The 144,179-nt window shown below is 43.9% G+C and overlaps 4 protein-coding genes across 4 annotated transcripts in view; 3 read left to right on the forward strand and 1 right to left on the reverse strand.

The window, feature by feature from the left end:
* Nucleotides 1–9,612: 9,612 nt before the first annotated feature.
* LOC308276739 (vomeronasal type-2 receptor 116-like) lies at nt 9,613–21,021 on the forward strand (the record flags this gene model as incomplete). Its single annotated transcript, XM_080715579.1, has 5 exons — nt 9,613–9,637; nt 14,400–14,780; nt 18,076–18,954; nt 20,023–20,159; nt 20,965–21,021. 5 exons carry the CDS (start codon nt 9,613–9,615, stop codon nt 21,019–21,021), a joined length of 1,479 nt encoding a protein of 492 aa, XP_080571705.1.
* Nucleotides 21,022–25,284: 4,263 nt separating this feature from the next.
* LOC308276740 (uncharacterized protein) lies at nt 25,285–68,448 on the forward strand (the record flags this gene model as incomplete). Its single annotated transcript, XM_080715580.1, has 14 exons — nt 25,285–25,469; nt 27,911–28,202; nt 36,212–37,018; nt 38,795–39,013; nt 39,956–40,079; nt 43,747–44,695; nt 45,173–45,239; nt 55,852–56,130; nt 56,187–56,332; nt 58,251–58,542; nt 62,280–63,086; nt 64,917–65,144; nt 66,365–66,488; nt 67,496–68,448. The coding sequence occupies 14 exons, from the start codon at nt 25,285–25,287 to the stop codon at nt 68,446–68,448; spliced, it is 5,472 nt and encodes a 1,823-aa protein (XP_080571706.1).
* Nucleotides 68,449–70,822: 2,374 nt separating this feature from the next.
* On the reverse strand, nt 70,823–91,008 carry LOC308276741 (vomeronasal type-2 receptor 116-like; the record flags this gene model as incomplete). Its single annotated transcript, XM_080715581.1, has 9 exons — nt 70,823–70,938; nt 72,761–73,654; nt 75,866–75,989; nt 78,467–78,694; nt 81,058–81,864; nt 83,563–83,854; nt 84,420–84,539; nt 86,766–87,135; nt 90,906–91,008. The coding sequence occupies 9 exons, from the start codon at nt 91,006–91,008 to the stop codon at nt 70,823–70,825; spliced, it is 3,054 nt and encodes a 1,017-aa protein (XP_080571707.1).
* A 27,964-nt stretch (nt 91,009–118,972) lies between these two features.
* Nucleotides 118,973–144,179, forward strand: part of SYNPR (synaptoporin) — a gene marked incomplete at both ends in the record, with an annotated part of 324,123 nt that continues 298,916 nt past the window's right edge. The window contains 2 exons of the mRNA XM_080715248.1: nt 118,973–118,990; nt 119,098–119,163. Of these exons, the coding sequence (XP_080571374.1) occupies nt 118,973–118,990; nt 119,098–119,163 (84 nt within the window). The remainder of the gene's footprint in view (nt 118,991–119,097; nt 119,164–144,179) is intronic.

Raw genomic sequence — 144,179 nt, forward strand, 5'->3', positions numbered from 1 at the left:
TAACCGATTTAGAAAAACAGCTGGGTTTTCATCTGGACCCTGGGTAATTTCCTTAAGCTTATCATAATTAACTGCCTTATGGGAGGCATCTCTCATACCATCAAGAAGACATTGTATCATATAATTTCTTATTTCTATTCCCTCCTTTATATTATAATCCCAATTAGGTTCCTCGGAGGGAACTGCAGCGTTACCGGTAGGAAGTAATGGGTTGGTTACGTGGGCCTGGTCGGCCCTCTCTCTGGCCGCTTTCAGGATACGGTCACGTTCATCTGGAGTTAAAGAAGAAGTTAGAATGACATGAAGATCCCGCCAAGTTAAATCGTATGCTTGTATAATATGTTGGAATTCCTTGATGAAACCACTGGGATTGGCTGAGAAAGAGCCCAGTTTTTTCTCAAGTTGTCCGAGGTCAGGAAGGGAAAAAGGAACATGTACACGGACCACTCCCTCTGCACCAGCCACCTCACGAAGCGGGGCCAGGAGAGAAGGAGGATTTCTGGAACGAGTCCGGTGACCTATGGGGGTAGGCGAGGGGGAGGTCAGGATCGGTCCCTTGAGGGAGGAAGGCGGGGGAGAAAGAAGTGGGTTAGAGCAAGAGGCCGCTCCGGAAGGAGCTGACGGTCGCAACGGTACGGAGAGATCTTGTGGGTCAGGCTCATCCGTAAATGAGGCCGGTGTCTCGGCCAGGTCAGGCTCCGGTATCCATGTTTCCTTGTACAATGGCGGCTGTGAGTCAGCTGGTTTACCAGCCTGTGTCCCAGAGGGGCCACCAGGTGGCGCTTGTGGGTTGCCAGGGGGTGTCCAAGATGGCGGCTGTGGCCCGCGGGACTCCCCAGCCAGCATGACTCGGGCAGCAGGGCTAGGTGGGGAGGCAAACAGAAAATGCAGGCGCCAGAACGGCTGTAAATACAACAGGTCAGGCCATTTCGCAGAACGTGTGCAATATTCACTGAGAGCCATTAACATTCTAGGATTTAATGTCCCCATTACCGGCCATCGAAGGTTATCAGTTAAATCATATGTCGGCCAAATCTTAGTGCAAAGAGAAATAAGTTTTTCCGGGGACAGTTCCCCTGAGAAGCCCAAAGCCTGGAGATTAGCCAGGACGCGGCCCAGGGCCGACTGGGAATCAATCTTAATCTTAGATTGCTGATTTCCCCCCATTTCGGATAAGCGGCAGGAACAAAGTCAGAACTCCAGCGTCCTGGGGTCCAACCCTTTGTTCAGAAACAGATTGGCGTGTCAGAGAAAAGACGTCTCTAATTCCCGTACACACCCGCAGCGCGGCCTGGCCGGCTGGAGGGGACTCAGGGCCGAACGTTCGGATTTCTTTAATCAGCCAGAAACCTGAGTCCGGAGGGGGCTAAAAGCCGGAACCCGCTTATCCAAATTAAAAGGGAAGCTTACCGCAGTGTGAGCGCAGAGGGGCTGCAGAGCCAGGCCCACGCTGTGGAGATGTGTGTGAAACAATGGCAGTTAATAGTATTTTAAGATGTCCGCCGACTTTTATGATTGGCCAGGAGAAAAATGGGAGGGTTTTAGAATTTTAATTAGCCCTAGGATTGGTTAAGAGTGAAAAATAGGGTGGAGTCTAAGATGGCCGACCTGCAGTTTGGGAAAAAAAAATGGCCGCCGTTACCCTCAGAGAAGAAAGGAGGCAAAATGGCTGCCGACCTGTGGGTTGGACAAAATGGCCACCCCAGCATAACCACGTGCTAAGGGAAGATGGCTTCCACCAGCATAACCATGTGTTAAAGATGGCCGCTATCACTATAACCACGTGTTAAAGATGGCCGCTATCAGTATAACCACGTGTTAAAGATGGCCGCTATCACTATAACCACGTGTTAAAGATGGCCGCTATCAGCCTCAGAGGAGGAGGCAAAATGGCTGCTGCCGTCCCCTTTAAAGCCCGGATGCCAGTATCAAAATGGCTGCTGCCGTCCCCCTTAAAGCCCAGAAGCGAGTATCAAAATGGCTGCTGCCGTCCCCCTAAAAGCCCGGATGCCAGTACCAAAATGGCTGCTGCCGTCACCCTTAAAGCCCAGAAGCGAGTATCAAAATGGCTGCTGCCGTCCCCCTAAAAGCCCGGATGCCAGTACCAAAATGGCTGCTGCCGTCCCCCTAAAAGCCCGGATGCCAGTACCAAAATGGCTGCTGCCGTCCCCCTTAAAGCCCAGAAGCGAGATGGCTTTTTTTTTTTTTTTTTTTTTTTGTCTCCCTGGCCGGGAAATGAACCCGGGCCGCGGCGGTGAGAGCGCCGAATCTTAACCAGTAGACCACCAGGGATCCGGTCTCAAAATCTAGTACTTACAGCAATGTAGGAGCTGCTGGGGGCTGGGGCGGGGGAATTGGAGATCCGCCGAGTCATTTTGAAACGCGCCGAGCTGCTGGGGGGATCCTAACCGCCACAGCTGGGGCTGCGCCCGGCCGCGGTTCGGCGTGCGGGCCGCTCCCCATGGCGGCGGCGGCGGCGGCGGCGGCGGCGGCGGCGGCGGCGGCGGCGGCCCGCGGCCAGGACCCGGTCCCGCGGCGCATCACGCCCGACCCGCCCGGCGGGCAGCGGCTGGGAGGCGGCGGGCTTGGGAGGGTCGAGGCTGGCGGCATCCGAGGCTCGGGACCGCGGCCGCGATCCTGCTAGCCGCCCGGCGCCGGCCCCGTCCCGGCGGTGACCGGAGCGCCGAGCTGGAACGGTCGCTGTAGGAGGTCCAAGCGGCAGGCAGGTAGAGCGCCGTAGCAGTCGGAACATGGCCGCCGGCTACCAGCAGAGCGCGGGAGGCCGCCGGACGCCCAGGAATCTGCAGGGAGGCCCGTTTTAGGCGCCGGGGCAATGTTCGCAGCCAGGATAGGAAAAAGGTCTCCGGTCCAGTCAGGCATAGGGCGTCAGCGGCGGGGTGCCGGGCGGGGCTCGGGCCATAGTCTTTTAGTGTCGGGCGATGTAGCGCAAAAGTTTGGAGAGCATAGATCCAAAGGCCAAAATAGTTACGTCGGGTTTCGTTCGGCACCAGGTGTATGGTTTGCGAGAGATAGATCCACAGACACGCGAGATTGGCCATGCAGGCGGCATAGGTCTTTATTAGGTCAGCCCATTAGTCCCAGGCCGCTCCCTCCCCCACCCCCATGCCGCGGGTGCGGGGTGGGGGTGAGGGGGGATGTGTGGAAGAGGGCCTTCCACGAATGCAGAAATCTCTCTGTCCACACGCTCCTGTGTCCGTTCTCGCTTCTGTTCTGTCTCGAGATCGCAGCATCCCCTTTTTATCAAAGGGGAGTGGCTTTCTGTGGGAACTTGCAGGGTAAGGAGGCGGGTCAGCCCCGCCCCTGTCCCATATGGGGGCCCAGGACCTAACAAGGACTAAGGCAAAGTCGTGAAAAGCCAGGGCGCTGAAGCTGCTCTGACCACAGACACCACGGCTCAGGTCTCGGCACTGTGACTCCCTTATGCACGTCCCCTTTTCCTTCTCCCTATGCTCCTGTCTGAAAAGTCTGTCTGCACAATTTGCATGCATCCAGGGCGTCCAGTGACAGGGAGCCTCCACCGTGCCTGCAGAGACATCACGCGGGGCTCCTGCTCCTCACCACACAGCCGTGTCTGGATGTGGCGCTGGCTCTGTGTCAGGAAGAGTCTGAGATGTCCTTCTCTCTGTTTTTTCTCTTCCTGCTCCTGCAGCCTTTGCACACTTCCTGGTACAATGGTTTCAGGACCTGTTTGCAATACCTGAAGTGGAGTGTCCAGAGAGATGGAGACCTGGTGCTGGGTGGATTTTTCCCTCTTTACTATGTGAATCAGGAAGCATCTGTGATCCGGCTGTCTTTTTTACAGGAACCGCATCTTAGTGAAAAACCTTATAGGTAAGTTGTACATGAGTTACATGTGATCGTGGTTGTGTGTGGGTTTGTGTATGTTTAACCAACCCCTCAAGTTAACTGATACTGGGGGTTGGATCCAGGGGCAGTCTACCGGTGAGCTACACCCCTGACCTAAGTTTTATTTTGAAACAAAGCCCCACTAAGTTGCTCGGGCTGAACTTGAAAGCCTCTTTACCTCAGCCTCCCAAGTACTGGAATTAAAAGCATGTGCCACCACACTCTGCTTTGTTTTATTTATTTCTTATCTTTTATATTAGTACATTGTAGTCTCTGCTTCACTTTGAAACAGCATCTCTCCAAGTTTCTGAAGAAGCTCTCAAGCCTGCTATTCCCCTGTCTCAGCCTCCAAAATCTTGGTTTTAGTGTACAGGCACAGGGGTGGGCCAGTACACCCTCCTTTATTTTTTTATTTTGAAATAGGAGCTCTCCAAGTTGCTAAGAGTCTTTCTAAGTTATGGAAGAGGGCGTGCAACCTGCGGTCCTCCTGTATTCAGCCTTCCAAGTACAGAAGTTATGTGTGTGCACCACCATACCAGGCTTTTCTTCCCTCCTTGGCTCTTTGTCAACCATTATTCATAACATAACATGAGGAATTGCAAGCATTACTTCATCCCTGTGAATTCTCTGGTTAAATCGTTGCTACAGATTGCTTATGCTGTCAGAGTAAAATAGGCAGAGATTCTTAAGAGGGTGAAGGTGTCTTGAATCTCAGGTTCTCTCTGAGAACCTGCCTTGTTCATGGGGCCAGTGTGGGGAGAAGGCTGGGAGCCATCAGCCCATGTCAAAAAGCTGGAGGCCCAACTTTGCGCTCTGCCTTCTGGGGCCCAGCCTTAGACGTTTCTGGTAACCCCCATTCAACATAGAAAAGGGGCAAATATCACACTCTGTGAACTGTCTGTTTTTCTCTGTAATTAGCTTTCTCGTGCCTAAAAGAAGAAGCATATTAATACTTTGGTGATTGAATAATTTTATCCTATCTACATAATTTAAATACAAGGGAAACACTGCCATTTGGGAACTGGTTAAATGAAGTCATAAATATTTAGTTAAAGCATTAATGCAAAACAACGGTACAGTGTATATATATAAGGCTACAGCATGGAGCCATAGGACAGAAATATGCTAAGCTGCTGATGGGATAAATATTGACTCCAGCGTAATTCACTAACAAATAAGAATTTCATAATATTTAAATTGAGAGCAAAACAAGCCAGACTCAGAAAGATGAGTATGCAATGTTTCTTATCATATATTGAAGCGAGAGGGAACAAAAAAAAATGATTCTATAAAAACAGAACAGTTTTCCAAGAGAAGACTGAAAACAGAGACCTGGGGAGGGAGAAAGGGCTGGTACTGGGGAAGGAAATTGATGAAACCACGCAAGATGACTATTTGGAAATGTCACTACCAAACATTTTCCTGTGCAATTATTATGCCCAAATGCAAAAAGAAATCAGAGAAACACTACAATAACAACAACAACACAACAAAAAGAAAGAAAGTTAGAGACCAGTCTCAACAATGTAGTGAAACTTTCAGTAATCCTAGTGAGACTTAAAAAAAATAAGTGGAGAGGGTGTAGCTCAGAGACAGAACACTCAGGAATCAATTTTCAGTGTCATAAAATGAAAGGGTTTAGGAAGATAAGTGTGAGCCACTTTTACTCATGTCCTTAGGGAATGCCTTGCTTCTTATGCACCCATCAATACACCTTACATATATAGGATCTTACAAAGCAAATTTGTCCAGTTGACAGCTATATCATAAAGCTAAACTCTAAGTTACCCAACTAACCGTGCTCCACAAACCTCTCAGTGTTTGGGACACAATCAAAGAGCCATTCCAAGTCTCCCAGAGCCCTGGGAACCTTATTCAAACATGCTCTGCAGGCCAGGGAAGGATCGTCTCTGAGAAGCATCCTTGGTCTAGCCTGTGATGGTGAAGAAGCTAACTCAGGACTTGGCCCTGAGCCACCTGATGTCACTGTTTCCCTGATGTTGTTCCTCTGTCCAGGTGGTTTTGGAAGAACTACCAATACATAATGGCCTTTTACTTTGCCATCAAGGAGATCAACAGGGACCCCCACCTGCTCCCCAACCTGACTCTGGGGTTCCAGCTCTACAATGCCTTCCCCAGCAACCACAGAACCCTGGAGACCACTTTGATGTGGCTTTCGGGAGGCAACAAGGTTCTCCCTAACTACGAGTGCAAGACCCAGCACAGACCTGTTGCCGCCATCACAGGAACCTCGCCAGCATTTTCAGCTGAGATCGGAGCACTTCTGGAGCTCTATAAAAGCCCTCAGGTAAGTATGCTATAAATTCTGGAGAGAAATATGCATATTTTCCATAGTGCCTGAAACCTTGCATCGGATCTCAGGCAATGGGAAAATTGAGTGTGTGTATATATCATGAGGGTTTAGGTGACCAGGTCCCAGTGAATTCTCAAAATCTTGAGATGATCAAACAGTGTAAGGGGGAAGATAAGAGAATGGAGCTGTGGATATTAAGTGTCTCAACCAAGCTGGGCCCGAGGCACACACCTAAAATCTCCATCCTTGGGAGTTTGAGACAGTAGGATCATAGGTTTGAGACAGCAACAGAGAGAGACTCTATGAGACCTAGTTTCCAAATTAAAAATAAAATATTTCTGAGGGTAGAATGTCCTTGAGTTCAATCCCTAATGCCACACACACACACACACACACACACACACACACACACACACACGATCTCAACAAACTTTTCTTCCTCATATAACTGGCAGCTCACAGCTGTGGGCCTCTTAGGAAATGTCCACGACATAGAAAACTGCTCAGTCCGGGACATGACCATCTCAGAGCCTTCCATAGATCAGGAACTGTCAGATGTAGGGAGAGCGATACCTTTGTATCTAGCTTGCATTTGGGGGCAACAACGGGGTCTATTGTAGCTCCAGGGATCCCAAGGAAAACTGAGGTTCAGAGACACCTCTGCTGGGGTTGACCCAAAGCCTCTGCTATAATTTGCCTCACTCATATCCATCCAAGCAGATTATCTTGCGAGCCCTCCCCATGATGTTTCTCTTTAAATGTATGATTTAGAAGTTTATAGTTAGAGCACCCAATGAACTGGAGAAGTGGGATATGGCTGAACGAGGTGGGTTCCTGGGGCGTCGACCTGGGAACTGTATCTGCCCACCTTTCCCCTGTAGCATTTGCTGATAGCATTTGCATCTCTGTTGCTCTGTTGTGCCTTGACATCAGAGTCTCTGCCTTGGAGAGATCTGGCCATGGATAAAACCTCTGAAACCTGCAGAACTTCTAAGTATGTGAGTCCTTTACTTCTCTAAGCTGTGCTTGTCTGGTACTTTGGTCACAGTTATGAAAAAACTGACTAAAGCAGACCTGCCCACATCATATGTTCTTTGCCAAGAGCCACACTAACACAAGGATAGACATTACCGCTAAAGATAGGAAGCAACTCAGGGGCATCGTGTTCAGGAAGAATTAAATTTTTAGCAAATCAGAGAGGGTAAGAGAGTTGTTGTGTTAATAAATGAAGTCAAGAGGACCAGGAGGTTAGTGTAGTAAGTGGTCACATTGTTATCCGTGTTTACATGTAGAATTGATTGCTGGTGCCAGCTCTGCTTCACAAAGAACAGAAGATTTAAATGAATTTTGTTCCCCGCACTTGGGAGGCAGAGACAGGAGGATCGCGCAGGTTCGAAGCCAGCCGAGCGCGCTGGCTTAGGAGACCCTGTTTCCAAATAAAAAAATGTAAAAATAGGTCTGGGAGTGTAGCCCGGAGGTAGAAGGGCTTCCAGGAACCCCAGTACCACCAAAAATAAATAAATAAATAAATAAACTTTGTTATTTCATTGATGCTGCACCCAAATTCATGTCTCTTTATTTCTCACAGCAAGAAGTAAAAGCAATTGTGGATCTCACCTTTCTTTATTTTTAGCTTCCTCCCTCCTCCTCCTCCTCCTCCTCCTCCTCTTCTTCTCTGGATTGAGCCTAGGGACATTTGATCTCTGAGCTACATCCTGAGCTTGCTTTATTTATTTACTTATTTATTTATTTATTCATATTTAGTAATAGGGATTGAAACCAGGAGCATTCTACTACTAAGATACACTCCTAGATCTATTTTTTGTTTTGTTTTGAAACAGGGTTTCACTATGTTCATGAGGGCCTGGCTAAGGTGCTAAGGCTGGTCTTGATCTGGCTCTCCTGTCTCAGCTTTCCAAAAATTGAGACTACAGGTCTGTGTGTCTGTGCTCAGCTCAAATTTTCTTTCTAATGGTAATGATACTCAGAAAACGGTGTTCTATGTGACAAGAGAGAACTAGGCAAACCCTACAGGGTTTTCCTCCACTGAAAAATATTTTATTTAATATCTTCTCTTCTCTTCTCTTCTCTTCTCTTCTCTTCTCTTCTCTTCTCTTCTCTTCCCTTCTCTCTTCTCTTCTCCTCTCCTCTCCTCTCCTCCCCTCTTTCTCTCTCTCTCTCCCTCCCTCCCTCTCTCTCTCTCCCCCAGAACTGAACCCAGGGGCATTGATGTAGATATTGCAGCAGAATTCTTTCTAACCACGGGCAAGGTGTGGATCATGGCAGCCAAGTGGGACATCGTTGTGTACGAGATGAACCACATGCTGCATTCCTTCCATGGAAGCTTCGTGTTATCCCACCACAAGGGGGAAATCCCTGGCTCCCAACACTTTCTCAAGACAGTCGACCCTTCCCAGTATCCAGAAGATTTTTACTTCAGTCTCCTATGGATTTACTTTTTTGACTGCTCACCTGCTAGGTCATCATGTGGAAAAATTGAAATCTGTGAACCAAATACCTCCTTAGAGTCTTTGCCAGGAGATATCGACATCATGACGTTATCTGACTCCAGCTATTTCCTCTATAATGCTGTGTACGCCGTGGCCCACGTCCTCCATGAGGTGCTTGTGGAGAGAATAGAACAGGGATCTCCAGAGCATGCAGAGCAGCCCAGGCCCCCTCCATGGCAGGTAAGGCTTCTCCAGGAGCAGGCCAGGGCTGACTACCTGCTGGCACCCTCGGGTACCATCACAAGGTGCATCCCGACTGTGTTTTCATCTCTAGATCTATCAGGAGGGTCAGGCATGGCACCTTCGCACTGGCTGTAGTCCATCTGGAACTGTTTCCCACGTGGGGAGAATTCATCTCCTGGGAGCTTCCATTTGAACTACATTATTTGGAAGTTGAACCAGTTCCATATTATGCTAAGTGAGATTAGTCAGTCACAAAAAATAAGGAATCAGATGCTTTCCTTAATATGTGAGAGTTAGGGAGAAATGGGTCATAGGAGGAACTCTTGAAAGAGGAAATCCTATAGAGGAGCAAACAAGACAACCTAAAGGAGGAGAAAGGAGGGGGGAAGAGGAAAATCTCTAAAACACACAGTGTACTTAAACATATCAAAGTCAACCTCTAAGCCAAGCAAGGTAAGGAGGGACAGGGAGGGAATGGGGTGGGGATTGGGTAGGGGTTAAATCAGCGATGAGTACATGTTTGTACACACAAGTTTTTTACCCCAATATTATGTTTGAATATAATGCACCAATAAAAAAATTTTAAAGGAAAAAAAAAAGAAAGTTGAACCAGAAAAGTGTTTTACATCGTAGGGTAAAATGCTATCAAATATGTGACCACAACTTGTGGATGCATTAGAGAGATTAAAAATTGCTTCAACCTACACATTTCCCTGAATGTATCTAATTCCAGGAGACATGGACAAGGTATCCTTGTCGGATTGTGAGTATTTTAGCCATTATACTGTGTTCATAAAGGCCCAAATCCTCCCTGAGAGATATTTGGTTAAAAATGAAATTGGCTCTTCTTATTTTGAATGTGATACCCTGATATGACTCTGGGAAGTGAATTGTTTTGAAATATTCTTCTATTTAAATCTCCATTTGGGGGGGGGGACCTGGAATTAAAGGCAGGGGTGTTATAACCCCCAGCCCTTTAAAGATTGTTTTAAATTTTGGTGGTACTAGGGTTCCTGGCAGCCCTTCTACCTCCGGGCTACACTCCCAGACCTATTTTTTATACTTTTTAAAATTTGGAAACAGGGTCTCTTAGTTCAGCGCGGCTGACTTCGAACCTGCGGGATCCTCCTGTCTCCGCCTCCCAAGCATGGGGATTACAAGCGTGCACCACCACGCCTGGCTAAGATTTTTTTTTAAACCGGGTTTCAAAAATTGTTGAAGGCTTTGCTAAGTTGTTGAGTCTGGGCTTGAACCCATGATCCTCCTGTCTCAGGCTCTCACGTACTAGGATGACAGGCATATGCCACTGTGCCCAGCTTAGGCATCTAAAACCTACAGAAACATGGAAACATGGCCTGTAAATCCACTATTAAATAAGAGAATATCACTTAAGGATGTCCCTCCCAGGTTTGAGATGAACTTTTCTGGGTGTTAACTCTGGCTTATTAGTATCCATGATCCATGAGTGGAATACATTTATAAACTCATGCATAGTAGTCAAGCTCATTAATTAAATTCCTTGAACATGTAAAATAAGTTTAAAATTTAGACAAAGGGAAATATGTAAAAAGAAATGTCAGATCAGTTTACCCACTAATATCTCTTTTTTTCTAATAATAATATTTGATGTGCCAATTTGTTCTTATTTAAAGTAATCCTTAGAAAAGTTGGTCACTTCGTCAAGTTAGACTCCAGAGATGTAGTTGCCAAAGTTTTAGAAAAACAACTAAGCTGTTTAAACAATCAGAGGCTAATTATTTCCCACAACAAGTGCCCTGGGTCTCAGAGATTCAAAGATTAGCACTCTCCATTGGAAAAAAAAAAAACTCATTAAGCCGGTGGTGGTGGTGGTGCAGGCTTGTAATCCCCACGGTTGGGAGGCGGAGATAGGAGGATTACACAGGTTCGAAGCCAGCCTTGCTGGCATAAGAGACCCTGTTTCCAAATAAAAATATAAAAAACAGGTCTGGGAGTGTACCTCAGAGGTAGAAGGGTTTCCAGGAACCCCAGTACCACCAAAAATAAAAAATAAAAGAAAAAATTTAAAAGCTCATTAAAATTGGGAGATTACATGGTGTACATTTGCAAACATAACAAAGTCAATCACTAAGCCAAACAAGAGGAGGAGAGAGGGGGGAAAGGGGTGGTAATTGGGGAAGGGCTAAATGAGTGATGTGTGCATGTATGCCTTTACCATCTTGTACTTAATTAAGATGATTGACTATAATGTGCCAATAAAAAAAACAGTAAAAAAAAAAAAAAGATTGGGAGATGTAATTTTTTGTGAAGGGACACCCATAACTCCCTGCAATGTCAGAAGACAGTAGTCAGCTCAGTAAGAAGGCCCCAAATGTTAGGCAGAAAAGAACCCATGTTATGTCTTTTTAAGCCTGTATCGAGATATAACTGATATATACAATCAATTGCACATATTTAATCTCTGCTTTGATGAGTTGTGAAATTCGTGCACCAGACTGCCCTTCCCATGATGAATACATTAACACAGTTCCACCTCTGTTTTGAGGTATTTTTTTGTACAAGGATTCGGTTCTCAGACACTGCAGACAGACTTTGCAGGTCAGGGTGTGGCAGAGCCCTTGCCAATGCCATCATCTGGGCAAATACTAGGATTCTAGATTGCCTGGATTCCATAATTTCACCATTGTGCCCGCAGGAAGACTATGTCTTCTTCTCCCTTGAGTCCATGAGAAAATGACCAGGCAAACAAACAGACTTGACCCTCTGCAAATGAGAAAACCTGAATCTATTAGGGTGCGGGGAAGAAGGATCGCGTGGTATCTATGGACTTTCCACCTTTAATTTTTTAAATTAAGTTGAAAAATTTAAATTGGTGCATTATAGTCATACATTTTAATGGGGTACAAGATGGTAGAGGCAACCATGCACCCATCACTCATTTAGCCCTTCCCCGACAACCACCCCATTCCCTCCCTTTCCCGCCTTCTCATATTCAGCTTAGCTCCATTTCCAAATCGATGTCTCTCCTCCAGCTCCATCCATTCCTGAAGAAAACCAAGTTTACCAACAGTGCTGGGCAACACATATCCTTAGACAAGAAAGAAAACTCTGAGACCCATTATGATACCCAGAATGCTGTGAATTTTCCTACTGGCCTTGGGCTGCTGAGTAAAGTAGGGGAATTTGTTTCCAGGAGTCCACTTCATCAAGGCTTGGTCATCAGTGAGGAGATCATAGAGTGGCCTCTTGGCTTCAAACAGGTAAGATTTCATTTTCATATCAGATACACAGAGAGGAATCTAAATAGAATCCTAAAGGGCTGGGGGTGCAGCACAGGGGTAGAACACTTGCCCAGGAGGTTCAAGGTCCTGGGTTCAATCCTGAATACCATAAAGGTAACAAAATAAACAGTCCTGAGATGAGACCAAGTGTGTGTGACACTCTCCTTTAGCTCAGCACCAAACTCATGCATCACATTCTGATTTTGTACTATGTGACTTTTTCCTTGACATATTCTGAGATAAAATCTACAGCAACAGCAAGTTTGTAGAAGCTATATTTTTATGCTCCAGCACATTTATTCATGCAGCAGTAATAAAAGTAAGCAGAGTTAACAGTTAACAATAGAGATTAAAATACAGATACATAAATACCAAATATCCATCCATATGTCCTGAGAACCTTTTTCATGTATGCTCATAATTCTTAGTATTTTTTTTTTTGCAGTACTAGGAATGGAACCCAGAAACATTCTACCTCTGAGCTACACCCTCAGCCCTATTTTTTATTCTTTATTTTGAAACAGGGTCTCACTAAGTTGCTGAGAGCCTCACTAAGTAGCTGAGGCTGGCCTTGAACCCATGCAATCCTCCTGTCTCAGCCTCCCAAGCACTGGGATTACAAGCGTGAGCCACCATGCCTGACTAGTATGTTTTGATATGTACTATAACAACAGGATATTATGGATTAATAAATCATTCATGCCTTGGCAAGTAGTATTTCCATTTTTTTAGTATTTTTATGCCATTCGTTCTTCAAACATTGTTCTACTTAGTATCTTTTCTTCTTGTTTTGTAAATGTAGTACTGGGATTGAACTCAGGAGCATCCTACCTCTGAGCTACACCATCAGCCTCTTTGAAATTTTTTGAAAAAGAATTGCATGTATGTCTCCACAAGGCTTTCATCCCATTAAGATGTACGACTACAGTGCACCAATAAAAATACATAAAATATTTAAATAATAAAATATCTTTATGTGTTTAAATATAAAAAAGCAAATTGTTTAGATTGACTTCGAACTGCAATCCTCCTGTGTCAGCCTCCCAAGTACTGGGATAACAGGCATGTGCCACCACACCCAGGTCGACTCAGCGCCTTAAATCACTAAGCTTATTTCACATGCTCTTTCCACAGCTGGACACACCCGGGCTATGTTTGTTTGTTTGTTTGTTTGTTTGTTTGTTTGTTTGATCCGCAGTTAATCTCATATCTTTAAAAAGTATGGAACGCTTCACAAATTTGCGTGTCATCCTTGCGCAGGGGCCATGCTAATCTTCTCTGTGTCGTTCCAATTTTAGCATATGTGCTGCCGAAGCAAGCACACCCGGGCTATTTTAATAGTTTTTTTTTTTTTTTAGTGCACTGCAATTATATATTACAGTGAGGTTCAGTGTGATACAAGAGGACATGCACACAGCTCTTGGTGTATTTCCTCCTGATACCCACCATGCTCTCCTCCTCCCTACCCATATGAGTTACTGAAATTGGTAGTAATCCTTTCACATATTGCCATAGTATTATTTGGTCTGTTTCTTTCCTCTCCCCATCTTCCTCCTCCAATCTGCTTCGGCTATTCCACTGCAGTTGATCTACATAACAATCGTCTCTTTAAAAATTCTGTTTAATTGATGCACTGGAGTCATATATCTTAATGGAATATAAGATGGTAGAGGCATACATGCACACATCACTTAATTAGCCCCTCTTTTACCCATAATTATATTCCCAGTTTCTCAAAATTCATGCCTTACCTGGACGCAGAAGCCCATAAATGTATTAACCACAATCTCACACACTCTCAGAGTTTCTCTGTGGGCAGGAGGTGGAGACAGATGAGAGAGAAGAGAAAAAATAAGGGAGGGAAGGAGATAGGGAGGGAGGGAGGGAGGGGAGAGAGAGAGAGAGAGAGAGAGAGAGAGAGAGAGAGAGAGAGAGAGAGAGAGAGAGAAAGACACCAAGTGAGCCAGCAATATTTTTGAACGATACAACCCTAAAATATTCTTGGGTTATGAGGTTAAATAAGAAGAGAGAGAAGAAAGACTGGAAGTGGTGTGCCTGGTTATGTCTGAGACAATAGCATTTTAGTACCTTGGTGATATTTGGTAATCAGTTAAGAAGGAAACTTGACCTCTCATCAGAGAAACCCAGAATCAGGTTTTCTAGATAGGATCGGCATGGTGACAGTTGGTTATGGTATGGAGATGACCATCTCTTTAAGGTCAAAGTTCTTCTTATGAGGAGAGAGATTCTGACATCTTCTTAAAGTGGATAATAATGTAAAGCATTCTGACCACTGCCTGGTTTCCCTCAGACTCCTCAGTCTGTATGCAGCCAGAGCTGTGGCCCAGGATTCAGGAGAATCCCCCAGGAAGGAAAACCAGTCTGCTGCTTTGCTTGTGTTCTGTGCCCAGAGGGACACATTTCCAACGGTACAGGTAAACACTACACAGCACCTTACAGTAAAAACTCTAGTTTTCAGTAAAGAGCAGCCAAAGACGTCGATGCGGCTGTGGGTCGTGGTGGCCAATGCTCACCACCTGCCTGTCCTGCCCATATCTGTGCTGTGGTCACTGCCCTGCACACTTGTGCCCTCCCTCTTCAACCTGGCACAGCTCAGCCTTTTAGGCAGCTGTGGCACTGATTCCAGTCTGGCTTTCTTAGCCCCCAGTGCTGCCCAAAACAGTCTCCTGAGAACCCACAGTTGGGCCAGGCTCAAGTCTACCCATGAAATGAAAGACGTCTCATCCTCAAGGCCACCCGTGCACCAATAGAAAGTGTGAAACCAATAGAAAGGCTGGGGCTTTTTAGACCCAGGAGATACACACAGAGCCAGTGTGCATGAGTCGCCGTGGGAGGATTTTAGTACATTGAACCATGTTTAACTAAACACCATGCAAGGCCTGGGTACACATTCTTTAAACAGGACCCCGACCTTTGCAATAGTATATTATGAGAAGGAAAAGAGCAAGTTAATATATGGAGACATGAGCTGGGCATGGTGATTTGTCTGCAATCCCAGTACTTGGGAGTCTGAGACAGGAGGAACACAGTTTCAAGACCAGCCTCAACAATTTAGCAAGACCATCACCAACCCAGAGAAACCCTTGTTCAAAATAGCAAATGAAAAGGGCTGGCAGTATGGTGCAGAGGAAGAATCCCCCGAGTTAAGTCCCTAGTACTGAAAAATAATCAGACACACATAAATTTTAAAGAAAAGATACAATGAGCCGGGCGTGGTGGCACACACTTTTAATCCCCTTGCTTGGGAGGCGGAGACAGGAGGATCACACAGGTTGGAAGCCAGCCTTGCTGGTTTAAGAGACACTGTTTCCAAATAAAAATATAAAATAGGTCTGGGAGTGTAGCCTGGAGGTAGAAGGGTTTCCAGGAACCCCAGTACCACCAAAAAAAAAAAAAAAAGAAAAAAAAAAGAAAAGAAAAGAAAAAGAAAAGATACAATGTGGTATCCATATAAGTAGCTTTTACTCAAACCACAAATCTAAGAAAAAAAAATATATTAATATATATGAAAATAAAATCTGTTGTCAAAGACAGATTGTGGAAAGATTATTTAAACATTTTTTTCAAATTATAAAGAACAAATATAATTTTAATATCTATGTAAGTAGTGTGTGTGTGTGTGTGTGTGTGTGTGTGTGTGTGTGTGTAGTTACTGGGTCTTGAACCCAAGGGCATTTTTCCTTCAAGCTATAACCCCAGCCCTTTTTATTTTTATTTTGAAACAGGGCCTGGTTAGGTTGCTGGTGGCCTCACGATGTCACTGAGGCTGTCTTCAAACCTGTGATCTTCCTATCTCAGTCCCAAATACTGGGAACACAGGTGTGACAAAATTTAATGAAAACCCCGATATACCCATTAATAAACTTATTGTCCATGGATACTTTGTACTGGAGTATTCATTTAAGTAGTTTTCACTCAGGTCATAAATTTAAGATATTATATATATATATATATATATATATATATATATATATATATATATATATTGTGTGTGTGCATATATATATATGAGAATAAATTATGTTCTTGTGAAACACAGATCGTTTCACAACACTAATTAAATTACTTTTGTTTTTTAAATGATAAAGAGCAAATATATGATTTGAGTGCCTGCCTAAGTACTATGTAATTCCCATAATTTCTTTCTTTGTATATGCCTATGTGTATTGGGGGGGGGTGATGGAGATTTAACTCAGAGGCACTCTACCCCTAAGCTATGTCCCCAGCTCTTTTTTATTTTTTTTAAATAGAGTCTCCCTAAGTTTCTGAGAATCTCTTTATGTTGCTGAGGCTGGCATAGACACCATGAGCCTTCTGTCTCAGCCTCCCAAGTATTGGAATTACAGGTGTGTACCACCAAGCCCACCTTTCATGGTCTAAGCAGTAATGATTTTATTTCAATTAATTTTAAAATAGTTAAATTTAGGTGTTTGTATATGTTAAAATATAAATGCATGATTTGTGCAAGATTTGCCATACCCACAAAGTGTATTAAGCATGAAAGAGAAAAAGACATCACTGGGGACCTATAACACAATATAAACACACTCTGTGTGCCAAGCATGTCTGTAAGAGAGAATCCAGAAGCACCTTTTAATGCCACGAAGAGGAGTAATTATCTCACAAATGGAATTGTGAGAGAGAATCTTTTAAATTATTTAACTTTAAATTTTTCAGAATACTTCAGCACGAGTATTTTAACACAAGTCTTCCCCACGAAAATGATATAAACACCCCGAAGCAGAAGACAAATTGGTTCCTATTCTAGCAAGATTTTATTTTGAGGTACTGGAGGTTAAACATAGAGAAATTATACTCCAAACTACACCCCAAGACCTACTTTATTTTTTATTTTGAAACTGGGTCTGCCTAGTTTTGCCGAGGGTTTCACTAAGTTGCTGCAATCTGCAATTCTCCTGTCTTAGCCTCCCAAGTACTGGAATTACAGGTATGCACTACCATAACCAGCTAACTGATTAAATTTAATTAAAACACAGACATGCCCGTTAGTAAACCTACATTCCTTGGCTGCTCCCACATGGTAAGAGCACACATTACCTGTTGCAGAAGGCACTTTGGGTTATACCAAACTCAAGATCTCTATGACCTGAAACTTCAGAGAGAAAATGGTTAACAAACCCTGTTTTCAGTTGTAAATGAATGGAATCTTATAAAAATAAAATCTATTTTTAAAAGTTTTGATTAAAATGTGTAGGACTCAAAAACTGGATGTGGTGGGACATGCTTGAAGTCCCGGCTATACAGGAGGCTGAGACAGAAGGCTAGCGTGGGCAACTTACCCAGACCCCAATTCAAATTGAAAAAGAAAACAGCTAGGGGTAGAGCTCAGGAGGAGAAGACCCCTGGGTTCAAACATCAGTCGCAAAAATAGTTATCTAACAGCAATTAAGGTTAATTTGAAGTTCCAATCTTTTCGATTCAAACTGTTATTATTTATATGAAAACATTGAGAAGAATGGTTTCAGGAAAAAACTATATACTAAACCAGTAAAAATTAGAGTATATTAAGAAACACAAAAGGTCCTATAAGGTGTAGGTCATTTATTTTGGGGTCTGAGCCGACCTAAGGAAAGTGTTCACCTGATCACTTTGGGTCAGTATTATAAGCATGGCAGTAGGAGGTTATCATGAAGAAGACCCAGAGGTGGTAGAGAAGGGGCTTGGTGACATCACATGAGGAGCCAGCAAGACAAACCACATGCTGAAGATCCCACGGAGGGGCTGGGTCTTCTGTGCAGCTGGAAGCATTACCCAGCTCAGGGATTTCACAGTCTGCTCTGTGTTTCTCTTGGACATCACAGACAGTCTGTCTTCACAGTGACATTGCAGAGAAGGCTGTGGGCTTTGACGTGGAAAAAATATAACTCAATAAAAGTGAAATACTGATTTTTCTCTTCAGATGCAGAACAGTGTACCCGGTGTCCTCCGCACAAGTTCCCAAACACTGAGAGAAGCCGCTGCCTCCCCAAGGTGGTGGCCTTCCTGGCTTATGAGGAGCCCCTGGGGACGGCTCTGGCCTGTGCTGCTCTAGGCTTCTCTGCGCTCACAGCTGGGGTTCTTGGGGTCTTTGTGAAGCACAGAGACTCTGCCATCGTCAAGGCCAACAACCGCGCTCTCAGCTACGTCCTGCTCGTCTCCCTCGCCTTCTGCTTCCTCTGCTCCTTGCTCTTCATTGGCCGTCCCAACATGGCCACCTGCATCCTCCAGCAGATTACCTTTGGAGTCGGGTTCACTGTGGCTGTTTCCAGTGTCTTGGCCAAAACTGTCACCGTGGTTCTGGCCTTCAAGGCCACTGGTCCTGGGAGGAGGATGAGGCAGCTCCTGGTGTCAGGGGCTCCTAATTTCATCATCCCCATCTGCTCTCTGATCCAGGTGATGCTCTGTGCCACCTGGCTGGGAACCTCTCCTCCCTTTATTGACACTGATGCACACTCTGAACATGGCCACATCTTCATCGTGTGCAACAAGGGCTCAGTCACTGCCTTCTACTGTGTCCTGGGATACCTGGGCTCCCTGGCCCTGGGGAGCTTCACTGTGGCTTTCCTGGCCAGGAACCTGCCCGACACCTTCAATGAAGCCAAGTTCCTGACCTTCAGCACGCTGCTGTTCTGCAGTGTCTGGGTCACCTTCCTCCCTGTCTACCACAGCAGCAAGGGGAAGGCCATGGTGGCCGTGGAGGTCTTCTCCATCTTGGCCTCCAGTGCGGGGCTCCTGGGCTGCATCTTTGCCCCCAAGTGCTACATTATTCTCATAAGACCCGATAAGAACTCTCTGCAAGGTTTGAAGGACAGAAGTAATAGAAGAAATAGGCATTCTGAGGGCTTCTCTTTAAAATCTTCCTCCCATTTTTGACACTTGAGATCAAAATCCAGCCTGGTTTTGAGTTTAGATATTGTTTGTCTTCCTCTCTTCCTCCTCCACTTTTGATTTTGGGGATTGAACCCAGGGGTTTTCTACCTGAGCTACTTTATCTACTTTTTTGTGTGTGTGGTACTGGGGATGGAATCCAGGGGCTTTTCTACCTCCGGACTATACTCCCAGACCTATTTTATACTTTATTTGGAAACAGGGTCTCACTAAGTTGCTGAGAGCCTCACCAAGTAGCCGAGGCTGGCTTTGAACCTGTGCGATCCTCCTGTGTCAGCCTCCCAATAGTGGGGATTACAAGTGTGCTCCACCACACCCAGCTTTATCTACTTTCTTCTTTTTTGCCACCTGCCAATTCAGAGACAGGACATCATTTTTTATATGAATTAAGTCATGTGTATGATACCTATTCTCTCCTTACTTGAAAATTACTTAGAGAGCTGTGTGGCATGGCACATACCTGTAATCCCAGTACCTGGGAGGCCGAGACAGGAGGACTGTAGGTTTGAGGCCAGTCTCGGCAACTTAGTGGCATGCTGTTTCTAAATAAAAAATAAAAAAAGCTTTGAAATATCCCTGGGCTCAAACTTTGGTCCAAACAGGTTTTATTTAGTTGAACATTTTATAGTTTTGACCTTAGAGTTTTAGTCATGAACACATTGTGGTATGGGTTTTCATTGAGAGAATCACCTGCTATCCACGCTGGATCCCGAGTCCAGGGTTTGTGCCCCCTGCTTGCTCACCTGGAGTCAGCACTCAAGGAATAGGCTGGAGCCAAGGTTTGGTGGAATAAGAGCGTCATGCTGCAGAAGGCAAGGGAGGCTCTTGGCATACAGGAGGAGAGGGCCACGCAGGCACAGACAGAGTGGAGGGAGGAGGAGAAGAAGAGGCCTGGGTGGCTCTCGTCCCTCGGTGTGAGGAGTCCACTGAGGCCTCCTTCCTCCCGCCTGCACTGGGGCCCTGGTTCACTTCTTGCCAGTCCTGGGGTTCTGGGAGTGGAGCCTCCTGAGAGGAAGGCTCCCTCCAGGGAAGCATGTGGATGGCCAGCACTGGCCCACCCTCTACGTGTACACAGCAAGGGGCTGTTCCCAGATGCAACCCACCAAGTCCCATCAGGTGCGTGGAACACTTCCTGCAAATGGAATGCCCCATTTTCCTGGTTGTCTACCATCCACCCCTCTCCCCTTAAGATGAAGTGCAGCTATGGTTACACCTTGATTGTTCCACTGAAGGCACTCACTCAGCAGGCTGGTGGGCAGGGGGGATGCTATGGGTTCCAGTCTGGGTTCTGCTCTCACAAACCAGGGAACCCAGGAAAGCAATCAAAGTGCACTTGACCAATTCTCTCACAGATGAAGTGGGGATCATATAGCAAAAGCCAGACATGGGGGCGCAAGCCTGTGACCACAGCCTCAGCTACTTAGAGAGCCCTCCCTAATTTAGTGAGATTCTTTTTCCAAAAAAACAGTAAAAGAAGACTAGGGTAGGGGTGATTCAGAGGTAAAATATTTCTGAGTTAAATCACTTGTACCACCCCCTAAAATTATACACACAAACATAATAGAACTTAAGATTAAAATGAGTACTCAATAGCTAATATTTTTAAGGTATTCCTGGCTTTTTATGAGAAGTGCTTTAGAAGTGTTTGGCCATTTATTACCAATACATTTGAATACTTTTCTTTCTTTTATTTTCTGAATACTTTTCTATGTCAAAAACTCTACAAAGAAACAATTCACCTGAAAATATTTATACTTATAGGCACCTGATTACTGCTTATCAAAATAAATAAAATAATAAAATTATAAGCATATTCATCTAAAAACCTCTGTCATTAATAAGGTTAGAAAAAAACAGATTTGTATACTATAACACCACAATTAGCTTGTGTTCATGTAGGTACCCTGTGTCTCTATATTAGAGAATATACACTGGTTTAAAGACTCACAAAGCCTGGAGAGCTTTTGAGAGCGAATAGTTTTACCAGTTAGTTACGGTGTCCAGTGTGTTCAGCACCCTTTCAAAGGAGACAGACAATACCTTTGACTCAACTGTTCGGCTGCTACTTTCACTCTTAAGACTGTGTGTCTTGTTACACACAACTGGTGTCTTTCCACATGTCTCGAGAGGTTTATCCAACACTCAAAGGTCAAAGTACAGAGAAACTTACTGGAAAATTGTCTTAAGTTTGAATGTTGGGTGGTTGCTTTGCCAAAGCCAATTAGTAAAAAATAAGCATTAAACAATGCATGTTACACAGAAAATATAACCATTGAGGTCGAATAAATATGCTAGACAACATGCAAATTCTATATATTCAGAGCACTTTAATTAATTAGAAAAATAATATGACACAAACAAACAGGGGTGGGGAACAATGAAGAGAGTCTGGGAATGGAAGAGGAGATTCAGGAGTTGATAGAGCAGTTTGTGATCTTGAGAATCTTCAGCAGGGACAAGAGCAGGACGACAGTGGATTGCTGAATGGGAGTGGCGCACAGGTGTGGGCCGCTGTAGTGTGATGTGGTGTGAGCAAAGCCCCCCACCTGCTTATGGGAAGGCAGGGCTCTTCCTAGGACTCCACGGGCACGGCCCAACATCCTGATGCTCCAGGCTCATCAAATACCATCAAACTCCTGTCACAGTCACAAATGTAATGATGATGTGTGTTCATCAGAGGAGAGGAGACAGTTCCTGACCCAGGGGTCTGTTATCAACTGCAGCATAGATGTGCTGCTCTGAGCCCTGTGCTCACCTGTCCACACAAGTTTCTGAAGTCATATGCTGGCAGACATAAACAAGTTGTTTATGAGTTTCTCAAATTGTGCTCTTTTCTGGCTTGTGTAAACAAGTTGTTTATGACTTCTAAAAATTATTTAAATTCATCCTATATTCTACACACCTTTGGCCGGTATTAAAAAATAACTCTGGTATTGATTTTCAGAAAATGTGAGCCGGGCATGGTGGCATATGTTTGTAATCGCAGCATTTGGGAGGCTGAGACAGGAGGATCCGGGTTTGCGGACAGCCTCAGGTACTATTTAGTGAGGCCCTTTGCAACTCAGTGAGACCCTGTTTCAAAATAAAGAATAAAAAATAGGGCTGTGGGTGTACCTCGAAGGTAGAATTCCCCTGTGTTCCATCCCCAGTACTAAAATAAAAATGTGAACATCAGGTAGACTCTGGGCACTGCACAGGCACTCATGCAGGGAGAGGCAGCAGCTTGGCCTGGTACACTGCAGAGATCCCCTCCCCTCCGTCCTGTGTCCTAATGATACCCATAGTAAGAATGTAGATGCAACCAAAGCCTTTAGCCTTAAAAACACATAAGAGGAGATCAGTGCCTTTGTTTACCTCCTCTTTTTTGTGACCCAGCCTTTACTTCAAAGCACCCATAGTTGATGGGCAAATGGTCAGCAAAGATTAAAAAAACAAGATGGATCATTAACTTTTGCACTTAGTAGGTGCACTGCTCAGAGACAAGAAGGCACCACTTGCCTAAGAAATGTTACTACCTGTTACCTTGGTAACACCAATAAGAACATCCCAATTAAAACAAAAAACAAAAAACAAACCCTGTATCTAAGCCCTGGGAACAGAGAAATGGGCAGAGTTCCATTTGGGGGCTCTGCAGTGTGTCTGTCAGGCACACTACATTTCTTCTCTTCCCTTTCTATTTCCTACTGACTTGTAATATAAATTTGTTGCAGCTGCACTGAGCTATCTAGTAGTTTTCATATCCCAATTCAATTTATCTATTTGAGTCGAGGAACAGAGCCCACAGTTCCATTACGACTGTAACATGTTCATATATTCGCTCAGTGCTATACATGTTGCGATGCAGGTGGTTATATATCTCCTGGGCAGGGCAGGAAACAGCCACAGAAGACAGAACGCACCAAGAAGGGACAGGGAGAGACTTTCCCAGGAAATGATCATCCGCCAGCCCACTGACCTGAGTCTACACAGTTGCAGAGCGATGCTGGGTCAGCATAGAATTCCTTTTGTTTGAGATATTTAAGAACATAAGCATGAGGACTTAGTGCAGATTTATCAGAGTGACCAGGTCAGGGTAAAACAGTGGACCTCTCCTGGAGAATAAGAACATGCAGGAAAACTTACATTCTGTTCTTCCCTGGAATGTTCCAGATCTCACAGCCTTTTCTTCAGGGTGGTGTTGAGGTTATGTGACTGATGCCCAAGTGTGCCCTTTTTAAGGAGACACAGGAGAATTAGAAATGAGGAATTTACGGCTGGCTCCTCAGTTCATTTTGAGTTAAGTTATGCACATGAGAGAAGATAAAGGTTCTTGAGGAACTTAATATTTAGTTGGGGGAGGAAGCATGTTGATCAAAGATAAGAAATTTTCAGTTAAAACTTTTGTCCAAAAGTTCAGTTAGATAAGCAGGAATGAGTCCAAAAGATGGGTTGTACATCCCAGTCACTACAGTTAAAAACAATCTACCAACTTAGGCAACGTAGCTCTTGTCTGTTATCTGGGTTCTTGGGAGACTGAGATTGGAGGATCACAGGTTTGAGGATAGCCTCAGCATCTTAGCCAGGTCTTCAGCAACTTACCAAGACTCCATTTCAAAATAAAAAATAAAATGGGTTGTGAATGTAACTCACAGGTAGACTACCCAGTACCAAGAAAAAAAATTACACAAAAAATAAATAAAACAAATACACCTGGAGTATGTATGCCATACCACAATGAACCTCACTGTACTTATGATTGCAATCATACAGCATGAAATGCCCTAATAAAAGCATTCAAATTAAAAAGCAATCTATTATGTTCTTGAAAAGTATCCAGAGAGCAGATCTTAAGTGTGCTCACGGTAGAAAGAGAAAGGTATGCGAGGTCTCCAGAAATTCCACAAAATATACTTGTCTCAAAATATCTCACATACCATAAATATATGCATTTTATGGTTATTGATATTCTTAAAAATTAAAAATAGGAAAACTATGTATAGAAGGTTTTCGATGAAGAGCTTTGGGGAAAAAAAGAGACGTCAGCACTAGATGAATATGGGGTAAAGCACTGAGTATTTTATTCATGGCTTGTTACAGGTCTCAGTAAGTTGCTGAGAGCTTGGCTAAGTGGCTGATGCTGGAACCTGTGATGCTCTGGTCTCAGCCTCCCAGGTACTGAGATGACAGGTGTGCGCCACCACGCCCAACTGCAGACATTTTCTGGGATGGCTACTGATTCCATCAAGATTATTGATGTTGCCTTTGATTCTAACTTTAACAAATTTTATCTACGTTCTTCTTTTTGGCCACCTGCCAATTCAGACACAGGAAATATTTTTGTATAATAAATTACGTATTATGTATGATACCTATTCTCCCCTTACCTAAAACATACTTAGCGAGCCAAGCATGGTGTGGCACCCATGTCATCGCAGTACTTGGGAGGCTGAAACTGGAGGATCGCAGTCTCAGCAACATGGTGAGATTTTCTTTCTAAATAAAAAAATTAAAAAGGCTGGGACTGTAAGACGTCCCTGGACTCAAAACCCTAGTCCCAATATTTTAGTTGAATTTTTTATATTTTTGACCTTAGATTTTTAGTCATGAACACACTGTGGTACAGGTTTTTATTGAGACAATCGCCTGCCTTCCACTCTGAATCCTGAGTCCAGGGCCTGTGGTACCCTGATCGCTCACCTGGAGTTAGCACTCAAGGCTGCAGCGAGAATTTGGTAGGATAAGAGCATCATGCCAGAGACTCCTGCTCACCCTGTCCTGTCCCTCAGGGCAGTGGACTGTTGCCAAGTCTATATTTTTGGGTTCTTAGCAACTCAGGGCTGCTGTGATCCCCTGAGCCTTACTGGACCATGATGAAATCATGGCGGGTGAAGAGAAGCCAAGGCACAAACATGTTTTTCCAAAGTGTTTTCATCAGGATGGAGGTGACAGGTGCAGAGCCCCGGGCAGTGGGTCCCCGAGCTCCTGGACAGGATGGCAGCAGGGCCATGAAATGACAGGGCGCCGGAGCTGCTGTGACCACAGACAGCACAGCTCAGGTCTCAGCTCCGTGACTCCCTTTGAATAACCCCTTTCCTTCTCCCTGTGTCTCTTCTGGGAAGCCCATCTGCACACTTTGCACAAGTCCAGAACATCTGGCAACAGGGGGACGCCATTGTGCCCACACAGAGGACACCTGCATCCTGCTCCTCACCTGAGCAGCTCAGCCTGAAAGCAGCACTGTCCATGTATGGGGGAGCCTGAGATGTCCTTCTCTCTGTCTCTCTTCTTCCTGATCCTGCAGCCCTGGCACACGTCCTCATCCTCCCATGAAGATGCTGTTGCAATGTGCTGGACAAACTGGAGGCCGAATATACAGAAAGAAGGAGACCTGGTGCTCGGGCTCTTTTTCCAACTTTACTATTCAACACAGAATTACTCCATGAACTGGTAATGTTTTTTTTAATGAAATCAGAGGGCAGGGGACCTGCTATGTAAGTTCCACTCTAAACCAAGCGATATGCTTGGGTGTGGCTGTGCGGTTTTCTGGGTGTTTAATCTCTTCCTTTTTGGCACTGGGGATTGGATCCAGGGTCATTCTGTCTCCGAGCAACATTTCCAGCCATTTAAATTTTATTTTATGATTTTTTTTTGTATGTGTGGAATAGGGGATGGAACCCAGGGGCATTCTGCCTCTGAGCTACACCCCAGACCTATTTTCTTCTATTTGGAAACAAGCTCACACTAAGTTGTAGAGGGCCTAAGTAGCTGAGGCTGGCTGCAAACCCGCATTCCTCCTGAAGCCAGAGCACACTACCATTGAGCTATATCCCAGGCACTTCTCTCTCCTCTCTCCTCTCTTCTCTTCTCTTCTCTTCTCTTCTCTTCTCTTCTCTTCTCTTCTCTTCTCTTCTCTTCTCTTCTCTTCCCTTCCCTTCCCTTCCCTTCTCTTCTCTTCCCTTCCTCTCTCCCTCTCTCCCTCTCTCCCTCTCTCTCTCTCTCTCTCTCTCTCTCTCTCTCTCCCTCTCCCTCTCCCTCTCCCTCTCCCTCTCCCTCTCCCTCTCCCTCTTTCTCTCCCCCTCCCTCCCTCCCTCCCTTCCTTTCTTCCTTTCTTTATTGCATTACTGGAGTTTGAAACCAGGGGCATTCTTCCTCTGGGCTACACCCCCAGTTCTGTTTTTAATACTTTATTTTGAAACAGGGTCTCACTTAGTTGCAGAGCATCTCACTAAGAAACTAGGGTTGTCTGCAAGCCGCGATTCTTCCTCTCAGCCTCCGTAAAACTGGGATTACAAACTTGTGCCTCCACACCCAGCCTGCTGCTATTAAAAAAAAAAAACAGCCTCAGCTGCTGGGTGTGGTGGCACACGCTTGTAATCCCCGTTCTTGGGAGGCAGAGACAGAAGGATCTCGCAGGTTCGAAGCCAGCCTTTCTGGCTTAAGAGACCCTGTTTCCAAATAAAAATATAAAAATAGGTCTGGGAGTGTAGCCTGAAGGTAGAAGGGCTTCCAGGAACGCCAGTACCACCAAAAACAAAAACAAACAAAGAAACAAAACAAAAAAACAGCATCAGCAACTTAGCAAAGCTCTCTTTAAAAAATTAAATTAAATTAAAAGTGCTGGGGTGTAGTTCACAGGTAGAAAGACCCTAGGCTTTATCTACAGTGACACAGGAAACATAAAAAGGGTTTGGATATAGCTCAGAGGCAGAGTGCCCCCGGTTTTAATCCCAGTAATCACGTGCGTGTGCACGCACACACACACACACACACACACACACACACACACACACACGCACACACACATTCATGAAAAAAAGTTTTCTTAAAGAATTATTTCAGAAACATAAGCCTTTGAGAGGTAGCTCTAAAATGCAAGAACTACTTTTGGTAAATCTAGGTACAAAAAAGGCAGAGAAGGGGCAGAGAGGAGAGGAGGAAGGATCAAGGGGCATTCTCTACAGAGAAAGAAAGTCCAAGAACACAAAGTGAACATGTTGAAACCTACAAAAATTAATTATAGGTTCTGAATAATGTGTTCACATTTGAAGAAAAACATGATGACCAGCCGGCTCTCTTTAAGTGTGGGTGGACTAGAGTAGTAACCGCTCTGTACAGCATGAGCTGCTCAGAATCCCTCTGGGAGCCCTGGAGAAAGGGGAAACTGCTCCCTAGGGTTTGGTCAGCAGGCAGGGCAGAGGCTGGCTAAGGATTCCTGAACACAGGGAGAACCAGCACTGCTTGTGATTGGTTCTGCTCTAAGAGGAAAAGGAGGACAGGTTTGTCTGAGCTGGCCTCTTGGCTCATGGCTGTAAATCTCAGCACTTGGGAGACAGAGACAGGAAAATCACAGGTTCAATGCAGGTCTCAAAAACTTAGTGAAACTCTTGGTACACTAGTGAGACCCATTTTCAAGAAAAAAAAACAAAAACACAATTATGTGACTCAGCGGTAGAAAGCCTGGGTTCTACCCCTGGGTTCAATCCTCAGCACCATAAAACAAGAGGGTTCATGAAGAAGGGTGTGAGCCACCTTCACTCATTTCCCTAAGAACTCCCTGCTCCTGTTGTAACTATCAATGCACCTCGAATTTATAGAAACTTCAGCAAAGTGGTCCAGTTGACAGCATTAGCATCCAGTGCACCTCCACCTCAGCCCACCCCAAATTTCTCACAAATCTCTCAGTGTTATAGACACAGTTTGCTTCTCAAATGTCCAAGAGTCATTTCAAGGTCACCTAGCACCCTGGGAACATTACACACAGGTTCCAAAGGCCAGGGTTGCCTCTGAAGAGCATTCTGGATCTAGCCTGTCTGGTGCTGATGCTGGCTCAGAGCTCGTCCCTGAGCCTCGTGACCTCACCTTTTCTCTGATGCTGCTCCTCTGTCCAGGTGGCTTTGGAAGAAATACCAACATGTGCTGGCCTTTTACTTCACCATCGAGGAGATCAACAGGGACCCGCACCTGCTCCCCAACCTGACCTTGGGGTTTCAGCTTTACAATGTCTTCTCCAGTGAAGGCAGGACCCTTCATGACACTCTGATGTGGCTGTCGGGAGGTGACACGGTTCTCCCTAACTATGAGTGCAAGACCAAGTACAGTCCTGTTGCTGTCATCGCAGGGACCTCACCAACATTTTCTGCTGAGATCGGAGCCCTGTTGCAGCTTTATAAAACCCCTCAGGTTAGTGGGCCAAGAATTCTGTAAAGAAACGTACAGATTTTGCCCTAGTGCTTGTCTCTAGTGTGTGATCAAGACGTGTCTATCAATCATGAGAGTTCAAGTGGTCAGGTCTCAGCTAATTCCCAAACTCTTGAGAATATCAGCAGCGTGAGGAGAAAGATGGAGAAGGAGCTCTGGAGATTAAGCATCTAACTAAGCAGGACACAGAGCTCACCTGTGATCCCAGTACTTGGGAGGCAAGACCACAGGTTGAAGACCAGGCTCAGCAAAATAATGAGACCCTAAGGAACTCAGTGAGAACCTGTTTCCAAAGAAAAATAGTGCATTGCTGGGAACATAGCTCAGAGGTAGAATGGCCCTGAGCTCAATCCCCAGTGCAAATAAAAAAAATAAATAAAAAGTGTCTAGACAATATATTTGTCTCCCACTCACTGGGAACATTGACTCCCGATGGCGCATACCTGAGAGCCTCCTAGGAGATGGCCATAGCATAGAGACTGCACACACAGGACATGACAACTTCAGAGGCCTGCACAGACCAGAGACTGTCAGGTGTAGGGAGAGCAGCCCCTGGGCATCTGGCTGGCATTTGGGGCAACAATAAAGTCCATTGTGCCTCCAAGGATCCCAAGGAGAGCGGAGGGTCAGAGACACCCATCTGGGGGCTTACCCACAGCCTCTGCCCAGCCTGCCTCACTCACATCCATTCATGCAGATCTTGTGAGAGCCCACCCAGTGACATTCCCCTCATAGCATATGATTAGGAATTCACTGTTACAGCACCCAGCCAGCTGGAGAAGTGGGATATGGCTGGATGAGGGGGTCCTGGCGTGTGGTCTTGGGAACTGTATCTGTCCCTGGCCCTCACTGTCCCACTTGCTGCTTTCCCCTTCCATGAGCTTTGAGCGCTGTCCCTCTGCCATGTCTTGTCATCAAAGTCTCTGCCTTGGAGACATCTGATGATGGATAGGAGAACTGAAACTCCAGAGCTTCTAAATCCATGAACCCAGTATACCTTTCCTTCTCTCATATGTGCTTGACAGTTACTTTGGTTAGAGTGATGAAAGAGCTGAGGAATCAGACCTACCCAAGTCACTGCTTCTTTGCAGGAAGCTCTGGAAACACTTCTAGCAATCAGGATGGTGTCATTGCCAAACACAGGCAGTAGCTTAGCAGCATTGTGCTCAGGAAAAATTAAGTTTTAGAAAACCAGAGTGTGTAAATGGAAGTAATCCTTAAGATGACCACAGTCCTTGCATTCATAAATGAAGTCCAGACTACCAGGAGGTCAATGTTGTAAGAAGACATTCAATCCTCAGTTTGTACGGGCAGCATGGGTCGCTGGTGCTGGCTCTGCTCCACAGGAGTATGTACAACCTACCACCTCAGCACTACACCCCACGCCATACCTCCTTATTCCCAGGCAGGAGGTAGAAGCAGTTGCAGATCTCAGTGCTCCATTTCTTAGCCTTTTAATTTTTTAATTTTTATCTTTTTATAATTTTTTATTGGTGAACTATAGTCATACATCTTAATGGGATAAAAAAAAAAACTTGTGGAGATATACATGTGCACATCACCCAATCAGCCCCTACCCAATCCCTAACCCTTCACTCCCCCTCCCTCCTTCCATGCTTGGTTTCCTGTTTAACATTGATATGTTTGGTTTTTTTTTTTCTTCCATATATTATCAAGTTATTTTTGACAAGGTTTCCAAGAACATTTGGTAAAGGAAATAATAATCTTTTCACTAAATATTGTTGAAAAATAATAGCAACATGAGACTTCCGGGAAGATGGCGACGGAGAAAAGCGGGGCTTAAGAGCCCCGCTAACAACAAATCTCCATTACCACAAAATCAGCGCCTTTCATAGCCAGAAAACACCATCACCAGAGAAACAAAAAAATCACCAGGCTCCAGAGAGAAAGCGGACTGAGAACAGAGCTCAGAGCCACAGAGGAGATACACCGGCCTCACCCCCGAGGACGCGGCAGCAGCGCCATACTGCCGGTGGCAGCGGCGATTTCACCGGACGGCTACAGCAAGCCGAGGTGAGCCGCTGTGGAACAGCCAGGCGGGATTTCTCGGCGAAGGAACATCTAAAGCTCCCAGTGGCTGAGCTCAGCACACGCTGCAGGGATTCAGAGTTGAAATCAAAACCAAGAAGAAATACGCCAGCCTCACAGCCGAGGGCGTGGCAGTGGCGCCATATTGCCACCGGCGGCAGCAGCAGCGAATTCACCAAGTTCAGTACGGCTACATCTGAGTACTCAAGAACAGTGAGTCAAATTGCGGGCCACAGAGGAGAAATCCCAGTACTGTACTCCCTGGGGCTTGACCCAATGGGGGAGTGGCGGTGGCAGAGATATCACACCATAGGAGAACGTGCAACCTGGCACCCCCCATAGTCTAAAGCAGCCTCTATCCACTCCCTGGGTCGGAGACTCTGTGATACAACCCAGTAAAGGAGTAGTGGGGTCTGAGATACTACTGACTCGAGATCCAGAGCATCTTAAGTGAAGTCATAGTGACCCAAGGGAAGAACCCAGAGAAGGCACAAACTTCAGAAATCATGGGAAAGAGGAATAATAATGGAGCAATAAATGCCCACAACCCCACAACATCAGAATCCGATAAAACTGAAAATCAGAGATTTCTAGAAGATCAAATCAGGAAAATAACTGTAGAAATAATAGAGGTGCTTCAAAAAGAACTCAGAGAGAGTCAAAAAGAGATAAAGGATGCAATTAATGAAGTAAAGGCCTCAGTTCAAAGCACAAACAACTGATTAGACCACATGGAGAACAGAATCTCGCTCTTAGAAGATGATCATTCCAAAAATGAACGCATAGTTTCTAATCTAGGAAAAAATATCCGACAGCAGGAATCTGATATTGAAGAAATATGGGCCCATTTTAAGAGAGCTAACCTAAGAATAATTGGAATAGAGGAGGGAAAAGAAAGTGAAACCAAAGGGATCAACAATCTCTTCAAGGAAGAAATAGCAGAAAATTTTCCAAACATAGAGCAAGAGGTTGATACACAGGTCCAGGAAACTTATAGAACTCCCTTTAGACAGGATCGGAGAAGAGGATCCCCACGCCACATAATTGTCAAAATGACCAATGTGGAAGCCAAGCAGAGAATCTTAAAGGCAACAAAAACAAAGGGCCAAGTGACATTCAGAGGCAAACCAATTAGAATCACTCCAGACTTCCCAAACCAAGTCATGAGAGCCAGAAGGGCTTGGAGTAACATATTCCAAACTCTGAAAGAAAACAACTGCCAGCCAAAAATTTCCTACCCAGCAAAACTTTCTATCAAATTAGATGGAGAAATAAGAAGCTTCCATGACCAACAAAAACTGAAGGAATTTATGTCTTCAAAACCAGCACTAGAGAAAATACTCAAGGAGATTAACTACAAAGAAGAAAAAGGTAGCACACACCAGAACCAGAGAAATAAGATTTTCCATCCAACAGACAACTAAGATTGGTTATCTGTGGAGATTCATTACTTATGTTAGTCTTTTACCTATCTCTAAATTGTATTGTTTGCCTTTATTGTTAATTTTTAGGATTTCTAGTTGGAATATCAATATACCTTCAGATAAAGCATTTGGAAATATTTTATCCCATTCTATTAGTAACTTTTAACTGTTTACATTGTCTTCGGATATACAATATATATATATTTTTTAGGGAGTTTGTATACTTTTCTTTTGCCTGTGCCATTGAAATCATATCCAAGAAATCACTGCCAATTTCAATGTTGTGAGGTTTTATGAACCAGAGTTTCTCCTAAAAGTTTATAGTCTTAAGATTTATATTTAGGTCTTTTATCTATTTTGAGTTAATATTTGTATATGGGATTAGGTAAGGGTCCAATTTATTCTTTTCCATGTAAGTATTATTTTTCAACAATATTTAGTTAAAAGATTATTATTTCCACCACCAAATGTTCGTGGAAACCTTGTCAAAAATAACTTGACAATATAGGGAAGAGTTTAGCTCTAGGCTTGTATTTAACTCCAATGGTTTATATATCTGCCTTTAGAACAGTACTACACTGTTTCAATTATTGTAGCTTTATATGGTTTGAAATCAGAAACTATATATCTTCTAGCTTTGTTCTTTTTCAAGATTGTTTTGGGTATCTAGAGTCCATATTCCATATTAGGATAGATTTTTTTTCTGAAAAATAAATATATAAATATATGATAGTTTCACCAAAAAAAAAAAATAGAAAAAAAATTCTCTGGTAAGAAAGAAAGCAAAAAGAAATATTGAAATGTTATCTTTAAGTCATCAAAAGCTTGGTATCAGACAAATGAAACTGTTTTGTGAGATTATCATTTTTAAGTTTGGATAAATTGCTATAATACTAGATGTCAACCACTAAGCCAAGCATGGGAGGGAGGGATGGGGAGAGAATGGGGTGGGGATCGGGTGGGGGCTGACTGGGCGATGTGTGCATGTATGTCTACAAAAGTTTGTATCCCACTATGATGTATGAATACAGTGCACCAATAAAAAATTTTAAAAAATAAAAAAATAAAAAATAAATTTAAAAAATCATGATGTCAAAAAAAATAATAATAGCAACATGAAAAAGAATAAAATTGGGCCCTTACCTAACACCATATACAAATATTAACTGAAAATAGATAAAAGATCTAAATGTAAATCTTAAGACTATAAACTTTTAGAAGAAAACCAGGGTCATTAAACTTTACAACATTGAAACTGGCAGTGATTTCTTGGATATGATTCCAAAGGCACAGGCAACAAAAGAATAAACAAACTTCATAAAAATAGAAAAATATTGTACATCCAAAGACAATGTAAACAGAATTAAAAGTTACTGATAGAATGGGATAAGATATTTCCAAATGCTGTATCTGAAGATATATTAATATTCCAAATATAAATCCTAAAAATTACAACAATAAAAGCAAACAATACAATTTAGAAATAGTTAAAAGACTAAAATAGATAATGAATCTTCAAATATTTTATATGACCAATAAACACATGAATATCACTCATTATTATATTATAACTAATCATTAAGGAAATACAAATAAAAACAATAGTGAAATACTACTTCACATTTGTTAGGATGGCTACTTAACATGAATTACCTTGCTCCAGCCCTTTACCTTGAGTTTGTTACTATCTTTACTTGAAAAGTGTGTTTTGTGTAAGCAGCAGATGGATGGATTCTGCTTTTTAATATATTTTGCCACTTTATGTCTTCTAATTGGGGAATTGAGGCCATTTACATCCAGTGTAATTATTGAGAGATAGTTTTTAAATCCTAACATGTTAAGATTTTATTTCTGTTTGAAATACTGTGTATTCTTCTTTGCTTAGTTGTCTGCTGGATGGAAAATCTTGTTTCTCTGGTTCTTGTGTGTATTACCTATTTCTTCTTTGTAGTTAATCTCCTTGAGTATTTTCTCTAGTGCTGGTTTTGAAGACATAAATTCCTTTAGTTTCTGTTTGTCATGGAAACTTCTTATTTCCCCATCTAATTTGATAGACAGTTTTGCTGGGTAGGAAATTTTTGGCTGGAAGTTGTTTTCTCTCAGAGTTTGGAATATGTTACTCCAAGCCCTTCTGGTTTTCATGACTTGGTTTGGGAAGTCTGGAGTGATTCTAATTGGTTTGCCTCTGAATGTCACTTGGCCCTTTGTTTTTGTTGCCTTTAAGATTCTCTTCTTGGCTTCCACATTGGTCATTTTGACAATTATGTGGCGTGGGGAACCTCTTTTCTGATCCTGTCTAAAGGGAGTTCTATAAGTTTCCTGGACCTGTGTATTGACTTCTTGCTCTATGTTTGGAAAATTTTCTGCTATTATTTCTTTGAAGAGATTATTGATCCCTTTGGTTTCACCTTATTTTCCCTCCTCTACTCCGATTATTCTTAGGTTAGCTCTCTTATAATGGGCCCATATTTCTTCAGTGTCACATTCCTGCTGTCCAATTTTTTTATAAGTTGTAAATTATGGGTTCGTTTTTGGAGTGATCCTCTTCTAGGAGCAAGATTCTATTCTTCATGTGGTCTAATCGATTGTTTATAATTTAAATTGATGCCTTTACTTCAATGATTGCATCCTTTATTTCTTTTAGACTCTCTCTAAATTCTTTTCGAAAGTCCAGTATTATTTCTACAGTTATATTCCTGATTTGATCTTCTGGAGATCTCTGAATTTCTGTTATCAGGTTCTGACATTATGGGGTTGTGGGCATTCATTGCTTTATTGTTGTTCCTCTTTCCCATGATTTCAAAAGTTTGTGCCTTCTCTGGGTTCTTCCCCAGGTAACCACAACTTCACTTAGGGTGCTCTGGATTGGAGTTTGTGGTAATCTCAGCCACCACTACTCCTTTACTGGGTTGTATCGTAAAGTCTCAGACCCAGGAATTTAGTCAAGGCTGCGTGAGACCATGGGGGAGACAGGCTGGGTGTTTTCCCACGGGGATCTGCGACTAGGGTGTGGTATCTTTGCCACCACTACTTCTTCACTGGGTTGGACTGCAAAATCTCAGACCCAGGGAGATTACCCTAGCTGCACAAGTCCCTGGGGTGCAGTGCTGGGATTTCTCCTGTAGGGGCCATAATTTCACTCACGGTATTGTGCGTGCTGATCAGGAGCTGTCGCGGGGCACAGTGAACTCACTGTTGTTGCTGGCAATATGGCTCCGCTGTCACACCCTCGGCTGTGAGGCTGCCATATTTCTTTTCTGGTTTTGAGCTCTGTTCTGAGTCCCTGGAAGGCGTGATGAGCCTGGCTACTGGGAGTTTTAGACATTCTTTGTGCTGAAAGAACTGCTGAGGTACAACCAAATGATCCACAGCTGCTCACTTCAGCTCCTTGTTTACTTTTCCTCTCTGAAGCCTGGTGCTGTGATGCATGATGGCACCAGTGTGGCTCCGCAATGCAGGCTGCTTTCTCTTCTGGTCTCTGGTTGTTCTAGTCTTCTTTTCCTCTGTCTCTTGTGTTTATATTTTTTATTTCTGTGCTGACAGTGTTTTCTGGCTATGAAAAGTGCTGATTTTGTGGCGATAGAGATTGTTAGCATGGCTCATAAACGCTGCTTTTCTTGGTCACCATCTTCCTGGAAGTCTCTCTTTGCCTTTTTAAATTGTAGTACTATACACCAAAACCAGGGACATTCTCTCTCTAAGTTACACTCCAAGACCTATTTTATTTTTATTTTGAATCAGAGCCTAACTAAGTTGCAGAAGCTGACTGAGAACCTGCAATCCTCCTTTCTCAGTCAACCAAGTACAGGGATTATGATTGTATGTCAGTGTGGATCCTCTTTACTTTTTAAAGGTAAGAACACTCAGACATACAGTATTCTCTGTGCCACAATGAGCGAACAGAGTAAGGTCTATAGGTCTTCCCCTCTACTCAAAAGGGTTTTATTCAGTTATATTTCTCTCTCTCTCTCTCTCTCTCTCTCTCTCTCTCTCTCTCTCTCTCTTTCTCTCTTTCCTCCCTCCCTCCTCTCCCTCCCTTCCTCTAATTTGAACTCAAGGAGATTCTACTCCAGGACAGATACTCTGCATTTTTTTTTGTCAATAAATGTTTTTGGTACTGCAGTCTGAACTCAGGAGCATTCTACATTCAAACTATACCCCCAGCTCTATTTTTCATTCTTTATTTGTAAACAAGGTCTCACTGAGTTGCAGAGGGGCCTCGAGGCCCTCTGAGGACTGTGATCCTCCTGTCTCAGCCTCCCAAGTTTTGTGATTACAAATGTGTGCCACCAAACCTGGCTCATTTTTTTTTCTTTGAAACAGGGCCTTGCTAATTTGCTGATGCTGGTCTGAAACCTGCAATGCTCTTGTCTGAGCCTCCCAAACACAGAAGTCACTGATGTGTGCAAATTTGCCTGGCTGAATAGCTCTGTAATGCAAAGAATAGTCTAATTCCTTTTCCAGACAAACAACCCCAAGGTCATATAAACTCAGAATCATATTTGTTTGATTACTCAGGTCACATATGGACCTTTTGATCCCATGCTAAGTGACAAAGACCAGTTCCCATCACTCTACCAGATGGCTCCCGAGGACAGCTGTCTGGCCCATGCAATGGTGTCATTACTGCTGCATTTTGGCTGGACATGGGTGGCCATCTTCATATCTGATGATTTGAAAGGAGAACAGTTCCTTCAGGATCTGAATGTGGAAATGATGAAGAAAGATATCTGTGTGGCCTTAACAGAAAGGCTCCCTATACTTAAGAAAGCATATACAAAAAATATCCTCTCTGCCCTGAACAGGCTCAGCATTCCACCTGCAAATGTGCATATACTCTATGGTGAAGCAGGGAGTCTCATCATAGTGGACCTCATTGTATATTTCTTTCTCACAATGGGGAAGGTATGGATCATGGCAGACAAGTGGGATATCACTGCATTTGAGATGACACAAATACTGCATTCCTTCCATGGAAGCTTCTCATTTTCACAACACAAGTGGGAGATCCCTGGCTTCCAAAATTTTCTCAAGAGAGTCAACCCTTCCCAGTACCCAGATGATTTTTTCATCAGTAAATATTGGATGCACCATTTTAACTGCTCACCTGCTGGGTCATCATGTGGAAAAATTGGAGAATGTGAACCAAATAGCTCCTTAGAGACTGTGGCAGAATATAACGACATCATGACCTTATCTGACTCCAGCTACTTCCTCTATAATGCTGTGTATGCCGTGGCCCACGTCCTCCATGAGGTGCTTGTGGAGAGAATAGCACAGGGATCTCCAGAGGATGCAGAGCAGCCCAGGCCCCCTCCATGGCAGGTAAGGCTTCTACAGAGCAGGCAGGGGCTGAGCACCTGCTGCCACTCACAGGCACCATAGTGAGAGGCGCCCTGACTGTGTTTTCTTTAGACCAGCAGGAACATGGGCACCTTCACACTTGCTCTAGGTGTAGTTGGAACTGTTATCCATGTGGGGAGAATTCTGCTCCTGGGAGCTTCCATCTCAGACTATTTAATTAGAAAAATGATCCAGGAAAGCATTTTTTATTGCATGATAAAAATGCTTTTAAATATGTGAACACAACTTGTAAATGAGAGGGTGATTAAAGTTTCTCTGATCTTCACTTTTTTTGGAATGTATGAAATGCCGGAAGACATGAACTCAGTGCCCATGTCCAATTCTGGGTACTTTGCATGGATAAATTGGACTCTACCCATTTAAGCTCTATTACTCTACATCTCTATTACATGTAGGATATGACTCTGGGTAATGAATTGTTCTTAAACCTTCTCCTCTGCTCCCTTCTTCTCCTTCTTCTTACTCTTCCATATTATTTTGGAAGTAGGGCAGCCCCAACACTTTACATTTTTAAAATGTCTTTAAATTTTTATATTAATTTTGAAACGTGGTTTCAAAAGTTTTTGAGAGCCTCACTCAGATGCCAAGGTGGGCCTTGAACCTGTCTCAGGCTCCCAAGTATTTGGTGACAGGAATGTGCCATTGCATCCAGTTTAGGCATCATTATTTTTCTAATACCTATAAATACCACTGAAATGTACCCTGTGCCTTAACTTTTTAGTAGGAGACCATGGATGGTTCCTATCATCTCAGCCTGCCCTCTAGGATTGAGATGGATGTTTATCGATTTTAATCATGGTTGATCTGAATCTATGTCTATGTATGAAATATGTTTTTAACTCGTTAACAATAGTCAACATCACTAATCAGATTCCTGGAATATCTAAATAAGTTTACTCTGTAGACAAAGGCAAATATATAAAAATCAATGTCAGAAAGTCTCATTGACTATCTAATTTCTATTTTTCCTATAATAATGTTCAATGAGCCATTTGGTTCTTATTGGAAGTTGCTGCTTAGAAAAGGAGGTCACTGTGTCCACGTGGATTCCAAAGATGGAATGGTCAATTATTTAGAAATGCAAAAAATCAGAGGTTTGAGATTTTTCTCAACACAGTGCCTTGGGCACAAGAGTCTCACAGATTAGCACACTCCATTAAAAACCTCCTTAGAATTGAGAGTTTGTTTTTTTTTTAGTTGGGAACACAAATAGCTCCCTGCCATGTCTCAAGACAATAGCCTGGTCACTAAGAAAGTCAATAGCAGAGACAAAGGGTCTCATGTTCTGCCTCCTTTAAACCTTCATTGATATAAAACTGATAAACACAAACAATTACACATATTTAATTTTTCTGTTTTGATGATGTGTGACAAGCACACACGGGCTGCCCTCCCCAGGATGCAGACTCTGAATAGCCCCAACCCTTTTGTGGCTTTATTAAGTACAAGGATTGGCTTCCAAGTTTCTCCACATAGACTTAGCCAGTCTGGTTTGTGGCAGAACCTCTGCCAGTGCCACCCTTTGACCAACCCTAGAATTCCTGGACTGAATTTTTCCATATTGCCCATGGAAGAACTTTTCCATGTCTTGATCCCACAAGAAAGTGACCATGAAAACCAACAGACCAGAGCCTCTACCCAGGAGGAAACTGGGAAGAAGGACTGCCTAGGAATTAAGGGCTTCCCACCTTCCATCTGTATGCATGCCTCATTGCCAAATCATTGCCTTTCCTCCAGCTCCATCCACTCCTGAAGAAACTCCAGTTTACCAACAATGCTGGGCAGCTCATATCCTTAGACAAGAAAGGAAACCACGGGGTCACCTATGATATCCAGAATGGTGTGAATTTCCCCGCTGGCCTTCAGTTGCTGGTTAAAGTAGGGGAGTATGCATCACTCCATCAAGGCTTGTTCATCAATGAAGAGATCATAGAGTGGCCTATTGGCTTCACACAGGTATGATTCCATTTCCTTATTGAATAAGCAAAGAGGAACATAAGCAGAGTTCTGGCCAGATGTGATGGAGCATGTGTGTAATCCTAGTAACTTGGGATGCTGATACAGAAAGATTGTAGGTTCCAGGACAGCCTGAACAAGTAGTAAAACCCTCATCAACATAGCAAAACTGTTTTAAAAACCAAAATAAAAGTAAACACAAACATAAAATAAAATAGGGCTAGCTCAGATGTAGACTTTCTCTGGGTTCAATCAGTAGTACAACAATAAATGAATTGATAAATAAAAAATAAATAAACAAACAAATAGGGTCTTGAAGGGCTTGGGGTACAATTCAGGGGCATAGCCCTTGCCTGGCATGCTCAAGTCTTTGGGTTCAATCCCAATTACTGCAAAAATAGTTAAGTAAAAAGCATCCTGAGGTGACGCCAAGTGTGAATCCTTTATCTCAGCACCAAGTGGTGTGTCACACACACTCTGAGTGTCTATGTATATTTGAAGTAGAGATAGATGTAGACAGAGATAGAGATAGACAGAGAGAGAGAAAGAGAGAGAGAGTTCATAATCCCCTTCAAAGATGGGACTCTAAAATATTCTCAGGCATAACAGTTTATAGAGCCACAGAATATCTTATACAGAAAGGAGGTGGGTGATGAGGTTACATAGGAAGAGAGAGAAGCCTGGGTTTGTTTCTGGTGATGTCTGAACCCAACACAATCCTGTGCCATGGTGAGATTTGGTGATCACTTGAGGAGAGACGGCAGCTCAGCTTAGGAGCCCAGAATCAGGTGCCCATGTAAAATCCCATGATGACATTTGCTGTTAAGAGAGATGACCTTCTCTTCAAGGTCAAAGTTCTTTCTTATTTGGAGAAAGATTCTGACTTACTGTTAAAGTAGATAATAACGCAGCACATTCTAACCATCACCTCGTTTCCCTCAGACTCCTCAGTCTGTGTGCAGCCAGAGCTGTGGCCCAGGATTCAGGAGAATCCCCCAGGAAGGAAGACCAGTCTGCTGCTTTACTTGTGTTCCATGCCCAGAGGGACACATTTCCAATAAAACAGGTAACAGTTCACAGCCACCCTACAGTAATCATCTCTGTCACATTTCTCAGGAATAGGAGCCAAGGACATTGGCAGTGGCCCACAGAGGCCACTGTTCACCATCCACCATCCTGTCTATAGACGCCTGCTGATGTCACTGTCTGCCCACTTGTGTCCTCTGTGGCCTGGCACAGCTCAGCCTATGAGGACAGCTGTGGTGTTGATTCCAGTGTGCCTTTGTTAACCTCCAGTCCTGCCCCCAAATCTCCTGAGACCTCACGGTGGGCCAGGGTCAAGTCCACCAATGGAATAAAAGATAAACCATCCTCAAGGCTATCTGTGGGTGCCCTGAAGGTATGAAACCAATAGAAAGACTTGGTTCTTCAAGACCGGGAGATACACACAGAGCCAGTGTGCACAAATTGTCGTGGGAGGGTTTTAGAGCGTTGAATCATGTTAAACTTCACCCAAGGCCTTGAGTATACATTCTTTATCCTGGACACTGACCTTTGCACTATTATTATATGATAAGGAAAAAGATACAATTCACATATGAAGTCATGAGCTGGACACGATGACTCATGCCTGTCCTCTCAGTACTCAGGAGGCCGAGACAAAGGAATTGCATGTTTGAGGCCAGCCTCAACCAGCCTCGGCAACTTAGCAAGATCCTCCATAAACTAGGGTGAGCCTGATTTATATAAGGAAAAAAAGAGGCTGAGAGTGTAGCTCAGAGGTAAAATACTGCTGGGATCAATTTATTCAGAATTAAATAGATGATAGATAGATAGATAGATAGATAGATAGATAGATAGATATAGGTAGATAGAAAGATAGATAAAGTAAGACAGAAGGAAAGAAAGGACGGGAGAAAAAAGGAGGAAAGAAAGTTATCGATATGACATGATATCATATCAAGATATGATATTTTAAGGAAGGACAGATATAAGAAAAATCAAAATGCAGGATCTGTGTATGTAGTTTTCACACAAGATATCAATGTAAGAAATTATATAGATCAAAACATATTGTGTTATTGTCTGACACAGATTATTGAAAGACTAATTAAAACTGCTCTCATTTTACTAATTGTTAATAACAAATATATGATTTGAATGCATGCATAAGTAGTATGTAATCCCTGACGTGTGTGTGTGTGGGGAGGGCGTGCACGCACTATAGCTTGTGATACTAAGAATAGAACCTAGGGCATTTTAACTCCTAGCTATGCCCCCAGCCCAGTTTTATTTTTTCTTTGTAAACAGAGTCTCACTAAGTTGCTGAGGGTATCCCTATGTTGCTGAGCCTGGCCTTGAACCTGAGATCCTCCTGTCTTAGATTGGCAAATACCAGGATTGTGCCAGCTACCATAGTATAAGCAGTAGTAATTACTTGATTTCTTTTTTGTTTTTTTCCAATTTATTTTTATTTTTATTGGTGCATTTATTCATACATCATAATGGGATAAAAAAAAACTTGTATAGATATACATGTGCACATTACCCAGTAAGCCCTTACCCAATCCCCAACTCTTTCCCTCCCCATATCTTCTTCCCATTCTTGGCTTTGTGGTTGACTTCAATAGATTTAAGTACATTGTGTGCTTTAGAGAGTTTCCTTCTTCCCCCTCACATCCCCTCAGTAAGGTTGTCTTATTTTCTCCTCTATAAGATTTCCTTTTTCATCTACAGTTCCTCCTATGACCCATATCTCTTAGCTTTTGCATATTAGAGAAAGAATTTCTTATTATTCAATTTCTTATTGGATTTCTTATTTTTTGTGACTGACTAATCTCACTTAGCATAATGTCCTCCAGTTCCATCCATTTCCCTGAAAACAATGGAATTGTGTTTTGTTATGGCTGAGTAAAATTCCACTGTGTACATATCCCACAGTTTTGTAATCCATTCATCTGTTGATGGACATCTTGGCTGGTTCCATAGTTTGGCTATGGTGAATTGTGCAGCTATGAACATAGATACACATGCATTAGTTTGGTATTTTGGTTTTCTTTCATTTGGGTAGATACCCAGAAATAGTATTGCTGGATCAAATGGTAAATTTGTACCCATTCTTCTGAGGATTCTCCATACTTTTTCCCAAAGTGGTTGGACTAATTTTCAATCCCACCAACAATGTTTACTTAAAGAATACTTAAAGTCAGGTGGGTATACATTAATGAAAAGATAATCTCCTGATTTGTTCCAGTATTGTGATATGTAGTATATTAAATGTGGAAGGGAAATAAGACACAGGACTGGGGGCCTGTAATATGATATGCACACACTTGTGTGTGTCTAGCATGTCTCTAAGACAGAAGTCCAAAGCAGCTTTTCATGCTATGAAGAGGAGTATCTCATGAAACGCCCTGTGAGAAAAGATAACTCTAAATTATTTCAGAATACTGTGCCATTGCATGGATCTTCCCTACAAAAATGACATAAATAAGCTGAGGTGGGAACAGGAAAATTGCTGATTGTTCTGACAAAAAATAAACCATTTGGTACTGGAAGTGAACCCAGAGGTATTCTACCTCCAAGCGACACTCACAGCCCTATTTATTTTTTTTTTTTTGAAAGAGGCTAGTTTACTGATGGTGTCACTAAGTTTCTTCAACCTGGAATCCTCCTGTTTAGCCTCCCAAGTAATGGGATTACAGGCTGCACCATCATACCTGGATGAGAAACAAAATTTATTCAAAATATAGACATGTATATTAATAAATATACATTCCTTGGCTGTTTTCACACAGTACAAGCAGATGTGAGATGTGGAAGAAGGCACTTTTTGTTATAACAAACTCAAGATCCTTCTATCACTTCACAGAAGAAATGGTTACATACCATGCTTTAGGTTATAAATGAATATAAAAGTAGAAAAACATAATCTATTTTTAAAATTTTTAGTTAAAATGCTCATTAATGAAAAACTGTCAAAATTATAGCTGGGGGCTATGGCACATTCTTGAAATCGCAGGCATTCAGGGAGCTGAGGCAGGAGGATCACACGTTTGGGGCCAGCCTGGTCAACATATCCAGACCTGACTCAAAATAACAACAAAAAGAGTCTACGGGTATAGCTCAGTGGCAGAGCACCTGTATGGTTAAAACTTCCATACAAAAAAGTTAATCAAAAACTGGGAATTAAATTTCATTTGAAATTCAAAACTTTTCTATTCAGAGTGTTTACAATATTTATATGGAAACATGGACAAGAATTGACATGTGAAATTGAAAGTATAGGATGCGAATGAGACTGCTTCCAGCAGATGTGAAGGTATATACTGAAACCAGTAAAAGTAGAGTATATCAAACACAGGAGGTGCTGTATGGTATAGAAAGGTGATTTCTGGGTTGAGCATGTTTCAGGAAAGCTTTCCCCTGATGGCTCTGGGTCAGTGTTATAGCATGGCAGTCCTCCAGTCATGAGAAGACCCAGGGTGATGGAGGGGACTTGGTGATGTCACTGATCCACAGAAGTAGCCATCAAGACCCACAGTGTGCTCAGTGTCCCTGGGAGGGTGGGTTCAGCATTCTCCAGGTCAGCGATGGCACAGCCTGCTCAGGGGCTTCTCTTGAACATCAGGAGCACCCTGTCATCATAGTGACATTGCAGAAAAAAACAGTGGACTTATATGTGGCAAAGAGGACTAATCAGTAACTAAGAACTGCTGATGTTTCCCTTCCAGATGCAGAGCAGTGTGCCCGGTGTCCCCCACATGAGTTCCCAAACACTGAGAGGAATCACTGCCTCCCCAAGGTGGTGGCCTTCCTGGCTTATGAGGACCCCCTGGGGACAGCTCTGGCCTGTGCTGCTGTGGGCTTCTCTGTGCTCACAGCTGGGGTTCTTGGGGTCTTTGTGAAGCACAGAGACTCTGCCATCGTCAAGGCCAACAACCGCGCTCTCAGCTACGTCCTGCTCATCTCCCTCGCCTTCTGCTTCCTCTGCTCCTTGCTCTTCATTGGCCGCCCCAACATGGCCACCTGCATCCTCCAGCAGATTACCTTTGGAGTCGGGTTCACTGTGGCTGTTTCCACTGTATTGGCCAAAACTGTCACTGTGGTTCTGGCCTTCAAGGCCACTGGTCCTGGGAGGAGGATGAGGCAGCTCCTGGTGTCAGGGGCTCCTAATTTCATCATCCCCATCTGCTCCCTGATGCAGGTGATGCTCTGTGCCATCTGGCTGGGAACCTCTCCTCCCTTTATTGACACTGATGCACACTCTGAACACGGCCACATCTTCATCGTGTGCAACAAGGGCTCAGTCACTGCCTTCTACTGTGTCCTGGGATACCTGGGCGCCCTGGCCCTGGGGAGCTTCACTATGGCTTTCCTGGCCAGGAACCTGCCCGACACCTTCAACGAAGCCAAGTTCCTGACCTTCAGCACGCTGCTGTTCTGCAGTGTCTGGGTCACCTTCCTCCCTGTCTACCACAGCAGCAAGGGGAAGGCCATGGTGGCTGTGGAGGTCTTCTCCATCTTGGCCTCCAGTGCGGGGCTGCTGGGCTGCATCTTTGCCCCCAAGTGCTACATCATTCTCATAAGACCTGAGAAGAACTCTCTGAAAGGTCTGAAGGACAGAAGTTCTAGGAGAAATAAGATTTCTGAGGGCTTCTCTCATAAATCTCCCTCCCATTTGTAAAGCTTGAGACAAAAGTCTAGCCTGGTTGTGAGTTTGGGTATTGTCTGTCTTCCTCTCTTCCTTCTCCTTCTAGATACTGAAGATTGAGCCCAGGGGCATTCTGCCTCTCAGCTACATTCACATCCTTGCTTTTTTTACTTTTAAACCTGCAAATTGAGAAGCAGGACATCTTTCTATAATGAATTATGAACATGCATGATAGCTATTTGCTCCTTACCTAAAAATTACTTAGAGAGCCAGCTATGGTGGCACACACCTGTCATTTCAATACCTGGGAGGCTGAGATGGAATATGGCAGGTTTGAGTTGATCTCAGCAACTTAGTGAGATGCCGTTTCAAAAAAAAAAAAAATAGATGTGTTAAAACATCCCTGGACTCACCTCGTGTCCCATCAGTTTTTATTTAGTTGAACATTTTATAGTTTTGAACTTAGATTTTTATTCATGAACACGTTGTGGTATGGGTTTTCATAGAGAAAATTGCCTGCCGTCCACACTGGATTCTGCGTCCAGGGCCCGTGTGCCCTGCTGCTCACCTGGAGTAAGTACTCAATGAACATGTGACAGCCAGGGTTTGGTGGAACAAGAGCGTCATGCACAGAAGCCAAGGGAGGCTTTCGGCATGTCAGGAGGAGAGGGCCACGCAGGTGTGGGCAGAGTAGAGAGAGGAGGCACAGGAGAGGCCCAGGTGGCTCTTGCTTCTTTGTGTGAGGAGTTGGCCAAGGCCTCCTCCTTCCTCCTGTGCTGGGATCTGGGTGCACTTCTTGCCAGACCTACGGTTCTGGGAGTGGAGCTGTAGGGCTTCAGGTAGCTGTGTCCTGAGAGGAATGCTCCCTCAAATGTGGGTGTGTGCATGCCTGGCACTGTGCCCTCCCACCACGTGTACACAGCAAGGGCCTGTATCCAGTTATAACCCACCGGGTCCCATCAGGTGCGTGGAACACTTTCTGCACATGGAATGCCCCTTTCTCCTGGTTGTCTACCATCCAACACTTTCCCCCTTAGGATGAAGTGCAGCCATGATCACACCTTGCTTTGTCTACCCAACACACGCAGTCAGCAGGCTGGTGGACAGGGCAGAATGCTCTGGGTTCCAGTCTGCGTTCTGCTCTCACCAGCCAGGGAACTCGGCTAATTAAAAAGTCCTCCAAAATTTAGTTACCAAATAAAACATAAAAGAAGGCTGGGTAGGAGTGACTCAGAGGTAGAATATCTCTGAGTTATACCCCTTGTACAACCTCCAATAACCTCCAATAATTATACACACAAATATAATACAACCTCCAATAATTATACACACAAATATAATAGAACTTAAAATTAAAATGAGTACTCAATATTTATAAGGTATTCCTGGATTTTTATGAGAAATGCTATAGAAGTGTTTGACCATTTATTTCCAATACATTAGAATACTTTGGTAAGTCAAAATGACCCCTATAGACAAAGGAACAATTTACCTGAAAATATCTAAACCTATCGATGCCTGATTAGTGCATATCAAAATAAATAAAAATACAATTACAAGCATAATCATCTGGAAAATTCTATCATTAATAAGGTCCTGACTCAACAAGGTACATTGTCATGCAATTAAGATTCTCTCAGAAGGATTGATGGTATTGTTCTGTCTGTGACATAAGATTAGGTTTGTGTTATATCAGCTTATTCTTTGGCTTGTCCACAAGGTTTTGTACGTTGTACTTGCCTTGCTTGCATTCTTGTGCAACCTGAAGCTAAAGACTGTATACATTCCACAAGAGAATAATCCCAGGGCGCCCAGTAGAGACTGGTGGCCCTCCCATGCTTGAATTCTTTCATCCTCACTCCTCTCTTTGGAACCTGTACTTTTGCCGGCTGGCTCCAGCACTTGTAGGAAGGCAGGCCTCTTGCTAGGACTTCATGGCCCTGCACAGCATCTTGGCAGGCTCCTCCAGGCTCCTCCAACACCATGAAACTCCTGTCAGTAATCTCAAATGCATTTATTATGTGTGTCCATCAAGGAGAAGAGACAGTTCCTGACCCAGGGGTCTGTTATCAACTGCAGCACAGATGTGCTGGTCTGAGCCCTAGGTTGACCAGACAAGTTTCTGAAGTTATATGCTGGCAGTTATATGAATTTCTCAAGTTGTTTGAGCTACTTGCTGGCATGTCTAAAGACGCTGTTTATGAGTTTCTGAAAATTGTTTTATAACCCATACTCTATACACCTTTGGCTGGTATTGAAAACTACCTCTGGTATTGAATTACAAAAAATGTGAATGGCAGGCAGAGTCTGGGTGCTGGACAGGCACTCAGGCAGGGAGAGGCGGCAGCTTGACCTGGTCCACTGCGGAGCTTCCTCCCCTCTGCTCTCTGTCCTAATGATACTCATAGCAGGAAAATTGATGCAATTAAAGCCCTTAGACTTAAAAATACATATAAAGCCCTTAGACTTAAAAATACATAGAGGAGATCAGCACCTCTGGTTACCTCCTCTTTTGTGACCTGGCCTTTACTTCAAAGCACCCATAGTTGATGGGCAACTGATACAGCCACGATTAAAAAATAACAAGATGAATCATTAGCTTTTGCACTTAGTAGGTGCACTTCCCAGCAACAAGCACTACTGGCCAAGGAATAAGTTACTACACATTACCTTATTAACACCTATAATAACTTCCCAATTTTAAAAATAAACCTAATCCTGTATCTAAAAGCTGGGGACAGAAAGTTGGTCAGAATTCCATTTTGGGGCTCTCCAGCATTTCTGCCAGGCAAACTGCTTCTCTTCTCTTCCCTTTCTAATTCCTTCTGACTTTGTAATAAAAAAATGTTGCAGCTGCACTGAGATGTCTATTAATTTTAATTTCCTGATTCAATTTATCTATTTGAATGGAGGAAAAGAGCCCACAGTGCTGTTACAACTGTAACACCTTCCTGTGTTTGCTCAGTGCCATGCATGTTGTGATGCAGGTGGTTATGTATCTACTGGGCAGGGCTGGGAAGAGCCACAGAAGGCAGAGCCCACCACGAGGGGAAAGGAAGAGACTTTCCCAGGAAGTGAGCATCCCCTAGCCCACCAACCTGAGTGCACAGAGTTGCAGAGGGATGCTGGGTCAGCATAGAATTCCTTTTGTTTGAGATATTTAAGACCATATAAGCATGAGGACTTAGTGCAGATTTTTCAGAGAGACTAGGTCAGGGTAAAACAGTGGACCTCTCCTGGAGAAGGAGAACATGCAGGGAAACTTACATTCTGTTCTTCCCTGGAATGTTCCAGATCTCACAGCCTTTTCTTCAGGGTGGTGTTGAGGTCATGTGACTGATGCCCAAGTGTGTTCTTTTTAAGGAGACACAGGAGAATTAGAAATAAGGAATTTACGGCTGGCTCCTCAGTTCATTTTGAGGTAAGTTATGCACATGAGAGAAGATAATGGTTCTTGAGGAACTTAATATTTGGTTGGGGGAGGAAGCATGTTGATCAAAGATAAGAAATTTTCAGTTAAAACTTTTTTCCAAAAGTTCAGGTAGATAAGCAAGAATGAGTTCAAGAGATGGGTTGTACATCCCAGTCACTACATTTAAAAACAATCTACCAACTTAGGTACCGTGGCTCTTGTCTGTTATCTGGGTTCTTGCGAGGCTGAGATTGGAGGATCACAAGTTTGAGGATAGCCTTGGCATCTAAGCAAGGTCTTCAGCAACTTACCAACACTCCATTTCAAAATAAAATGTAAAAAAGGTTGTGAATGTAACTCACGTAGAATACCCAGTATCAAGAAAAACAATCCCACAAAAGCCCCAAACAAAACAAATACACCCACAGCATGTATGCTGCAATAAAGTGAACCACACTGTTCTGATAATTGCAATCATACAGCATAAAATGCCCTAATAAAACCATTCAAATTAAAAAGCAACCTATTATGTTATTGAAAATTATCCAGAGAGCAGATCTAAGTGTTCTCACTATAGAAAGAGAAAGGTATGCAAGGTTTCCAGAAATTTCGCAAAATATAGTTGTCTCAAAATATCTCACATACCATAAATATATGAATTTTTTGGTTATTGATACTCTTAAAAAATAAAAATAGGAAAACTATGTATACAAGGTTTTCCATCAAGAGTTGTTGGGAAAAAGAGAGACGTCAGCACTAGATGAATATGGGGTAAAGCACTGAGTTTTCTTAGTCGTGGCTTGTTACAGGTCTCAGTAAGTTGCTGAGAGCTTGGCTAAGTGGCTGATGCTGGAACCTGTAATGCTCTGGTCTCAGCCTCCCAGGTACTGAGATGACAGGTGTGCGCCACCACGCCCAACTGCAGACATTTTCTGGGATGGCTACTGATTCCATCAAGATTATTCAGGGCGGATTGGCCAGAGCATCGGCATGGAGTGGCCAGAGGCGCGGAGTGGAGCAGCCAGAGCAGAGCGATCAGAGCAGCCGAGCGGAGTGGCCAGAGCAGCAGGAGCGGAGCGGCCAGAACAGTCGGAGCAGCCAGAGCCGTTTCGCGGAACGGCCGGAGCGGCCAGAGTAGCCAGACCCGCAGTGCGGAGCAGCCAGAGCCGCGGCGCAGAACGGCCAGAGCGGCGCGGCCTACATCTCCCCTAGCAGCACCAGGCTCCAGAGAGGAGGGAGACTCAAAACAGAGCTCAAATCCAGAGAGGAGATACTCTGGCCTCGTGGCCTAGGATGCAGAAGCAGCGTCTTACTGCTGGCGGCAGCGGCGAGTTCACCAGATGGCCCTAGACCAATCCACTCAACCAGCCACCAGGCGCCTGAAAGGAGGGGTGGACAGCGAACCGAGCTGTTGCTGAACAGCCGGACGGCAGTCAGTAGTTTCTCCGGTGCAAGGAGCGTGTAAAGTTCCCAAGGGCCGGGATCAGCACACCCCGCAGGAACTCAGCAGAGCTCAAAACCAGAGAAGAACTACACCAACCTCACAGCTGAGGACGTGAGAGCTGCGTCTTACTGCCAGCAGAAACGGCGAGTTCACTGGACGGCTGAAGACCAACGCACTCAACCAGACACCAGGCTCCAGAGAGGAGGGGTGGACAGCGAGCCAAGGTGAGCAGGTGCTGAACAGCCGGGCGGCAGTCAGCAGTTTTGTTGGTGCAGGGAACATCTAAAGCTCCCAAGGGCCGGGCACAGCACACCTGTCAGGGACTCAGAGCAGAGCTCAAAACCAGAGAAGAAATACGCTGCATCACGGCCGAGGGCGTGGCAGTGGTGCCATATTGCCAGTGGCGACAGCAGCGAATCCACTGAGTTCACTACAGCTCCATCAGCGCACTCAACAACTGTGAGTCAAATTGAGGCCCCTAGGGGAGAAATCCCAGTACTGTACTCCCAGGGACTTGCACAGATAGTCTCCCTGGGTCAGAGATTTTAGCAGTGCAGCCCAGTGGGGGAGTGGCAGTGGCAGAGATATCATACCATAGTCACAACTCCCCACTGGAGAACACCCAACTTGGCACCCCCCACGGTCTAAACAGCCTCGATTGATTCCCTGGGTCTGAGACTTTGTGGTACAACCCAGTAAAGGAGTAGTGGTGACTGAGATACCACAGACTTGAGATCCAGAGCATCTTAAGTAAACTCGTAGTGACTCAGGGAAGAACCCAGAGAAGGCACAAACTTCCAAAATCATGGGAAAGAGAAATAACAATGGAGCAGTGAATGCCCACAACACCACAACACCAGAATCTGATAACACAGAAATCCAAAGATCTCTAGAAGATCAAATTAGGAAAATAACTTTAGAAATAATAGAGGACTTTCGAAAAGAATTTAGAGAGAGTAAAAAAGAGATAAAGGATGCAATTAATGAAGTAAAGGCTTCAATTCAAAGTATAAACAACAGATTAGACCACATGGAGAATAGAATCTCGCTTCTAGAAGATGATCATTCCAAAAATGAATGCATAATTTCTAATTTAGAAAAAAAAAAACCCGACAGCAGGAATCTGACATTGAAGAAATATGGGCCCATTTCAAGAGAGCTAAACTAAGAATAATTGGAATAGAGGAGGGAAAAGAAGGTGAAAACAAAGGGATCAACAATCTCTTCAAGGAAGTAATAGCAGAAAATTTTCCAAACATAGAGCAAGAGGTCGATACACAGGTCCAGGAAACTTATAGAACTCCCTTTAGACAAGATCAGAGAAGAGGTTCCCCACACCACATAATTGTCAAAATGACTAATGTGGAAGCCAAGCAGAGAATCTTAAAGGCAACAAAAACAAAAGGCCACGTGACATACAGAGGCAAACCAATGAGAATCACTCCAGACTTCCCAAACCAAGTTATGAAAGCCAGAAGGGCATGAAGTAACATATTCCAAACTCTGAAAGAAAACAACTTCCAGCCAAAGATTTTCTACCCAGCAAAACTATCCATCAAATTAGATGGGGAAATAAGAAGCTTCCATGACAAACAGCAACTGAAGGAATTTATGTCTTCAAAACCAGCGCTAGAGAAAATACTCAAGGAGATTAACTACAAAGAGGAAATGGGTAATACACGCCAGAACCAAAGAAACAAGAATTCCCATCCAGCAGACAACTAAGCAAAGAAGAATAAACAGTATCTCAAACAGAAATAAGATCTTAACATGTTGGGAATTAAAAATTATCTCTCTATAATCACACTGAATGTAAATGGCCTCAACTCCCCAATAAAAAGACATAAAGTGGCAAAATGGATTAAAAGGCAGAATCCATCCATCTGCTGCTTACAAGAAACACACCTTACAAGTAAAGATAGGAACAAACTCAAGGTAAAGGGCTGGAGCAAGGTAATCCATGCTAATGGTACTCGAAGACAAGCAGGAGTAGCAACTATGATATCAGACAAGTTAGACTTCAAACCCAAACTTATTAGAAGAGACAAAGAAGGTCACATTTTACTGGTAAAAGGAATAGTCCAGTACGAGGAAATAACAGTAATCAACATCTATGCCCCAAACATAGGGGTATCTACTTTCACAAATCAAACTCTTTGTGACATGAAGTCACACATAAATCCAAACACAATAATACTGGGAGACTTCAACACACCTCTCACAATACTAGACCGATCTTCCAGACAAAGGGTCAGTAAAGATGTCTTAGAACTAAAGAGCACCATTAACCAAATGGACCTGTTGGACACATATAGAATATTTCACCCAACTACAGCGGAGTTTACATTTTTCTCAGCTGCTCACGGAACCTTCTCCAAAATAGATCACATCCTGGGACACAAAATGAGCACTAGCAAATTTTAAAAATGTTACATACTTCCCTGTGTCATTTCAGACCATAATGAAATGAAACTAGAAATAAACTATAAGAAGACCCAGAGAAACAACATAAACATGTGGAGACTGAACACCACACTTCTGAATGAAGAATGGGTCATAGAAGATGTAAGAGGTGAAATCAAGAAATTTCTAGAAACAAATGAAATTAAAGAAACAACATATCAAAACCTCTGGGACACTTTGAAGGCAGTATTAAGAGGAAAATTTATATAGCACTGAGTGCTCACATAAGAAAAACAGAAAATCTTCATATAAATAGCCTTACGACACACCTCAAAGCCCTTGAAAAGCAGGAACAATTGAACCCCAAAGCCAGCAGAAGACGGGAAATTATTAAAATTAGAGCAGAAATTAACAAAATAGAGAATAAAAAAATACAGAAAATCAACAAAACCAAAAACTGGTTTTTTGAAAAAATTAACAAGATTGATAAACCACTAGCCAACCTAACTAAAAAAAAGAGAGAATCAACCCAAATTATGAAGAAAAGGGATAAAAAGGAGACATTACTACTGACAGCGTAGAAATCCAGAGGATTATCAGAAACTACTTTGAAAAACTATACTCCAACAAAATGGAAAATCTGGAGGAAATCAACAACTTCCTAGATAAATAAAACCTTCCTAAACTGAGTCAAGAAGATATAGAACACTTAAACCAACCAATAACAATCAAAGAGATTGAAACAGCAATAAAGAGCTTACCATCAAAGAAAAGCCCAGGACCAGATGGTTTCCCAAGTGAATTCTATAAAACCTTTACAGAAGAGCTAATCCCAATACTACTCAAACTATTTTGGGAAATAGAAAAAACCGGGACTCTCCCAAATACATTCTATGAAGCCAACATCACACTAATACCCAAACCGAATAAAGACAATTCAAGGAAGGAAAACTACAGGCCTATATCTCTGATGAACTTGGATGCAAAACTATTAAACAAAATACTAGCAACACGCATTCAAAACCACATCAAGAAAATCATTCACCATGACCAGGTAGGGTTCATCCCAGGGATGCAAGGCTGGTTCAATATATGAAAATCAATCCATGTAATTCATCATATAAACAGAATCAAAGACAAAAACCACATGATCATCTCAATAGATGCTAAAAAAGCATTTGACAAAATTCAACATCCATTTATGATAAAAACACTGCAGAGAATTGGAATAGAAGGAACATATCTCAACATTATTAAGGCAATCTACAATAAGCCCACTGCCAACATCATATTAAATGGGGAAAAACTTCAAGAATTCCCCCTAAAAGCTGGAACGAGACAAGGATATCCACTATCATCACTTCTCTTCAATATAGTACTAGAGACTCTAGCCAGAGCAATAAGGCAAGAAAAGGAAATCAAAGGAGTACAAATAGGAAAAGAAGAACTTAAGCTTTCACTATTTGCAGATGACATGATACTATATTTAGAAAACCCAACAAACTCAACCAAAAGGCTTATAGAACTGATCAACAAATTCAGCAAGGTATCTGGATACAAAATCAATCTTAAAAAATCAGAAGCTTTCCTGTACACCAACCATAAATCCACTGAAAAAGAAATTCAGAAAACACTTCCACTCAGGATCTCCCACAAAAAAATAAAATACCGAGGAATAAACTTGACCAAGGAGGTAAAAGATCTCTACAAAGAAAATTATAAAACACTGAAAAAAGAAATAGAAGATCTTAGAAGATGAAAAGATCTTCCATGTTCATGGATTGGCAGAATAAATATCATTAAAATGGCCATCATCCCATAAGTTATCTACAGATTTAATGCAATGCCCATTAAACTACCAAGATCATTCCTCACAGACATAGAAAAATCAGTCCTTAAATTTATCTGGAATAACAAAAAGCCCAGAATAGCCAAGGTAGTTCTCAGCAACAAAAACCACACAGGAGGAATCACAATACCTGACTTTAAACTATACTACAAAGCCATTGTAATAAAAACAGCATGGTACTGGCAAAAGAACAGATATATAGACCAATGGAGCAGAATAGAAGACCCAGAAACAAGTCCACACACTTTCAGCCAATTGATTTTTTGACAAAGGGGACAAAATCATACACTGGAAAAAAGATAGCCTCTTCAACAAATGGTGTTGGCAAAACTGGTTAACCATATGCAGAAAATTGGATGTTAATCCCACTTTTTCACCCTGTACAAAAGTCAACTCACGATGGATCAAAGACTTGGAAATTAAACCAGAGACTTTGAAGCTCCTTGAAGAGGGCATAGGTCCAACACTACAACACATAGGCACAGACAAACATTTCCTCAACAAGACCCCAAAGGCACAACAAATTAAAAGGAAAATCAATACATGGGATTGCATGAAACTGAAGAGCTTCTGTTCAGCAAAGGAAACTATCAAGAACCTCAATCGAGAGCCAACAGAATGGGAGAAGATTTTTGCACCTACACCACTGATAGAGGACTAATATCTAGAATATACAGAGAACTCAAGAAACTCAACACTAAGAAAACAAAGCATCCAATAACAAAATGGGCAAATGAACTAAATAGACACTTCACAAAAGAAATTCAAATGGCCAATAAATGCATGAAAAAATGCTCAACATCACTGGCAATCAGAGAGATGCAAATCAAAACTACCCTGAGATTTCACCTAACTCCAACTAGAATGGCCATCATTCAAAACACAAACAACAACAGATGCTGGCGAGGATGTGGAGAAGTGGGAACTCTAAGACATTGTTGGTGGGATTGCAAATTAGTGCAACCACTTTGGAAAACAGTATGGAGAATCCTCAGAAGAATGGAAACAAATCTAACATTTGATCCAGCAATACCACTGTTGGGTATCTACCCAAAAGAAAAGAAACCAAACTACCAAACTAATGCATGTGTATCTATGTTCATAGCTGCACAATTCATCATAGCCAAACTATGGAACCAGCCAAGATGTCCATCAACAGACGAATGGATTACAAAACTGTGGGATATGTACACAATGGAATTTTACTCAGCCATCAAAAAAAACTCAATTACGTCATTTTCAGGGAAATGGATGGAACTGGAGGACATTATGCTAAGTGAGATTAGTCAGGCACAAAAAATAAGAAATCAGATGCTTTCCCTAATATGTGAGAGTTAGGGAGAAAAGAGGAGCAAACAAGACAACCTAAAGGAGGAGAAAGGAGGGGAAAGAGGAAAATCTCTAAAGCACACAATGTACTTAAAGTCTTTTTTGCCACCTGTCAATTCAGACACAGGATACCTTTGTATATTGAATTATGTGTTATGTTTGATGTCTACTCTCCCCTTATCTAAAAATTACTTACAGAGCCAAGCATGGTGCAGCACACCTATCATTGCAGTACTTGGGAGGCTGAGGCCAGAGGATCACATGTTTGAGGCCAATCTCAGCAACTTAGTGAGATGTTCTTTCCAAATAAAAATAAAAAGGTTGGGATTTTGAAACTTCCCTGAGCTCAAAACCCTATTCCCAGTATTTTCTATTTAGATGATTTTTTTTATATTTTTGACCTTAGATTTTTAGTCATGCACATACTGTTGTACAGGTTTTTATTGAGACAATCGCCTGCCTTCCACTCTGAATCCTGAGTCCAGGGCCTGTGGCACCCTGATCACTCACTTGGAGTATGCACTCAAAGCCTCAGCGAGAATTTGGTAGGATAAGAGCATCATGCCAGAGACTCCTGCTCGCCCTGTCCTCTGCCTCAGGGCTGTGGGTTGTTGCCAAGTCTATACTTTTGGGTTCTCAGCAACTCAGGGCTGTTGTGATCCCCTGAGCCTTACTGGACCATAATGAAATCATGGTGGGCATGGACAAGCCGAAACACAAACATGTTTTTCCAAAGTGATCTCATCAGGATGGAGGTGACAGGTGCAGAGCCCCGGGCAGTGGGTCCCCGAGCTCCAGAATGGGATGGCAGCAGAGCCATGAAATGACAGGGCGCTGGAGCTGCTGTGACCACAGACAACACAGATCTGGTCTCAGCTCCATGACGCCCTTGGTGCCCCCTTTCCGTCTGCACACTTTGCAGGAGTCCAGGACATCCGGCAACAAAGGGACGCATTGTGCCCGCACAGACGACACCTGGATCCTGCTCCTTCTCTGCATAGCTCAGCCTGAAAGCAGCACTGTCTATGTAAGATGGAGCCTGAGATGTCCTTAACTCTGTTTCTCTTCTTCCTGATCCTGCAGCCCTTGCACACGTCCCCATCCTCCCACAAAAATGCTCTCATGGTGTGTTGGAAATACCAGAGGCCGAATATACAGAAAGAAGGAGACCTGGTGCTGGGGCTCTTTTTCCACCTTTACTATGCAACAAAGGAGTCCTCCATGAACTGGTAATCTTTTTTTATGAAATTGGGGGGGTAGGGGACCTGCTATGAATGTTCCACTCTAAATCAAGTGTTATGCTTGGCCATGGCTGTGTGATTTTCTGGGTGTTTAGTCTCTTCCTTTTTGGCACTGGACCCAGGAGCATTCTGTCTATGAGCAACATTTCCAGCCTTTTAAATTTTATTTAATGATTTTTTTTGTGGTATGGTGGATGGAACTCAGGGGCAATCTACCTCTGAGCTGCACCCCAGAACTATTTTCTTCTTCTCATACTAAGGTGCAGAGTGCTTAAGTATCTGAGGCTGGCTGCAAACCCGCACTACTCCTAAACCCAGAAGCACACTAGCATTGCGCTGTATCCCAGGTCCTTTGTATTATTTATTTATTTATTTATTGTAGTACTGTGGGTTGAACCCAGGGGCATTTGTCCACTGAGCTACACCCCCAGCCTTATTTTTAATTCTTTATTTTGAAACAGGGTCTCACTGAGTTGCAGAGGGCCTCACTAAGAAGCTAGGGTTGTCTGTAAACTGCAATCCTCCTGTCTCAGCCTCCCAAAAGCTGGGAATTCAAGTATGTGCCTCCATACCCAGCTTGATGCTATTTGTTTTTGTAAAAAAACAGCCTCAGCAACTTAAAAAGCTCTCTTTTTAAAAAACAAAATGAAACTAAAAGGGCTGGTGTGTAGCTCATAGGTAGAAAGCCGCCTGGCTCTATCTCCAGTGCCACAGAAAGAATAAAAAAGAGTTTGGATTTAGCTCAGAGGTAGAGTGCCCCTGGTTTTAATCTCAATAATCACACAGAAACACACACACACACACACACACACACACACACACACACACACACGAAAAAAGATTTCTTAAATGAATTATTTCAGAAACATAAGCCTTTGACAGGTAGCTCTAAATGCAAGAACTACTTCTGGCAAATCTAGGTACAAAAAAATAGCAGAGAAGGGGCAGAGGGGAGAGGAGGAAGGATCAAGGGACATTCTCTACAGAGAGAGAAAGTTCAGGAACACAAAGAGAAGATTTGAAACCTACAAAAATGAATTAGAGATCCTGAATCATGTGTTCGCGTATGACGAAAACGTGATGACCGGCCGTCTCTCTTAAGTGTCTGTGGATTAGATTATAACTGCTCAGTACAGCACGAGCTGCTCAGAATCCCTCTGCGAAACCTGAGAAAGGGGAAACTGCTCCCTAGGCTTTGGTCAGCAGGCAGGGCAGAGGCTGGCTAAGGATTCCTGAACACTGGAGAACCAGCACTGCTTGTGGCTTGGTTCTGCTCTAAGAGGAAAAGGAGGACAGGTTTTTCTGAGCTGGCCTCTTGGCTCATGGCTGTAAATCTCAGCATTTGGGAGACAGAGACAGGAAAATCACAGGTTCAATGCAGGTCTCAGAAACTTAGTGTAACTCTTGGTACTCTACCGAGACCTATTTTCAAGAAAGAACTATTATGTGGAGAGGGTGTGGCTCAGCAGTAGAAAGCCTAGATTCTGCCTGGGTTCAATCCTCAGCATCTTAAAACTAGAGGGTTTATGAAGAAGGGTGTGAGCCACATTCACTCATTTCCCTAACAACTTCTTCCTCCTGTTGTACCCATCAATGCACCTTGAATTTACAGAAATTTCAGCAAAGTAGTCCAGTTAATAGCAAAGGTTTCCATCACAAATCCACCTCAACCCACTCCAAATGTCTCACAAACCTCAGTGTTACAGACAAAATTGGCTTCTCAAATGTCCAAGAGTCATTTCAAGGTCATGTAGAGCCCTGGGAAGCTTACTCACACAGGGTTCCAAGGCCAGGGCCACCTCTGCATTACCTCCTGGGTGTAGCCTGTCTGGTGCTGATGCTGGCTCAGGACTTGCCCCTGAACCTCCTGACCTCACCTTCTCCCTGATGCTGCTCCTCTGTCCAGGTGGCTTTGGAAGAAATACCAACACGTGTTGGCCTTTTACTTCACCATTGAGGAGATCAACAGGGACCCGCACCTGCTCCCCAACCTGACCTTGGGGTTTCAGCTTTACAATGTCTACTCCAGTGAACGCAGGACCCTTGAGAACACTCTGATGTGGCTGTCAGGAGGCGACGTGTTTCTCCCCAACTACGTGTGCAAGAGAAATTACAGTCCTGTTGCCGCCATCGCTGGGACCTCACCAACATTTTCGGCTGAGATTGGAGCACTGTTGCAGCTCTACAGAACCCCTCAGGTAAGTTGGCCAAGAATTCTGTAAAGAAATGTGCAGATTTCCCCTAGTGCTGGACCCTAATGTGTGATCAAGACAAAAGTGGGGTTTAAGTGCCTATCACTCATGAGGGTTCAGGTGATTGGGTCTCAGTGAATTCTCAAACTCTTGAGAATATCAGCAGTGTAAGGAGAAAGATGAAGAAGGAGCTCTGGAGATTAAGCATCTAACTAGGCTGGACAAGGAGCTCACCTGTGATCTGAATGTTTGGGAGGCTGAAGGAGCAGGAACGCAGGTTGGAGACAGGGTCAGAAACATAATTAGACCCTAGGCAACTCGGTGAGATCCTGTTTCCAAATGAAAGATGCTGCATTGCTGGGAACGTGGCTACAGGTAGAATGGCCCTGAGCTCAATCACCAATGCAAATAAATAAATAAATAAATAAATAAATAAATAAATAAAATCTCGACAATATATTCGTCTCCCACTCACTGGGAAGATTGACTCCCAATGACTCATACCTGAGAGCCTCCTAGGAGATGTCCACAGGATAAAGACTGTCCATACAGGACATGACAACTTAAGACGCCTCCACCAGAGACTGGCAGGTGTAGGGAGAGCACCCCCTGGGCATTTGGCTGGCATTTGTGGCAACAATAAATTCCATTGTGCCTCTAAGGATCCCGAGAGGAGCGGAGACTCAGAGACACCCGTCCTGGGGCTTACCCACAGCCTCTGCCCAGCCTGCCTTACTCATATCCATCCAAGAAGATCTCTTGAGAGCCCACCCAGTGACATTCCCCGTAGAGTATATGATTAGGAATTCACTGTTAGAGCACCCAGCCAGCTGGAGAAGTGGGATATGGCTGGATGAGGGGTCCTGGGGTGTGGTCTTGAGAACTGTGTCTGTCCCTGCCCCCCTCCCTGCCTCACTGGCTGCTTTCCCCTGCCATGAGCTGTGAGCTTTGTTCCTCTGCCATGTCTTGTCATCAAAGTCTCTGACTTGGAGACATCTGAACATGGATAGAGGAATGGCTACCCCAGAACTTCTAAATCTGTGAACCCTGTAGACCTTTCCTATCTCAGCTGTGGTCATCAGGTACTTTGGTCAGAGTGATGAAAGAGCTGAGGAATCAGACCCCCTCATGCCACTGCTTATTTGCAGGAAGCTCTGGAAACACTTCTAACAATCAGGATGGTGTCACTGCAAAACGCAGGCAGTAGTTTAGTGCTGAAAGCCAGCTAGTCCAATGGGGCGCGAGTTTGCTCACGGTCGAGGGTCTCAGTAAAGGTGGGGAAGGATAGAGTGATTTTACCACAGATTCTTATCTGTGGCGGTTCTTTCCTAGGAAAATAATCCTATGATCGGCGCTTTAAAAAGAACCTGACATGGATCAATGCTTCTTGTGCAATCGAACACTTTATTTTGGACACAAGATTTTTTATATATTCCCCTCTCCCAGTGAGTTTCTAGTAAAAAGAAGTGCAAAACACCCAAGGTACAAAAGAGAGATACACATGCAAATTACCAACCCTGAACAAGACAAAAGTAAGGCCTGGGATATCCCAGGTCTTTGTGATTGAGATCAGTCCCATTATCTCAGGTGGGCCTTGTGCTCAGGAGCCCAGCCCCCTTTGGCCTTGCAGCTTCAGAGGCTTCTATTTGGCTAAAAGTCACACCCAAAATCACTTGAAGAGTCCAGTTTGTTTTTTAAGAGTTTTCTTTAACCCTTTCGGAGCTCATTCCTAGGGCTTAGTCCAATGTCCTCCTTTATAATGGGGGACAAAGCCTGAGATTCCAGCTTTCATATAGTTATCGTAAGGAAAATCCATGTTCCTTTATGATGATCTAGGGAATTTCGATGAATGTCTGCTGGATTTTGTCTGCAATACTATCTGCTGTCTGAAAACTTAAACAAACTCATGACACAGTTTAGCAGGTAAACACCAAGAAATAACATGAGGTCTTTAGATTTAGTTGTCAGATATATTTCTCTAGCAGCTGAGCATTTTTCCTCTTTTAATAATCCATATTCCTATCACTAACCTTCTGCAACTTTCTTTTCTTTTCTGATTACCCTAATTCTCTCTTTCCCATTCGGGCCAATCTTAGGATAAGCTCTTCTTCATACAAAATACTTTCTTATTCTCACCATATTTTCTTTCTTTCTTTCATCTTTACACATCTATTTTATTTGTCCTTTGTTTTGACATAGCTATTTTTAACCAGGTGGTGTCCCTGTAACTCCAGGCATCACTATTACGTAAAAGCCAAGGTCAAAGGTGGACTGGAATGTTGCCACTGCCTCTAATTACCATTTGAACAAGGCTCATCTAATTACCATTTGAGCAAGGCTGAAAGTTTACTGGAAGGAATATTTTACATGGATTTAATTTCTTTCGCCGTCCTAATCTTTTTTCCACCGGAGCAATTTCATGTGGAAAGTTAAAAGAATCATTACCAAAAGGATAGTAGTTATGAAAGAATATCTAAGAGTGGAGAATACTTTTTGCAAGCGACCACACCTTCTCTCGGGGCTTATTTCTCACGTTGAGAATCGCCTATGAACTGCACAGATGCTGAGAGGGTGTGGCTGCAGCTGGTATCTGCAGTTTAGCAGCATTGTGCTCAGGAAAAAGTAAGTTTTAGAAAACCAGAGAGGGTAAATGGAGGTAATCCTTAAGATGACCACAGTCCTTGTGTCCATAAATGAAGTTCAGACTACCAGGAGGTCAGTGTAGTAAGAAGACAAGACATTCCATCATCAGTTTGTACAAGCAGCATGGGTTGCTGGTGCTGGGTCTGCTCCACAAAAGTAAAATACAATTTGCTACCTTAACACTGCACCCCACTCCATACCTCCTTTTTCTCAGGCAGGAGGTGAAAGCAGTTGTCAATCTCACCATTCCATTTCTTCGCCTTTTTAAATTCTGGTAATATGCACCAAAACCAGGGGCATTCTCCCTCTAAGTTACACCCCAAGACCTATTTTATTTTTATTTTTAATCACAGCCTAACTAAGTTGCAGAGGCTGACTGAGAACCTGCGATCCTCTTTTCTCAGTCAACCGAGTACAGGGATTATGATTGTATGTCAGTGTTGATCCCCTTTACTTTTTAAAGGTAAGAACATTCAGACATATATGTTCTCTGTGCCCACAATGAGCAATGAGCGAACAGAGTAAGGTCTATAGGTCTTCCCCTCCACTCAAAAGTATTTTATTCAGTTTCATTTTCTCTCTCTCTCTCTCTCTCTCTCTCTCTCTCTCTCTCTCTCTCTCTCTCTCTCTCTCACAGTCTCTACTCCAGGACAGAGACTCTGCATTTTTTGTTAATTAATGTTTTTTGGAAGTGGAGACTGAACTCAGGAGCATTCTACATTCAAACTACACCCCCAGCTCTATTTTTATTCTTTATTTGGAAACATGGTCTCACTGAGTTGCAGAGGGCCTCCCTAAGGAGTTGAGGCTGTCTGAGAACCGTGATCCTCCTGTCTCAGCCTCCCAGGTATTGTGATTACAAATGTGTGCCACCAAACCGGCTCATTATTTTTCTTTGAAACAAGGCCTTGCTAATATGCTGATGCTGGTCTGCAACTTGCAATCTTCCTGACTGAGCATCCCAACCACAGAGGTCACTGATGTGCGCAACTTTGCCTGGCTGAATAGCCCTGTAATGCAAAGAATTGTCTAATTCCTTTTTCAGGCAGACAACCCCAGGGCCGTATAAACTCAGAATCATATTCTGTTTGATTTCTCAGGTCACATATGGACCTTTTGATCCCATGCTAAGTGACAAAGACCAGTTCCCATCACTCTACCAGATGGCCCCTGAGGACAGCTCTCTGGTCCATGCAATGGTCTCATTGCTGCTGCATTTTGTCTGGACATGGGTGGCGATCTTTATATCTGATGATTTGAAAGGAGAACGGTTCCTTCAGGATCTGAATGTGGAAATAGTGAAAAAAGATATCTGTGTGGCCTTAACAGAAAGGCTCCCTATCCTTCAGAAAACATATACGCCAAGTGTCCTTTCTGCCCTGAGGAGGCTCAGCATTCCACCTGCAAACGTGCTTATACTCTATGGAGAAGCAGAGAGTCTCATCATAGTGGACCTCATGGCACATTTCTTTCTCACCACAGGGAAGGTGTGGATCATGGCAGATAAGTGGGACATCTCTGCATTAGAGATGATGCAAATACTGCATTCCTTCCATGGAAGCTTCTCGTTTTCACAACACAAGCGGGAAATCCCTGGCTTCCACAACTTTCTCAAGACAGTCAACCCTTCCCAGTACCCAGATGATTTTTTCATCAGTAAATATTGGACACACCATTTTAACTGCTCACCTGCTGGGTCATTATGTGGAAAAATTGGAGAGTGTGGACCAAATACCTCCTTAGAGACTAAGGCAGAATATAACGACATCATGACATTATCTGACTCCAGCTACTTCCTCTATAATGCTGTGTATGCCGTGGCCCACGTCCTCCATGAGGTGCTTGTGGAGAGAATAGCACGGGGATCTCCAGAGGATGCAGAGCAGCCCAGGCCCCCTCCATGGCAGGTAAGGCTTCCCCAGGAGCAGGCAGGGGCTGAGCACCTGCTGCCACTCACAGCCACCATAGTGAGAGGTGCCCTGACTGTGTTTTCTTCTCTAGACCAGCAGGACCAGGCAACAAGAAACATGGGCACCTTCACATTGGCTCTAGGTGTAGTTGGAACTGTTATCCATGTGGGGAGAATTCTGTTCCTGGGAGCTTCCATTTTGAACTATTTAATTAAAAAACTGATCCAGGAAAACATTTTCTATTGCAGGATGAAATGCTTTCAAATATGTGAACACAACTCGTAAATGAGAGGGTGATTAAAATTCTCTGATCTACACTTTTTTTGGAACGTATGAAATGCCGGGAGACATGGACTGAGTGCCTCTGTCTGATTCTGGGTGTTTTGCATCCATGGAGTGGACTCAACCCATTTAGGCTCTATTACTCTTTATCTCTATTACACATAAGATAGGACTCTGGGAAATGAATTGTTCTTAAACCTTCTCCTCTGCTCCCTTCTTCCCCTCCTTCTTACTCTTCCATATTATTTTGGAAGTGGAGACACCCCCAGCACTTTAAATGTTTTTAAATGTCTAAATTTTTATATTAATTTTGAAACCTGATTTCAAGTTTTTGAGAGCCTCACTCAGAGGCTGAGGTGGGCCTTGAACCTGTGATCCTCCCGTCTCAGCCTCCCGAGTACTTGGTGATAGGAATATGCCATTGCATCCAATTAAGACTTTTTTTTTATTTTTCTAAGACCTATAAAAACCACTGTAATGTAGCCTGTGGCTCCACTTCTAAGTAGGAGACCATGGATGGTTCCTATCATCTCACACTGCCCTCCAGGTTTGAGATGGATGTTTATCGATTTTAATCCTGGCTGCTCTGAATCTATGTCTATGTATGAAATACATTTTTCAACTCATTAACAATAGTCAACATCACTAATCAGATTCCTGGAATATCTAAATAAGTTTACTCTGTAGACAAAGGCAAATATGAAAAAGCAATATCAGAAAGTCTTATCTACCATGTAATTTCTATTTTTCCTATAATAATGTTCAATGTGCCATTTGGTTCTTATGAGAAGTTGCTGCTTAGAAAAGGAGGTCTCTGTGTCCAGGTGGATTGCAAAGGTGGAGGGGCCAATTATTTAGAAAAGCAACAAATGAGAGGCTTGTGATTTTTCTCAACACAGTGCCCTGGGCACCAGAGAGCCACAGATTAGCACGCTCCATTCAAAAGCTCCTTAGAATCGAGAGTTGTTTTTTATTTTTTTAAGTTGGGGACACCAATAGTTCCCTTCCATGTTACAAGACAATAGCCTGGTCGCTAAGAAGGTCCAACAGCAGACACTAAGGGTCCCATGTTCTACCTCCTTTAAACCTTAATTGATAAAAAAAAACCTGATAAGCACAATTAATTGAACATATTTACTCTTTCTGTTTTGGTGAGGTGTGACGTGCACACACCAGGCTGCCCTCCCCAGGATGCAGGCTCTGAATAGCGCCACCTCTGTGTGTCATTATTAAGTACAAAGATTGGCTTCCAAGCTGCTCCAAATAGAATTTGCTGGTAAGGGTTGTGGCAGAACCTCTTCCAATCCCAACCTCATGGCCCACCCTAGAACCCCTGGACTCCATGGCTCCACCACTGTGCCTGCAAGAACTCTTCCCCACCCTAGAACCCATGACAAGGTGACCTTCAGAACAAACAGACCTGAGCCTCTCCCCAGGAGGACCTGAGCCTAGGGAGGAGAGGAAGAAGGACAGCCTAGGAATTAAGGGCTTTCCACCTTCCATTTGTATGCATGCCTCATTGCCACATCAATGCCTCTCCTCCAGCTCCAGCCACTCCTGAAGAAACTCCAATTTACCAACAATGCTGGGCAGCTCGTATCCTTAGAAAAGAAAGGAAACTACGGGGTCACATATGATATCCAGAATGGTGTGAATTTCCCTGCTGGCCTTGGGCTGTTGGTTAAAGTAGGGGAATATGTATTTGAGAGTCCACTCCATCAAGGCTTGGTCATCAATGAAGAGATCATAGAGTGGCCTATTGGCTTCACACAGGTATGATTCTGTTTCCTTATTGAATAAAAAAAGAGGAACATAAGTAGAGTCGGGGCCAGGTGTGATGAAACGTGTGTGGAATCCTAGTAACTTGGGATGCTGATACAGGAAGATTGCAGTTTCAAGGACAGCCTGAAGAGGTGGTAAAACCCTCATCAACATAGCAAGACTGTTTCAAACACAAAAATAAAAGTAAGCACAAACATAAAATAAAATAGGGCTAGCTCAGATGTAGACTTTCTCTGGGTTCAATCAGTAGTACCACAATAAATAAATGAACTGATAAATAAAAAATAAATAAACAAACAAATAGGGTCTAGAAGGGCTTGGGGTACAGCTCAGGGGTATAGCTCTTGCCTGGAATGCTCAAGACTCTGGGTTCAATTCCACTTACTGCAAAAGTAGTTAAGTAAAAAGCATCCTGAGGTGATGCCAAGTGTGAATCCTTTATCTCAGCACTAAGTGGTGTGTCACACACTCTGAGATCCTCTGTAGATTTGACTTAGAGATAGATGTAGAGATAGATAGAGAAATAGGGAGAGAGAAAGAGAGAGAGAGATTGGGAGAGTGTGAGAGAGAAAGAGGGAGAGAGAGTGGGGCAGAGAGAGAGAGAGAGAGAGAGAGAGAGAGAGAGAGAGAGAGAGAGGAGAGAGGAGAGAGGAGAGAGGAGAGAGGAGAGAGGAGAGAGGAGAGAGGAGAGAGGAGAGAGGAGAGAGGAGAGAGGAGAGAGGAGAGAGGAGAGAGGAGAGAGGAGAGAGGAGAGAGGAGAGAGGAGAGAGGAGAGAGGAGAGAGGAGAGAGGAGAGAGGAGAGAGGAGAGAGGAAAGAGGAGAGAGTCCACAATCCCCTTCAAAGATGCAACTCTTAAATATTCTCAGGCATACCAGTTGACAGAACCACAGAAATTTTCATACAGAAAGGAGGTGGGTGATGAGGTTACATAAGAAGAGAGAGAAGACTGGGTGTGTTTCTAGTGGTGTCTGAACCCACCGCGATCCTGTGCCATGGTGAGATTTGGTGATAGCTTGAGGAGAGACAGCAGCTCAGCATAGGAGCCCAGAATCAGGTGTCCCTGTAGGATCTCATGGTGACCTTTGCTGTTATGGAGAGAGGGCTTTCTCTTCAAGGTCAAAGTGCTTTCTTATTTGGAGAGAGATTCTGACTTACTGTTAAAGTAGATAATAACACAGCACACTCTAACCATCGCCTCGTTTCCCTCAGACTCCTCAGTCTGTGTGCAGCCAGAACTGTGGCCCAGGATTCAGGAGAATCCCCCAGGAAGGAAGACCTGTCTGCTGTTTTACCTGTGTTCTATGCCCAGAGGGACACATTTCCAATAACACAGGTAAAAGTTCACAGCCACCCTACAGAAATCTTCTCTGTCACATTTCTCAGTGATAGGAGCCAAAGACATTGGCTTGGGCCACAGAGGCCACTGTTTGCTGTCCACCATCCTGTCTATAGATGCTTGCTGAGGTCACTGTCTGCCCACTTATGTCCTCTGTGACCCAGCACAGATCAGTCTATGGGTCAGTCTATGTGGTGTACAGTTCAGTGTGCCTCTCTCTAGCGCTGCCCCCAAAGACTCCTGGGACCTCACAGTGGGCCAGGCTAAAGTCCACCCATGGAATGGAAGATGAGCCATGCTCAAGGATACCTGTGAGTGTCTTGAAGGTGTGAAACCAATAGGAAGACTGGGCTCTTCATTAGCAGGAGATACACACAGAGCAAGTGTGCACAAATTGTCATGGGAGGGTTTTAGAGCATTGAATCATTTTAAACTTCATCCAAGGACTTGAATACACGTTCTTTACAATGGACACTGACCTCCGCAATATCATTATATGATAAGTAAAAGATCTGATTCACATATAAAGGCATGAGCTGGACATGATGACTCATGCCTGTCATCTCAGTACTCAGGAGGCTGAGACATGGGAATTGCAGTTTCAAGGGCAGCCTCAACCAGCCTCGGCAACTTAGCAAGATCCTCCATAACCTAGAGAGACCCTTAATGATATAATGAAAAAATCAGGCAGATGGTGTAGCTCAGAGGTAAAATACTCCTGGGGTCAATCCCTTGTGAAAGAAATGACAGCTAGATAGCCGGGCGTGGTGGCACAGGCTTGTAACCCCTGTGCTTGGGAGGTGGAGACAGGAGGATAGCGCTCAGTGTCCCTGGAAGGGTGGGTTCAGCATTCTCCAGGTCAGCGATGGCACAGCCTGCTCAGGGGCACCTCTTGAATATCGCGGGCACCCTGTCCTCATAGTGACATTGCAGAAAAAACAGTGACTTAGATGTGGCAAAGAGGACTAATCAGTAACTAAGAAATGCTGATGTTTCCCTTCCAGATGCAGAGCAGTGTACCCGGTGTCCCCCGCACAAGTTCCCAAACACTGAGAGGAGCCGCTGCCTCCCCAAGGTGGTGTCCTTCCTGGCTTATGAGGACCCCTTGGGGACGGCTCTGGCCTGTGCTGCTCTGGGCTTCTCTGCGCTCACAGCTGGGGTTCTTGAACTCTTTGTGAAGCACAGAGAGTCTGCCATCGTCAAGGCCAACAACCGCGCTCTCAGCTACGTCCTGCTCGTCTCCCTCGCCTTCTGCTTCCTCTGCTCCTTGCTCTTCATTGGCCGCCCCAACATGGCCACCTGCATCCTCCAGCAGATTACCTTTGGAGTCGTGTTCACTGTGGCTGTTTCCACTGTCTTGGCCAAAACTGTCACGGTGGTTCTGGCCTTCAAGGCCACTGTTCCTGGGAGGAGGATGAGGCAGCTCCTGGTGTCAGGGGCTCCTAATTTCATCATCCCCATCTGCTCCCTGATCCAGGTGATGCTCTGTGCCATCTGGCTGGGAACCTCGCCTCCCTTCATTGACACTGATGCACACTCTGAACATGGCCACATCATCATCGTGTGCAACAAGGGCTCAGTCACCGCCTTCTACTGTGTCCTGGGATACCTGGGCTCCCTGGCCCTGGGGAGCTTCACGGTGGCTTTCCTGGCCAGGAACCTGCCTGACACCTTCAATGAAGCCAAGTTTTTGACCTTCAGCACGCTGCTGTTCTGCAGTGTCTGGGTCACCTTCCTCCCTGTCTACCACAGCAGCAAGGGGAAGGCCATGGTGGCCGTGGAGGTCTTCTCCATCTTGGCCTCCAGTGCGGGGCTGCTGGGCTGCATCTTTGCCCCCAAGTGCTACATCATTCTCATAAGACCTGATAAGAACTCCCTGAATGATTTGAATGACAGAAGTTCTAGGAGAAATAGGAAATCTGAGGGCTTATCACATAAACCTACCTCCAATTTTTAAAAATTGAGACAAAAAGCCACCCGAATTTGAAATTTAGACATTATCCGTTCTTCCTCCTCCTACTCCTCTTCTTCATCCTCTTCTTTCATTCTGTATTTTTGTACTGGGAATTGAATCTAGGAGGATTCTACCTCTGATCTACACCATCAGCCCTGTTTTATTTTTTATTTTTTTATTTTTTATTTTTTTGCTAAGCTGCTGAATCTGGCCTTGTTTCTGTGATCCTCCTGTCTCAAATTCCCGTATACGGGGATGACAGGTATGTGCCACCTCGGTGGGACAAATTTGCATATTAAAAATTTATAACTTACCTACCCATCTGTCAACATGATTCATTCTCATTTATAAAATAATAATCAAGTCTCTTTACCATCTTAAATGAACACCTGGGTTGTGTGGACTTCACTAGGCTGGGAAGTGTAACTCTGGGATTCTTTCATGACTAGTCTATGCATTTGTTGACTCTTGTCACCTGGAATTGCATGTTATTCATGAAAGTCTAGTATTCTGTCATTTTGATAACTGTGCAGACCCTGATTTTGCATCTTTAATTGGAATATCCGCTGACCACATGATATCAGAAGACTGCACCGACTTTTTCAGCCTTCTGTCTCCTACCATCTTATCTTGCTTCCACAGCCTCAAAGAATTCTACACTGCTCCTAACTTTCTAGTATGGCTATTAGCCGCACAACACCGAAAGGTAGCTTTGTTGCCTTATTTTTCTGGAGAGTTATTCTTCCCTTAATCCTGGGTTGTGCTGCTTTTCATGAGGAGAACCCTGATTGTATCAACAGATCCTCAACTCCAACCTTTAAGAGTGGGTCTGATTTGAAAATAGTAGCCTACATTCCAGAGAAGAACAGGATGTAGTTATTTTCCCCATGCATTACCCATGTCCTCTCTTTTCACCTGATACCCAGTGTTGTGGCCCCTGAACTGCTTTCTATAATATATCTAACTCCAAGACTTCATCAGTGTGTGATTCTCAATGTGCACATTAAAAGGCGCCCTCCTTTGACCCCGTCTCTCTCTGTGTATACTGTCAGGGAGCTGGACTGAAGCTCTGGGGCTGGGGGCTTCTTATCCGCCTGAGAAAATCCTGCCTGGTCCACTTGTGGTGGAATTTGCCATTTACTAGTTTTTCCACCGTGTCAATTAGAAGCATTGCAAAGGGAATTTGGATGGAACGGTTCTTTCACATTTTTATTTAGCCCAAGAATTATGGTTGTTACTGATCAATCTATGGATATCACAGTGTGAAATAACAAGATGAATGCCCTTTACTCTGTTCTGGGTTCAATACACAGCATGAACTCCACTTCTTGGCCACTTCTAGCTTTTTAAGCTAAGTTGATTTGTAGGAGAATAGATAAAACAGAATCAAATATAACTCAGCCGGGCATTGGTGGTACATGCCTGGAATCTCAGAACTTGGGAGACCGAGACAGGAGGATTTCAGGTTCAAGACCAGCCTCAGCAATGTACCAATGTTAGAAATAAATTTCTATGACAGCGTAAGAAAAGATACATCTATAAAAATGACTCAATAAGACAATTTTAATTTTTTGCAAGAAGAGAGCCTGGCACCAGTAAACTTAGGTGGGAAAGAGCAACATGGCGGGAAATGGCTGGGTATTTTATTTTTAGTGCAGGGCTCCTGTGCTGTGCTCCTATTGGTGGGAGCCTTAGCTGCACAATCTTTATGACATTGGCTGAAGTGGGTGCTGGGGGAGGCGTCGACACTTTAAAATTCTTAGAAACGCCATCTTTACAAAGAATGCATAAACACACACAAGGCTACACAATGGCGGGGGGTTTTCAAAATTGAGTTCAAGTCAAGCTATCCTTTTGATAGAAAAGATCTAATTATATTTTCACAGTGAGACTGAAAATAAAAACAGTAATCATAAAGGTGTTGGGGGTTGCATCTAAGGGGCAGAAGGCCCCTGTATGAAACAAATGAATGGACTCTACCCTGTACAGTACCACCCCATTGTATGGAGAAGTCAAACCTATGTTATCCTCACTGTTCAGGATATTTGAGGCCACCCATTTTCTAGGGATTGTGACTAGAGCTGAAATAAATAAGTATATATAAGTAAATATACTTATTTTCAGATATGCAATGGAAGTTCTTGAAACATATTTCTAACATTATGATAAAGGGGAAATACTATAAGTCACTCTGAGGGTGTGGGCCCCAGCATGTCAGTTTTGGGGGTACAGAAACATTCAATCCATAACAATGGCCTTTGCATTCCTTCTAGATTGGGTTAATGGCAGTCTAGTTTTTTGTAGACCAAATCTTCAGAGTGCGAAGACTGGATGCACGTGCCGAGTGCGGGATGCATTGTACCTGACAGACTGTTCTTCAAGAAGGCGCGCCATTTTGTTTTCTCACCACTTGAGTGGGATCTCTAGGTGCTTTGAGTTCTCCGCTGCCCTTGGTAGTAGGGTGGGGAATGCTCGCGGCAGCCGTGTTAATGGCTGTTGTGGTGTTTCGGGGTTACTGTGTTGGGGATTTCTGTACCCGATGTGTTGTCACAGAACCCAGGCTCAGAATCTCATTCCACAGAAAAACCAACATCCCACAGACTAGTGTTTGGAGGCTGAACTTCCAAGCTACACGGCCAGACCATTCATTTACTTATCTATATTTTGTTTTTGAATCAAGATCTCACCAAGTTGCTGAGGCTGACCGCAAACCTGCGAACCTCCCGTCTCAGCCTCCCTGGTACTGGGATGACAGGCTTGCCTTCACAGCACCGGCTCATCATGAGGAGTCGTAATAACAGACAGACAAGGCAAGTCTAGGTGAAGTAAACCCTGTGTTACACTTGGGGACAAAAAAATTGTCTCCAGTGTATGACATGTCCCTGTGGGAGACAGATAAGGTAATATCCAGCTACGTGAGCTCAGCTTTCCCGCAGTAGTGATGTTGATCACATGTCCAGTGTTCTCTCTGCTACCTTTTGGGGAAGAATGTGCCTGAGGCTTTGGCCTGTTGTTTAACAGGGTCCTTTCCCCACCCCACCCTGAATATCAGAATTATGGAAAATTTTAAAATATAACATTGACCTTTTATTTAAATATTTTGAGTACTGGGGATTGAACTCAGGGGCATTCTACCTCCAGGCTACACCCCTACCTCCTTTCTTTTTTTTCTACTTGCTTTGTTTTGGTGTGTGTGTGTCTAAGTTGTGTGTGTGTGTGTGTGTGTGTGTGTGTATTTGAAACAAGGTTTATGTTTTCGAGGGTCTCTCTGAGTGGCCAAGACTGGCCTTGAGCCTACACCCCTTCTGTCTCAGCCTCCCAAGTACTGGCATTCTAAAAATATACCACCATGCTAGGCTGACCTTCATTTGTTACGTGGTATATCTGAATTATATAGTAGGGTGGTTGCACTGTGGCATATTCACACATACATAAAACCACAGCGAGTCGAGTTTTGCTCAATACACTCTACCCTTCTTATTCTATCAGAATGCCTATTCTCCCACATTCATGAATCTACTCCATTTTTATTCCTATAGTTGTCTCTGTAGTTCCCACACAAGATGGAAACCCTATGAAACATTTCTCTCTGGGTTTGACTTATTTTGCTTGAAACTGAGTTTTTCAATTCCATTTTCCTGTGGATGCCATAGTTTCATTCTGCTTAGGGGCTGAAAAAAAAAAAATTCCATTGTGTATCTCTACCTCTACAATATTTTCTTTTTTAAAAAAAGTTGTTTATAAGTGCATTACAATTACAGAAATGTTTAATGTGATACAGACACGTGTGCACAGAGTTTAGTGTGTTTCCCCCCTGCGTCCCACTCCACCCGGACACACTTGCCACGCATACAGTGAAATAAATTGGCAGTAACGCCTTCACATATGTCATTAGATTTAATAAGGAGAATGTGGTGTGCGCACGCTTACATGAGGCAGAGAAAGCCCTGTAGAGTGGATGTAGAGGGCTGGAGGAGGGAGAGGAAGATGGATGACTAAAGAAGGAAAGATTTGAAATTATACTATATAGATGTGTGAAGGTGTTGCCTGAGGAGGGAGGAGGAAGAACACGGTGGGTGCTTCTGGAAAAAATCAAGAGCTTTGTACATGCATGTGTGGATGGGCCTCACTGTGATGTACAATTGTAAAGCACTAATAAAATAATTTTTAAAAGAAATATATGTTGCTAATAAGGCAGTTGTTTTCTTTATATAATATTTTAATAATTTTATGTTGGAGTGTTTTGGTCTCAAACCTTAAAAATGAGAGGGAGATGTATGAGATAAACTCTCAGAATGCCTATTTATCCTATTACTTCTGTCCTTCAGACCTTGCAGAGAGTTCTTCTCAGGTCTTATGAGAATGATGTAGCACTTGGGGGCAAAGATGCAGCCCAGCAGCCCCGCACTGGAGGCCAAGATGGAGAAGACCTCCACGGCCACCATGGCCTTCCCCTTGCTGCTGTGGTAGACAGGGAGGAAGGTGACCCAGACACTGCAGAATAGCAGCGTGCTGAAGGTCAGGAACTTGGCTTCGTTGAAGGTGTCAGGCAGGTTCCTGGCCAGGAAAGCCATAGTGAAGCTCCCCAGGGCCAGGGAGCCCAGGTATCCCAGGACACAGTAGAAGGCGGTGACTGAGCCCTTGTTGCACACGATGAAGATGTGGCCTTGTTCAGAGTATGCATCAGTGTCAATGAAGGGAGGAGAGGTTCCCAGCCAGATGGCACAGAGCACCACTTGGATCAGGGAGCAGATGGGGATGATGAAATTAGGAGCCCCTGACACCAGGAGCTGCCTCATCCTCCTCCCAGGACCAGTGGCCTTGAAGGCCAGAACCACAGTGACAGTTTTGGCCAAGACAGTGGAAACAGCCACAGTGAACCCGACTCCAAAGGTAATCTGCTGGAGGATGCAGGTGGCCATGTTGGGGCGGCCGATGAAGAGCAAGGAGCAGAGGAAGCAGAAGGCGAGGGAGACGAGCAGGACATAGCTGAGAGCGCGGTTGTTGGCCTTGACGATGGCAGAGTCTCTGTGCTTCACAAAGACCCCAAGAACCCCGGCTGTGAGCGCAGAGAAGCCCAGAGCAGCACAGGCCAGAGCCGTCCCCAGGGGCTCCTCATAAGCCAGGAAGGACACCACCTTGGGGAGGCAGCGGCTCCTCTCAGTGTTTGGGTACTCGTGCAGGGAACACAGGGTACACTGCTCGGCATCTGGAGGGTAAACATCAGCAGTTCATCGTTATTGATTTTTTTTTATAATTTCAAAGTTTATGGTCACCTCTTCAATGTCACCTTGAGGACAGACTGTCTATGACAGTACAGTGAGAGGCAACTGAGCCAGCTGTGATATTTCTGCACTGGAGAATGCTTCCAGGCACCCAAAAGGCCCAGTCCTCCCATGGGACGCACCTCCACATGCAATGGCTCCTTGTGTGTCCCAGTACTGTCAATGTATCTCCTCTATACCACCCTCTGGTTCTCCTCATCATAAGCCCCATATTACCATACTTATAATCCTGACCCAAACTGACCACAGCAGAAAGAAATATCCGTACCTTACAGGACCTCCGATGTTTAATGTATCCTCACTTCTACTGGTGTTGGTATATAACTTGAAATTTGCTTAAAGAAGTCTTGTTCTCATTCTATATTTTCATTTTTCTGTGCCTATTCTTGTCAGTGTTTCCATACAAATATTGAAAACCGTTTGAGTTGAAAAGATTTGAACCTCAAATAAAATGTGATTGCTGTTATATGATTAGCTGCTTTGGCACTGAAGTTTGAACCCTGGGGATGCTTTACCGCTGAGCTATACCCCCAGACTATTTTGTGTGTGTGTGTCTAGGTCTGGCTAAGTTGTCCAGGCTGGACTCAAACTTGTGGTCCTCCTGCCTCAGCCTCCTAAATATCTGGGATTTCAGGAATGTGCTACCACATCCAGCTATAATTTTTGTGTCATGAACATTTTAATAAAAAATTTAACAAGACAGGCGTGGTGGCGCACGCTTGTAATCCCCATACTTCGGAGGCGGAGACAGGAGGATCGCGCAGGTTTGAAGCCAGCCTTGCTGGCTTAAGGGACCCTGTTTCCAAATAAATATATACATACACACACACACACACACACACACACACACACACACACACACACATATATATATATATATATATATATATATATATATATATATATATATATATGTACTTGGGAGGCTGAGACAGAAGGAGGGCAGGTTCTAAGACAACTCTTTATCAACATAGAAAGACTCTTAAGACTTTAGGGAGACCCTGCTTTAAAATAACAATAAAATAGGCCTGGGGGCATAGCTCAGATGTAGGATGCATTTGGGTTCAATTTCCACTAACACACACACACACACACACACACACACACACACACACACACATGCATATGCCTGCACATGCACACACACAGATTATAGGAATTACATAGTAGTTACGCTGGCATTCAATCATATATTTTTCTTAATAATTTGAGAAAATAAAATCAGTTTTAATTTGTCTTTCAACAGTCTGTGTTTGACCATAAAATATTTTATTTTGATATATATAATTTCTTAAACGTACGTCTTAGGTGAAAGCTACTTATATGGATACTACATTGTTCTTTCTCTTAAAAATCCATGTCTTTTTATTTATTAAATTTTTATCTCTATTTTTTTGCACTAAGGATTGAACCCAAGGGCATTATTATCTCTGAGCCATACCCCAGCCCATTTTTTTTTTGTTTATTTGAAACAGAGTTTCCTTGGCTTTCTGAGAGTCTTGCTAAGTTGCTGAGGCCAGCCTTAAAACTATGATCCTCCTGTTTCAGACTCCTAAGAACTGGGATTACAGGCATGAGTCACTACATCCAGCTCATGTGTTTATATATTAACTTTCTCTTGTTCCTTCTCATATTATAATATTGCAGGGTTCTGTATAAGGACTGTGTTCTCAGGCCTTGCATGGTGTTGGGACATGAGCCAATACACTAAAATCCTCCCATGACAATTCACGCACACGTGCTCTGTGTATCACCGCAGCACGAAGAGCCCCCGATTTTCTATTGGGTTCACACATTCACCACACCCACAGGCAGCCTTTAGGATTACACCTCTCGCATTTCATGGGTGGACTTCAGCCCGTCCCACCATGAGGTCTCAGAGACTGTCTTGGGCAGTGCTGGAAGTCAACACAGGCAGACCAAAATTAGGCAGACCACTGCTGGCCTTAGAGGCTGGGCTGTGCCAGGTCAGGGCTGACACCTATGGGGCAGGGCAGTGACTACATCACGGATCCATAGACAAGATAAGTGGATGGTCAACAATGGCCACTGTGACCCACTGTCAATGTCAATTTATTTCTCTTGAGAAATAAAAGGAGTGGTTATCATAGGGTTGCTCTGTATTATTTTTTTACCTGTATCATTGGAAATGTATCTCTCTGGGCATAAAACACAAGTAAAGCAGCAGACTGGTCTTCCTTCCTGGGGGATTCTCCTGAATCCTGGGCCGCAGCTCTGGCTGCACACAGACTGAGGAGTCTGAGGGAAAAGAGGTAGCAGTCAGAATGTTCCATATTATTAACAGCTTTAACAGGGTGTCAGCATCTCTCTCCCCACAGGAAAGAACTTTGCGCTTGAAGAGAAGGTCATCCCCAGACCACCCCAACCACTGCCATGTCAATCTTATCTATACACTTGATTCTGGGTTATTCCAGGGAGCTGCCACCTTTCATTCTCAAATGATTACCAGACATCACCATGGCTTGGATTACTTCTGGGCTTCTCTTTCTTCTAGTTTAACCTAAACACCCAAATCCTTTCTGTTAGGAACCTTCTTGGTCATTAGCTTTGAGGTCACCTGCGTCCAGCTTGGAAGGGCCACACGCTGCCTAGCCAAGTAGGAGATTTATTTGCACACAGACAAATTTCTGTGGACCGAAAAGGACCAATAAGCAGGGACCCTCACAACTTCCTTGGTTACCCTTTCACCCCCTAATTCATCTGTGACTACCTTGATGTTTTCCCTGATGGATCTCATGACTGCCTTGCTGTTTCATGTGATTAATCATCTCTTACAAGTTTTGGTTATTACCCTCTTTAAAACCATTTTTCCCGGTTCTATTTATGTGGTGAATAACATGTATTGATTTGCATATGTTGAACCAGCCTTGTTTTTCTGGTATGAAACCGGCTTGGTCGTGATGTATTATTCTCTTGATATAGTTTTGAATGCATATAGCTAGTATTTTGTTTAGAATTTTTGCATCTATGTTCATTAAGGATATTGGTCTGTAGTTTTCCTTTCTTGAGGTATCTTTATTTGGTTTGGGGATTAATGTGATACTGGCCTCATAGAAGGAATTTGGGAGAGTTCCATCTCTTTCAATTTCCTGGAACATGTTATGAAGTATTGGTATTATTTGTTCACTGAAGGTTTTGTAGAATTCAGCTGGGAACCCATCTGGGCCTGGGCTTTTCTTTGGTGGAAGAATTTTTATTACCGTTTCTATTTCTTTGGTTGTTATTGGTTGGTTTAGGCTTGCTATGTCCTCTTGGCTGAGTGACTCTCTTACACTGTTGGTGGGAGTGCAAACTAGTTCAACCACTATGGAGATCTGTGTGGAGATTCCTAAGAAAGGTGGGAATAGATCCACCATATGATCCAGCTATACCACTCCTGGGTATCTTTCCAAAGGGGTTGAATTCAGAGAAATACAGCAACATATGCATACCTATATTCATAGCAGCACAATTTGTAATAGCCAAAATATGGAACCAACCCAGATCACCATCAACAGATGATTGGATAGCAAAACTGTGGGAAATACACACAATGGAATTCTATTCAGCCATAAAGAAAAACAAAATTATATCATTTGCAAGAAGATGGAACATTATGTTAAGTGAGATCAGCCAAGCACAGAAGGAGAAGGTACATATGTTTCCTCTAATATGCCCAAACTAGGAAACACAAAGGAAACCAGTGGGACTCCAGATAATGGAGGGGAAATACCAGCAAAGTTTGAATGGAAAGATAGGAGAGGAGGAAGGCTGATCTTGATTAATGAGGGTCTACATCTGAACATGTGTAAAATTATGAATAAGACATGGTTAACCTGGACAACCATTGGTGGGAGGGGGGAAGGGAAAATGGGGGCAGGAGGGAGAGGGCACCAAATATAGTTTAAATGTATACTATTTATGTTCAATAAAAAAATTATTAAAAAATAAAAATATCATTTTTATCAGTGTTTTTTGTTTTAATGCCTTCTTAAATAAAACATTGCGTGATTTTCAAGTTGCACATTTGCATGCTATTTTAATATTTAAATTACTTTTTATCAAATATCCTGATATTTAGTGTTTTTTTTTTCAGTAGGGTTTGAAATGTCTTAAGTTTTAAATACTCTTAGTTTCATACACAGTCTACATTTAAAAAGAAGAATGAAAAAAGATGCTGAACAGAACAATGTTTGAAGAATGAATGGCATTGAAAATAGGAAGAAAATGGAAATAATGTCTCCAAATGTAAATGGTATATTAATCTATAATCTTATTTGTGTTTGTAGTATATATCAAAAGATACTAAAGATTCTGACCATATATAATATAGGTACTCAAGATGGATGGATGGACATATTTGGTGTTTATGTGTCTGTATTTTTATCTCTACTGTTATTAACTTTTTTCAATTTTTAGAGCTACATGAATAAATATGCAGAACTTAAAAACAGCTTCTAAAATCTTGCTCTTTCTATAGATTTTAGCTCAGACTTTGTCAACGCAAATTCCATAGTACAAAATCAGGATGACATGGGTAAATTTAGTGCTGATGTAGAGGGGTCACACTTGGCCTTGTCTCAGGACTCTATTTATGTAGTTACTTTTGCAGTATTCAGGCTTGAACCCAGGGCCTTGAGCATGCTAGCAAGTGCCCTGCCCCTGTGCTGCACCCCCAACCCTTTAGGAGTCTATTTAGATCCCTGTATGTATCCAATACGGAAAAGAAATCATACCTGTGGGAAGCCAATAGGCCACTCTATGACCTCTTCATTGATGGCCAAGGCTTGACGGAGCGGGCTCCTGGAGAGAAACTCCCCTACTTTAACCAGCAACCCAAGGCCGGCAGGAAAATTCACAGCATTATGGATGTCATACTTGGCCAGGTGTCTTCCTTTCTTGTCTAAGGATATGTGTTGTCCGGCGCTGTTGGTAAACCGGATTTTCTTCAGAAATGGATGGAGCTAGAAGACAGGCATCAGTTTTGAAATGTGGCATGTGTACAAAATACTAAGCAATCCTTCTTCCCCACATCCCACAATGAGTCTCCTCATTGGTAGAAGCTTAGGTTTATCTGTATGGTCACCTTCTCATGGGCTCACGGGAGCAGAGTTCTCCCAGTGGCATCATCATGGAGTAATGGAGTCCATGCATTCTCAGATTAGCACAGAGCACGGCATTGGCATGCGTCCAGCTAGCACCCTGACTCGCAAAGTCTGTCTGGGACATCTTAAAAGCTAATCCTTGTACTTAGTAAGGCCGCAGGAGGGGTGGAACTGTTGTTTAGTTTCTTTGTTATGGGGAGGGAAGCCTGGTATGTGCAAGTCACAACTCATCAAAATATAAAGATTATGTACAGTAATTATGTAAATCAGTTATATCTCAATTGAGTTTAAAGAGGGCATAAGGGTTTTTTCTGCCTATGCTTTGGGCCATTTTACTGAGCAGGCTATAGTCTTGTGATATTGCAGGGAGCAGTGTCCCCCCCCCCAAATAAAAACCTCTCAATACTCCTGAGGTTTTTAATGGAATGTGAAAATCTTTGAATCTCTGTCACCCGGGGCATTATGTTGTGGGAAATAATCAACCTCTTATTGTTTAAACAACTTTGTTTTTCTAAATAATGAATAATTTACAATTAAATCTTTGGATTCCATCTAGACAAAGTGATCTATTCTTCTAATGATTACTTTAAATCGGGACAAATGCCGGGCGTGGTGGGCCCGCTTGTAAATCCCCACGCTTGGGAGGCGGAGACAGGAGGATCCCGCTGGTTCGAAGCCAGCCTCAGCTGGCTTAAGAGACCCTGTTTTCCAAAATAAAAATATAAAATGGGTCTGGGAGTGTAGCCCGGAGGTAGAAGGGCTTCCAGGAACCTTAGTACCACCATAAAATAAAATAAAATAAAATAAAATAAAATAAAATAAAATAAATAAAATAAAAATAAATAGGGACAAACTGGCACATCAGATGTTATTATTAGAAAAAATAGAAGTTCTACGGGGAATTAAGGGCTAAATGAGTGATGTGTGCAAGTGTGCTTCTACCTTCAAGTACTTCATTAAGATTTATGACTGAAATGCATCAATAAAAATAAATAAAAATAGCCGGGCGTGGTGGCGCACGCTTGTAATCCCCGCGCTTGGGAGGCAGAGACAGGAGGATCGCGCAGGTTCGAAGGCAGCCGCGGGCGCTGGCTTAGGAGACCCTGTTTCCAAATAAAAATGGAAAAATAGGTCTGGGAGTGTAGCCCGGAGGTAGAAGGGTTTGCAGGAACCCCAGTACCACCAAAAAAATAAAAAATAAAAAAATAAATAAAAATAAAATTCTAACACTGCTTTTTATATATTTGCCTTTGTCTACCTATTAAACTTATTTTACATATTCATGAAGTTTGATTACTGAGTTGGATTACTGTCCATGAGTTTATAAATACATTCTACACATGGACTATGGATTCAGATAAGCCAGGGCTAATATCCAGAAAAGTCCATCTCAAACCCTGGAGGGACATCCTGAGAGGACAGGCACCATCGGTGGCCACGGGCCACGAGTACATGTTTTTTGTAGGTTTTAGATTAATAGTGATGGCCAAGCTGAGCACAATGACATACTCCTATCATCTCAGTATCTGGGAAGATGAGAAAGGAGGATCGCACAATTCAAGGCTAATCTTATCAAATTAGTGAGGCACTCACCAACTACTGAAGCCCTGATTCAAAACTTAAAAAATTTAAAAAGTATAGGGGTATAGAACACCCCTGCATTCAATCCCCAGTTCCAAAAAGTAAAAAAGGTGGAAGAAGAATCTTTCAAAATAATTCCATTTCCAGAGTCACGTCCTAGTATCACATTCAAATCGAACAGCATCCATTTCAATTTTTATCAAATGTCCCTCAGGGCGGGGCCTGGGCCTCTCCATACTATGGTACATAAAATATCCAGACTCATATACACGGGCACTTGGTCCATGTTTCTTGGAATTGGATACATTCTAAGGAAAAGTAAATATTGGAGCAATTTTTAATCCCTCTATATTATTCAGGATTTGTGTTCAGATATCTGACAGTATTCCATCCTACAATTGAAAATGCTTTTGTGGTTCAATTTGTTAATTAGTAGTTTGAAATGGAAGCTCCCTGTAGCAGAATTCTTCCCACGTGGACAACAGTTCCAGCTACACCGACAGCCAGTGTGAAAGTGCCCATATTTTTTCTTGCCTGATCCTTCTGATCTAGACATGAAAACACAGTCACAATGCACCTCACCATGGTACCCGCAGGTGCCAACGGTGCTAAACCCTCACCTGCTTCTGGAGGAGGCTTACCTGCCATGGAGAAAGCATGGGCTGTTCTACATCCTCTGGAGATCCCCTTGTTATTTTCTCCAGCAGCATTTTATGAAGGACGTGGGCCACGGCATACACAGCATTATAGATGAAATAGCTGGAGTCAGGTAAGGTCATGATGTCGATATCACCTGGCAAAGACTCTAAGGAGATATTTGGTCCACAGACTCCAATTTCTCCACATTTTGACCCAGCAGGTGAGCAGTCAAAAAAGTGAAGCCACAGTATATTGAAGTAAACATCTTCTGGGTACTGGGAAGGGTCGACTGTCTTGAGAAAGTGTCTGAAGCCAGGGATTTCCCCCTTGTGGTGGGATAACACGAAGCTTCCATGGAAGGAATGCAGCATGTGGTTCATCTCGTACACAACGATGTCCCACTTGGCTGCCATGATCCACACCTTGCCCGTGGTTAGAAAGAATTCTGCTGCGATGTCCACGGTGATGAGGCTCCCCACTTCACCATAGAGTACGTGCACGTTTGCAGATGAAGCTCCTATCCTGGTCATGAAAGTGATTTCACTTGACCCATACATTGTCTTTATGGCAGGGAGCCTTTGTGTTAAGGCCACACAGATATCTTTCTTCACCATCTCCACATTTAGACTCCGAAGGAACCCTTCTCCTTTCAGATCATCAGATATAAAGATGGCCACCCACGTCCAGCCAAAATGCAGCAGCAATGAGATCATAGCTTTAACCAGAAAGCTGTCATCAGGAGCCATTTGATAGAGTGATGGGAACTGGTCTTGGTCATTAAGCATGGGATCAAAAGGTCCATATGTGACCTGAATAAATAAAAATATAATTCTGAATTTAGAGGGATTTGGGGTTGTCTCTCCTGAGAAAGGGACAAGAATATTCTGTACACATGAGGGCTATTGAGCCAGAAGCAGTGGCATATCCCTATCATCCCAGCACTTAGGTGGCTGAGATGCAAGGATCACAGATTGAGGCCAGTCTCTCCAACTTAACAAGACCATGTTTCAAAAAATTAAAACTAAAAAGGACTGGTTTTGTGGCTTGGAGTAGGATGCCCCTGAGCTCAATTCTGAGAGAGAGAGAGAGAGAGAGAGAGAGAGAGAGAGAGAGAGAGAGAGAGAGAGAGAGAGGATGGAGGCAGGCAGACAAAGAGAGAAAATGAATTTGAAAAATACTTTTTAGTGGAGGGAAAGCCACTAGATTTTACCCAGTTCTCTTATTCTGGGCACACAGAGCACCAGTTTTTGGGTGAGGCAGGCTGGACAGAGGCTGGGGGTCAACCCCAGTATGGGTGTCTCTGAGCCTCTCTCTCCTTGGGAACCCTGCGGCTAAAATGGATCTCACTGTTGCCCGAAATACACTCCAGATGCTCAGGTATTGGTCTTCCTACATCTGACAGTCACTGGCCTCTAGAGACCCCTGATACAAGCATGTCTTGGGTGGGCAGTTTTCTATGGTGTGGACATTTCCTGGGAAGACTTCAGCTGTGATCTGTCAGGAGCCAATGTTCCCAGTGACTGCGGAATGCATACACTGGTTGAAACTGATTTTTTTTTTTTTTTTTTTGGCATTGGAGATTGAACTCAAAAGCATTCCACCTTCAAGCTATATCCCCAGCAATATTTTATTTTATTTTTTTCTTTTCTTTTTTATAAGGATTTTTAACAATTTTTTAATTGAACATAAATAGTATACCTTTAAACTATATTTGGTGCCCTCTCACCCCGCCCCCGTTTTACTTCCCCCCTCCCACCAATGGTTGTCCAGGTTAAACATATCTTATTCATAATTTTACACATGTTCAGGTGTAGACCCTCATTAATCAAGATCAGCCTTCCTCCTCTCCTATCTTTCCATTCAAACTTTGCTGATCACCATCAACAGATGATTGGATAGCAAAACTGTGGGAAATACACACAATGGAATTCTATTCAGCCATAAAGAAGAACAAAATTATATCATTTGCAAGAAGATGGAAAGCCCTGGAGAACATTATGTTAAGTGAGATCAGCCAAGCACAGAAGGAGAAGGTACATATGTTTCCTCTAATATGCCCAAACTAGGAAACACAGAGGATACCAGTGGGACTCCAGATAATGGAGGGGAAATACCAGCAAAGTTTGAATGGAAAGATAGGAGAGGAGGAAGGCTGATCTTGAATATTTTATTTTTAATTGGAATCAAGGTCTTCCTGGGTTGTTTAGGGTCTCTCTACATTGCTGAGGCTGCTCTCAAACCTACGATCCTACTGCCTCAGCCTCCCAAGTACAAAGATGACAGGCGCGCACCTCCAGGCATGGCTTGGTTGGGATGCTTAATAGCCACAGCTCCTTCTCTCATCTTTTTCCTTACACTGATTATCTCAAGAGCTTTGGACTTCGCTGGGACCTGATCATGTAAACCCTCATGATTCATTCAACTTTGACATTGCCTGAGATTAGATGTGAGGGTCGGGCACTATGGTAAAGCTGCACATTTCTCTCCAGAATTCACAGCCTTCTTACCTGAGGGGTTTTGTAGAGCTCCAAAATAGCTCCGATCTCAGCTGAAAATGCTGGCGAGGTTCCTGCGATGGCGGCAACAGGTCTGTGCTGGGTCTTGCACTCGTGGTTAGGGAGAACCTTGTTGCCTCCAGACAGCCACATCAGGGTGTTCTCCAGGGTCCTGCGGTCGCTGGGGAAGGCGTTGTAGAGCTGGAAGCCCAGAGACATGTTGGGGAGCAGGTGGGGGTCCCTGTTGATCTCCTCGATGGCGAAGTAAAAGGCCAGCACGTGTTGGTATTTCTTCCAAAGCCACCTGGAGAGAGAGCAGCATCAGGGAGATAGTGACATCAGGTGGTGCAGGGGCGAGTCCTGAGCCAGCGCCAGCAGCCAACAGGCTACATGCAGGGTGCTCCTAAGAGCTGTCCCTGGCTTGTGGAGCCAGGGTGAGTAATATTCCCAGGGTGCTGGGAGACCTTGGAGTGGCAACTTTGACTCTTGTGAAACAAACTGTGTCCCAAACATTGAAAGGTTTACAGGGTACTCACTGAGTTGGGTGAGGTAGAGATTAGCTGGATGACATAACTGTCTAATTTTCTATAAATTGAGGTGTATTGATGGGTGCATAAAAAGCAAGGTGTCCTCTAGAGATCTGAGTTGAGGTGGCGCACACTTCATAAGCCCTTTTGTTTTGTTTTAGGACACCAAGAATTGAACCCAGGGGTGTTTTACCTCTCAGCTCCATCTTCTTCACTTCACTGGTTTCTTTTTTAAGTGTCTCACTAGGGTTACTGAGAGCTTTACCAAGTTGCTGAGGCTGTTCTCAAACCTGCAATCCTCCAGTGTCAGCCTCCCAAGTGTGGGATTACAGGCATACAAACCCGTCCTCATTTCTGGTTAGAGCAGAGGCCAAGACACAGCACTGCCGCTGCTTGCTGTGTCCAGGGCTCACTGACGGCTCCTGCCCTGCCTGCTCTTCAGATGCTTGGCAGTGGTTTCCCCTTTATCCAGGTTCCCAGAGAGATTTTCCGGAGCTTCTTCTGTACAGAGCAGTTGCTGCTCCGCTTACAGAACTTAGGAGAGCAGCTTAGTCACCACGTTTCCTCCAAATGTGAAAACTTTACTCGGAACTTCAAATTCATTTTTGAAGATTTCAAGCCATTCATTTCTTGATTTTCTTTCTCTGTAGTGAATTTTCTTTGATCCTTTCTCCATTTTCCTCTGACCTCCTGTGATTTTTTTTAAACCTAGCTTAACGAAAAATAGGAGGTCTTGGATTTTAGAGTTAGCTCTCAAAGGCTTATGCTTCTGAAAGATTTCATTAGAAGAATTTTTTTCATGGATTCCTTTCATGTGTGTTGGGGAATAGTGAGGATTGAACCCCAGGGCACACTACCTGTAAGCTACATCCCCAACACTTTTTCTTTTCTTTTCTTTCTTTCTTTCTTTTTTTTTTTTTTTTTGTGGTACTGGGGACAGAACCCAGGGGCATTCTACCTCCGAGCTACACCCGCAGCCCTATTTTTTATTCTTTATCTTGAAACAGGGTCTGAGTTGCAAAGGGCCTCACTAAGTGACTGAGGCTGTCCACAAACCATAATCCCCCTGTATCAGCCTCCCAGATGCTGAGATAACAAGCAGGTCCCATCATGCCCGTCCCTTTCTCTTTATAGTATTTGATTTTAAAATTTTTCTTATGGAACTGGGGATCGAACCCAGGGACAGTCTATCTAAAGCTACCCCAACCCTTTTTCATTTTATTTTTTGAATAGGGCCTAGGTAAGTTGCTGAGGCTATCCTTGAACCTGTGATCTTTTTGACTCAGCTTTCCAAGTACTGGGATTAAAGGAGGCAGTACTGTGCCTGGCTCACGGATTTCTTTCAGCTCTTTCTTTTTGTGTGTTGTTGCTATTGTTGTTCTGGTGTCGCTCTGATTTGTTCATTGGTGCTTAATAACTGCACAGAATAACGTTTGCCTGTGACATTTTCAAACTGGCATCTAACATGATTTCAGCCATTTCTTTCCCTAGAATCAGCCCTTCCCCTCCCTTCCCCAGGTCTCCTCCCTCTGTCTCCACAGCCTTCTACTGGAACGCTGTTTTGCTTTTATGAAATCCTTTTTCTGTTTTGTTCCCTCTAGCTTTCATATATGAGAGGAAACACTGCATACTTGTCTTCCAGAGTCTGGCCTGTTTTGCCCTCGATTTAAATATGAAATATTTTATTTGTTAATGAATTATGCTGAAGCTGATATATATTTTACCTATCAACAGTTTAGCTGATTTCCAAATTTCCTTATGTCTCCATCTATCTATTCTACTATTATTTTGCATTAATAGTTAACTAAATATTTATGAGATCACTTAACCAGTTCTCAAATGGCAGTGTTTCCCTTGTATTTAGATTATAGAGATATATTATTCAACTATCAAACTGTTAATATGTTTCTTCTGTTACGTTAGGCAAGCGAAACCTAAGTATAGAGAGAAGCAGAGAGTTGACAACTCCATGACGTTTGGCCTCTTCTATGCTACATGGCGGTGTCCAGAAACTTCTGTGGCTAGAGTGCAAAGATGGGCCTCCAGCTCTGTGACGTGGCTGAGGGGCTCCAGTATTCTCCCCACACTTCCTCCATGGATAAGACAGGTTCTCATCCAGGACCTGAGATTCAAGACACCTCCATCCTCTAAGAATCTCTTCCTTTCTATCTCTGACAGAAGAGAGACCGTCTGTAGCTGCCACTTAGAGAATTCAAAGGCATGAAGTAATGCATAGAATTTCCCATTTTATATTGTGAACGATGATTGAGAAAAAGACAGAGCGGGAAGGAACACCGGACGCAGCAACACACTGCGTAATCCAAGACGTGGGAAACTAAAACAGAAGAAATCAAAGGTTTGAGCGCTTCCCCGACAGCTTAGAAATACCCTCAGCAACTTGAAGAGATGTTGTTTTAAATCGAAACAGAGTGTGGTGGCCCACACCTGTCAACCCAGGACTTAGGAGGCTGACACAGAAAGACTGAAGGTTCACAACCAACCACGGCATTTAGTGAGGCCAAACAACTTAGAGATTTTAAAACTAAAACCTAGGCTGGGGTGTAGCTCACAGATAAGATTGCCCCTGGCTTCAATCTCCAGTTTCAGAAAAGGGGGGGTGATTAAACGTACATAAACCCATTCATAGCCGTAATCACCGGTAACTCCTGCACAAAATGCATATCTTACCTTTGAGGTAGTTTATTAAGATATGGTTCCAGTAAAAAAGACAGCTGGATCACGGATGCCTCTTGACTCACATAGTAAAGGGGGAAAAATCCACCCAGGACCAGGTCTCCTTCTCTCTGGATGCTCCACCGTGGGTCTTGTAAACAGCTCCTGAAATTACTGTACCAGGAAGCGTGTAAAGGCTGCAGGAGCAGGGAGAAAGGAAACAGACAGAAGGACCCCTCAGATCTGCACAACATAGAGGAAGAGCTGCGTCTGGGCTGAGCTGTGGGGTAAGGAGCAGGATCCTGGCTCGATGTCTGTGCAGGCACGGCAGAGTCCCGCTGTCTCCGGATGCCCCGGACATGTGCAAAGTGTGCAGATGGGCTTTCTGGACAGAAGCACAGAAAGAAAGAAAAAGGGACACTCAAAAGGGAGTCACAGTGCTGAGACTCGAGCCGTGGTGTCTGTGGTCAGAGAGGCTGTCGTTCACTGTCTTTTCATGGCTCTGCTTCAGTCCCATCAAGGAGCTCTGGGGACCCAGGGCCCGGGGCTCTGCACCTGTCACCCTCCATCCTGCTGAAAACACTTTGGACAAACATGTTTGCGGTTCTCCTTCCCCCTGGTCTCCATAATCTCATCATGGTCCAGAGAGGCTCTGGGGACCACTGCATCCTGAGACAGTGGCCCTGATCTGCTGAGGACCAGAGGTTTATGCTTATTGTCAGTCAACTGCCCTGAGAGATATGACAGGATGACAAAGGATTGGTGTCGGAAAATAATGGAAGTTAGAATAGTTATAGCGATACACACACACCCAGGTTTATACCTGCACAGTTCACAATACCAAATTAGGAAACCAACCTAGGTGTCCATAATCAGCTGAATGGATAAAAAATGTGGTATGTACATACAATGGAATTTTATTCAGCCATAAAGAACACGATTATGTCATTTGCAGGAAAATGGATAGAACTAGATGACAGGTTGGGTCCCGCGGGGCGGGACCTTAGAAAAGGAGGAGACTGCTGGGCAATATCGGGAGACAGGCGATATCGCGAGAGGGGCGGAGTTTCCACACGTAACTCCGCCCACAAGACATAAACTTTAAAAGGAAGGGCCTTTCCCTTCTAGCATCGGAGTTGCTGGGAGGTCTTCAGGAGCTTCAGGCTCCTATACCCGGGGGAGACCGCATTAAAATTCTTTTTCTTCTTGGGGCACCGGTCTCTCTCGCCTTTTTATTGCACCTAAAAACCTAACACTAGAGATCATTATGCTGTTAGCCAGTCTCAGAAGGACAAGAGTCGTATGTTACTCTCACATATGGAAGCTAGAGAGAGAAAAATGAGAAATGAAAGTGACTTCAGATGAGTGAGAAGGGAGACCAGGAGAGAAGTGGAAGGGGATTGGGGAGGGGAAAGAGGAGGGCTGAAGAAGGAAACTACCCAATGATGCTCTGTCCATATAAGAAGGCATCGCCCCCAATCTCTGTAACATTTATGGAGAGGAGTAAGGCGGCATGGGGGCAGGGTGTATGACCTACAGAGTCATGTGTAGTCCCAAGACTTGGGAGGCTGAGACAGGAGTACCCCAGATTCAAGACCAGCCTCAATAATTTACTGAGACTGTCAGCAACTTAGTGAGACCTTCTTTCAAAAGAAAAATTTAAAAAGGACCGGATGTGAAGCTAGAAGGGATAATTCCCTGGATCCAGTCCCCAATACCACAAAATAAAGAGCATTTATGCAGACTTTAGTAGACCCTCCCAGCCCCCTACAAAGCAATATTAGAAAACAAGGTGTGATAGTGTAAACCTGTAATTCCAGTACTTGGGAGGGTGAGACAAGAGAATCACGTGTTTAGACCAGACTCAGCAACCCAGTCAGACCCTTTCCTAAAACAAAAATAAAATGCTGGAGGTTTAGCTTGTTAGTAGAACATCTCTGGGCTCAATCCCCAGTATCCCCTGCCCCATCTCCACACACAAAAGAAAGAACGAAGAAAGATGTGAATCATCTTGCACATCTTAAATCTATTTCAAGAATTACCCAAAGTATTATGCTACTGAAACAAAAATCTGCACCTCTGTACAGACCAATGGATTAGAATGTTCAAAATGATAACCCCACATATACGGTTAAATGACTTTTGTAATACCGCCAAGACTATTCAAGGGAAAATGGTACATTTTTTTTTCAACAAACATTGCTTTATAAACTAAATGCAAGCCAGGCGTGGCAACGCACGCTTGTAACCCCAGCATTTGGGAGGCCGAGACAGGAGGATCGCAGGTTCACGGCCAGCCTCAGCTACTTAGTGAAGCCCTCCACAACTTAGTGAGGCACTGTTTCAAAATAAATAATAAAAAATAGGGCTGGGGATATAAATGAAAGGAAGAATGCCATCCCCGGTAGAGGAAAAACAACAACTAAATACAGATAGGTAAAAGTGTTAAGACAAACACTTATATCCACAGCAAATTCAAATCAACCCAAAGTAGATGAAAGTTCTCAAAAACAAATAAAAACAAAGTCGTAGAAGAATGAGAGGACAAACGCCTCCTGGCCATGGGCTGGGCACTGACTCCATGGGTGACAGTAGCAGGCACACAAAGAAAAACTGGCACAGGCAGCCTCAACCTCTATGCATACGTATGTGGATATATCCTTTGTACTAGGGGTGGAGCCCAGGGTTACTCTACCTCTGAGCTACACCACCCATGCTCTTTTATCTTGAAACATGGTCTCACTAAGTTGATGAGGTCCTCACTAAGTAGCTGAGGTTGGCTTTGAACCTGTGCGATCCTTCTGTCTCAGCCTCCCAAGCGCAGGAATTACAAGCGTGCACCACCACGCCCGGCTTTTTTATTTTTTTATTTCCTTGTGGGTTTGCTCCTGTCTCTATCTCTGCCCTCACCGAACTCCCTTCATTCCCCTCTCCATTCTCCTCGCATCTGCTGAAGTAACATGTTGAAATGATTTTTATGCCAGGAAAAACTCTTTGCAGAAACACAGAAAAGGGGCGGCCTTCGCACGATGTCCCACAGCATGGGGGTGGGGGCAAAAGAGGGAGGCTGAAGTTTTCAGGGTTTTCTTAGTGCTAGTAAATTGATGGGAAATAGAGAGAGACGTGAGGTTTATTCTCTAAAATTTAATGCCTGATGGGACTCCCTGTGTGCTTCCACTTCTTTAGGAGTCATTTGTACTTAGTATGGATCAAAGAGAAGCAAAATGGGGCCCTGTGGCAATGTGTCAGACAGCTAGGAAGGGGGGTGTTTTTCCCCCAACAGTGAGTTTTGAAGTGTAGTAGCAGAGGCGATCCTGTATATTTGTGTCTTAGAAAAGACTGTTATCTTTAAAGGGCGGATTATAAAATTGTGATTGCTTTGTTCTGCCTTTAATCATGATGTTTCAGGGATATTTTCTCTTTCAAAAACACTAAAGGCATTATAATGGATGCTCTTTAGGTGTGATCAAAGCCAGGACTGAGAAGGAAGCGACACAATTTCCATCTTCCTATGGGATGGAACTTAAAGTACCTCTGAGTGTACACACCCTTGTCAATGGAGTCTGAACTGTGGGATCTGTCTCCCAACTATTTTTCTTCCAATACTGGAGATTGAACTCCGAGGGCACTCTACCACTGAGCTACATCTCCAATCCTTTTTATTTATTTATTTATTTATTTATTTATTTTGAGACAGGGTCTCATTAAGTTGCCAAGACTGGCCTCAAACTTGTGATCCTCGCCGGGCATGGTGGCGCACGCTTGTAATCCCCGCGCTTGGGAGGCAGAGACAGGAGGATCGCGCAGGTTCGAAGCCAGCCACCCGCGCTGGCTTAGGAGACCCTGTTTCCAAATTTAAAAATGTAAAAAAAAAATAGGTCTGGGAGTGTAGCCCGGAGGTAAAAGGGCTTCCAGGAACCCCAGTACCACCAAAAAAAAAAAAAAAAACAACTTGTGATCCTCCAGTCTCAGCCTCTCAAGTTGCTGGGATTCATGAACAACCTTCTTTAGAAACTGTATTCAACATGCGTCTATGCTGAGATTCTCATAGAACACACTGGCCCGTTCCTTCAAAATTCATTCTTTGCCTGTTGATTGTTAAAGAGTGGCATGCACCTGTCCTACCACTTGGAGCTTGTCACACACCTATCTTACCAACGTAAAGGTACCACGCACCCTTCCCACCGGTGTCAAGTGACTGTTCAATAGCACATTTATAAGATGGGTATAGCTTACAGATGGACCTTGGGGTGCCCATTTACCTCGTTATATCCCTACAGGGCTAAGAAACCCAGTGTGCCCAGGCTGGGGGCACAGTGATGTCAAATGGAATGTCTGACCCTCTTCATCCTTTCCCTCCCTTTAAGCTTTCTTTATTAACTTAAGTTTTTACATATAGCTCTCTCACATTATAGATAGATATAGATATCTCACATTAGAATGCTAATGTAATAAGATAAAAATGTTCCATCTCCTTTGATCTAAAAATTTACTTTTATAGGATTCACTTGCTTGTTGGTTTTTTTCCTCTTTTCCTGTTTTAGGGGCATTCATCCCATTTTAACAGGGCGCTCACCCCGAGGAGCCTACATTCTTGGAAAAGAAGCAAATGTTTTCCCTTGTCATCTGAACACTTTTAAAATTCATGAAAGGGAAGTAACTTTCTCAGTGGCTCCTGGCTTCTTGTGCTCTTGTTCTATGGGCCTCTGAAATCTAGAAGGAAATAAAAGAGAAGGCAGGGGTGTGTGTGTGTGTGTGTGTGTGTGTGTGTGTGGTACTGGGGTTCCTGGAAGCCCTTCTACCTCCGGGCTACACTCCCAGACCTATTTTATACTTTTTTTATTTTTTGGAAACAGGGTCTCTTAAGCCAGCGTGGCTGGCTTTGAACCTGCGTGATCCTCCTGTCTCCGCCTCCCAAGCGTGGGGATTACAAGCCTGCGCCACCACGCCCGGCGCGAGAAGGCAGGTTTTATATTTGAAGTGATAAAGCAGATGTGGAGGTATGTCTAGTGGTGGAGAAATAAATGAGGCTCTTTGCCGGGCATGGTGGCACACGCTTATAATCCCAACATTCAGAAGCCAGAGGATGGCGGTTCATGGACAGCCTCAGCTACTTAGGCCCTTTGCTACTCAGTGAGACACGGTTTCAAAATAAAGAATAAAAAATAAGTGGTGCACACTTGTAATCCCAGTACTTGGGAGGCTGGGACAGGAGGATTGCACAGGTTCAAAACCAGCCTCAGCTACTTAGTGAGGCTCTCAGCAACATAGTGAGACTCTGTTTCCAAATAAAATATAAAATAGGTCTGAGAGTGTAGCCCAGAGGTACAAGGCCCCTGGGTTCCATCCCCAGTACCATATAAAAGGAATAAAATATAGGGCTGGTGGTAGAATGCCTTATGGGTTCTGTCCCCAGTACCACAAAAAAAGAAAGAAACGAGGCTATTTATACAGGACAATGACCCCTCCACACACACACATAGGACTTATCCAAGGGGTCTTTATCCTCAACATATGTCATGCCTTATGTGTGAAGCAGAAGGCTCCTTTGCAAAGACACTGTTAACAGGCCGGGATTCACAGCATCTGGGATTCATCGCTGTCTATCCCCATAGTCTCCCTGTGAGTAAGAACTTCCCGTTACCATATGAGCTATGTGGGCTGTGGCCCAAAGGACTGCAGTCTGTACCAGGAGGAAGCCTGGTCCATTCCTTACCAGCACATCATCAGCTAAGTACCTGGGTAGAGAAGCATCCCACCATGCCAGGAGACCTGGTACTCTCCCCATCCAGAGACTCCAGGGATGCCCCTCCCCTCAGTGCCACAGGATTCTGAAAAACCAAGAATCTAAAGAGCACAGTGATGAGTATGGCCCTTGTTGATCTTGGAGCCGCTCTAGTCTGAAGATCGCAACATACCTGGGCTTTGCATAGGCTGTAACAAGGTACCAACGGAATCAGTGGTGGTCTCCAAGATTGTTTGAGTGCCCTAGCAGGGGCCGGAGTCAGAACGGACAGGAGAGAAGAAAGGGATGGCAAATGGAGGGCAAGGAGACGAGAGGGCAGAGCCCGTGATAGAAATGGCAAATACCAGCGTTCTCTGAGCCAGAAGGAGCACAATTCCTGGCCTTGCTCAGTGGCTGGTACACCTTTGTATTTCTGGCAAGCCTGAACTTTCTGCCAACCCCAGCATGAGGCTAATTTGACCTTTGCCATTTCTCTGAATTCTTTTTTTTTTTTTTTTTTTTTTGGTGGTACTGGGGTTCCTGGAAGCCCTTCTACCTCTGGGCTACACTCCCAGACCTACTTTATATATTTTTTTATTTGGAAACAGGGTCTCTTAAGCCAGCGAGGCTGGCTCTGAACCAGCGCGATCCTCCTGTCTCCGCCTCCCAAGCGCAGGGATTACAAGCGTGCGCCACCACGCCCGGCTTTTTCTGTGAATTCTACTCCACTTTCAGAAATAGGTTTGAAAATGGGCATATGACACATTTCCAGCCGATGAGATGGGTGAGCCAGGTGTGGTGATGCACGCCTGTAATCTCAGTACTTGGGTAGCTTGAGACAGGAGGATCGTAGGTTTGAAGCCTGCCTCAGCAACTTAGTGAAATCTTGTTTCAAAATAAAAATTTAAAAAAGGGTTAGAGGTATAGCTTCAGACATGGAATGCTACCGGGTTCATGCCCCACCCAGTATCAAGAAAAATAATAAATTATTATAATTCTTAAAAATGTTCTAATAGGCTAAAAACAGAAAAGATAAAGCAAGCACAAAACTATTAGGAAATCAAGTTTAAGAAAGGGAAGCTGGGCGTGGTGGCGCACGCATGTGATCCCAGCATTTGGGAGGCTGAGACGGGAGGGCTGTGGTTCGTGGACAGCTCGGCTACTTAATAAGGACCTTTGCAACTCAGTGGGACCCTGTTTCAAAATAAAGAATAAAAAATGGGGCTGGGGGTGTAGCTCAGAGGTAGAATGCCCTGGGTTCCATCCCCAGTACCTCACACACACAATAAGAAAGAAATGGAAAAGAATACATCAAAAATCTTAAAATGAAAATTATAACTCATTAAAAACTGATATTTTGAACAACAGGGCATGCACGGATGAGGGAAAATGTATATATTGGAGCACAGATGCAAGATAATAAACCACAGTGTGGAATAGAGAAATAAAAACAAGAGAAACAAAGACATAGAAGGTAGGAGGACAGGGTCTAATACGTGTCTGATAGGAATTCTCGAGAGTTAAGTGGGAAACCATGTTCCAGAACTGGAAAACAAACTTCATCAGTCCTAAGATTAAATGATCTTGACCAAATTGTTTTGCTTTGGGCCGCCTATCCCGATTGAGTCTAGAACACTTTGGAATCCAATATGCTGGCTAAGCTGGGCCAGCAAGTGCTTTCTACACACGCCCATAGCATAGCTGGTGGCCCCTGTGTTAGTGATGAAGAGAGCCCTTCCAATATTTAAAAGCAAATGACTCAAACACAGGGAGCTGCTTACACTGGGGATGAGGAGCTGAGAAACCTATGGTGCTGAGCAAAGGAGCCAGGACCCACCTGGGGTGGATAAGGAAGAGCAGGAAGAGATTGCCCCACAAGCTGAGGGGTGGAGGTCGCCGGGTGCTATCCTGCAGGAACTAGAGTCACTGAATCAGAGCAGGTTGGGAGTCGAGGAGACTGCCTGGCTTCATCGTGTCTCAACCAGAGCTTTCCCTTAGCGAAAGCCATCCAGCAGCAGAAGGCATGAGAAATATAGCTTCCTGCAGTGCCCAATCACATAGAGAAGGACAGAGAACAGATTTGAGAACTGTCGCGTGATGGACACAAGTCGCCCCAGGCTGATGGCCTCCGGAGAGTCTCTGCAGAGGCTCTGGGTACAAGGATAGAGGTTCTCGGTGGCAGCGGCCCGCTCCGTGTTTTTGCTTCTCTACCTCTTCCAGCTGCCTGAGCTCCCCACTTTAGCACGTGGCCGTCTGTGATGCTTGGAAGACGTACCTGCATCTGCGAGTGACCGACCGGACAACTCTTGTCATGGGAAGGCGCCTTCTCTTTCCACCAAGAGCCCCTGTCTCCCTGCTCTACAGAGGCAAATGTATTGAGGACCATCCTTCTATTGAGCTGTCTAGAATACAGATGTCCTCTCAGATCTGCTATGCCCAGACGCTACAAGTGGAAGGTAAAAATAGTTTCTGCTGTCTGCATAGCTTTCCTCATTTGTATTCCAAGTGAAATCGCTAAGGCAGACGCAGGAAGCTCTTCTGATTCACACCCATTTGGCCCACAGAAAACGTACAGTTGCCGCGACGGCTCAGCTTCAAAGAAATAGTCAAAATATCGGTTGTTTAAACAGTGAAGACAGAGACTCAGAACACTTAGGAGAAGGAAGGGGAATTAGGGTGCATTTCAAACATGAACAAAAGCTGGGTTTGCCATGGCTGTCTTTAACTCATATCTCCAAAGCCCAAGTAGAAAAGTCATTTTGAAACTTACTGTGCGCATGTCTGACGCTATCACACCTTAGAATGAAAGACTCTAGTGCAATAAAAGTATAAAAAATTACTGAGCATATAGAAATTTCATCCTTTTTATAATTACTTTTTGACCACGTAAACCAGGAGTTCCTCCCCAAAGACCGGAGGATAGCCAAGCTTAAACCTGTGATCCTCCTGTCTCAGCCACCCAAGTACTGGGATTACAGGTGTGCATCACCTCGCCCAGCTCTGGATCATAACCTTTATCTTCAAAAGAATGTGGTATTAATGCCAGCACTTGGGAGGCTGGGACAGGAGGGTCGACGCCAGCCTCAGCTACTTAGTGAGGCTCTCAGCAACTTAGTGAGACCCTGTTTCCAAATAAAATATAAAAAATAGGTCTGGGAATGTAGCCCAGAGGTAGAAAGCCCTTGGGTTCCATCCCTTGTACCAAAAAGAAGAAGGAAGAGGAGGAGGAGGAGGAGGAGGAGGAGGAGGAGGAGGAGGAGGAGGAGGAGGAGGAGGAGGAGGAGGAGGAGAAAAAAAAGAAAGAAAGAGAAAAAGAAAAAGATAATGTGATATTAGTAAAACAAAAGGAGCTGAATTTCTATTTTAAAATCTCTCATTGGCCATAGCAATCTTGACCAAATATTTAGTTTATTTTCTATAAGCCTTGTTAGAATTTCATTGTTTAATGAAGTGTCATACTATCCCCACTGAAGGGCACGCCTGATGGTGGAAACTGTATGATTTCTCCTGACAACTTACTTAGTTGTTAGCTAATCTGTCCAGAACCGAGGGTAGATTCTATGAAACACCAGAACTCTCAGTGGGCATTGACTTTTGGCCTTCTGAAGTGCTTGTGTTTATATTTTCTACTTAATGTTCAGAGCCTACAGTAATTATCAATTGATCAAATTGACCACTTAGGTAACACTTCCGGGCAGTGTATGTTATGTGTGTATACGTGTGGTATTTTTCATAAAGAGCATTAGCACCCTCTTCTGGATGATATTTGAAACTGTCATGAAAATAGTCTGACCAACCTTTTCCCACTTACTGACAAAGAACGTTCTGAATATCCATTAAACTAAAGGAGGAGAAAGGAGAGGGGAAGAGGGAAATCTCTAAAACACACAATGTACTTAAACGTATCAAAGTCAATCACTAAGCCAAGCAAGGGAAGGAGGGATGGGGAGGGAATAGGGTGGGAATTGGGTAGGGGTTAAATCAGTGATGTGTACATGTTTGTACACACAAGTTTTTTACCCCAATATGATGTATGAATATAATGCACCAATAAAAATTAATATATATATATATAACATAGTACCCAAAATTATATAAATATGTATATAGTTTTACTCAATAAATATTAAATAAATAAACAGGAGAGACAAATTTTAAAAAAAGAAGTACAGATGTAGGGGGTGGATATTCTATTTCAAGTGGTCAAAAAAGTCTTTACTGAAAAGGGACATTTGGGCAGAGACCTGGGATGAGAATTTAAGTTTTGTGGATATTTAGAGAAAGATCATCCAGGAGGTGTGTGCCAGCCCTCTGAGACAGGGCCATCGATTTGCTGGGGACACTCCCAAATGATGTAAAGGAGTTTGGTATAGGGATATCACAGTAGTTGAGAACTTGATTTTGAGTTAAAAACTCCACTACTATTCTTGATACAATCGTGTGCCACAAAACCGTAACTTGGTCAACGACAGGCTGCGTATATGATGGTGGTCCTGTGAGGTCAGAAAGGACCAGCAAAATTCCCATCCCCTGTGATTCTGTAGCCATGGTTACCTCCCAGCGCAACATCACCACTCGTGTATGTGGTGATGCTGGTGTAAACAAACGTAATGGCAGCTGTATAAAATTATGCACAGCACATGATACTTAATCGTTATAATAACCAGCTATGCAATTGGTTAATATCTGCTACGGTATACTTTTTTTATTGTGTTCTAGAAGGTACTCCTTCTACCTATTAAAAAAATAATAAAGCTTACTGTAAAACAGTAAACAGCAGGCGGCAGCTTGACATATCTCATGTTGGGTTAAGAACCTATGCTGCTCATCAGCAACGAAATCACTTGGCAATGCAGGTCTCACCACACATCCTATTGTCAAGGAATACACCACTGTGTTAGCAACTGACAAATGAGGTGAAATATCTGAGTCAGCCGGGCGTGGTGGCGCGCGCTTGTAATCCCAGCATTTGGGAGGTGGGGACTGGAGGATCGCGGTTCGAGAATAGCCTCAGCTACTTTTATTCTCAAAATAAAGAATAAAAAATAGGGCTGGAGGTATAGCTCAGAGGTAGAGCGCCCCTTGGTTCCATCCCCAGTACTGAAAAAAAAAAAATCTGAGTCTTAGTCTTATTTTCTTCCCTATAAAATGTGGGTTTTACAATTTTCTCCTTTTTAGAGTAATTGTAAATATAAGCGACATAGTCCAGGCAGAGGGTTTATTTAGCACAATAACTGCTATGGAGCTAAGTTCAGTCAAGGTTAGTTATCATAAAGACAAAAGCTGCTTCTTGGGGAAACGTGAATTTTCTGCAACGTTGGGATATGAAATAGATCACAAGTGTTGAACTGGAGCAGTCTTCTAAACACTAGTTGAAGCCGGGCGTGGTGACGCACGCCCAGCACATCCCAGCACTTGGGAGGCTGAGACAGGAGGATCACGCAGGTTTGAAGCCAGCCTCAGCTACTTAGTAAGGCTCTCAGCAACTTAGTGAGACCCTGTTTCCAAATAAAGTATAAAATAGTTCTGGGAGTTTAACCTGGAGGTAGAAAACCCCTGGGTTCCATCCCCAGCACCACTAAATAAATAAATAAATAAATAAATAAATAAATAAATAAATACGAATTGAGAAATTATAATGTGAGCAGAAATGTTTCTTTTTGCCGGGCGTGGTGGCACATGCTTGTAATCCCCGCGCTTGGGAGGCAGAGACAGGAGGATCGCTCAGGTTCGAAGCCAGTCGCACTGGTTTAAGAGACTCTGTTTCCAAATAAACTTTTAAGAAAGTATAAAATAGGTCTGGGAGTGTAGCTCCAAGGTAGAAGGGTTTCTAGGAACCCCAGTAACACCAAAAAAAGAAAGAAAGAAAGAAAGAAAGAAAGAAAGAAAGAAAGAAAGAAAGAAAGAAAGAAAGAAAGAAAGAAAGTATTTCTTTTTCGGTGTGATCTTGAACAAGCTGCTTTCCTTCTATGAACCTTAGGTTTTGAAAAATGAACCTTAGGTTTTGAAAAATTTATGTTACAAGCCGGGCGTGGTGGCGCACGCTTGTAATCTCAGTACTTGGAAGGCTGAGAAAGGAGGGTCGCGATTCAAGGACAGCCTCAGCTACTTAGTGAGGCCCTCCACAACTCAGTGAGACCCTGTTTCAAAATAAAGAATCAAAAAGTAGGGCTGGGGGTGTAGCTCAGAAGTAGAATGCCCCTGGGTTCAAACCCCCAGTACTGCAAAAAAAAAAAAAAAAATGTGTTGCAAGTTTTTAACCTAAAGTCCCAGATAGTATCAGAGCTTTACTTCCTGTTAAAAAAAAAAAATCTGGGTGAGCTGAGCATGGTGGTACACACCTGTAATCCCAGTACTTTGGAAGCCAGCATAGGAGGATCACAGGTTCAAGGCCAGCCTCAGCAATGTAGCAAAACTCCCAGTAACATAATGACACCCTATTACAAAACCAAACATAAAAAAGGGCTGGGGGTGTAGCTCAGAGGTACAGTACCCCTGGGTTCAATCTTCAGTAACACACACACACACACACACACACACACACTCATGCCTGGGTGAACTATCCTATTTACTTCTGGTAAAGATAATGAGGCTAATCTTTCAGGTCTAATGACTGACACTTGAACTGGTCCCCTCCATAGGATTAAAATCTCTTCCCATCCCACCTGCTCCCTTTCTGCCTCATGAAGGAGAGGCATTGTCCACACTCTCTAGTGAGCCAGCCTACGTGTGCTGTGACGAGCAGTCAGGAGTCTGTAGGTGACAGCTCCTGGTCCTGATCCTGATCCAGAGAGAGCAGGTGGTGCCAGAGGGCATCCATGGAGGACCGTTTCTATCAGGCGGAGAAGCTGGCTGAGGAGCAGGGAATCAGAAATCCAGTCTGTGCCTCCCATGGTCTCTTTCTTCGTGTTTGAATTATACACCACAAAATGGCTCAGCTACCTTTACGACCTGTAAGCAGACTGACTTCAGCCAAACCATCGGGTCGCTGGAGGGTCAGCCGACTGTCCAGAGGGACAGTGACAGGCAGGGTGATCTTGGCTGAGAGCTGCTAGAAGGCGGTTCCGGCAAAATCGGATTCCCCAAACGCCACAGCCACGTGTGTGAACAAGCTCCCTCCTTGTTCCTGGCCAAACTTAACAGACTCCCCAGAACTGTTAGTGGTAACCTTGCGATTTTCTAGATGCTGGTGTGGGACCTGTTTTTTTCATCTCTGTGACTGCTAGGCTCCATCTGTATGATGATAATTATCCTTCAGGGTGGCCTGGCAGAAAGTGGCTTTAGGGACGGGGGAGCAATGGCGGCCAAGTCAAGGAAAAGGTGAACCTTGATGGCTGTCAGTTATTGGGACGTCAAGGCTCTCTCTAGCTGTAAGAGCACATGTTACTCTGGGAAAGATATAAGTAATATGAAATAGGAAACGTAACAAATGGACAGAGAAGGCTTAAAGAATGAGAAGTCAGATATTTTAGACGGTACATAATTAAGGTATTAAAAATTAATCCGGCAGCTGGCAGTCGGTCCTTACCTATTTTTCCTGAAGTTCTTTGGTGTCTTCTTTTAGCTCCTCTGTGTGGAAGTCTCACTGGGAACAAATAGTCTTTAGCGAAAAGTCTTGAAGGCGTTGACGACACAGGCCTTGTGACGTGGCTGCTCTATGAGACATGAGTTAAAACCTGAATCCAGAGCGCTGATTAGTTACTGGAATCTGCACAATTACACGCACGCAAGGGTGGTATTAGCCATCTTGTGTGGCTCCTGTCATGAGAGCCTTGGGGAAAAAAATGCTCCTTTTTTAAATACTGGGGATTGAACCCAGAGACTTGCGTGAGTGCGTGTGTGTGTGTTAGTGAGGACTGAACCCAGGGGCATTTTACCTCCAAGCTACACTGCCAGCCCTACTTTATTTTTATATTGAAACAGGGTCTCACTAGGTTATTGAGAGTCTCAGTTCTTCCTGAGACTGTCCTTGAACCTTCAATTTTCCTGTCTCAGCTTCCCAACTACTGGGATTACAGGCATGCACCACCACACCCTGCGTGAACCCAGGGGCATTCTACTTCCAAGATACAACCCCAGTCCTATTTTATTATTTGTTCTTTTTTTGTGTGTGTGTGTGGGGGGGTCTGGAGATGGAACCCAGAGGCATTTGACCTCCGAGCTACACCCCCCGCCCTATTTTTTATTCTTTATTTTGAAACAACTTCTCACTGAGTTGCGGAGGGCCTCACTAAGTAGCTGAGGCTGTCCGCGAACCGTGATCCTCCGGTCTCAGCCTCCCGAATGTTGGGATGACAAGCGTGCGCCACCACGCCCGGGTCTATTTGTTCTTTTTTGAAACAGGGTCTCTCGAAGTTGCTTAGGCTAGTCTGAAACCTGGAATGATGATAATTACCCCGCAGGGTGGCCTGGCGGAGAGTGGTTTTAGGGGCTGGTAGCAATGGTGACCAAGTCAAGGAAAGGCTGAAGCTTGATGGTGTTACTGGGACCTCGAGGCTCTCTCTACTGGAAGAGCACCTGTCACTCTTGAGCACACGTTCGCCTTGAGTTCTGTCTTGTTCCCATCACTCCACCATAGTTACTCAATGCTGTCAGATAGAAAGTAGAGATGGAATATCAGAGGCCTTAAATTCTATACAATCCAATTTTCCAGACAAAAATAAATACTTAAGAATATAAGTCTTTAGGAAAAGTTTACTGACCACACTTCAGGGCTGTTTAATCTGACCTTTCACATGTCTATAGGCCACTCACGAACACAAGATGCCAAAGTCTAGACCTTTTCTGTGACAACCTATTCAATCACTCTCGTCACTAGAGACACAAAAGAACCAAGAGATGCTATGTTCAATTATCCAACTGTAAAAATGTAATAAACTCTAAAGAGTGAAGCAATGGAGAAACAGGTGTTTTTACACCAGATGGTGACCATGTAAATATTTTAGAGAAGAAAATGCTGATCAGCACTTGAGAAATACTCCCTGTCTCAGGAATCCAACGCTAGAATTTTTGTTATCAATATTTTGGTGAGATTTTTCAAGCTCAATAGACAAGGATATTTTACATAGCTTGTAATGTAACTGAAGACCACACAAACCACTATCTGTAAGGACTTACGAACAGGGCACCAGCATGGCTGATGAGATAAGATTTAGCAATCTCAGCTTTTTTTTCCTTTTACTTTTTCTGGTTTGAAAATCTCTTTTTCATCTGGTATATTGCGTTCCTTGCTTCAAAGGACACATGGCATGGCAGAATGCAAATCAGAACTAAATAGAGAATGCTTGGTGTTCAAATTTCAAAAGCCTAAACCCTGACATACACAAGATATTTGGCAGCTTATGCAATGAGGAAGAAACTTGCCTACCTGCTCCCATAGATTAAAAGCTCCCCTGTGTTGGGAGGTTGAAAAGAAGTTGGAAGGAAAGTGTGCCTGTGTCCCCAAAAGAACCTTCCACTTAAGGCTGAATCCAGGGGCTAGAGGTAAAGAACAGTCACCACACAGCCAGCGGTGGCACATGCCTATAATCCCAGTACTGGGGAGGCTGGGACAGGAGGATCGCAGGGTTCAAGGTTATCCTCAGCAACTTTGTGAGACTCTGTTTCAAATTTTGAAAGTAAAAAGGGCTGGAGGTATAGCTTAGCGGTAGAATATCCCTGGGTTTAATCCCTAGCACACACAAGAAAGGAGAGAAAGAAAGACAGAAGGATAGAAAGAAAGAAGGGAAGGAGGGAGGAAGGAAAGAAGGAAAATCTACCACTATTTTGCAGAGTCTAAGTGAAGAGAAAACTTGCTCCATTTTTAAATGCATGAAAAATGACAAGACCCCTGGTTCACCAGTCTTCTGACATAGTGCTGAAAGCATAGGGTAGGAATCACTGGGAAATAACTAAAAGATGGGTCCAGGAGAACTTGCAAGATTTTTCCCAAATTTCCACATGGCATAGAAGTTTTGTGTGTCCAAGAGCACCATGGATGCATTAAGAAGATCTGAAGGGCCTGGAGTGGAAGCCAGCAGAAACCAGCAGAGATTTACGTGGGTCGCTAGCTAGAACCAGAAGGGACACTATCCACCTCCACGTTTGTCCGCATAGACAGACAGCCACCAAGCCCAAGATACTACTGTCTGGTTCCTTGTGGCTTCCAATGATGCTCATGGAACTTGGACAAAAGCCATGCAAGGAAACCCTGAATTGGCCAAGATGAAGTTTTGTCCACTCAGAAGAATAGAATCCTTAGCTGAAGTGACATTAAGTAAAAAAACTAGAGGTGGTTAAATGTCTTCCATGCCTGTGTTAGTGAAATGAGTTAATCTCTCGCCCCAAGATCCATGGGAGGAATTTTTGCATCTATGTTCATCAAAGATACTGGTCTTTAATTTTCTTTTCTTGAGGTATCATTATTTGGTTTTGGTATCAATGTGATACTGGCCTCACAAAAAGAGTCTGGAAGAATTCCATCTCGTTTGATTTCTTGGGACAAGTTGTAGGGTATTGGGATTAGTTCTTCTCTCAAAGTTTTGTAGAATTCAGCTGGAAAACCATCTGGGCCAGGGCTTTTCTTTGATGGCACAATTTTTATTGCTGTTTTATTACCACCCAGTAAATCTGTTCAAGTGATGAGTCCATCAATGGATCCATCCACGGTGAGATTAGAGCCCTTGTGACTCAATTACTTCACCCCTGAACATTTCTGCGTTGCCTAACACATGAGATTTAGGGGTGGGGCATTCCATACCCAAACCATAACAGAGCCCAAGAACATCTAAGGAAGCAAAGACCCTGGGCCCACTACAAATGGTCTACATGGCCTGCCTGAGTTATAGAGACCATTGTAACTCCAATGATGGCATCTCTGTTGGACTCAGAGTCAGAAGGTCAAATGCAAGGCACGCTTGTCTACAACTCACCTTCTCCTGCCCCAGGTCTCCATCTGTTCATCTGGATGATAAGGAAGTTGGGTTAGGTCAGATGTTGAAAAGTCAAATGCTATGACGGGCATGGTGGCACCCACTTGTAATTCCAGTATCCAGTACGTGGGAGGCTGAGACAGGAGGACTATTTATTTATTTATTTATTTATTTATTTTTGGTGGTACTGGGGGTGGAACCCAGGGGCTTTCTATTTCCGGGCTACACTCCCATACCTATTTTTTATATTTTATTTGGAAACAGGGTCTCACTAAGTTGCTGAGAGCCTCACTCAGTAGCCGAGGCTGGCTTGAACCTGCGCGATCCTCCTGTCTCTGCCTCCCAAGCGCTGGGATGACAAGCGTGCGCCACCACGCCCGGCTATGTACTCATTTTAGCACATTGATTCTGGAGTGATTAACACAGAAAGCTCCTGTCTGTTTCATGTAGCAGCAGTTGTGGCAACTCGACAGATCTACAGATTCCTCTTCCAAAGCGGCTCACTCATGCTGGTTGTAAAGGTCATGCTGCCGGCCATCTGGGAGCTCAGCCATGAAGGAGGGCAAGGAGCCCCAGGGCCTCTCCATGCGGGCCTCCTTGTGAGCTCCTGTGACTTCTTCTCACCATAGCTGCATGGCTGAGGGCCAAGAACAAGTACCCCAAGGGGCAGCAAGTAGAGAGCAGCCAGAAATCAACAGTGTATTTCACTGGTGAGGAAGCCAAAGAGCCCAGATTAATTAGGAGAGGAGAGCAGTCCGCCATCTTGGATAAGTGTCAAAGCTTTTCACGGGCATTCTTTAAAACCGCCACATCTTCCAATGACCACACGAGGTGTTTTTGCTATCAATACCTCCCAATCCTACTCACAAGGAAGCAGAAATTATAGAGATTAAGTAATATACTCCAGGTTTCCCAGCTTCTTCATGTCCTCTAGGACCTGAGACCGCGATTCTCCTGTCTCAGCCTCCCAAATGCGGGGATTACAAGCGTGTACCACCACCTCCTGGCTCAGTTTTATTTTGAAACAGGGTCTTGCTATGTTGCTGAGGTCTCACTAAGTTATTGAGGCTGGCCTCAAACCTGCGCTCCACCTGTCTCAGCCTCCCAAGAACTAGGAGTACAGTCATGTACTACTGAGCCCAGCTCACAGAAATTAATGAAGTATGTTTTCAAATCTATGGTGAAGAGAAGTGGGCTGGCTTCCAACATTCCAAGAACATTCTTCCACAGTGCCAACAACACTAGGATACGATGAGCAGGACAAGGTGCTAATTCCCGGCATGTCCACGGTCCATGTGGGCTGGGGATGTCAATATTAGCTAGGCATCATGCTGCACACCTCTAATCTTAATACTTGGGAGGCTGAGACAGGAGGATCACAGGTTCAAGATCAGTCTCAGCAACTTAGTGAGGCTCTCATCGACTCTGTGAGACTGTTTCAAAATACAAAATAAAATAGAGCTGGAGGTGTAGCTCAGAGGTATTAGAATCCCCCTGGGTTCAAGCCTAATAATAATAATACCCTGCACCGAAGCAAAAGTGTGCTCATATTCCCTAAAAGGGGCTTGGCTCAGAAAAAAAGAACTAAGAATTTATAACATAATTTATTCCAATAACTTGCAGTTGTATCTGATTTATTTTAGTATTTTTTTATTTTTTTTTGTGTGGGTCTGGGGATGGAACCCAGGGCCATTCTACCTCCGAGCTACACCCCCTGCCCTATTTTTTATTCTTTATTTTGAAACCGGGTCTCACTGAGTTGCAGAGGGCTAAGTAGCTGAGGCTGTCCCCAAACCACGATCCTCTGATCTTAGCCTCCTGAATGTTGGGATTACAAGCGTGCGCCACCACGCCCGGCTAGGATTATTGTCTTGTAATTATTTTTGCCATGATTATCTCACCTATTTGACTTAATATATTTACATGCTGAAACCTCTAATATCTGTCATATTTATTATTATAGTGCCCCAAACCTGGTAGGAGCTCGATAAAGAGTTATTCGGAGGGAAAGGACAAGAAAGTTGTGTTGTTACAACCTCTCCCTGAGTAACTCTCGTTCAACATACTGGTTCTGTATGGAGGCCCACCAGGGCTGGCTTCTCCAAAGGCTCCCCCAGGAACCCAGGGTCTCCTGCATGCTTTTAGAGGCTTACGAAGATGCCTTATTTTAAAATCAGAAAAGAAAGGGGCTGGAATCCAGCTTGGATTTTATTCATTGTTATGCCAGTACAGTCACAAAAGGCAAGTTTTAGCACGATTTTTTGGCAAGAGGGTACATGAAAGTCATATGCAGTCCTGAGCCATCCCAGAGCACTTTAAGATCTGATGTGTAGCCGGGGATGGCAGTGCACAACCGTAATCCCAGTATTTAGGAGGCTGAAACAAGAGGATCGCAGTTCAAGGCCAGCCTCAGGAACTTAGAGACCCTTAGAAATTTAAGAAGACTGTTTTCAAAATAAACAATAAAAGGCTGGGGTGTAGCTTGGTGGTAGAATGCCCTTGGGCTTAATCCCCAGTTCTGCATGCATGTGAGCGCACGCGTGTACGCGTACACACACACACACACACACACACACACACACACACCCCTCAGTGAAAAACCTTTAGATATGAGAATGAAGCTCAGTCAGTGCGCACTTTGTCTAGAAAATGTGAGTTCCTGTCTGCCTTCCCTCTGAGAAAGGTTTCGGGGTGGTGAAGGGCTCACAAGTCAAAGGGAAGAAGGAAGCTTCGGGTGACACAACGTTTGTTGGAGGGAAAAGACTCGTGACTCATGAGGTTTTGCTGTGGGCCGCTTATAAAAGGGTCATCAGGCCGGGCCGGGCGTGGTGGCGCACGCTTGTCATCCCCGCACTTGGGAGGCTGAGACAGGAGGATCGCGTAGGTGCGAAGCCAGCCTCAGCTACTTAGTGAGGCTCTCAGCAACTCAGTGAGACCCTGTTTCCAAATAAAGTATAAAATAGGTCTGGGAGTATAGCCTGGGGGTAGAAAGCCTCTGGGTTCCACCCCTAGTGCCACAAAAAAAAAGGGTCATCATGGTTCCTCCTCGGTTCTACCTTGAAACACTTCCCAGGGGTGTTACTGGGGCTTCAACAAAAAGGGGCCCGAGGAATTGGTTCCTATGCAGCTGCCAAAGGTTTTGATAGTGTTGATCAACTAAGAGCTCCTGCTCCGTCATCCCCTCCTTTTCACTTTTGCAAGAAAGCTGTTAGCAAGAGGAGAAGGGGGAGAAGAAAAGAAAGAGGCAAACCACACCAGCCTCTGCCCCGGGTTGCTTCTTCTCACCTTCATGAGTCCCCGCAGGAGGCATAATCTTAATGTTAATCCACCTTATAATATTGAATATTATATGAGATTAGGAATTACAAATTTCAGAATCAAGACGCATTTAAGTGAATATACTTTTTTAATAAAAGAATAATCCAGAGTCATGACTGGAATTATTTCAGGAACCTGGGGGAATTTTAACCCACTGGATAAAAACGAAAAGGACCCTTTTAATTTGAAAGGCTTCTCCCCTGCCCCCCCCCCCACGATAAAGGCAATTTTTCCAGTGTCATCAATTTCAGCAAAAGTACTTTGAAACAATTAATAGCTTTGGAAATGGTTTCACGTATTTCGATTTCCCATCACTTGAATATTCATTGTTTTGCCCTAAGGAATAACCACTCTTTATATAAACAAGCAAATCAAATGTGCACAGAATTTAATTCCCGATTCTGCATGCCGAGTGTTAGAGGAGAGGAGACATTGCCAACATCAGCTCTAATTAGAGAGTCATTGATCACAGGACATCGAGAGCGAAAGAAGAGGCCTGGGTGATATTGAAGACGTCACCGGCTCATGGTGTAGACTCATGATCAAATCAACCAATCTAAGTTATTCATCTAAAAAAGATTCATTATTAAAATTTAGGCTCTGTGCCTGTGCCTTCCACACTTTTACAATGATTCCCTGCTCCTCCACAAGGAAAGCACACTTGATCTGACCACAGACACACTTAGCTCACATGGAACCATTGTAAACCGAGCCACCATGTTTTTTCCTTTTGGACAATCCCAGGAGAACTTGGGCCTAACAGAGTGAATTCCTGGAAGCCTGCCTGGGCACACGCATGCACATTTTGGTGCTTTCCCCAACATTATCGTCAATAACAATCAGCAGTCAGGGAAGGGCAGGATAAGCTATCAAAAGGGATATTCCCAAGCCGGGCGTGGTGGCGCACACTTGTAATCCCCGCGCTTGGGAGGCTGAGACAGGAGGATCGCGCAGGTTCGAAGCCAGCCTCAGCTACTTAGTGAGGCTCTCAGCAACTTAGTGAGACCCTGTTTCCAAAATAAAGTATAAAATTGGTCTGGGAGTATAGCCCGGAGGTAGAAAGGCCCTGGGTTCCACTCCCAATACCACCAAAAAAAAAAAAAAAAAAGAAAAAAAAGAATAGGTTATATAATAATTTATATGGTACCTCCTCATTTCTACAGAAATATATGTATGCCATTTGAAATATATGAGTATGTAATAAATATATTATATATAGGATCATTAATTATATATCAAATTTATACATAGATATGCATTTAGACTTATGTGCATAAAATACAGACGCCCACAAACATAGAGACACACACATTCACCTCCAAATAGGGGATTATTTCTGAACAATTAAATTTATCCATGCCTCAGTCCCGTTATTTGAGAAATAGAGGTAAAATAGCTAATTTATAACATTATAAGGAGCTTTCCATATATGGTGTCTAACATGTGATAAATTCTGAGTAAAACTAACCTATTATGACGTTGTTGATGATCTCTATAGACCATGATATGGGAAAAAATTTTTTCATTCTTTTTTTCTTTCCTTTTCCTTTCTTGGATCCTTCTTTCTCTTTTTTTTTTAAATGTCTTCATTCCTGGCAAAGAACCTATGTAATTGTACTTTTCTTCTGGGTATTCCTGCCAAGCTGGTATAAAGTGCCATGCAGTATAATTTAGTAAAAACCTAATTTTAGGCACCAGGTCTGTGCTTCTCTCTGTGCGAGTAGAACCGGCAGCATCCTCAAGCTGTGTGAAGGAGCCAGGCCGGTGAGACGACGACCACACAATGCCACCAGAGTCCGTCGTTGGCTCTCTTGGATTTGAAATCATTTGAATTTGCTTCTTACATAAAAGTTGAGATTAAGCCGGGCGTGGTGGCGCACACTTGTAATCCCCGCGCTTGGGAGGCGGAGACAGGAGGATCGCGCAGGTTCGAAGCCAGCAGCGCTGGCTTAGGAGACCCTGTTTCCAAATAAAAATATAAAAAATAGGTCTGGGCGTGTAGCCAGGAGGTAGAAGGGCTTCCAGGAACCCCAGTACCACCAAAAAAACAAAACAAAAAAAAAGTTGAGATTAAGAGAGAATAAGGAAGTGGTTCTTATGACCGCTAAGTAAGATAAAGCTTTATTTTACCTCATTCATAACAGATGCAAAAACTGATTTTGTCATATTAAAGCACAAGGTCTAATCATTATCAAAGTTAATAAAGTGAATGCACGACACAATTTGGATGACATACTTTTATTAAATACGTGCTAGACTCCATCTGATCTTCCCTATCACCATCATTTGCAGGTTGTTTTTTGTACATAAATATTTCTTCCCCGAAACAAGAACAAATTTATTAAAAATTTCAAGTATTGAAAAATAAAACTTTTTTCTTTTTCTTTCTTTTATGGTACTGAGGGTGGAACTCGGGGCCACTCTACCTCTGAGCTACACCTCCAGCCCTATTTTATTTTATTTTATTTTATTTTATTTTATTTTATTATTTTTTTGGTGGTACTGGGGTTCCTGGAAGCCCTTCTACCTCTGGCCTACACTCCCAGACCTATTTTTTTATACATTTTTATTTGGAAACAGGGTCTCTTAAGCCAGCGCGGCTGGCTTCGAACCTGCACGATCCTCCTGTCTCCGCCTCCCAAGTGCAGGGATTACAAGCGTGCGCCACCACGCCCGGCTCCAGCCCTATTTTATTTTTTAGTTTGAACCAGGTCTCTCTAAGTTGCTGAGGGTCTTGGTAAAACGGGAGGCTGACCTCAAACCTATAATCCCCCGTCTTAATCTTCCAAGTACTGGGATTACAAGTATGTGTCACCACGCTCAGCTAAGTAAAAGTAGGTGTGTGTATGTGTGTGTGCACATGTGTGTGCACATGTGTGCTCATGCACGCATGCTGCTGGGAACTCAACTCAGGGGCATTACACCCCAGAGGTACATCCCCTTGCCCTATTTTTAATTTTTTATTTGGAAAAAAGGGTCTTGCTAAATTGCTGAGAGCCTCACTAAATTTCTGAGGCTGGCCTTAAACCTACAATTCTCCCATAATCCTCCCAAGTACTGAGAGTACAGGCATGCACCACCATGCCCAGTGCCAGTAATAGTATTTTTAAGAAAGTCATAAAGCCAGACATAGTGGCACACGCCTGTAATATTAATACTTGGGAGGCTGAGACGGCAGCAATTTAGAAAGACTGTCAGCAACTTAGTGAGACCCTGTTTCATAATTTCAAAAAAGAGTCTTGGGGTGTAGCTCACCCTAAGAGGTAGAATGACCTGAATTCAGTCCGTAGTGCGGAAACAGAAAAAAGAACAGGAAAAGAAAGAAAAGGAGTCATAAAAATATCTGGCAAAGCTCTACTTATAACCATCAGTGAATTAAAATAAATCTATTGTATCATATAATCCTAAGAAGTATAACTTCCAAAGAAAATTCCCAGAACAATTGGCAGGCTAGATACTTAAGGAGAAAAGAAGAGAGAACTCTGTGTGTGTGTGTGTGTGTGTGTGTGTGTGTGTGTGTGTGTGTGTGTGTGTACATGAGAATTTTGAAAAGAAGGGAGTATGAGGATATTTCTTTTGAGCCTCTCTTGTGAGTAGTTGTCAGATGAGGGGCACTCCGGGCTTGATAGCGCAGACCACCTCCTTACCCTGGTTCTCGACACCTTTCTGATCTTGGACCGGATGTCTATATTGACCTACCTCTTCTCAGTGGTTTACTTATTTAGCCTCTTTTGCTCCTTCCTGCAAAGTGACGGGGTGGTGCAATTCTGATCTCCACTCTATGGATGAGGAGCCTGCATGGCCAGCGTCTAACTTCCCCGAGGTGATACATTTTGGCAAGGCAGAACCAGGCTGGGGTGACCTAGGTTGGTCTGATGCAAAACTCCCATCATTCCTTCTCATCCCCATCTCTTTCCCAAGGAAGGAGACTGCAAGAAAGAGACCTTCATTCTTTGGGCTTCGTCTACTTCATTCAAAACTGCAGTGGGAGTTGGGCCTGATGGCGCACACTTGTATTCCCTGTACTTGGGAGTTTGAGACAGGAGGATTGCAGATTCTAAGCCAGCCTCAGGAACTTAGCGAGGCTCTCAGAAACTTAGTAAGACCCTGTTTCCAAACAAAAAATAGAAAATAGGGCTGAAGGTTGTGGCTTGGACGTAGGATACCCTGGGTTTAATCCTTAGTACCAAAAAATAAAAATAAATGCACTGGGTGTTACGAGTTCGATTCGAAGCTCTTGAAGGAAGCCAGGCTGGGCTAAGGAAGGACGAGATAAAATAAACGTCGATACTCATGAGCTCCCTCAACACAAACTTCCTTGAATATGTCCAAAGATAGGGTTGCATAGATTGGTCCATAGAGTACGTTCATAGCTAGGGAGCTCTGCATGGATCATCAGATGGCATGAAAGCCTGCGTGTAAGTTATGCCAGTGGTCAGTCTCTGCACTGTCCTACTCGAGGCTGCTTCATTCTGGTGTCATGGTCTACGGCCTTGGAGAAGAGTGGCTCCAGCCTGAACTTAACCAGTACCCACCAGCCCATAACCAGTTTCCATATCTAGTTTCTCAGATCTAGCATTTGGGACATGCTTTTGTGTATAAGGCCCAGCTGCCTTACAAAGCTTGTGCTAAAAAAATTAAGATGTAATATTTGTACATCTTTATTTGATACAATGTGATAAATATATATATATATATTTATATATATATATATATATATATATATATACAATGTATAATGATCAAATCAAGGTAAAAGAAGCACTTCTATCTTCTCACATATTAATCATTTGTCTATGTCGGGAGTGTCCTTATTCTTCTTGTATCGTTACTTTAAAATACACCATAGATGGTCATAACCAATATTTGCCTTACAGTGCTATAGAAAACCGGAATAAATTTTGCCTCTCTAAAAAAAAAAAAAAAAAAAAAAGGTTTGTGCAAACATGGGAGAGAGACAGGTCGAAAATAATGAGCATTTTGGAAAACGCAGCTAATGCTGAAAGACGAAAATTATGAGTGTGATTGAGCCTTTGAGAAGGGGAAGATTATTTTTTCTAATTGTGTTCTCCTACACCCATGCAATAATAATAATAATAGCGTGGTAGAATATGCCGCCCGTCTTTCCTTCATTTCTCTAGGGACAGTTTGCTCATGTTTCGGCATGAAAAAAAATATTTTTGGCCAAAGCTGGTGACATGTTCACATTTGCAATGGAAACAATATCATCTTTTGCTTGAAAAGTTGTCCAAGTAGGAAAACCCTGCTCTGCTATTCACTCTCCGTTAACACCTTAGCTGAGATTCTTGGTTCCTTTGAGCCTGAGTTTTTCTTAACTGTAGCATGGGAATAATAGTACGTACTTACAAGGCTGATAAGGAAATTAAGTAAGCGATGCCCATAGAGGCACTTAGCATTCAGCCCAGAGCCTGCTTAGTACTTACTGTCTTACGGATCATATCATGGTGCTGGTAGCTACTACCATTCCCTGGGTCAATACTTAGGATGTTATCTTTGGTCTCCCGGTTTGCAAGTGTAGGAGCCTGTCCCAATTTCCACAGATCACTTTGTGTAAGATACAGAATGTGTTTTATGTTGTGACTTTACGTGGGCTCTTCATCTCTGAATTTTTTTCGATGAGCTGTGACTGTCAGTTAAAGAAGGATCTCACTCAAATGCTAGGAATTCCATCAGATAGTGGACGGGATCTTCTGGTGTGATGAAGTTTTAAACATACCCTCATGTGTATATTGCATCCGCCTAAGACAGGAACACGACAAAGTAAAGATGCTTTCGTCTGACCTTTGGTTTGAGGGGTAATGCTATATTTATTGGAAAATTAGAGTTCTGGGAACTATTTCCGTACCATTTTTTACTTGTTCCATGCATCAGTGGCCCCATGCAAACCACAAGTACAAATAAATATACAAATACGAGACCGGCCTTTTTTTTTAAATCATTTTTTATTTAGTTTTTTCTTTATTGAACATAAGTGGTATACATTTAAATTATACTTGGTGCCCTCTCCCCCCCGCCCCCATTTTCCCTTCCCCCTTCCCACCAATGATTGTCCAGGGTAACCATGCCATATTCATAATTTTACACATACTCGGATGTGGACCCTCATTAATCAAGTTCAGTCTTCCTCCTCCCCTATCTTTCCATTCAAGCTTTGCTGGTATTTCCCCTCCATTACCTGGAGTCCCACTGGTATCCTCTACGTTCCCTGGTTTGGGCATATTAGAGGGAACATATGTACCTTCTCCTTCTGTGCTTGACCTCCTTTTTTTTTTCATGTTAATTCACCCGCTTACTGACTCAAAGCAAGATTGAAATGGTCAGGTTCGTGGCAGGAGCAGAGATCAAAGTATATAACATTATGACAACTTTCTATTTATTCTAGTATTTTCGATCTCGTAACATGAGGAGAGTAGTAGTATTTCCTTCTGTATGAAGTGGCTAAAGATAACATTTTAAATTATTTTTTCTTCTTCCCCTCAAAAGACAGGGAGATGAAACCCAGATATATGTTTTCCCGTCTGAGAAAAGATTCAATTTACCTGAAGAATCTAGGTCCTTGGGTACCACAAAAGCTTAGTTTTTTGTAGTTTTGGTTTAAGACCAAAAATGTCATTTTTGTTTACTTGCTTATTTTCAAATCCGGGCTTAACATGTTTCCCACTGCGATGTAAACTTTGTGCAGGTGGGAATTGTGGTAAGATTCCTGGAAGATGACAGGCACTTAGTCTTTACTCCTGGAATGGGTAAGCCAAGGTTTTGCAACCTCAGCACTCTTGGCATGTTCCAGAAGATTCTCCCATTGTTATCAGCTGGCCCCTGCATTGGAGGGTGCTGAGAAGCATCTCGCAGTATTTCCTCTCCCCAGTTGCGACCATCAAAAATGCTTCTCAACACTACCAAATGTGTCCTGAAGGACAGAAGGGTCCAAATCCCCTTCTACTGAGGCCAAGAGTCACTGCAGTAAACAGATCACCTCAGCATGGCTAAGAAAGTCTTTAGAGCTGGATGTGATGGCACAGGCCTATAATCCCAGTACTTGGAAGGCTGAGCCAGGAGGATCACAGGCCTGAGGCCAGCCTCAGCAACTTAGTGAGACCCTGTTTCAAAAGAAAAAAGAAGAAAAAAAAAATAAAGAACTGTGGCTATAGCTCAAACACAGAATGCCCCTGGGCCCTGGGTTTAATCCCCGGTGCCAAACTGTTTTTTTTTTTTTTTTAAGTTTTTATAACTATGAGCTCCCAGCCTAAAACAAAAGAGGAATTTAAAAATTATATACACACAAGTTTTTTACCCCAATATGATATATGAATATAATGCACCAATAAAAAATTTTTTAAAAAAGATTGCAAAAAAATTACTTGATTTACAAAGTCAATATAGGGCGCTAAAACAGATGGTCTATACACCATTAAAAGTTAACCTGATCATTGAACTATTGTAATCGATTTGTTATAACAAGAGGGAAATTGCCTTTCATCATCCTGGGGCAAAGGAGAAGGGCCCTCCCTCAGCCACTGATGAGAATTTTGTGGCTGGGTTTGTGACATCTCTCCCACCCTTCCCAACCGAGTCCTTTAGGGAACCTAAGGTTATTTCCAGATCTGAATATAGAGGTTCTAGCTTCCAAGTCTACAGAATACTTAACATTGCAAATGTGCTACAGAACACTGGGTTATTCTGGTGACACAGCTGTTGGGAGCTCATGCATTTTGGGAACGTGGCATGCATCCTCTAACAATGTGTGATTGTTGTCTAAGCCAGGACACGGCCCACTCCTCCCAACTCTGGCCCCCCGTTATGTGCTGATTGGAGAACTGGGAAAATATGCTGCCATATTAGCAAGGAAAAAGGTTGAGTGTGAAAAGGCACCTGGAGGAACAGGCTCAGTAATCACACTTGCTCTGTTCCAAGTTTGCAACTTGAGTAATACACAAGCAAGCAACACTTCCCGAAACCCTCAGTCCCCATCAAGAGAGACAGAGCTGTACAGATGACCACGTGCAAGTTACTTGGGCTTTCCCAGGCCTGAGCCTGCTGCCCGTAAAAGTGGAGATTGTGGTGATGTTTAAATAAAGCTTGTAAAACACGTAGTACAGTGCCGAGCAGGTACCAGGGATTCGATAGTAACTGTGAGAGGAATTATCGTCAGCCAAGTTTGGGTGGTGCATGGTTGTAATTCCTGTACTTGGGAGGCTGAGGCAGGAGGATCGAAGGTTCTCAGCCAGCCCCAGCAACTTAGCAAGGGCTTGCAAAACTTAGTGAGACCCTTTTTCAGAACAACAACAAATAAATAAAGTAAAATAAACCCCAAATAGGGCTAAGTGGGTAGCTCAGAGGTAGAATACACACACACACACACACACACACACACACACACACACACACACACACACAGAATAATTATTATCATTATGAAACGTATGGAGGAGGTATTATACCCTGTAAGTAGTTTGCTGTGGGGCAAAGAACAATGTCTTAGAACACAAGGGCAATGAGGTCCTGCAGACCTAGGTTGGAATATTTGTTCAGCAGCTTTATGAGCTGTGCAGCAAGCCTCTGAGGTTCTGCTGTACAATAATAACTAAAGACTCCTGCGCATCCTGCTCAGCTGGAGGCCCATCAAGGTTCGGCTACACCTCTGCTCTGCTCAGTCCCCAAACCAGGGCCCTGGCTCTCAGAGTAGCTTCTATATAGAAGTTATATTGATCATAATAGAAGGAAATCAGCAAGATAGCAGATCACATGCTGGTTCTCAAAACTTCCCTCCAGGAATGGGGTGGGAATTGAGGAAGGGCTAATTGGGTGATGTGTGCATGTACGCTTCCACCATCTTGTACTCCATTAAGATGTACGACTACAATGCACAAATAAAAAACTTAAAAACTTCCCTCCAGAAAAGCAAGCCTCGCCTCTGGAAGTCATCAGGCCACTCCCGGGTCCAAGGGGGCCAGGATGCAGGTAATGTGATGGAGAGGAAAGCCACACGGCGTTACCATCTAGCCCGCCTCTGATACACACCTCTGAATCTTCGTCTTTGCTTCTGTGGAAGTGCTATGGTTGTGCTACTGCATTTTGAGAGAGGACTGAGGTGCCAGGCTACCCAAGTTATCCTACCTTCAAAATTCCATCGAGTCCTCATGACAACTCGCTAAGGTCCATATCGGTGGTTACATTTTACAGCTTAAAGCAAGCTAATAATAAACCGAGATCTTGAGGAATGAAGACACTTCACCCTAAACTCATGAACATCGATCGCAACGCACACGCTCAATTCTATTAGTCCCCCACCCCTTGACAGTTGCATAACGGCTTATTTTTGAAACAGCTCTTTACAATTGTTTTAGACTCTATCTGCACGTAGGAAGAGCAGTAGAGACAGAGCTGCTGGCTGCAGATGGTGCGACTGGCATTGTTGGAGTTCCCACTTGATACGTTTCTGGTGTTTTCCTAACGAATTCCGTGGACAGGGGCATCTACGCTGGAAGAACTCTTTCTTACCCAGTTTTTGTGTGTCCCCTCCCCTCCCAGACTGCAAACTATTATTTTATATTTCCTCCAACTCTTAAATAATAAATAGCCACACACACACACACACACACACACACACACACACACACCATCCAGATGCACACACTCCCAAACTTTTTGGCAAATCTTTGTAGTAAACAGATGGACTCGCCATGTTGCTGGGAGACCACTTCATGCATGGAATTCCGTCCAAATGAAGAGATGGAGGGAGAAGGGGAGCAGCTAAGAGGTAACAGATCAGAGCACTTCTGTTCTTTCTTCTCTTCCATCTCCTCTTTCTCCTTCTCCCTCTTCTTTTCTTTTCCAGTTTCCCCTTTGAATTCAACTCTTGCTTCTCTACCTGCTAGCTATAAAACCGTGAGCGGCCCACTTTCTTTCAGTAAGCCCCAGTTTCCTCCTCTCTAACATGGGAACAGTAGCACTACCACCCATGGGGCACTTGGTGAATATATAATGGCATACCACGTAGAAAGCCCTTACTTAGCGCAGTTTCTGTACTAGAAGGAATCCAGTTGTGATCGTTGTTTATTACACTTGGCAGGATAAGTCAACTAAGGGAGGGGGGTGCTAGACCCACATTTCACTAAATTCCAAGAAAAGGGTTCAAGTGATTTTGGACAGGAGACTCGGAGTCCTGTTAGGATTGACCTGGGGAGCATCTTTTGGGGATTGGATCTTTGGTAAAATGAAAGAGTGGAGACGGTATGAATGTGAACGGCCCTTGAAGATCAGTGCCCGTCTGGCTCTTCATGAGCTGGGCGAACTCAGCCTTGGGCATCTGTTTTCTACCTTAAAAATGGGTGCAATTGCAGGGCGTGGTGGCGCACGCTTGTAATCCCCGCACTTGGGAGGCGGAGACAGGAGGATCGCACAGGTTTAAAGCCAGCCTCGCTGGCTTAAGAGACCCTGTTTCCAAATAAAAATATTAAAAAATAGGTCTGGGAGTGTAGCCCGGAGGTAGAAGGGTTTCTAGGAACCCCAGTACCACGAAAAAAAAAAAGGGTGCAATCATTTGTTCCAAAAGTTCTTGGGTGACCATGAGCGTTGCCTACCTGGCACATGGGTCCACATATAAGATGATCTGTTGCCACCTCTGTGCCCAGGTCTTCCTCTCTCTAGGCTGAAAGGAGGGCCCTATGGCCAATTTACCACCCGTCAGCACACTGAATCGTTGTCCAGGGCACATAGACAAGTCCTCCACAGGCTACTCCGCCTGCCTCTGGGGAAGAGGTGGTGCTGCCCCTGTTGTTGTTGTTGTTGTTGCTGTTGTTGTTGTTGTTGTTGCTGTTGTTGTTGTTGCTGTTGTTGTTGTTGCTACTGTTGTTGTTGTTGTTGTTGTTGTTTGCAGGTCTGGGGATGGAACCCAGGGGCATTCGACTTGTGAGCTACACCCCCTGCCCCATTTTTTATTCTTTATTTTGAAACTGGGTCTCACTGAGTTGCAGAGGGCCTCACTAAGTAGCCGAGGCTGTCCGCGAACCGCAATCCTCCGGTCTCAGCCTCCCGGATGCTGGGATGACAAGCGTGCGCCGCCACGCCCGGCTGTGGCCCAGTTTCTTGAGATGTCCCAGTGTGTGGGACTGCCCGGCCATGCCGAAGATGGTCCATGGAAGAGTAAGAAATAAATAGGGTGGGGAGGAAGAGGGAATGGGGTGAGAACTCCGGGGGAGGGGTAATGACAAAAGTGCTGTGTGCGGATATGCCTCTACACCTGGAACATCATCACGTGTCTGATTACAATTAAAAAATATATATTAGGAGCCGGGCGTGGTGGTGCACACTTGTAATCTCAGCGTTTGGGAGGCTGAGACAGGAGGATCGCGGTTCGTGCACAGCCTCAGCTACTTAGTGAGGCCCTCTGCAAGTCACTGAGACCCTGTTTCAAAGTAAAGAGTAAAAAATAGGGCTGGGCCGGGCGTGGTGGCGCACGCTTGTAATCCTCGCGCTTGGGAGGCAGAGACAGGAGGATCACGCAGGTTCGAAGCCAGCCGTGTGTGCTGGCTTAGGAGACCCTGTTTCCAAATAAAAATGTAAAAAATAGGTCTGGGAGTGTAGCCCGGAGGCAGAAGGGCTTCCAGGAACCCCAGTACTACCAAAAAAAAAAAAAATAGGGCTAGGGGTACAGCTGGGAGGTAGAATGCTCCTAGGTTCCATCCCCAGTACTGCAAAAATCTCTCTCTCTCTCTCTCTCTCTCTCTCTCTCTCTCTCTCTCTCTCTCTCTCTGTGTGTGTGTGTGTATGTAGCTTTGTTTACTATTGAGCTGCAGGAAGTTCAATTCTTCTGTTTGGTCACTTTTGAGAGAGAGAGAGAGAGAGAGAGAGAGAGAGAGAGAGAGAGAGGAAAGCCCGCTCTTCCCTTCAAAGTTTCCCTCGAGCTGGAGGGCGGCTGGAGCTGGCTGCTGAGCCTGGACCCAGGTCTGCTCGCCCACCCCTCGCCTCTCTTGGAGACTGCTGCTGGCCAATGGCAGCCTTCCTCCCTGGCAGCGTCTGGCTTTCTCCCCTCCCAGGCTGCCTCTGCCCCAGCCCAGCTCCTCCCTGCCCGCCCCTCAGCTGGCTCTGGGCGCAGAGCGCAGGGAACCGGTGCTGGGCAGCGCTCCTGGACCTCCCGCTGGCCGCTGCCCCAAGGCGCTTCTGCCCCACGGAGGGCAGAGCGAGGTGTTCATACAAAAGACTCCACCGAAAAGGGCCCCGCGGAGTGAGAAGACCCGCAGGGGCGCGCCATGGACCCCGTGAGTCAGGTAGGGCAGGACCCAAAGGCGCTGGGGCGGGCGGGCGGTGGGTGCAGGGGACCCCGCGGCTCCCGAGCTCACGCTGTTGCCTTCTGTCTCGTCTTGTGTCTCCCAAGCTGGCCTCGGCGGGCACCTTCCGGGCGCTGAAGGAGCCCCTCGCCTTCCTGCGAGCCCTGGAATTGGTGAGTAGTGAGGGAGGCGGGCGGGGAGGGACAGGCTGCGAGCCCTGGGGTGCAGGGAGGGCGGGCTGGGCGCTCTCCGCGCGGTTCAGCTCATAGCCTGGGATATGAGCCTCCCCCCCCCCCCCGATTTTGACCCTGCACACCACCCGAGGCGCCTCTCTGGGGCTGCAGGTATGTGTATGGGGGGTCAGGACCGCACTTGGAGGCGGGAATGCAGGTGCACTTTTGCAAGGGCTTCATGAAGTGTGGTCTTAACCTCCAGGAATTGTGTGGGGAGCGGTCTCTGAAATGGGGAGAGAACCGGGGAAACCTCCTGCCCGGGGGCCCTGGGGGATGAGGGAAAGGCAGGCGGAGCCAGACCGAGGGATGGGCTTCGCTGAGCTGAAAAGTTGGTCAGCACCTGGACAGCTCCTGGCCCGGACTGGGGCTCCCAAAAGATGCCGCCAGCGTCTGTGTGTAGCTTTGTTTACTGTTGGGCTGCAGGAAGTTTGATTCCTCTTCTGTTTGGTCCCTTTTCAAAAAGCCACCCTGCTGCTCCCAGGGCAAGTTGCCTATGGACAGAGGAGGAAGGCACGGGCACGTTTTGCTCACGGGGCCACAGAGCAAGACAGTGTTGTTGGCGATGATGATGGTTATTGGGAGTGAGATTTGCAGGTCACACATTTTCTCTTGCTAGGAGCTCCGAAAGGCAAGCGGACCCATCTGAACAGAAAGTTCAAAGCCCGTCATGTGGCATTAATCACAAGCGCTCACAGTGACTAGCTGGGGTTATTACGTAAGAGCCTGTTCCCTGCTCCCAGACCGCAGCGCCCAGGGCTTGTATATCCAGTTCTGGCTGCACAACTGTGGTGTGTGTTTTACATGCATCATCTACAAGATAATCACAGTGGCCTTGTCTGTAGATGCAAATAAAAACACCCGGCAAGACAACTTTGGGAAGGCCTGAACTGGCTCTTCTGATGCCCTGTTGTTACCAGCCAAGTCAGCCAGGAAGAGATGCTTGCCACAGCCCAGGACACTTTTGACTTTTTCAGAATTCTAACTACATTCATTCAATCAGTCAGTCCATCAACATTTCCTATCAAAGAGTATTTTTTTTAAAAAAAAATTTTGATGATAGCCGGGCGTGGTGGCGCACGCTTGTAATCCCCGCGCTTGGGAGGCAGAGACAGGAGGATCGCGCAGGTTCGAAGCCAGTCGCGCGCGCTGGCTTAGGAGACCCTGTTTCCAAATAAAAATGTAAAAATAGGTCTGGGAGTGTAGCCCGGAGGTAGAAGGGCTTCCAGGAACCCCAGTACCACCAAAAAAAAAAAAATCTTGATCAAGATAATAGATTCATTACCAAACTATTCTCTCTCGAAACAGAGTTTCAGCCTGGCGTGGTGGTGCACGCTTATAATCCCAGCATTCGGGAGGCTGAGACAGGAGGATCGCAGTTCGCGGCCAGCCTCAGCTACTTAGTGAGGCCCTCTGCAACTCAGTGAGACCCTGTTTCAAAATAAAGAATAAAAAATAGGGATGGGGGTGTAGCTTGGAGGTCGAATGCCCCTGGGTTCCAACCCCAGTACCGCAAAAAGAAAAAAAAAAAAACAAAAAAACAAAGCAGAGTTCCAGGGCTGGATGGCATTTTCTTCTATCTCACACTGTCACCCACCTGAAATATTTGTCTGTGCTGCCCGAGATTCTGTTGTGAGATAATTCTCGCTACTTACTACGTAACTGCACACTCACCACGCAGTCTGTCTTAGGGGATTTCAAAGTATGGTTGATCTGGATCAACTTTTTTTTTTTTGGTGGTACTGGGGTTCCTGGAAGCCCTTCTACCTCCGGGCTACACTCCCAGACCTATTTTTACATTTTTATTTGGAAACAGGGTCTCCTAAGCCAGCGCGCGCGGCTGGCTTCGAACCCGCGCGATCCTCCTGTCTCTGCCTCCCAAGCGCGGGGATTACAAGCGTGCGCCACCACGCCCGGCGTGGGTCAACTTTTTTATTTATTCATTTTCTTAAATATTTTTAAATTGGCACGTTACGATTATCCATCATAGTGGGGGGGGTCATTGTTATGTATTCATACACGCACGCAACATAGTTTGATCAGTCTAATTCCTGGTATTCCTGGTATCCCCCTTCCTCTTCTATTTTTATGAGATGTCCTCTCTCTTTCTCTCTCTCTCTCTCTCTCTCTCTCTCTCTCTCTCTCTCTCTCTCTCTCTCTCATCTCCACATAGAAGAGAAAACATACAACCTTTGACTTACTGAGTCTGGCTTATTTTTCTTATCGTACTAGATGGACTTGTTTCAATCTGATTTCTGGGCGGCAAAGCAAAATATTGGGAAGATGGATGCCTATAAGTTTGCATTTTGAGCAAGCTCCCTGGATAATTCGGGTGCACGTTAATGTAGGAAAAACAGCACACTGGGCCATCTCCTGAGCTCCCTCCAAAATTCAAAATTCACAAAGTACTTTTACCTCCTTGTTCTGGGTATTATTCTTTACGCTATTTGGAATGCTCTCACACTCCAAGCCTGGGAAGGGGGGATATCTTTTACCTTAGCCTAAAAGTCAGTCCTCAAGAAAGATTTCTGTCTACCCCTACCCTTTCCTTTACCACAAACAGAACGATTCATTCCATTCATAGGCTTTTCTTTAACTGTATTCATTCATTCATTCGTTCGTTTGTTTGTTTGTTTGTTTGGTTGGTTGGTTGGTTTTGGTACTAAAGGTTGAACCCAGAGGCATTCTACCTCCAAGCTACAACCCCCAGCCCTTTTTATTTTTTATTTTGAAACAGGGTCTTGCTAAACTGCTGAGTCTTGCCTCAAACCTGCGATCCTCCTGTCTTCGCCTCCCAAGTACTAGACTTACAGACATGCGCCACCATGCCTGGCCTGCACTTTATTTATGCATTCATTAATTCATTCATTCATTCACTCATTCACAAGAATGTATCACACCTAACAAATAATAGAAGAAAGAGAGAATGTGTTAAATTAGTTATTAAAAGGAGGAAGAAAAGACCAAAGGCCCACTGGCAAATGCTGGTAGAAGAAATCTGCAGAATCTCTCGTCTCATCTGGGCGCAAAGGACGCAGACTACTGGAGTCAGGGCTGTGTCCCGATGTCTGATTTGTCCCAAAACACAGTGGAAAGTCTCCTGACCTCATTTAAGTAGAGATTAAGGATGTGGAAATTTTGTCCGAAAGTCTTTGAAACTGGCTAAAGCTTTTCCCTCCCAGCTTGACTTTTATAGGTTCTTAAGACTTTAAGTTGAGTGCAACCATGAGCGCTTCCCAAGGAAAGAGGAGCTAAGGAAAGTACATTTGCCCCTACAAGGTGATAACTCAAGAGAGAGGGACGCCTTTAGGGGTAATGCCAGTTTATAGAAACAATCCATGCAAATAATTTAAATGAGCTATTTCTAAGAACCACTCAAGTGCAAAACTATTTACAAGAGACAGGACTCGGGTTCTGCCTGCACATCGCCACGTTCCTGCAGCCTCTCCCCATTCTCCCTACTCCCTAGGTGGTATTTTCTTGGCTCGCACAGTCCCCACCGCGATGCCCCAGTGTCAGGTTCTGCCCTTAAGGGATCAGCCACCAGGGTCAACTTGCCTGATTCCTCTGACCCTTATTCTTTGACACCCAAATTCTGCCATAACTCCTAGGCTTAAAATTCCCATCCTATCCGTCCTTTCTGCCTCGGCGCCTTCCCAACGAGACCAGCTAAGCCGGAGATGATGTGTCTGCCTTGTGAGGTACAGGGCTACCTCATTCAAGTGGAGGTCATAGCGGCTACATTCTCTTCCTTCCTGAACACAAGTTCTCAGCCATGTTTCTCTAAGCAGTGTCATACTGCTTCCTTGATATTAACAGATAGTATTTATAAGTCATGTTATTGATTATAACAAAGGGAAGCAGGGCAACATAAATGTAATATAACGATAGCCACCCCTTTTAAATTTCTTTCTTTTAAAAAATGTTTTGGTGGTTGTGGTGAGGATTAAACCCAGAAACATTCTACCTCTGAGCTACACACCCAGTCCTATTTTATTTTATTTTATTTTATTTTATTGAAACAGGGTCCCGTTAGGTTGCTGAGGGGTCCAAGGTTTAAGGTTTAACAGGTTTAAGTTGCTTAGGCTAGCCTCAAACCTGTGATCCTCCTGTCTCAGCCTCCCAAGTATCAGATTACAGGTATGTGCCACCACACCTGGCACCACAGTTTTTAAACTTTTAATGAGAGAAGCGATGACATCAGTCTTCCGCCTGCTAACTTCTTATGTGGCCCTGCGTGCAGGAGGGTGTATTCTTTTTCATACATGCTAATGTGGGGTCTATCTGACTTTACTGTGTCTCCATCAGGCTCAAGGACGTTAACCAGCTCATCAGGAACAGACTCGTAGAAAATGTCAAAACTGAAATTTTAGCTGTTTCCCTCTAAACTGTATTTCCTCCCGTGCTGCGTTCTCCCTCTTCCTCACACAGGGCAAGCGCTTTCTCTATCTTAACCATAATCCTCAAAGGCGCTTTAAAAGGCAGATGTTATCTTATTTTGCAGTGTTTATTTCATCCATTAAGATATGGATTCGAGACCTTTACTGAAATGCCAAGCAGTCGTGTTTGTAATCCAGAGACAAATTCAACAGACAACAGCTGTCTTTTGTATCGCTTTTATTTTCTGTTGGTTTTTAATTGACCAAGACGGTATAAGTTTCAATCAAAAATCAATGGCAGCCAGATGTAGTAGTGTACACTGGTAATCCAAGTACTTGAGTGGTTGAGACAGGAGGGTGACAGGTTCAAGGCCAACCTCAGCAACTTACTGAGACCCTCAGCCAAGTTAGAGAAACCCTGTATAAAAATAAAGGAAAAAATGAAATAGGGCTAAGGGTATAGCTCAGAGGCAGAATGCCTCTGGGTCCAATATCTACCAGTAAAGCACGTGTGTGCATGGGTACGCACACACACGCACACACACGCGCACACACACACACACACACACACACACACAGTATCATCCCATTTCGAATATATAGGAAAAGACTGATTATAACACCAATAATTTAATATCATTTCACGGCCATTTTTTTCTATTTTGTTAAAAAAAATATATGTGTGCATGAGACAACACTTTTGCCCCCTATGTATAAGGAAGACAATGAATTCTAATACATAACGTTTGAATCACAAGCAGCAATCCGTCTTTGAGAGTCTGATGCAACTTAAGGTTATGTCAATCATAAGCTTTCTAGCCTTTAAATTTTACTGATTAAAATCTTGTGCAGGTAGAATATGAGTCAATAGATGCACAATGAAAGAGAGAAACTTTGAGTGTGAATGTGGCTTCAGCACTAGGTGTTTTCTTGAGTTTATTAAGACAATTGGTGTTTGGCCCCATGAGTACGAGAGAGAGAGAGAGAGAGAGAGAGAGAGAGACAGACAGACAGACAGACAGACAGACAGACAGAGATAGAGGGAGGGAGGGAGGGAGGGAGGGAGGGAGGGAGGGAGAGAGGGAGAGAGGGAGAGAGAGAGAGAGAGAGGGAGAGAGAGAGAGAGAGAGAGAGAGAGAGAGAGAGAGAGAGATGTGTCAGGAACACTACTTAGGGATTTGAATCCATTTTATTCCTTACTAGCTTGGCTATTTGAGGCAAGTCATTTAGTTTTCTAGGCTTAGTTTTTCTCACCTATAAAATAAAGGTAAGAATAGTTCCCACTTTAAAGGGTTGTTATAATTAAGTGATGGTCCATTTGAAATTCCTACCTCACACAAGTTTTGGGATATAGCAAGTGCTCAATAAACACTGAAATGTTGATGGTGAGGAGCTGATGGTTGATGAAGAAGTGTTGATAGTGTTGATAGTTGATGAAGAAAGGAAAGAAGAGATCCAGCAGAAGGTAGGTTATTGGGCCATTATAGAAAACTACTTGCAAGTTAGAGTGTTGAAAAGACTGGAGTAGAAAACCTGTTCTCACACTCGTCCACATCTCTTTTGAGCCTCTCTGACTCTGTACCCCAGCGGAGGGCCCCGACACTACTAACTTACTTTCGCTATAGTAGCGGTGACTTTCTGTAGAACTGCTTTTTGGAATATTCACCTTGTACAGGACATTCCAAATGGGCCAGGCTTGAACCTAAAGGGGAGACCTAATGAAATATGGCAGGCACTTGGGATTGCTCTGGTGAAGTATGGAGAGAGAATTTTCTCCGATTATAATCCACAGGCACTGCCAATCCTTGAAAGGACTGCAGCATGTTCAGTTGAAGTGTCCAGGGTGTAGATGAGGGTCCTCAGAGGGCCAACAATGGACACTTACTAACCAGTGATCCAGACCCCAGATCTCCCTATGGGAAGAACCATAGGCTTATGCCACAGTGGAGATATCAATCACCCTTTGTCTTCTGTTCTCAAGAGGATTCACCTTTACCCCTGACCCAAGTATATAAAGTCAGAAGAAAATAGTCATGTATTAGTAGAAAAAAACTTCTAGCCACCCTCTAAGGAGCATGGTGTTGAACTTGGAGTTGTAATTCTGCAGCTAAGTATTTGAATTTTGCTGTAACTAAACTTACTTGTGTTCAATAGATAAGCTTAGCCTTCCTTTAAGATGGCTTTCCTCACTTAGAAATTGAAGACAGTATACCTTGCCCTACCTCGCCACAGTGCTGGGAATTTTAAAAGAGAGTAAGCATGCAAAAGCACCCAGTAAACTACTAAATGTACTCCAAAATTAAAAAAAAAAAAAACATAATTGTGATCATGGTGGCAATTAATTTTTTTTTTTTTTTTGGTGGTGGTACTGGGGATGGAACCCTTCTACCTCCGGGCTATACTCCCAGATCTATTTTATATTTGGAAACAGGGTCTCTTAAGCCAGCAAGGCTGGCTTCGAACCTGCATGATCCTCCTGTCTCTAACTCCCAAGCGCGGGGATGACAAGCATGTGTCACCACACCCAGCAATGATGGCAATGGTTTCAGAGATCTTTCTCCAAGTTAAGTGGCTCTGGATGGTGAGATAGCTGCTGGAGAGAGGGGATGGTTGGGGATGCCTTAAGTGTTGGAGCTTGCTCCCTGCTTCCTGAAGGCTGGAGGTCTTCCTAAATGTTCCCAGCCTCCAGTCTCCAGTCTCTGGCCCATGTTCTTTGGTCTCTGAAACCCACATTAATAAATTAAGCTGCCAGTTGAAGCTAATCAGTCATTCGAATATGTAGGATGGGAGGAGATCCACCCTTACCCTCTTAACTCCCCTACTCAAAGCCAGTTCCTTGCTCTGCCCACACACCACATTTCTTGGCTGTTTGGGAGTCCTGGTGAGGGTTTCTTGCTGTCTAATGGACTTTTGCACATGCAACTCCCTCTACTTAGAATTTGTTCTCCCTCTTGCTTCCCACCCAACCTGTTTAGCTGGAGAATTCCTCTTCTCCTTTCAGGTATCAGAGTGAATGTCACTAGACAGGGAGGTCTTGGGAGGTGAGGACACCTCCTGGTGGATCTCAGAGAACACTCATGAATAGCACAGTTATGACCCAGCTTCCCTGCTGGACTAAAGGCCCCATGAGGGTAGAGAGCTTATCTGTCTCATTCATGTGCCTGGCACACAGAAGGGCCGACTCCAGGAGTGTTTGCAAATCCTAACCAAACACGCAGCAGTGGACATTTAGGAAGTATTGGTTGAAGGAAGTAGGAAGGGGGAGGAATAAAGAATGAATAAAGGAATCTTAGAGGACACACAGGATGTGGGCTAATGTCCCTTTCATGGAATCCATTATGAAGAACAATGGTAAGGATCCCATTGACATACTCCCTTGACTGTTTATCTAGGATATGGGGAGATTACCTTACATAGGTTGACAGCTGTCAAGGAAAGAGGACTGTAGCGGGGGTACCCACTGGGTCATAATAAAGGAGAACTCTTGCAGAAATAAACATGTGTCATGGTTAGCTATAGAGTGTCCCTGAAGAGCTCATGTGTTCATGTTCAGAGTTGATAGGATTAAGTTATGAGGATTTATCTCATCAGCAGATAAGGTCACTGTAATGGATTTACCAGGTGGTAACCCAGACTAGTGGGGTGTGGCTAAAGAAGGTGGACTCCTAGGGGTGTAGCCTTAGGGACTGTGTTTGTGTCTGAATCCCCTTCCTTGCTTCCTGTATCTCAGCCACCATCCCGCCGGCCCTCTCAGTATATTTCCTTTCTGTTTCCTACTTATTCTTTCCACCATTCTCATCTGATATCCTAAGAGAAGAAATGCAATGGTCCCAGCTAAAATTGTTTTCACTTTGGGTACCGCTCTCAGCCCCAGGCCAGATTGTGCATCGATAGTTGGTCTATGGATTGGTCACATGTGGATCAGCTGCCCATGGCTACCGTCATCTGTAATATAGAGTTGCGGATTAAGATAAGCTAAACTGTATAAAAGTTACCATGTGAAGGTTCAGTACATGTTGACCATCCCTGAATCTAGAAAACTAAAGATTAGGTGTCTGGGAATCTTTCCTATAAGAGCAGGGTTTGGCATGTGTTGTTGATGTCCCTTGGAGGCTACAGTTGTTTGAGAAAATTGGAAGGATACATCTTCATCTTCTGTAATCACCAACTAGAGTTGGTGGAAGAACTGTTGTCAGACTCCAAGACTCTATTCATGAGGCAGCCAACTGAAAAGTATGATTATTTATTTGATCACCAAATCACTCATGGTATATATTTGCAATTAAATTTATTTTTTATTTTTTTTACAGTTTTATTTGTGAAATGTAATTATGTGTCAGCTGGTATATCTAAGGGCAAGTTGTATTGGATTCAACAGTGAAGGTTGAGTGGGGAGGGAATTGAAGTTGTAAATGGAAGAATAGGGTAAAGCCTCAGATAGGATCAAATAGAATGAGACTATGAGTTTGATAAGGGGGTATAGAATAGAAATTAGCAATGGTGAATATATGGTGGTACTCTAGTAACAAATGTAGAGTTTTTAGTATAGTGATATGAAGTGGATTTAATACAAGACACACAAGAGGAGAAAAAAGAAAATAGAAAAGGGATGGGGAGAAGATAGTAGGTATGTACAAAGGAAGAAGTTTGGGAGAGGGTTAAAAAAAAAAAAAAGCATACACACCCAGCATGCACACCAACACACACAAAAAAAGAGAAAACCAAAACAACACCAACAGCAAATTAATGCAACTCTACAAATATATAACTACTGAGCCTACTGGGCCTCTTCAGTCTTTCTCTGTGCAGACATGGAGTGCCACTGGCACCTTTCCTGCCACAAGCCGGGTTCTCTGAGTCTTTCTTAGTTTATACAGATGGTCAGTATCAATGGGGCTGGATCTAGTGTTAAGTGCAGGTCACTCTCTACACTTTCCACAGATGTGGAGTCTCAATCTCTCCCTGCCTCCATAGGTGGCAGATGCCTCTGAGACCAAACTCAGTGTAAGAGTCTCTGTTATCCATAGGTAGGGCTGGGTTGGTCTGACTTTTCCCCGTTCACCACTATTGGGTTATCTGTGGTGATCCCATAGATCCTACTAGTTGTATCTAGTGTTAAGCATAGGTCTCCCCCCACACTTTCTACAGATGCAGAGCCTGAGTCTGTCTGAGCCCCTGCGATGTCCAGCAGCCAATTCCATCCCCACCTTCTCTGGGTTGAACCGCAAAGTCTCAGACCCAGAAAGTTTATCCTGGCCACAGGAGTCCCTGGAGGTGCCATGCTGGGCATTTTCCTATGCTTACAGTCTAGTTGAGCGCTGGTCTGGATCTCTGGAGGACGTGGTGAGCTCAGCTGTTACTGCTGAAAGTTGTAGCAGGAGTTTGCACAGGTGGAAATGATGGCTTACAACTCCGATGATCTGCAGCTGCCTACTTCAGGTCCTTGGTTGTTTTCCTGTTTGTTTCTGAGCCGGGTGCAGTGAAGCAAGATGGCGCTGCTGTGGCACCCACAGCCGCAAGGCGGGTGGGTTTCTTTTCTGGTGTTGAGCGCCGCTCTGGATCCCTGGAGAGCGTGATGAACTCGGCAGCAACTGCTGGAAGTTGTAGTCGGTGTTTGCGCAGGAAGAACTGGTGGCTTACAACTCCGATGATCTGCGGCTGCTCTTCAGGTCCTTGGTTGTTTCCCTGTTTGTTTCTGGAGTCAGATGCAGTGAGGTAAGATGGCACTGCTGTGGTACCCACTGCCGCAAGGCAGGCGGATTTCTTTTCTGTTCTTTGATCGGTCTTCTAACCTTCCCCCCCCTCCCCACCCCGCAACCTTATACCTATAATTTTATTCTTCTACTGATAATATTTTCTGGCTTTGTAGAATGCTTTTTTTAAGGCAGTGGAGATTGGGTGTCAGCAGGACTAGTATTTGCTGCTATAAGGTCTTGGAAAGAATTGCCAGGTTGCCCTGCAGCACTGCGGTACCAGTGGGGCAATTGCCAGTTATGTGTTTTCCCATTTGATAGGTGGAAATAAGTCTCGAACGAATGCATACTTCTTTCATTTTGCAATGAGCTTGCACAATTTGTCCTCAGGATTGCTTGTATTCTGATTGTGCTTTGGAGGGGTGTTAGTGAACAGAATGAGTTTCTAAAGCAATAGCGAAGGCTGCCACACTCAAGTTGCCGCTGGACTTTTATATAAGCTGCTGCCTTAAATTTTCTAGGTCTTTCTACTATTCCACCATTTGGAGATTATTTAGATTGCTGTCCCTGGTCTTGGGCAAAGAGGCAAATACTGTCTTTCTTTCTCTGAAAGAAAGGAAGAAATGTAATTTTTAGAGTTTCAAAAGTAGTTACTATTGTTATGAATGTTTTATAGTAGAAATAATTTTGAAATATGAATTTGCCATTCTAGCTGTCTTCTTTATATTACATATTAAATATATTTATCTAGCCAGGCTTGGTGGCATACACTTGTAATCCCAGTTCTTGGGAGGCTGAGACAGGAGGATCACAGATTCACAGTCATCCTCAGGAACTTAAGTGAGGCCTATTTCAAAATAAATAACAAAGCTAGGCATGGTGGCACACGCTTGTAATCCCAATCCTTGAGAGACTGAGACAGGAGGGTCACAGGCTCAAAACCAGCCTCAGGAACTTAGTGAGGCCCTCTACAACTTAGTGAGACCCTGTTTCCAAATATAAAATAAAATCTGGGGGGGGGGTATAATTTGGAGGTAGAATGCCTCTGGGTTCAATCCCTGGTACCAAAATAAATAAATAAATAAATAAATAAATAAATAAATAAATAAAATAGAGCTGGGGATGTATCTTAAAGGTAGAATGCCCCCTGGGTTCAATTCCCAGTACCACTAAATAAATACATAAATACATAATGAATAAATAAACAAACATATACATACTTACATGCATGAATTATGAAATAAATAAATGTTTTTATTGCATGCAATGTTGTATGTTACCTTGAGCGATGCTCATAAGGCTTGTTTCATTCTCAACGTCTTCCTGAAACTGCCGTTCATTTTTATCTGCATTGGAGACAGGTGCACCCAGGTACCCAGGTTTATGCCGTACCTTCCTCGGGAATGAAGCCAGGTACTTGGAACGCCCATGAGTCTTTTAAGGGAAGGCCTAAAGGATGGAGACTGCTACTGCAGTATCAGAGGAGTTATACAGTCAACTGCAGAACACCCTATCCATAAAATAAAATCAAACAGACTCAGCATCCGCCTGGTGCACCTGGTCTCTCAGGTCACATTCCTGATCACACTGGCTGTGAGCTGAGAAACCCACTTTGCCTCTGCTTCAGCTACTGCTGTTTGGGGCCACCGTGGCCTCTCTGTGAATTAAAATAACAGATGTTAGCAGCGTGTGTGGGGGGGTAATAGGGATTGAACCCAAGAACATTCTACCTCTGAGCTACACACCTAGCCCTTTTCAATTTTTTCGCTTTGAAACAGGGCGTTCCCCAAGCTTACTGATAGTCTCGCTAAGTTGCTGAGGCTTTCCCCAAACCTGCGATCCTCTTGTCTTGGCCTCCCAAGTACTGGGATCACAGGTGTGAGCCAACATGCCCGGCTAAGTTGTTAACATTTCATGTCTGCGTAGTGTGCTCTGGGTTCTGTGCTCACTATTTTCTACATGTTATGCATTTAAATCTAATGAATTTATTGAAATGTATCCTCAATAGCAATCAGAGAGATTCTCCAAAAAGAGTAATGAGATTTCCCTGGAAATATCAAGGCTTTGCGATGGGAATGCACAGGCTATTTGATTGTGAACATTTTGAGGAGGCTGAGGACAAGGTAGCTGTTTGTTTGTTTTTGTGATACTGAGGATGAAACTCGGGACATTCTACCTCCGAGCTACACGCCCAGCCCTTTTTATTTTTTATTTTGATATAGGGTCTTGCTGAGGTTGGCTTCCAATCTGCAATGCTCCTGTCTCAGCCTCCCAAGTATTGGGATCACAGGCCCGTGCCCACACGCCCAGCCAGGGAAAGCGTTTTACAGGCAGATGTGGAGGGTTGTACAAGATGTTTTGAGATAATGACTTCTGCTACAAGGATGGATAAGGAGGGTGGTGTCCATTTGGGCTGAGCAGACTGTTGCTGGGTGCAAGTATTTTTGTGTAAGGTTGTTCTGGCCTTGGTGCAGTACTATGGTTCTGGCAGAGTCTTTTGGGAAGGTGACATCAGGCCATCCTGTGTGAGATGTTGTCTCCATACTCCCCAGCGCTACTGACTTATTTTCCACTTGTGATTGACACAAGTGACTGCTTTAGGATTCTGACAATTTCCACAAAAATATGCACCATTATAGTCCTCTGTGGAAAAAGAATCTGAGACTTAGAAAAAGAAGAAATGGTTCACTGAGGATTTGATCCCGTTTCTGAGGAGCTTCCGAAAGACCCTGTGTACTTAATCTATCAGTACTAGAGGAAGAAAAGTTTCAGTCCTCTCCTGGAGGTGGAGACTGGGGGTCCCTACAGAAAGGGTCAGTATCTGTCAGGACAAAAATCAGCCCAAGTGAGAGTTTGACTAAACTTCCTCAGTATTTATTCTTCTCCCAAGTTGTGGAATTCTGTTGCGGATGGGCAGAGCATAACTCATGGGTTCTTTTTGTTGTTCAATTAAAATTTTTGTTTTGAAGCCGGGCGTGGTGGCGCACGCTTGTAATCCCTACGGTTGGGAGGCAGAGACAGGAGGATCATGCTGGTTCGAAGCCAGCCTCGCTGGCTTAAGAGACCCTGTTTTGAAATTTTAAAAAATATAAAAGAGGTCTGGGAGTGTAGCCCAGAGGTAGAAGGTTTCCAGGAACCCCAGTACTATGAAAAAAAATTTTTTGTTATGAATATATACAATTTTTTTTTCTACTAGGGATTGAACCCACAGGCATTCTACCTCTGAGCTATGCCCCCAGCCCTTTTGATTTATTTATTTTTATTTTGAAACAGGGTCTTGCTAAGTTGTGGATGCTTCTCACTATGTTGCCAAGGCTAACCTTGAACCCGTGATCCTCTTGTCTCTGCCTTACAATATTTGGATTTTAACCATATATGGCACCACCATGCCTGACATGGATATACTTGGTTAAAAAAAAGTAAATTGATAGTTTTGATTTTATTTGACTTGGTATTATTTAATTTGTATAAAACAGAACCTCAGTGACCTAGGTAAATGATGGAAAATATTTAGAAGTCCTGGGCACCCTGACTTTTCTGTCGGTCAGTAATTTCCCTGATACTCTATTTTACCTCCATCTCTTCATAAAAATGCAAAGATCCTAGTGCTTGCGTACCTTTTGTTGTCCTGATATCTAGGGAGATGCTCACTGTCCTCACCCCTGTTGGTTAGCTGAGCTTGCTGAGTTAGAACGCAGGGAACGTGCCCAAGACCAGCACACACTGGGGCCGGAAGACAAGCTATGTCTGCCGCAGCCAGGCAGGGAAAGGTTGAGGAAACAGGAAGCAGGCTGTCATATGAGGCAGCACTGGTGGTAAGAGGTATAGCATCCCTAACAAGAGTTCCCACCTCTAGGAGCAGCGCCTTCCAACCCGACCAGTTGTTAACCCATGGTAACCAGTGTATCTAGATATTTTTAGTTTTCTTGGGAGAACAAACTTCAGGATTTGGAACAAAAATATTAACCAAAATTATAAGGAGTTTTGCTGTTGATTTTGGGGTGTGTGTGTGTGTGTGTGTGTGTGTGTGTGTGTTGCTGGGAAATCAAAGCCAGGGCCTCATGCGTGCTTGGCAAGCCATCTATCACTGAGCTTGACCTCAACTTCTCCAAAATTTTACTGTCAGAAATGTTTTCCTTTCCTTTTTTTTTTTTTTTTTTTTTTTTAGCATCCTAAGTCCATCCTCTGCAAAATAAACCAAGCCCGCTGGGTTCTGTGAGTGGCCTGCAGTCTCTAGCTCATTCCCGTGGTACTGCCACATCCTGGCCTCCAGTGGTATCACCTCTGCATCCCCAAGGACCCGACCTCGCTCTGGTACAGCAGGTTCTCAGGAGCCATCTTTCTCAGAGGAGATTGAGAAATTCAATATTCGGAAATTAACCTTAGCTTAGTTTTCTGAGATAATTGCCAAGGTCTCCTTTGCTTTCCTTTAGATGGAATGTACCGTTTTCTTGTGGGACATCTAAGGAGTAGAAAAACAGGGATGGTGTCTGGGGCTCAAACCTCAATATAACAGGAAGCAATAGTTTCTATTAGCAGTCTAGGGCAATGCATAGTACAGCTTTGGATATTACATAATATAGAGAAGGGTTGGATTTCTCAATCAGCCAATGGAACCTCAAAGAATCGATTCTAGTTTATAAAAGGGCCAGTTAGTTGTTTGTGGTTTAAAGAATCAATCAATGGTGGACATAGTGGTACATGGTGGTATAATACAGGAACTTGGGAGACTGAGGCAGGAGGATCACAGGTTTGAGGCCAGCCTCAGCAACTTAGTAAGACCCTGTTTCCACATAAAGAATAAAAGATAAAACTAGGGATATAGCTCAAAGGTAGCATACCCCTGGGTTCAATCCCTGGTACTGAAAAAAATAAAATAATTGAATTAAATAAATAAACCATTCACTTTATGCTGGACATGGCGGCGCATGCCTGTAATCTCCGTACTTGGGGGGCTGAGATGGGAGGATGGCAGGCTTGAGGACAGCTTCAGCAAGTAGTGAGACTCTCATCAACCTAAAGAGACCCTGTTTCAAAATAAAAATATAAAATAGGACTAGGGGTGTAGCTCAGAGGTAGAATGTTCCTGGGTTCAATCCCTACTACAAAACACACACGCACACACACACACACACACACACACACACACATACACAATTCATTTTTACACTACAGTTTAACACATCACCAAGTGTTGGTAGCAGTGTTTTTCAAGCCAACTCCCAGCAACGTATTTGTCCCTGAACTTCCCAAACGTTATCAGTGCTTTGTTTTTGATGCACTTTACGCCCTTCCATATGCTTATAAGTTTTATCCATTAATACAGTCACCCACGGCTGAAGGACCAGCTGTGTTCTGAGAACTGCAGCCATTCCGTGATTTCGCTGTTGTGCTAGTGGGTTTCATCCATACTGAAGAGTCGCTCTGATGAGTGATTTTCCTCTGCTATCAGCTCATTTCGAGTTTCCCAAACTTCTCAAGCTGCCTTCACGCCAGCTCTGCAGATGCACTGCTCCCTCTCTCGTTGTGCCATGAATAACGATTTTTGAATCATGTAAACTACCCAGAACTAGCAAAGAGAAGAAGGAGAAGGGGAAGGAGAAGAGGGGAAGGAAAAAGAGGAGAAGAGGAGAAGGGGGAGGAGGAAGAGGAGGAAGAAGAAAAAACAACAACTCTGATCATTATGATGCTGAGAAAGATATGCTGTTGCATGGTCAATAATCCGGTTGCCCAGAATTCTCTCCTTGTCTAGTAGGGCTCTTCTCAAATTGTTGTTGGTCTCTGGTCTTCAAGGTCGTCAATCATTTAACATGCCCTAAGCCTGGTGTGGTGGCGCACGCCTGTACTCCCAGCTGTCAGGAGCCAGAGACAAGAGAATCATGGTTCGCGGACAGCCTCAGTTACTTAGTGAGGCCCTTTGCAATTCAGTGAGACCCGGTTTCAAAAATAAAGAATAAAAAATAGGGCTGGGGGTGTTGTTTGGAGGTTCAATGCCCCTGGGTTCCATCCCCAGGACCACAAACAAACAAAATAAAACAAAGAGCATCCATCACTTTTTTCTTCAAGATCTTGGTTGTAGGTTGGGACTGTCCTGAACAGCAGGCAGGAGCCATCGCTGGTGGTTTTCAAGCTCTCTAGGTGTGTGTGTGTGTGTGTGTGTGTGTGTGTGTGTGTGTGTGTGTGTTATTGGAAATTGAATCCAGGGGCATTCTACCTCTGAGCTACACCCATGGCCCTTTTTATTTTGAAACAGGATCTAAGCTAAGTTGCTGAGGCTGGTCTTGAACCTGTGACCCTCCCGTCCTGACCTCCCAAGTTCTGGGCACCACAATGCCCGGGCTCCTTCTGTAGTTCATTATTATTTGAATTTTATCTGCAGGCCAATCACTTGATGTGGAATCTTGCAGCCTCAGCGGTGGGTGTTGTGTGCTTTGGGGCCATAATGAACAAGACAGCATGAGGTTAATCAAGCACAAGGAAAAACAGTACAATCAAGGGACAAGGGACACAGCAAACATGAGCGGCACGAGGCTGCTGCTAGCACTAGCCTGCTACTTTACAAAAGACTGGTTTCTTTGGGGGCGGGGATTAAGCGTAGGGTTCTTCTACCTCCACGCTCTACCCTCACCCATTCATTCATTCATTCATTTTAAATTTTGAAACAAGGTCTTGCTATGTTGCTGTGGGTTTCTCCAAGTTGCTGAGGCTGGCCTCAAACCTGCGATCTTCCTGTCCCATGTCCCAACCTCCCCAGTACCGGGATTCTAGGCGTGCACCACCACATCTGGCTCTGAGCTTATATTTAAAATAACTGGACTCTGATTCTTCCATCTATTAGTGGTTATCATTTGGTTGCGAGAAACAGCAACCGATCCAACTGGCTTAGGGGGAAGAGAGGAGAATGCATTGGAAGAATTAACAGGGCGGTTAACAGGCAAAGAGTTAAGTCAGGCTTTGTGAGGGAGGGGAGGTTAAGGTTGGGAACTGGAAAGCCAGCTCTCACTCACTCAGCAGCATCTTGCAGGGCCCTCGTATCTGCTTTCTGCTTTGCATTTTTCCTCCCTTTCTGACTCCGAGCATAAATACTTTGCTCTGTTTCTTTGTATTGAAAGAAGATAATATCTGCCCCGTGCCTGATTCTAACCTCACAGGCCAGTGCCCACCACTGTTTCACTTGGCCCAGACTCTCTAAAGAGGAGACAGCACCGTCCCCAGCCTTCACTGGGCAGGGTCCAGCTGAGATCCTCTAGCCGGATTTGGGGGTGGGGGACGGAAAGCCAACTGATGTAGTGTTCTGAGCCTAGGCAACAGTGGGAAAAGGAAGATGCTTTAAGGAGGGGTTGATGGATGGAGAGAAAATGGTAGCCATCTCTACCTTACTAAATGTACCTTTTTGTTTATTTATTTTTTGGGTACTAGGGATTGAACTCAGAGGCATTCTACCTCTGAGCTACACCCCCAGCCCTATTTTTATTTTATTTTAATTGATTAATTTTATTTGGTACTAGGGGATTGAACTCAGAAGCATTCTACCTCTGAGCTTAACCCCCAGCCCTATTTCATTTTTATTTATTTAATTTATTTATTTATTTAGAGATATTGGTGATAGAACCCAGGGGCATTCTACCTCCAGCCTTATTTTTTTTTTATTCTTTTATTTTGAAACAGGGTCTCACTCAGTTGCAGAGGGCCTCACTAAATAGCCAAGGCTGGCCAAGAATCTGCGATCCTCCCGTCTCAGCCTCCCAAGTACTGGGATGACAGGGGCGCGCCACCACGCCCGGCTCTATTTTTTTTTATTTTGAAACAGAGTCTCGTTAGGTTGATGAGAGTCTCGCTGCTTACCGAGGCTGGCTTCGAACCTGTAATCCTCCTGTCTCGGCCTCCCAAGTACTGTCATCACAAGCGTGTGCCACTGCGCCTAGCAGAAAGTAACTTTTAAAGTGTGAGGGATCCTAAGTGGTTGGTAATCAGTGCTGAATCACTAACTCACCAGAGAGTCGTGGTAGTCGTATCACAGGAATTGAGAAATCATCACAAAAAAGGCACCTCTGTGGGTGGTGCTAGTCATTTAGGAGTTGGGAATACTCATCTTGAAACCATCTCCAGAGCAGCAGGGAGAGGCATTTCCATTTTAGGAGCACAACATTGTTGAATCCATTAATCATTAGAGGTGCTCGGCATTAAAATCAGCCATGAATGATGAGTGCCCTTGATTGTAGGATGGGGCCGTGTTCTTCATTTGTAGCACTCAAGAGGAACTGGGATGCGTTCTTGATAATGTTTCCACACTCCCTTGCCAGTTTCAGAAGGGCTCTTCACAGGAGAGCAGGTGGGTGTAGGAAGATGGGGAAGGGGAGAAGGAGGGACTGTGACCCACCCCCAAATGTTGCCTTGCAAATTATACTTTGCAAGTTATGCCTTGCAAATTATACCCCTTTCAAATACTGCTTGTGTTTCAAGTGTGGATTTTAGAAGGCATATTATTACATCCACCCGTTTGTCCATTCATCTGTTCATTCATCCATCCATCCATTCATTCGTCCATCCATCTATCCGTCTATCCATCCATCCATCCATCCATCCATCCATCATCTTCATTCTAAGATGCTTCCAGCTTGGATCTGTTGACTCAAATTTGGGGCTTTATATAACAAGTGGCACAGTGTAGGTATTCACCAACATGCTGCCAACCTTCAGATTGCTCTAAGGATGAAGTAACTGTGGTGGCCCTTAGTCTGCATAGCCCTCCCTTCCTACCCCCAGCTGTTGTAAATATTGACTGTCCACAGGTCATAGCTGCCCCTTTTAGGAGAACTTTGGATGAACAGACATCGCCTCATCTTGGGGCTTACGCCCAGCCCACAGCCGGCACCAGTCTAACACCGGTGTAAGGCTGGCCCCGTACAATGCACATGTCAGAGGGTGTGGTGGGTCAACTGAAGCCCCATCCCTGGTCAGATCCTTCCTCTGCTCTATTGTGTTCTGGCAAGTACTCCCCAGTACATCAGGAGCACTAGAATGTCAATCTCAGGCTCTACCTGCAGAGGAGGACCTGATCCAAGATAGGAATGTTACTGTAGCTTGAAGAAATAGACCCTACAAGGCGCATGACAAAGGAAGACCAGGAGTGTTGGGAGGAGTTCTACTAACCGCATGGAAATAGGCTTTAGTGAGCTTAGAGCTGGTTTTGAAAATGTAGACTTGACTCTTCTCCCACCTTTAAGTCAAGTGAGCTTAAGTTGGTTGATGAGCCTCAGTTATGGAAAAAGGAGGATACTATCTTTCATTGTTTTTAGCAATCTGATGTTTTTACAGACATAACCTTTATTTTTAGTAGTATCACTGTGATAAGTTGAAAAAACAACTCCGGATATTTAGGTAACATTTTAGGTGACTTTTAGGTATAAAAGGTGCTTCACAACAGTACCAAATATAGAAAGGGGCCTCAATAAATGTTAAGGATATTGAGTACTTATTTTTTAAAACAATTTATATGTGAAAGGACAAATATATATAAAACAATTGGCTAACTTAAGAGATAGCTGAATTTTCTAGAACAAAATCAAGAAAGGGTTAGGTGTGGTGGTACATGTCTATAATCCCAGTACTTGGGAGGCTGAGACAGGGGCGTCACATGTTTGAGGCCAGTCTCAGCAACTTAGAGATGCCATGTTTCAAAATTAAAAAGGTCTGGGGTTGTAGCTCAAAATTAGAACACCCCTGGATTCAATCCTCAGCCCCCCCACCCAAAATAGAGAAAAGGCTCCATCACTAAGATAGAGCTTTTTTTCAGTTGGATTGGTATGAAAAGAATGGGTGGAAGACATTGTTGACAATCTGACTGAGTCTGATGCACAAGCCACAATTCACTATTTTGAGAAATCTATTTTGTACCAGAGTGCATACGCAATTACAATTTCCTACAGCATTCTTTCACCAAAGTAAAAGATTTTCTATCCTGAGGCTGGAATGTGAATCTTCTGAAAATGTCATGTTGTAATTTACACAATTCTTCCAAGACTATTACAGCAAGCTTATACTTAAATACATATGATTCAGCAAGGAACCGTTGAACTGTTTTAGAAAATTCTCTTGTAGAAGCTTAGCAATGACCAGCAGGTGGATTTCATGTCACTTTCTGACGTCTTTGGATTTTATAAGGTACCTATCTTATCTTGCTCTGCCCAAGAAGGTTCAAGGGCTCACCTATGGTCTAATATACTCATTTCTCTCTTGCTATTGAGCTTTACTGCAGCTTCACAGGAGCTCACGCTGTGTGAGGCTGAGAACTTTGACTGTGGGCATCACCTCTGCAGTTCCATCACTAGAGTTGTGCCCAGTGTTTCCTAAATAAACAGATGTATGAATGAATGAATGAATGAACGAATGAATGAGTAGTTTCCTACATGGAATACCACTCCTCCTTGATTCTTCTTTTGCCATTTTCTTCTCCTTTTCTTTTTATTTTTATTGGTGCATTATAGTCATACATCTTCATGGGGTGCAAGATGGTAGAGGCATACATTCACACATCGTTTAGTCTTACACAGTTCCTACACTATTCCCTCTCGTTCCCTCCTTCTCATGTTTGGCTTGGTGACTGACTTTGATATGTTTATAAATGTACCTCATGCACATTAGGAAATTTCCCTCTTCCTCCCTCCCATCCCCCTCAGCTAGGTCACCTTATTTGCTCATCTATGGTTTCTCTTTCCTTATCTATAGCTCCTCTTATGACCCTTCTTCTTCCTAGCTTCTGATTATTAGGGAGAGCATCCAATATTTTTACTTTTTATGACTGTCTAATCTCACATAGCATGAATTACAAAACTATGGGATACGTACGCAATGAAATATTACTCATCCATAAAGAAGAACAAAATTACCATCCTTTGCAGGGAAATGGATGGAACTGGAGAACATTATTAGTCATTTTTACCCAATTATTAAAATTTTTCCCATCTTTCTAAGGCAGAGGTCCTATGAACAGGAAGTGTTAAAAGAAATGATCTATACAATAAATAAAAGCAGGGAAAGTATATAAGATAAAAGGGTAACAGTGACCAGGCAGGGACTACGGAAATCAAAACAGAACTTCAGCCCTTTCTGTGTTCACATTCTGAGGACATCTGGTGTCGAAGAATTCCAAGTGTGATCAAAGGGGAAGGGAGGGGGAGGAGGGCGGCAGACAAGAGATTAAAGCCAGGAGACTAGAGTCCACCAGACCATAAGATAACCATTCAAATTAAGGATCTCGACTGGGCAAGACATCCCCAAGATCCAATTCTTGGGACATCCCCAAGATCCAATTCTGACCAATAACACATAGTTCCCTATTTGCAAATTTCCTTCCAAGCAGGGTGGTGAAGAGGGAGGGGCTTGCCTGAGTCAGGTCATTGAAAGACCTTGACCTGGGTCCTGCCTCTGTCCCTCACTGGGAAGACCCTGGCCAAACCATGTCCATGTCTGCAAAATGAATATATTAATTTCTGCCCAGATTTGAGAGATGAAATAGTATGTAAGCCATGTGTATGAACCTACCTACAAAAACAATAGCTCATTATACGGACAGGTAGTGTTTCATCTAGTATATCAGACAGACTCAGTTCCGAGTGAGTTTAGCTACTTTCATATTTGGGCAAGTTATTTATTCTCATCTGTAAAACTGAAATATGTGTGATGCCTCATAGATTTCTCATGGTCATATATTTAAGTATGCATGCACAGAGCTTAGGAGAAGACAGATTCTTCTCAGTAAACATTCAGTAAAGAATAGCTACCATGAAGACTTATATATAGCACTGAACATGGGTCTGGTTTCTTCTCTTCACCTGTTAAAAAGTTAGTTGTCAAGCTGGGCGTGGTGGCGCGCGCTTGTAATCCCAGCATTCGGGAGGCTGAGACTGGTGGATTGTGGTTCGCGGACAGCCTCAGCTACTTAGTGAGGCCCTCTGCAACTCAGTGAGACCTGGTTTCAAAATAAAAGAATAAAAACTAGGGCAGGGGGTATAGCTCAGAGGTCAAATGCCCCTGGGTTTAATCCCCAGACCCGCAAAAATAAAAATAAAAATAAATAAAAAGTTAGTTGTCACTTCATAAACATGACCTTTTGGGGTTCTACAAACAGGTTTTGGAAGTTTGTTTTTTAAAGCTACGTCACTGGTGTTACTTGGTATTCTCCCATAACACACAATGGGTCCTTCCAGTTTCACTAAGAGAATGGAGTTAATGAAACCATCCCTGTGGGTAATTCTGGGCAGTTGAAGACCAAAACCATACTGTTGCTCAGGCCTGTAGAACCGATCCATGATCATAATCTCTTCCAAATCGACCTAGAGATATCACATAAATTCCCCAGCAGGTGATCTTGCCTTTCTTTTCCTTTGCTTTTTTTTATTTTTTAATTCTGGGACTATTAAAAAAAAAGCTGTTTATTCCACATTTGGTGATAACATTTAAATGGCAACTTTTCTTGGAACAGATAACAGCTGGGTTAATTTTCTATTGTGCTATAAATGACCGCCTGCAGGTCCTTTCCTGCAACTGGGTCCCCTGATCCAGGAACGCTCTTGCGGGTTGAGGGGGAAGGACAGGTATCACTGATTCCAGTCCAGTTCCAGAACCTTCAGTCACCTGAGAACCAGATCAACAGGGGAAAGTGTTTGCATGTGTGTTTTTGTATGTAAAGGAAATTTTAAGTTTCTGGTCATTTGATTATAGTTTTTTTTCCCCCTCTTTCAACAACGTCTGAATTGCTATAAGAAAAATAAAGACCAGACCAGAGAGACACAGAATAATCTACCAGGCAGTTGGTCCTCTAAATTGCAGGGCATGGGATAACCTTTCATTTCTTGTGAAAAGACTTTTTTCCTTCAAACCCTCCCAATTGGAGTTCTATGAGTTAAAAATAACACAAGTGAGAATCATTAGAATAACTCATGCAGAATACCCAGAATTGTTTTTTCTTGGAATTGTTAAGCTCGTGAACTTAAAAAATAAAAAAAAAGATTAAAAAAATATCATGTATGTCTCCCTGGAAGAAAAGGAGACGATTTGCCATGAATAGTTGACCTTTCTGTAAGTTAAATTTTATTTTTTAATTTTGTTAATTAAAATTTATTAATTTATTTTTGGTACTAGGGATTGAACCCAGGGGCTATCTCTTAACTACATCCCCAGCCCCACCTATTTATTTATTTACTTATTTATGCATATGTGTATGTATTTATTTTTATTCTGAGACAATGTCTAGCTATGTTGTGGAGGGTCTCACTATGTTGCTGAGTCTGACTTAGAACCTAAGATTCTCCTACTGGGATTCTCAACTGGGATTCCAGGCATCCACCATCCATTCCCAATGTAGAAATTATTCCGATTTGGTAAATCAGAGGTAAGTCACAGATATCTTTTTTTTTTTTTAAATTAGCATCCCAGGTAGTTTGAGATATAGGTCACCTGCCCTTACACTGCCTCTCAGAAACTGTGCCCTTGATTAACTTACTCTTCTCTACTCTAAAAAAATCCATTCCAGCCAGTCCTGTGTATTCTAGGATGACAGCTCACCTGGCTTTGCCATGGACTTTCTCAGGTTTTTTTTTTTTTTTTTTTTTTTTTTTTTTTTTTTTTTTTTTTTTTTGGTGGTACTGGGGGTTCCTGGGAGCCCGTCTACCTCTGGGCTACACTCCCAGACCTATTTTATATTTTTGAAACAGGGTCTCTTACGCCAGTGCGGCTGGCTTCCAACCTGCGCGATCCTCCTGTCTCCGCCTCCCAAGCGCGGGGATGACAAGCGTGCGCCACCACGCCCGGCTACTTTCTCAGTTTTGACACTGAAAGTCCTGAGCTCTGGAAACGCGCTGGGCAAACTGAGGCGTTTGGTTTTTTAGTATTTTGCCGCCCCAGCCTGGACTCCTCCAATACCCCATTCACCCCAACCTCCTCATTTCCACCTGCCAACCTCCAACCCACCACTCAAGGCCCAAGAGACATGTCATTTCTCCATCCCCTGTGTTTTTCAGATTCACTGCCCCTTCCCAGAGAGCTGTTGGCTTCTTCAAAGCACCTTTTCTTCTGCGGCATTTGGTAGGAGTAACCTGTGCACCTTCTTTATGCTCTAAAAAAATCCCTGGAGGCAAGGGCTTGTCTGATTCATCTCCTCATGAATGTCAGGCCCCTGATTCCGCTGTCAATTCAGGTTCAAGTGCGGCCCCCCCCAACAGCAAGCCTCGGTGGGGATGGAAGAAAGCGTCTGTCTTTAGTGAGCTCTCTTAATATGCTCCCTTTCAGTATGCTTGAATTTAAAGTGATCTCATGTTCCTTCCTCTTAAGAAATTAAAGAGGAAGCACGCTATAGCAGAGCAGGTGACTCTTTTTCTAACAGCCAATAAATAGTTCTTCACCAGAAAAGCCCCTGACAGGTTCCCGGGGACTTTGACAGACACCTACCCTTCAGCCCCATCTATGGATGTGCCAGTGATGATAAATGAAACAGGATTCGTTTGTAGATGGTCCGTGAACATTTGCCGAGGAGTTCATTTTCATGATAAAGATCAAAGTAGCAGAAAACTCAATATGTTTAATTATGACTTTGCCCTGCAAGGGAATCAACGAACACTCTGCCTCATCCTTGAAAAGGATTCCGCTTTCTTTGCCTGATTTCAGAGGTATTTTATGTCACTGAAAGGCATCGCTCTTGAAATGGAGGTAATTTTAATTACAAATTGAACATCAACTCCGTGTTGCCTCGGAAGAGCTGGGATTACGATTGTGTGCACTGCCACATCCAGCTTCAGTTGCCTTCATTTTTCCTGTGATTGTTTTCTTAAATTATACAATTTTCAGGTTTTTCACTCTCCGTGGCAAAGGAAGAGTCATTGAAAGAAGT

Source organism: Muscardinus avellanarius (genome assembly GCF_963383645.1).
Source record: "Muscardinus avellanarius genome assembly, chromosome: 18".
In the NCBI taxonomy this organism is placed as follows: Eukaryota; Metazoa; Chordata; class Mammalia; order Rodentia; family Gliridae; genus Muscardinus; species Muscardinus avellanarius.